This window comes from Papilio machaon, chromosome 22 (genome assembly GCF_912999745.1).
Source record: "Papilio machaon chromosome 22, ilPapMach1.1, whole genome shotgun sequence".
Classification (NCBI taxonomy): domain Eukaryota; kingdom Metazoa; phylum Arthropoda; class Insecta; order Lepidoptera; family Papilionidae; genus Papilio; species Papilio machaon.
Window position 1 is genome coordinate 2250165 of NC_060007.1, and position 144179 is coordinate 2394343.

At 32.5% G+C, this 144179-nt stretch overlaps 7 protein-coding genes and 1 non-coding gene across 15 annotated transcripts; 5 read left to right on the forward strand and 3 right to left on the reverse strand.

The window, feature by feature from the left end:
* The first annotated feature begins 16429 nt into the window (after window positions 1–16429).
* Window positions 16430–20515, forward strand: LOC106715868 (uncharacterized protein K02A2.6-like). Its single transcript, XM_014509227.2, has one exon. It carries the CDS (start codon window positions 16430–16432, stop codon window positions 20513–20515), a length of 4086 nt encoding a protein of 1361 aa, XP_014364713.2.
* Window positions 20516–23944: 3429 nt separating this feature from the next.
* Window positions 23945–25036, reverse strand: LOC106712537. Its single transcript, XM_014505136.2, has 2 exons — window positions 24451–25036; window positions 23945–24142 (listed from the first exon to the last, which is right to left on the reverse strand). Exons 1-2 carry the CDS (start codon window positions 25034–25036, stop codon window positions 24000–24002), a joined length of 729 nt encoding a protein of 242 aa, XP_014360622.2. The 3' UTR covers window positions 23945–23999.
* Window positions 25037–38171: 13135 nt separating this feature from the next.
* LOC106712536 (T-complex protein 11-like protein 1) lies at window positions 38172–44424 on the forward strand. 2 transcript variants are annotated; one of them, XM_045683529.1, is made up of 9 exons: window positions 38172–38706; window positions 39013–39201; window positions 39740–39860; window positions 40694–40900; window positions 41360–41510; window positions 41839–42002; window positions 42548–42726; window positions 43654–43820; window positions 44105–44424. In XM_045683529.1, the coding sequence occupies exons 1-9, from the start codon at window positions 38603–38605 to the stop codon at window positions 44299–44301; spliced, it is 1479 nt and encodes a 492-aa protein (XP_045539485.1). In that variant the 5' UTR covers window positions 38172–38602; the 3' UTR covers window positions 44302–44424. The 2 variants fall into 2 exon arrangements, with proteins under 2 accessions (XP_045539485.1, XP_045539484.1); XM_045683528.1 differs by having other exon boundaries at window positions 38175–38706; window positions 39001–39201.
* Window positions 44425–48095: 3671 nt separating this feature from the next.
* Window positions 48096–53779, reverse strand: LOC106712535 (RNA polymerase II-associated factor 1 homolog). Of its 2 annotated transcripts, none has more exons than XM_045683516.1 (10): window positions 53590–53779; window positions 53129–53504; window positions 52643–52932; window positions 52085–52283; window positions 51406–51588; window positions 49934–50013; window positions 49676–49861; window positions 49105–49249; window positions 48575–48769; window positions 48096–48257 (listed from the first exon to the last, which is right to left on the reverse strand). In XM_045683516.1, exons 1-10 carry the CDS (start codon window positions 53655–53657, stop codon window positions 48201–48203), a joined length of 1779 nt encoding a protein of 592 aa, XP_045539472.1. In that variant the 5' UTR covers window positions 53658–53779; the 3' UTR covers window positions 48096–48200. The 2 variants fall into 2 exon arrangements, with proteins under 2 accessions (XP_045539472.1, XP_045539471.1); XM_045683515.1 differs by having other exon boundaries at window positions 49105–49246; window positions 49658–49861.
* Window positions 53780–54530: 751 nt separating this feature from the next.
* Window positions 54531–64463, forward strand: LOC106712580 (nucleosome assembly protein 1-like 1). 3 transcript variants are annotated; one of them, XM_045683499.1, is made up of 10 exons: window positions 54531–54626; window positions 54999–55106; window positions 57816–58023; window positions 58922–59082; window positions 59438–59568; window positions 60083–60243; window positions 60841–61017; window positions 61703–61822; window positions 64241–64369; window positions 64403–64463. In XM_045683499.1, exons 2-9 carry the CDS (start codon window positions 55006–55008, stop codon window positions 64358–64360), a joined length of 1179 nt encoding a protein of 392 aa, XP_045539455.1. In that variant the 5' UTR covers window positions 54531–54626; window positions 54999–55005; the 3' UTR covers window positions 64361–64369; window positions 64403–64463. The 3 variants fall into 3 exon arrangements, with proteins under 3 accessions (XP_045539455.1, XP_045539454.1, XP_045539456.1); XM_045683498.1 differs by having other exon boundaries at window positions 64241–64463; XM_045683500.1 differs by lacking the exons at window positions 64241–64369; window positions 64403–64463 and adding an exon at window positions 62780–64069.
* Window positions 64464–65757: 1294 nt separating this feature from the next.
* Window positions 65758–65841, forward strand: LOC123722279. The gene has a single exon (XR_006756460.1). It is a non-coding gene; the product is annotated as a small nucleolar RNA Me18S-Um1356 (small nucleolar RNA).
* Window positions 65842–69898: 4057 nt separating this feature from the next.
* LOC106707312 (stromal interaction molecule homolog) lies at window positions 69899–107407 on the reverse strand. Of its 4 annotated transcripts, none has more exons than XM_045683490.1 (14): window positions 107071–107407; window positions 94909–95039; window positions 90989–91108; window positions 90408–90520; window positions 88058–88173; window positions 82125–82318; window positions 76875–76994; window positions 76144–76311; window positions 75369–75503; window positions 74747–74870; window positions 74007–74069; window positions 71151–71244; window positions 70473–70643; window positions 69899–70358 (listed from the first exon to the last, which is right to left on the reverse strand). In XM_045683490.1, the coding sequence occupies exons 1-14, from the start codon at window positions 107240–107242 to the stop codon at window positions 69986–69988; spliced, it is 2094 nt and encodes a 697-aa protein (XP_045539446.1). In that variant the 5' UTR covers window positions 107243–107407; the 3' UTR covers window positions 69899–69985. The 4 variants fall into 4 exon arrangements, with proteins under 4 accessions (XP_045539446.1, XP_045539447.1, XP_045539445.1 ...); XM_045683491.1 differs by having other exon boundaries at window positions 71151–71241; window positions 82125–82321; XM_045683489.1 differs by having other exon boundaries at window positions 82125–82321.
* A 310-nt stretch (window positions 107408–107717) lies between these two features.
* LOC106712579 (REPTOR-binding partner) lies at window positions 107718–118179 on the forward strand. Its single transcript, XM_014505185.2, has 4 exons — window positions 107718–107920; window positions 114522–114660; window positions 117658–117779; window positions 117980–118179. The coding sequence occupies exons 1-4, from the start codon at window positions 107870–107872 to the stop codon at window positions 118085–118087; spliced, it is 420 nt and encodes a 139-aa protein (XP_014360671.1). The 5' UTR covers window positions 107718–107869; the 3' UTR covers window positions 118088–118179.
* The last annotated feature ends 26000 nt before the right edge of the window (window positions 118180–144179 follow it).

The following is a 144179-nucleotide window of genomic DNA, read 5'->3' on the forward strand; positions in this document are numbered from 1 at the left end:
CAGGTAGCTTAGAACCAGGAAACGGACATAGGATAATTTTTACCCCGTTTTCTATTTTTTTTTTATTCCGCGCGGACGGAGTCGCGGGTAAAAGCTATTTTTATCTATATGCCATATTGATGTTTCAATAGAGATGTTTATTTTATGTTAAATAAAAAAGTCTCTCGTATAAAATGTTTGTTTTCGGTAACTATGCGTTTCTACTGTTGTGACACTTGTATTGACATATTGTCGTTTGTTTTTCCAAAGAAACAGTAAGGAATGAAAATATCTTAATAACATTATACATGCGAAAGTTTAAATGGATGGCTGGATGTTTATTTACATTTGGGACAGATTTAGAACATAGTACGGAGAACGCATATGCTACTTACTAAGATTTTTTTAATTGCTCACACACTAAATCGCAGGCAAAAGCTGCTCTGTCAATAAAAGTTAGTACGCAGTGGAGACCAACAATAAGAGATTAAACAGATGTAATTGACAGATTACGTTAAATTCGTGTTCCTTTGATTTTTTCATTATGCTGTCTTTCTTTGGAATTATATAATACATTTCACTTAATAGGAAAAGGGGAAGACACAGAGATGAGATCTTTCGAATGTAATTTTCCTTTCATAATTAAAATGCTTAAACTCGTAAGCAACATACAAACATGTTGAAATTAAAATTTAATGTTCGCGTCTAAGTTACCAACTTAATTATTCTGCAGTGAAACAAACTTCGCCGCTTCATTAAAATTTGTACAAATTGCTGATAACGCATGGAAATATTAAACTGTAGCTCTGTTACTTCGTCAAGTAACTTCTTTGTTAAAGTATAACTAACTTTTTTGGACATTAAGGCATATAAAATATAGAGAAGTAGGATATGATTTGATGATACTTTACCAGCATTGGTTATACATACGGTATTTCAATGAAATTCATTATATTTCGGTTAATCAGGTAACTATGCAGTATTAAGTTAAAGAGTTAACAGTTAAGAACGTCGGTAGTTCAGAGGTTAAGCACTTGACTTGCAATCTGTAGGTCCTGTACCTATGTACCAATGTGTTTTTCGATTTTCGATTTACAAATGTACACATGAAGGAAAACATCGTGATGCAACCTGCACATATCTGAGAAGAAATTCAATGACATGTGTGAAGTCAACCAACGCGCACTGGGCCAGCGTAGTTGACTATGGCCTAGTCACCCCTAACTTGGGGTGGGATCCGAGCCCCTCGGTGGGGACGTATAGTGAGCTAATGATGATGATGATGCATTATTAAACATCACAACTCAAATATTGTAATGTTAACGTCATTTTTTTACCAAATAAATATTAAAATAATTTTTCTCTATCAATTACAATATCATTGTACTGCATTCAAAGCATTATTTCTGAAATAAAGGTCTCATAAGACAAATAACTTTTCGTCAGTCAGTGACGTGATTTTGCGGAATGATTGTGAGCATACGTGCCTACTTTGTTAACACTTGGCCCGCGTCCAACTTGAAGTGCAAGCGCCCTCTAACAAGCTCTAAGTGCTCGCCGCGCACCGAATGTAATTAAATCAATCTACGAAAGTCATGTTTCACCAAATTTGAGGATTTCGAACACGATGCAAATACTTTAAACGCTATATTTAACATGTTTTTTTTATTTGCATTTTCTCCAATCCTTTCTGGTTATACTTCCGTTCTCATCCAGGTTAGCCTAGTCACTTAGGACTAGGGCAGCGTTCCATCTTTCGTACACCAACATTCGATAATGGTGTACGGTGTCAGCTCACAACCCTATTGACTGGTCAGTAGTAGTCACTCAAGTTTACTAATTCTACAAACTATTATAAACTAGCTTTTACCCGTGACTCCGTCCGCGCGGAATAAAAAAATAGAAAACGGGGTAAAAATTATCCTATGTCCGTTTCCTGGTTCTAAGCTACCAGCCCACCAATTTTCAGTCAAATCGATTCAGCCATTCTTGAGTTATAAATAGTGTAACTAACACGACTTTCTTTTATTAGCCGACTTCAAAAAGAAGGAGGTTATCAATTCGACTGTTTTTTTTTAATATATACATATAAGATAAGAGTGAACAACAATTTACACAGTACTCAGTTATTGTTTCGATAAACTTCATAAGATAAATGAAAATCAAAAATGTTTTATAACACAAATAAACGAAGTTTAACATAATCTTGTCATTCGCACGTTTCTAATTGCTATGGGGATATGCTAAATTTAATTACAATTAGCATATTCTCATATTCCAGGATATTGTAATTATAAAAGTGACATATTACTGCAGGATTTCCGTTATTATGTAGATATTAAATTCTCCGTTTATACACAAGTATTGTAACCGTTAACCAATACTTAAAGAATTCAACTATGAAATAATGTGATGCTTTCAACTCGGAACATCCAAGGGCTCACACATAAATCTGTTCCGTAAGGCATAGCTAAATTGTTTGCAATATTGTGTAGGAACTATGCGAGTAAATTATAACATAAATGCATGAGAATATAACTTTCAAATAACACGCATTCCCGTGTTGCAATATTACATATTTTTCCGCAGCGTGGAATTTTACTGGTACGCCACATGATTGCTCGTGTACTATAAATATTTAACTATTTTTGTTCGCAATTTTTAATACGATTATTTTGCTACTGTTGTTAAACAAATACAAATATTAATAATTGAAATATCTAAAGGTATTGGTTGGGTATAAAAAATAATAAAATAATTCTCTAATAATTCTCTGCAAAATTATCTTAGAAGCTGCAATTCTATTGAAAATCAATCGATTCAAAGTAGGTAACGCATTTGCAGTTGCAACCAGATATCTATAAGCTGCGGTCGCTTCGCTGTTTCGGCGAATTCACTTGTTCGTTTGTCACGTTTAATATAAAAATAATATTTTACGTCGAAATAAATAAGGGTTATAATATTATAAACTATCTTATATTTTCGTTATATTCTGTTAAACGAATTTAACGTACGAAATAACACATAATATTAGACAAGTATTAATACTATATGCAATAAATATTATGTTATCTACTAGCTGAAACAACCATCAAATGAAATTAATTGATTGTATAATGTTCGTAAGAAACGGGATTCTTACCACGATTGCCCCTGTAGTCCTGCCCTGTTGCCCCCGTAGTTGCTAACATCTGGATGGAACATTTTGAAAACATTGCCATCACAGCCACACCATCACCAGTTAAACTGTGGAAAAGATACGTAGATGACGTTTTTTGTATTATGAGGGGTAACCAGGCAGACATCGAGTGTTACTTGTCATATCTCAACAGCATCCACGACAAAATAAAGTTCACCTGTGAGGTAGAAAAAGAGAGGAAACTACCTTTTTTGGACGTTTTAGTTAAGGTTCGACCGGATGGATCACTCGGCCACTCTGTGTACCGGAAGCCAACTCACACTGACAGGTACCTTCACGCGAGCTCACACCATCATCCACTACACCTGAACGCTGTAGTGACGTCACTAGTGAATCGAGCCCATGATCTTTGTGACAAAGATCACTTACCAGGTGAACTCGAACATTTGTCGAACGTACTGCGGCGGAATGGATATGATGGAAAGCTAAAAGCACGACGACACAAACGGAACAGGCCGATGGAGGTGGCGAGACAGCCTGCTTTTCTGCCGTACGTCAGAGGGGTAACTGACAAACTGTCGAAAATTTTGAGCAAATGCGCAATAAAAACTATTTTTACCCCTGACAGTAAGATAGCACAAAAACTGCGATCGCCCAAAGACCGTATTCCGTTTGAAACACCCGGTGTCTACAAAATCAACTGCAGCTGCGGCAGCTCGTATATAGGACAAACCAAGCGCACCATCACCAGTCGCATAAAGGAACATATACGAGCTGTTAAAAACAACGATCCTCAGAAGTCGGCAATAGCTGAACACCTTTTGGACCCCTCCACCAATCACTGGATTGAACTTCATAGTCCCCAGGTACTATCGACAGAACGCCACTACATACCAAGATTGGTAAGAGAAGCGATTGAAATTGCTAAATGCAAAAATTTCAACCGCGAAGATGGGTTTAAATTGTCGAGTGCCTGGAATCCAGTGATCCAGTATTACAACAAGACTGGACAGCAACCGACTTCGAGTACGCGCACAAATGTGGACACAGTGAGTGTAGTTTGTCGACAAACAAAAATAACATCGAGTGCGGACTTAATGTGCAGTGAGAACGCGGACAGTGGTAGTGGTCGCCGAATCAGAAAGAAGGTAGACCGATACGGCTACCTTTAACATTTTTTACACTACCGCACAACATCAGTCAACCCGTGAACATGGCGCATGCAACTGTGCCGAAATATCGGGAGCTCAAACAGCTTAATCGTGGTAAGAATCCCGTTTCTTACGAACATTATATTTGTAAAAACCACGAAAGTTTGAAGTTATAATTGATTGTATGCTATATCACGAACACTAAATCAATCTTGAGGACATCTACAAACAAAACAAAACCGTTATATTAGACAATGACAACCAGACCAAGGTCTAAGCATAAAATTATTCGCATAGGCCAAATATTCAAGACCCTGAGTTACTTTTAATATGTTGCATATGGGACTTTTTGAAATTACTGAAAGGATAGAGGCCTCTGAATATTACATTCTTTACGTAAATTCAGTACACTAAATGTATTCGTACATTGTGAGAAATGTATTTTTTGGTATTATAAAACCAAATATGTAGTTTTAAATGCGCCAGATTAATGTTTGAATTACTAAACTTTCATAGGGTAACCGCAAGATAACATTTTCGTACAAATTTAATGGTTAACTTAACAGTCCCTTAGTTTAGATGTCACCTACTAATACTTTAAAGGACACATTTAATGATTACTCTTCTGAGTGCCACATATATAACATTTTTCATTGAAATAAAACATCTCCATTAACAATACTGAATTCATTCCCTTTACTTTGTGTATTTCTTTTAGGTCAATCTTTGGTATCTTATGTCACTTGCTTATCGATTTTTACAGATCGATTCTTTCCGATTTGAAACGTAAATCGGTTATCGATTTTAGATTGATATCGGCACTAATGGATGTGGTGGTATCACATTTCTGATGGATTGCCTGACATTAATAATAATGCAGCGATTGAGTACACATTACAAGATTCTTGATATTTTGGAACCACATTCTTGTGGCGAAAAATCTTTTAAATTCATTCACACGTACATACACTTATTAACAGTATTCGTAACCGTCTATTTGCAGTTGTCTATTAGAAGGGAACAAACACTTCGGTATTTTAACGATATGAGGTAGCCGTTTATTCTTTGGCAATTTTTACTATGAAAAAACTTAATGCTTCGTTATTACATTCGATCCTAACTATCAAAAGCAATAGGTCAAAGCGGCAATAACGCTTGAATCACCAATATGGCGACAAAAAGCTAACATATCATGTCGTATGAGCAAATGTATTCAAGGGTCCCATTTCAGATTCTGTCCCAAGCATATGTCACCGAAAGTGGCCCTCTAGGGATAAGATAGACAAGCAAAAAGTGAATATTACAGATATATTCGCATTATTCCGGCACGTTTACATTGTCCCATACGTCGCGATATTTGTTCATTTCTTCAACAAACAGTAGAATTAGATTAATAACTTAGGATCTACTGTACTAATTGTTTTAAATCTGATATTTTTAATCATACTGTATAGTGGAAGGCCTATGTTCATCAGTGGACTCATCCAGGATGCTGATGACGTTATACTCTTAGCCCAACACATTATTTTGGTAAACTAGTGAAAACATTGTAACAATTCTTTGTCTATGCTGTAATAAATTTGTAATGGATCACATGATGTTTCTGATAACGAAAAACCTATCATTGAAAATTTCTGTCTGTCTGTATGTCGACTGCGTTTGTTCTGGTTAATCTACGTAACGGCTGGACCGATTTTGACCGGACTTTGGCGAGAAGCTGATGCACTCGGGCACTTTACTTACGGTTACTTTTTTCTGCGCTAACGAAGTCGACGGCGAATGTTAGTTCTTAATAAAAGTATAAGAGATAAAATGGAAACTTCCTACGAGAAGCCTCATGCATAAGTTATATGGGCCGGTAAAAAAATGATTTCACATACTCCTTGCAAGTTTTTTGCTACCGTAACAATGTTTTTTATTATAATATCACATTTTCAATTCACTTTATCCATTTGGCAATGTATTTTATATTGTTACGTTAATAACATCGTATCTATATACACATAGATTACCTTTTTTACTGTACGTCTTTTGAAATATCACCGAAAAAATCTGTCATACTAATATCATAAATGCCAAAGTTTAGATGGATGTTTGTTAGAAGGTAACCCCAGAACGGCTCAACGGATCTCAATGCAATTTAGCACAGATGTAAAACATAGTCTACAGGCCGATCGCCATTACCACCTTGTTCTCGAAAGTCTGGAAGAACACATAGGCTACTAAATAAGTTTTTTTATTCCGCGCAGACGAAGTCTCGGGCGACAGCTAGAAATCCTTTATATCCTCAAACAAATATCAAATGAAGTTATCATTTGATATAACAAATAATTTAACATTATTTAGAAAAACACGTATGTACTATGTTATATGCAATGTGCTTCGTAATCTAATTTCGAAGCATTTGCACAATCATCAGCTTATCAATCAAAGCAAGCTATATGTAAACTACTGTAAGCTGTCAGAATAATTAATGCCTAGTGTTGATCGATTATCAACTCACTGCCACAACAATAGCTATAAGACTTTTCGTACATAAGTCGATGAAAATTTTCGAAACTTCGACTTATGTAATACAACTTCATAGGGTTTCGTACACAGGCACGCGTCGTCGACAATTCTCTCTGTCATCGCCAAAGCCAATCGCTACCTGTTTGTCAAGGTCGTGGTTAATTCTGTCTGAAAATATATAAAACCTTCATAGGCCCAGAAAATGACATGAAAGAAAAATAATGACAAGACCTCAACAGCACAAAAAGAACCTTGTGAAGTCGCAGGTGATCTATGTTAATTTAGTATGACTTACATCCACCAGGTCGTGATAAATTTGTTTGTCTAAAATTATCATGACCATTAGTTTGAACTGCCTAAACACATGTACATCAATTTATCCTTTTCATTTTTTCAGAAAGAATGAAAATAGTATGTTTTGTACAAGTTTTAGCAGTGAAAAACCACATAACCGTAATATTTAGTGAGAGCATCTCAATTGTTTGAGATAAAAGATAAATTTTCAATTAATTAAATATAAATATTTTAAAATTATATCGTATTAGTAACTTAGTTAAAATAAAAAATACACTTACAACTTTATCACATTTAATTTCTCGGTTTAATCGACGACAATTTATTTTAAATTAGAATTTATTCATGCTTGAATTGTGTTCGAATTTATTTATTATCATTTTGAAACTAAACTAAACATAACACTGGCTTTTCTTGTACTTTTTTAAAATAAAATGATTATTATTCATAACATTAAAGGCTTTTGTTAATAAATATGTACTCAGAAACTTTATATTAATCTTATTTCAAATATAGAACTTCTAAAATTACGTATTTTTTCCTTTACTTTACAGTAAACTCTACCTAAAATTAATGAGACAAAATACCAAATACGTTTCTTTTAGTTGTAATATATAGAGTTTACATTATGTATAAAAACCATATAGAGAAGAGTTCTTACGATTACTAATCATAACAAACATATACTTAACTACAATATGTTTTGTTTCAGAATAATTATTTTGGTAAGGACATATTAATTTTTTAAACTTAATATCGTCGTTTATTAATTTCCATAAAAACGTTAATGTAGATTTCCATCTATTTTCTATTTAATCTACTTAATTAAATGAATTAAGAACGGCTTAACTCACGTATGATCATCCGGTGACGGCACCGACTAGTTTCGGACCCGCCGTGGTTCCATCTTCAGGGCGAGAGTTTATTTTGAGAAGTTCGCGGTCGCGTTCGTCTCGCACTGAGCTAAGCCGTTCTTAATTAATTTTATTATTATGTCTCACGAAAGTTAATTACTTAATTAAACTATTAAAATAATTACAAACATTAAATCTTATACATATCATCTACTTATATAATTTTTTCTGTCCATTCTTAACGCAATATAGTATTTTTTTAAAACGACATAATTTAAATTTCAGATCTTTTGTTTAATGTTTTGTGCGAATATAGTCCTGGGATCAGAAAACAATGAAAAGTTAAAAGAACTTGATGTACCGAAATTATCCAGTGGTTTGAACATCAACTCTGAACAAGTAAACACAAATGGAAATGATGATGATGATGATGATGAAGCGTCGAGAAGATTCCTTAAACCGTTTAAACGTACGAAAAATTAATATAATTTTCTATTATCACGTCTCTATGGGTTTCGACTGCAGTGATTAGTTTCTGTGTAACTAAGCTTTCGCCGTCGAATCCGCGCTGGGATTAAAAAACTTAATAAGTAGCCTAGCAATTCTTCCAGACTATATCCTACATCTGTGCCAAATTTCATTGAGATATGTTAACTCGTTCCGAAGATACCATCTCACAAACATCCATCCATCCATCTAAACTTTCGCATTTATATTAGTAAGATTATTGCTTCTGTGTTACATAACTTACAATTTAATTTTCAGAATTCGTCGGAAGGTTGCAGAAAGTAAACGATGCTTTCAAACATCTTTTCAGTGTAAACAATAAAGAAAATTAAATAAAATTAATTTACGGAATGGCATTATTTTACTTGAACAATTTTAAATTTTAACCCATTTGGTACTAAATATGAATATATTAATAGTTCATATAATACTTGGTAATGGATGTTTCAAATTTTATGGTGGCGCAAGGTGACCTGCGCTCTGTGCAGTGGCGTCGTCCCGCCATACCCAATATTGTGGTCTGCGCAACGACTCGTACGATTTTAAAGCTAAGATATTTGAAAGCTTAATACCATAATTTTCACATGGTATAAAGTAGTAACGTAATGTAAATTATTTTAAACACTGTTGAACATGTTTATACAAAGGTCCTTTGAGAGTTTTGTTTTTACATCACGGGTAGTATTTTTTTCACTACAACTAATGATTCTAACAACTTTAACAAAATACGAGTATATACCTATATTTATCATACTTATCATACCATAAAATAAATATAAGATGAGGCAATGATTTAACCTCTTTAAAAACTAACTTTTTAACCTTGTAATAATTTATTCCATAAATCGCCAATTTCATACAATAAAGAAAAAAAATATTTTCCTGCAGCAGAAAGACTTAATAATTTACAAAAAATCTTTGCAATACAAAGAACCGACTATTCGAGTTTTTTGAAAAAATTTCTTACACATAGCATGCGAAAACTACGATTTTATCAACTGCTTCAACGGAATATCTCAGAAACATTGGCAATTTTCTACAATAAACAAACACAATTTTATGACCTATATAACTCATCTAAGGACTTTTTTTATAAAACTTATCATTTCTCGGAAAATCGAAAAAAAACATCTTTTAGGCCATTTGACCTTGAACTTTTTTTTCCAAACTCGGTATCGATGGAGAATTTTCAGAATTTACGAGGAACATTTTTCCTACCAATTTTCAACTCTATTCGAATTATTTTACTTCAATATTTAAATTGACCAGAGTACTCGTATAAGCTGTATTTTACCAAGGCATAAACATTCAGCTCAAGCATAATACAGCCAGCAACTGCATCAGCAATAGTAGTTGCTCAGTCCAATATAATAATCACTATAAATCCCATACTACAAATCTCTTGAAGTAAGTTAGAGACGAATAACATCCTGCAGCTCTCACCAAAAAAATCATACCAATGCTTTAAATGCGAAACTTTAGATAGATAGATGTTTGTTTGAAGGTATCTCCGGAACGGCTGAACGGATCTTAATGAAATTTGGCACAAATGTTGAATATAATCTGAAAGAACACGTAGAGTAATTATTAAATTTTTTTTAGTTCCACGCACACGGAGTCGCGAGCGACAGCTAGTATTACTATAAATGCACGTTTAGCTTACAGCTTTTATAATAGAAAAGAGACATATCAAATATCATTAGCTATATGTTATACTAATCCATAGTTTGATTTATCTCTAATCAGACCGTAACAAAACTTGTATAGTTACCGTAATAATTAATTATTGTAATGTAAAACTTTGTTAAATCAATTAGCGATGAAGGTTGTAATTATTAAAAATAATGACTGTGAATACAATATTTTATGTTATTTACGAACTAGACACAAGTGAGTACACAATCAAATATGATTGTTTTATATCTACTATTAGTGGTAAGTGTAAAAATATGTATTTATTTTAAGAATAAGTATTAACATGATAAAGTGAAATATTCAAAGACATTAACTAGCTTTATTTATTTTTATTCAATTAATTTATTTTTTTCATTTACAAATATTACGATCATAGATTAAAATCTGGCTTTTATATTGCTAATGTGTCGTTGGTTAAAAAAAAATTGTTGACTTTTAACTTATTTAATAACACTTCATATAACTTAATTTCAGGCATTTGCAGCAGCACAAGACACAGACATTGACTCAAATGATATAACCGTTAATAAACCAGATATATCTTTTGAACTGGAAGACTTAGGCGATTACAGTGATGGTCAAATTTATTCTTGGCTGGACTACATAATAAAACTATCACGGGCTCATGATGATAATTACAAAAAAGAAGAATCCTCCAGTTCTTCTGAAGAAATGTCTAGTAAACATGTAAAAAACAGTTCGGATCCAGAAACTTATCTTGAAGAAAATTTAAATATTGTAGATGACTATGATGATAATGTATTAGAAGAACCAACAAGAAGAATGTTTTCACCTTTGGAACTATTAGGACGTTTTCTTAGTACGTATATAAATTGCAAATTTCCATAAATTCCTTTACATTTCATTACTTAGCTATTTGTCGAATTACACACCGTATGTTGTGCTTTTTCATAAAAACATATTTTTTATTTGTAGGTGGAAAGAAAAAAGTCCTAAATGGAATAAATGAAGGAGTTCTTGGTGGTAAAACAATTTTAGATGGTATTCATGATATAACAAATGGACTGGGCGAATTTTTAGCAACAACATAAAACTACAATAAAAAAATATATTTTTCTTTCATTGATAAATAAATGAAGTTTAATTATGTACAAAATTTACGCGTAGATATATTATAGTTATAAAAATGATAACTTATTTCCGATATTTTAATAATCAAACTATGTTTTTTTTATAAAATACAATGATATATTTAGAAGCTATCAACCATTCAATTCAACATACCAATGTTAACCAATGGCCTATAACATCGTTTTATTTTCTTATCCCCGAGTTAATGCAAACGTTTTGACATGGAAATAGGATTGTCTACCCGATGCAAATTTCAGTATAATCCGCTTGTTGAAATGCAATGACAATGAGGCCGATAGTCGCTCCTGACTGCACGACAGTTGTGCTGTATCGATTTTTCCCACTAATAACAACATATTTTGGGTAGTAAGATAATACTTTCTTAAAATGCAGTATACTCTCATCTTTATTGTCCTTGACGGCAGAAGATTATATGATGCTGAATTCAGAGAAAACTACCAAAGGGTTGCCAAAGTTAGAAATTAAATAAGAAGAAGCAAAGAACTAAGAATAAAAGGTTGACGGGATATCACTGTCACTCGTCGATTTTTTGAGCACTAATACTCGTATCATTAGAAAACGGCACTGATATACCAATCTTAAATTATACTTTTTGCAATCTCCGTGTAATTTATCCAAAGAGCATTGATAAGTACTACTTATTTTATTAAGTAGGTTTAAAAGGTTATGCAAAACACATACAAAATAACTCAGTTATTGAGCACAAATATTTTTTCCTAATTCACTCAAATAAACCCAAAGGGTTTTCTCGCAACAATATTCCTTAAAAGCATGTCACTGCTGACACTATTTGTCATTCGCTAAGTGATTTCCAGCGCTGTGTCGCTACATGTTCCGTCGAACCGTTGAATACTTGTACCACCACTTACGAAACTTGAGTGCTAAATGTGTTGTATTTTAAGTTACAGCAAGTGGAAAGATATTGAAATTTCAGATTTTTACACAATGGGAAACAGTTAATTAACGTGATTCTCAGAATACATAATTGTCTTAAATATATAAATGAAAAAAAAAAACATGTGTTTACGAATATAAAAATAGACAGCGTTACGGAAACTTTAACTGTCTATTCATAAAAATGTTGACAAAAAAGGTGTTTCCAAAATACAAAAAAAAACTTATTGGGTTACCCTACCCATTCCAATCTTCTCTTCTTTGTAAATCCCCCATCAGTCCTATAAAAAAAATAATGACGAGTTATTTTCAACTCATCAAATTGTCGCCGATCTATTCTAAAGTTCGTGACATTCGTTTACCTTCTTTCTATAAAAAGTATCCATTATACTCGTAAACAAAGTATTAAAACGCGTTATTGAAATATTTTAAATCTGGCACACACATAGTCCTTTATACACTCGATGGTTTGGATGGAGCTGTCAATCGTTTTAAAACGAAACGAATCTCTTTGTTGGGTAGAGTCCCGGACGTGTACGAGCAAAGTATTACTCGTATATTTTTAGATTTAAGTTTGAAGTACGCGTTAAAGGTTTTAAACGAATAAAGCGTTAGTATTATTATTTTATTGGTGTTCTTTTACAAATAATAGTAACTTGATAGTTCAAAACATAATTAAACTAACCTACAACCACTAACAAAACTTTTATATACACATTTTAATTCACCAAGAAATTAATTTAAGTAGCAACGATTATTCACAGGCTTTCGAAAAATATTTTAATTCGATTTTTTGTACTAAATTATTAGAAGTTTTTTATTAGGTGCTAGACTAGAGGCACGTCTTCGCAATTTTTCCTCATAATAATAAATTCCTTGAGCAAGTTGAAGTGATCTCCCTGGGTATGGTTAACTTATTTTACGGCGAAAGTTCGCGCCGCTTGTGTTCAAATTACACTATTCTCAGAGTTATAGAGATACTTCTTTTATCGATAAAAATAATTTAACGCATCTATTCTTTTTGATTTAAAAATTTAAAAAAAAATCTCACAAAGTATACCGACAAATGTTGTACATATTAGATAAATGCTAATTAAATATCATGGTATATATTATTTTTTTCTTTTATACGTTTAATATCTTAATTAAACATCTTTTTAATATAACATACCGAAGGATTATCCTTCCCGCAAAAGGTTAAGCTGGATTAATGTCGATATTAACATGGAAAAGTTTTTAATCCAACCATTATGAGTCTGATTATAATTTCAAAACTTCACACACAAATATTTCTGAATACGGGTTAAAGAATTTGTTTTTCACTCCGTATCACAATTTTTAACACTACCATAGATATCGTAATTCTTTTGTCCTCAAAATTAATATATCGTATAAAGGATCTGAAATATTGCATGTAGAACTGATAGTCGGTAAAGTCTAAAGAATATGTATGAATCTAAAAGAATTGCAACTACACAATACCAAAAACTCAGACAAACTCAAAGCAGACAAATTGGGTATGGATTTGAAAAGTCTGTTTTGAAAGAGAGCAGCACCAAGGAATCTTACATATGTACGTCATTACACATAAAAACATTTATAACACAAAATAAATCCCATATAAAGTCGGCTTACAATGTACGAACATAAAATAGTGGAAATAAAACTAATTAACAAGTTGTAGGCGGCCGAGCTCGCAGCAGATTTAGTTTGCGATACAGCTATTTTTGGCCAAAACTCCACTTAATTTCATACAAATTAAAATCGTCGATGTTTATACTCGTAGTAAAAAAATAACACCCGTATGATAAACACCTCTTTGTAATCTAGAAATTAAACATCAATTTTTACATTATTAGATTTTATTTTAGTTAGCTTTAAATGATATCACGTATGTACATCGTAATTTCAGTAAAAAAACAACGCTAAGAAAATTTAATTACAGTAGAGATTTCAACCTTTGTAACATTCATGTTGTGGTTTCATAATTATTTCACTTAAAATTCTTTCTAATTCGGAATTTGTATGAAAACATCTCTCTCATCTCTGAACATCATCATCTCTATCCCACCCATATGTGGTGGGCGCTCCAAGTTTTGTGCACATCAATCTAAGTTACTTCTACATTTAAAGCTAAGTATGTATAATAAGTCAATTCAAGCCTTAGATTACTGAGTTAGTTTATCGAAAAGTTAGCTTGTTAAGGCAAAGGTTCCACGGCGTGTGGGATGCGGGAGAAACTAATAACTAAGTTGGACGTATTTATCTAATGCAGGTGAATGGACCATTTGGATTATCCGCTACGTTTCTCTAAATACGTTATTAATAGTATCAAAAGAAAACATTTCTTTCCATGTAAACAGAAAAGCAAAAAGATTGAGAAACAAGTGGTTTGTGAAACGTTAGGCCCTTCGTACACAAGGCAACGGAAATCTTCGAAACCGATTAAAGGTAGGCTACGCATCTGCAACTGCGGATGTCTATAAACGGCGGTCGCTGCGAATCAAGTAGCACATGATAACTTGTTATAACTTTAAGAATTAATAATTTATTAATACAAATTACTCGTCACTAACTATCCAAGGTACGAACAGCCTGCCTTTGATAACAAGATAATTGGAAAAAAGTATAATAAATAAATTAATTAATTTTAAACTCTCCCCGAAAGTATGAAAGTGAAAGTGCTTCCACATTACGTAACACATTAATTTATCGTCTCCATAAATAAGATTTTACCTTAATAATACTTTGAGTTGCTGTTCGATTTCCACACAAAAACGACTAGTCTATATATATAAAAGAAAGTCGTGTTAGTTACACTATTTATAACTTAAGATTGGTCGAACTGATTTAGCTGAAAATTGATGGGGAGGTAGCTTAGAACTAGGAGACGGACATAGGAACTTTTTTATATTGTGTGCATTTTTTTTATTCCGCGCGGACGGAGTCGCGGGTAAAAGCTAGTGTTCAATAAAAAAGAGTAAAGATGTATTAAAGTTACTATGACATGTAACACGATAACTAATTTAGGATGGAAATATGTGTTGAGTTTAATTGGGTCGCCATATTTATTTACATTTAATAACCCACGAGTCTCAGGTGCGAGACCTTCTAAGGATTACAAAAACTGGCATTTTAAAATGATACGGGTACAAGTGATATATTAAAATATATTAAAGAATTATGTACTTACGTATGCTTGTTTACAATAATATAACCTAAGTTTTCTTCTTTATTGAAGTTAAATCATAATTTGCACACTTTGTACGTTTTAATTACTTTAAAACTAAACTACACTGCTCTTATATAGTCGTAAAACACACAACGAAACAAAACACTTGTACTAAAAACAAATACATTCTTAACCCAATATACCGCGCGTATTTATTTACAACTGTCAAATTTAAACTATTTTTTTAACATAGGTAATTATTTTCCAGCCAGTAAACCGTTCTGCCAACATTATAGAAATATTGTAGGTATGTTATTTAAAAATGTTGGTGTTGTGAAAAGGTATTTTAGTGAATTTGAATAATTTATTTATACTTCAATAATTAGTATTCTTTACAATTCTACTAGAATGGCATGTTATACCTAAATGAAACTGACTGTGGGTTTTCGACCAGCGTGTCACTTGTTTTGACACCTATTTTTGTTTTATTTTTCAAAGAATATGTAAGTTATTACATTAACCGTGGGTTTCTAAGAACATATCTCCGTTTAAAACGTCTTATTATATCTGTTTTGTCAAAGATAATGATAGAGATGACATTGATAATATTTTATTCAGAGATTTTGGTCTCAGATACTCACGGTTAGTATTAATTGTATTAGTGCAGTGGAGCTCTGGGGTGGAAAGCAGAGCGGAAACTAGTATTAAAATGTGGGGAAGGCCAGCATCCCCTGATTCTTTTCCAAAGTCTAACCTAACCTAACCGACACAGAAGTTTATGTAAGTTAACATATTTATTTGTCAAAACATTTAAAAAAAAAACAGTATTTGCTTATATATTGTCCCTTGTTTTTTTGAAGAGTATTAGGGTGCGCACAATATGTTTTTAAACAAGTGTTTTAACAGTGGAAACCCACAATAAGTTGAATGTAGCAAATTACTGTGGTGTATCACCTCTTTCATAATTAAGTTACTGGCCGGTAAGCCAGTGAGATTATAATCAATAATGTGTCAACAATGAATTATGTCATTAATAAAAATAATGTAAATATAGACAGCAATGCATTTTATTTCTTTATGTATATTTAATATTGGCGACGAGTTTTAAACCCACGATCACATGGAAAAAGTAAAAAAACAGCGGAGTACCCAAAGAGGGTTACTCATTAGAATAGAAAAATATGTAACATCGAGGGCGTCGATGTCTGACGAGGACATCGATGCTCGCTCTGAAAGCCTTAATACAGCAATAAAGTCTCTGCGAGAGCTTCAGCGAACGATCGAAGACCACACCGTCGACCAGCATGACGAGACCGCTTACGAGCAAGAACAGGAGTACAGGTACGATTTCGAAGAGCTGTACACAACAATTATCACGAAACTATTAACGAAAAAGAAACTAAACCAACAACAGCGAGCGCAACATCATAATGAACAACAGTTGCATGACCAGCAGCAGATACGTGAGAGCATACCTAAAATACAATTTCAACCACTAGGAGCATCAGAAACTTTCAACAACTTTAAGAGAAGACTGGAAGCTTACTTTCGATTGAATAATATTACCAAAGATCAAACAAAAACGAACATTATACTATCTACATTATCACCAGAGCTCCATGAAAAGCTCTGTGACTTAGTATGCCCAGAAGAACCAATTAATATGTCATATGATCTCATCACCGAAACACTTAATGAATATGTAGATCCAAAACCTAGCAAATGGGCCCTACAACATAAATTCATATCAAGAATACAAAAATCTGATGAAACTATAGCTCAATTCACAGCGGAACTAAAAAAATTAACAACAAACTGCGAATTTAATTGCCAACATTGTGAGAAGAACACATCAGAAAGTTTCCTTTGCCTACAATTCATACGAGGCTTAAAAGATAATGACGCACGAACAAAAATTTTACAAGATCAAAATAAATGCACATTTAAAGAACTTGTTCAAATAGCAACATCAATCGAAATGGGAAAAACAGAAAACGATACTATTGCTACAAATGTATTGCCCAGCACGAGTAACGGCAGTATTGACAAAGTTTCTACAAACACATATCGACCTAAAACTTCAAACTCGAGACAAATCACACGCCGAGATTTATTAGGTAAATGTTTTCGCTGTGGATCTTCTCATGAAAGCAGAATATGTAACGCCAGCAATGTCACCTGCCAGAAATGCAATAAAATCGGCCATCTTGCCCGCGTTTGCCTACAACGCAAACCTAATCTGCACTACAAGGCACCAAGACCCAATTCGCACCAACTAGAACAGCCGAACAATAGCGATAACGATGACTTGAACGATATCAATATGATATCTGGCGAAAGAACTGAGAAATTCATGATATCAGTACAGATCGAGAACGCAAAGCTGAAAATGGAATTTGATACTGGAGCAACATTAACGTCAATGTCAATGGGAGACTATAGAAAACTGAATATTGGAAAAAGACTGTTCCACACAGATATTAAACTTCGTACTTACACAGGAGAAGTAATAAAACCAGTCGGCGTCACTTACGTTAAATGCAAATACCAAGAGAAGGAATTTCACGGTAAACTATATTTAATCAGTGGCAATGTAGATCCTATTTTTGGACGCAGTTGGATGAAGGAACTGGAAAACTTGAACTTAGCAGATATAAAAACTATACAACATACAAACAACTTAGAACTAGACCAACTCTTACAACTTTATAAAACCTCAGTCTTTAAGTCCGACCTGGGTAAAATACCTAATTACAAGGGACACCTAAACCTTAAAGAAAACACACAACCAATTTTTATCAAACCTCGAAGAATACCCTACGCTTTAAAAACTAAAGTGGATGAAGAAATAGAGCGACTTTGCAAGCTAGGGGTCATTACGAAAGTTGACCACTCTGAGTGGGGAACCCCAGTGGTACCAGTTGTCAAACCGAACGGGTCAATCCGACTTTGCGCAGACTACAAAGTTACACTAAATAAAGTTATATTGGATGAACAATACCCAATACCGATGATAGAGGATATCTTTGCAGAAATGAACGGCGGCAAGCTATTTTGTACACTTGACATAACTCAAGCATACCTTAATATGGTCATGGATGACGAAAGCGCAATGCTACAAACACTCAGTACACACAAAGGTACATACAAAGTAAACAGACTTATGTTCGGTGTGAAAGTCGCGCCGAGCTTGTGGCAAGGATTTATGGACAGACTCTTGCAGGGGCTAGAAGGAGTCAAATGCTTTTTCGATGATATAATTATTCAAGGAGATTCAAAGGAAAAATTGTTACAAAGACTTAAGCTTGTGCTTGATAAACTGAAAGAAAGCAACCTCAGAGTAAACAAGGATAAGTGCCAATTTTTTAAAACAAGTATAAATTACCTAGGGCACACTATAGATAAAGATGGCCTGCACAAAAACAAGGACAAGATAAATGCTATAATAAAAACAGAACGCCCAGTAAACACTGCAGGATTGAGAACGTTTCTCGGTATGGCAAATTTCTATAATAAATTCATACCCAATCTCGCATCCATCGCGAATCCCTTGAACAACTTATTAAAGAAAGAATCAAGCTTTCAATGGACTATACAGTGCGAAGAAGCCTTCACCAAAATAAAAAAAGAAATATTAAGCGAAAGAGTATTGACACACTTTGATCCAACAAAACCACTAGTATTGGCCACTGATGCTTCACCACTAGGGCTTGGTGCAGTCCTATCACATAGACTTACTGACGGATCAGAGAGGCCTATTGCGTTTGCCTCGAGAACATTATCAGACAGCGAGAAAAGATATAGTCAAATTGACAAAGAAGCTACGGCGATTCACTGGGGATTAAAGAAATTTTTCTACTATATCTACGGCCGAAAATTTACCCTCATAACAGACCACAAACCACTTACAAGCATATTTCATCCAAATAAAACCTTACCAGCAATGAGCACTATGAGGTTATTTCATTACGCCCACTTCTTGTCCGGATTTGACTACAATATTGAATATAGAACATCAGCGAATAACTCCAATGCCGACTACCTATCAAGATTTCCAATAGAGTCTACAAGGATTAATAAAATAGACCAGAACTACAATTTCCAATTAGAGCAAATTAATACTATAGACATCAACCCAAATACGATAGCAACTGAGACTAAAAATGATTCAGAACACAGACCTCTACTACAGGCACTTAATTCAGGCATCTCGCTAAGAACACTCGGTTTCAAGGACAATGAGTTCACATTACATGACGGCTGTATACTAAGAGGTGCGCGCGTTCTTATCCCTAGAACACTTCAAGAACGCGTGCTAAATGAACTACATCTCGGCCATCCAGGAATAGTTAAGATGAAACTATTAGCGCGCAGTTTTGTATATTGGAAGGGGATTGATAACGACATCGAAAAGAAGGTGAAATCGTGCAGAACTTGCAGACTACAACAGAATGAACCTGAAAAAGCACCACTTCACCATTGGGAACGACCTGATGGACCTTGGCAAAGATTGCACATTGATTTTGCGGGACCTTTCCAGGGTCACCAACTTTTTATAATAGTAGATGCATTTTCAAAATGGATTGAGATAATACCTACCAAAACTACAACAACTACTTGGTGCGTCCAAAAACTGAAAGAATTATTTTGCACCTTTGGAATACCGCGAATTTTAGTTTCTGACAACGGACGACAATTTATCTCAGAAGAGTTTGAAGCATTCCTCAAAGACAGCATGATCGTTCATAAGACATCGGCTCCATACCATCCAGCAACGAACGGTCAAGCCGAACGATACGTTCAAACCGTGAAAAGGATACTACGAAGCTTAGAGGGGGAAGGAGGCACAATACATCAAAAGCTCCTCACGACTAAAACACGACTTCGTCGAACGCCGGACGCTAACGGCCAGACCCCCTACGAGCTTATGTTTGGTAGGGAGGTACGCACGTCGTTACATGCCATGTTCATGAAAAGGGAACTCCGACGACCATCAGTTAAACACCAGCCACATCTTATCAAAGAGTTCAATCCAGGCGACCGCATCCAGGCCCGTGATTATACCGTCGGCTCCACGCAGCGCTGGCGTTTCGGGACCATCCAAGAACGTTTAGGGAGACTACATTATAAAATAATAACTGATGACGGTTCTGTCTGGCGTAGGCACATTGACCAGCTCCTAGCTGCTCCCTTGGTCCAAAGCTAGGGGGGAGAAACTGTGGTGTATCACCTCTTTCATAATTAAGTTACTGGCCGGTAAGCCAGTGAGATTATAATCAATAATGTGTCAACAATGAATTATGTCATTAATAAAAATAATGTAAATATAGACAGCAATGCATTTTATTTCTTTATGTATATTTAATAATTACTTTTCCCAAAGTTAAGTAAAATCGTTCGCTTGCTAACTCAGGTTTGACGTAACCGCTGAATAAACTGTGTAACTAAAAGTAAAGGAAGGATACATGAAAAAGGCGTAACGATAGAACCGCTGACACAATTCGATTCGAAGGTATTGCTTCTGCTGCCTTAATGATTAGGTGTAAACCTTATCTATAGGTTACTTAAACTAAACTAAGCTTTAAAAAAATTATTACCTAAGAACTTAAGGGCCTAATAATAAAAAGCCTAGTGTTTCAATTACATTTTAGCTTAGCTTACGAAAGTACTTATAGCGGAAGCAGTTTTGTTGATACATATTTAACGGTAAAACATAGAGTATGTTATAGTATGTTTATAACAACGTTGACATCCGTAGTATGATGTGGCTTATATGATCACGTGCTTTAACTTAACAAAGTCAATTAGTATTTTTTGCAGCAATAGTCACAGGACAGATACACACAATCGTTTTCTACCTTAACGTACTGCATACTGTGTTCTTTGTTTTATCAAACTTTTGTCTTACGTCAATGGAACCTCATGGTTATATAATATATTGGTTTTATATCAATTTTAAATGAATTGAATCGATCGAATACATGATCTTCCATAGCTTGTTCGATATTAATGGCAAATTAATAACGACATATCTGAAATCCGATAATAGCCGAGTTCACTAGTACAATAGCATAAATCAAGCTTACCGTATTCTAGTGGTCATTAGAAACGGAATTGTTGAGTAGCTCTAGTATGTATTATTACTAGCCGTTATCCATCCATCCATATAGTGATTAAAAATAAAACATTGCAAAATAACAAAAGAAACGAAGGATCAACAACATTAAAAAATATCCTTTAAAGTACTTCGTTCAAGGCGACGTAAATCATCGAAACTAATATTGTATATTTACGTTGAGTCTATGTTTTTCATATTAAAGAATTTATTCCCTAGTTTCTTCTATTAACGAAAAATAGTTTAATTTTTTTTCTTATAAAGACGCAGATGATTGCAATGTATAAAACAATTTATCTATTCATTCATATTTCTAAAAAAAAAAAACTTATATAATCTTCAATTTTATTCACAAAACAATTGCATAGATATGATTAATTCCCAGTTCAGAAATGAATTCGTTACCATCTCGTCTACAAAACGTTTTGTCATGTAAATACAAGCACCTGACCTGATGCAAATAACGACCTGCATAGACAAGTTATCAGATTCGATGAGGTTATTTTTTTTTTTAAGAAAAAAGATTGTTTTACACTATGTCAATGTCACTGCGGATCAGTTTAACATTTATACGAATGAAAATAGTTGGATTACATCCAGAATGTTTCATATCTGCACTTTATACTTACTGAACAAGGTATTTGTTATTATGAGAGTAAAACAAACTTGAATAATAATAATTAGTCGCTTAGGTTTCGGAAGGCGATAACATAACTTACATAAATATATGCCTCTGCATACATTGAAAGAATTAAATTGGGTACCTACTTAGAATTGAATATCATACAGCAATCTGTAAGAGCAATAATTTAGCACGTTTTTTATTTTGTTTGAGAATTCGCAACAATTGACACTTTATCGGTGGGTAGTAAATAAATGTCCTCGACTGTAGATACATATCGTTCGAAATTTCTTTGCTATAAAGGATATTACAAAATTAAATGAGAGAAAGTAGCCTCATGTTAATAGATATCATAATTCACAAGTTGTCATCGCTTAACATCGCGCGCGCGAAACCGTAAAATTAATAAACTTTTGCTAACGAATTCACTCAACAATTTTACATAACAGGCTCTCTATTATGTAAACCGACACGTATCCTCTGTTTTTAATCTTCAGTATCCTGTGTTTGTGTTTTGATCAGACAATATTAAAGATCAACCTCCATAAAAGCATAGTTAATTCGTAACATAAATATTTAAAGAGTTATGTAACATTCAGATTACATTGTCACTTTGTGAGCTCTAACTGTCCAAACATATTCGAGTAGAGTTGAAGGACTTTAATTTTTTTAACTTCAACAAAGATATGATATTTATATAGACTTAAAACAACTACATGTTTCCACTAATGTTATAATCGGGTACGGCTGTATTACTCCAAGGAACACGGTTAAATACTATTTAGTTAAACACACATGTTTTTACCGTTTGACCGCTTTATTGACTTGGTTTGTCCGATTTATGGAAGATTGACCATTTGGCCGATTCATGGAAGAGTATAAGAGTATTACCCTTAAATATGTATCACCAAAACTACTTCCGCTATAATAACTTTGTTATTTATTTATCGAAATTTCGTTTCCGCAGCCTACCTATTATCGTATTTCAATAATCATGATTTCTCGTACTTTATGTATAATATCAACGTCCAATTAAATGGATATTTTTAAGCGAAAATGTATTTGAAACACTAAGTTTTTATGGTTAGACCTTGAATGTTGAAACTTAACAAAGCCTTAGCAATAATGTATTCCTGAGCGTTAGTCCTCGAATAACTAACGAGACAATCTTACTAATATTATAAATGCGAAAGTTTGGATGTTTGTTACAACTAACGGATACTGTTGAAACTTAGTATAGATGTAGAACACAGTCTGGAAGAACACATAGGCTACTAATTATTTTTTTTTATTCCGCGCCGACGTAATCGCTGACACAACAAGCTAGTTTAGCTAAAAGAAAGTCGTATTAGTTACACTGTTTATAACTCAAAAACGGCTAAACCGATTTGTCTGAAAATTGGTGGGGAAATAGTTTAGAACCAGGAGATGGTCATAGGACTTTTTATTTAGTTTCCTTTTTTTATTCCGGGCGAAAGAAGACGCGGGCAAAGCTAGTACTTAGTAATTCTTGTATTATGCCGAGAGATGGACGAAACAGATTTCTAAATCTTCGTCAAGTGCTCGGTGTTTTGACATGTAAATAGAGCTCGTCCTCAGTTGATGCAAATTTCTGAATAATTTGCGTCTGGAAGTTGTTTTCGTGAACAAGGCCGGCGATTGTTGAGTTCTATTGGGCTTTGTTTTTATTCTCCCTTATTTTTATATCTTCATTTTTATTCTTCTTTTACTCGTCGTATTTTGGCGATATAATTTTAGGACACAATTACGATCACTTATAGTGAAAGAACAAAGAACACTAACAACCAAATAATCTGCCAGTGACATACGAACTACTAGGTGTGAAAAACGTTTTCTAGGCAAAAATGTGAAAATCTATAATGAAATAAGAACTTCAATTAATCAGAGTAAATATTTAATGGCCTAAATTATTACCGAATGACCAGTTAGATGTTAAACTATAAAGTCCAGGAGACCATGCGCGCCGCCCCCGATGAGCTCCGCAATACCGCCAGCCGCTTCATGTATGCCAGAGAATACGTTCTCCGCACCCGCTACACCGTGGTCGATCACGTTGTGAAATCTCTTCTTTGCTTCTGTAAGTAAAGTCAAGAAAATTTGCATTAATTTATCAGGTTATCTCCCTGCCATTTTCCTTACAGAGGACTGATCCATAGATCAGCCGTTATATCCGAATTCACTGCCTTCTTGCGCATCCTCTTACACATTCTTGCCTCGTTCTTCCTCTACCTTTGTACCCTTCCAAGATGTTTCATTAAACTGTTTAAAGAAATCAAGTTAAATCTCATCTTGCAGAATATCTAAAGCCGATATAAGATCTGAATAAGGTCTATTTGTAGAATAGTAGGATTGCTGATACTAGATCAAAATAGTAATAGCTTACTTAAAATAGAAGATAGAACTCTCGTAGTCATCGCGATCAATCTTGGCACCGATGGGTCAGTCGACGGGACATCGAATGCTTGATTGTTCTGGTACAATACTGACAACTGATCTGGTGTCACCAGATTCATTACAATCGACTCCGGTATTCTAACCATAGCTACTTGATTATTATTCACAACGTTCACCAACTCGTTAGTACCAGTTATTATTGGTAGTTCGCCGTATTGTTGTTGGAGAATCTGCATACGTCTACTGGGACTTATATTTGCAGAATCGTATTGGTACGGTACACCATAATTTGGTACACGATGTTCTTCAACATAATCATCAACTCTATAAGGATAGTATTCGTTCGGATGAATGTCGTCATTAAGTAAAGTGTCAGGTCCTTGATAAAGATGATGATGGTCAAAATCGTATGGTGACTCGGTTACTGGCGGTGGTGGAAAGAAGGGAGGACGATAATTTGATTCACCGTTACAATATTTAGATACTTCTTTTAGTACATTAGATATATTGTTACCAACATCCTCACCAGACTCACGTTCCGAATCTTTTGCGGCGAACTGAAAGAAAAATAACATAATATTATTTATTCAGAAAAGGAAACTTAGAAAAAGAAAAAAGAAAAGGAAGAAATAACAGAATTTCGTGACCTTTCATTTGTGATCACAACATTGAACTTTTTATTGTAAACACTTCGTATTAGTCTAACAGCAGTGTTTCATCTGAGTAATAAATTAAAATGCCTTGAAACCGAATACCCAATTACTCGGCAGTCGGTTGTAATTGGTCAACGATTACGTGTAATATTACAGCAACATCTAATAAGAGCAAGCGAAAGTTTTCATCATTTTAGTGGTTATCCTGTAGATACTCTGACTCTGACAAAAGCTGATTTATGGTTTTTCTTATCTCACTTACTGTTATTGAAATTTGTAAAAATCCCTAAACCGTAATTTTAAAAAATGGATCCAAACTTTTAAATATATGGATTGAAACAACTAAAGTATTTAAGCGAAAGTACAGAAATAATTTCTTACCCCAAGAAAAAGTAAAATCAAATAATCACAATACATGTTTAAATAAATATATTTACAAAATTCTATAATAAAATTTAGCTATGGATTTAAGAGTTAAAATGATTGAAGTACAGCCACTTTTATACTTGCTTATCACAATATCCTCATCAAAACGTGGAAATAAAACAGAATTCGACGTTTTATTAATTTGTAAATTTAATATTAACAACTCCATTACACAGACTATTACACGTTTCGTTACAATTGAATTCATAATTTCACACACTCTTGTTACAGCATATTAAAAACTATACAGTATTAAAAACTACATTCCTTTTTATTAATAGTACTAGTAATAAGCGGCTAATAGTGGGTTTCTAAGACCTTGATCCCCTTTCAAAACGTACTGTAATCTTTGTTTTGTCAAAGATAATGGCAGGGATAACGATATGTTTTATAAAGATATTTTGGTCCTCAGAAACCAACGATAAATTAAAAAAAATATTTGACTTTATAGGTAACAGACTATGATTAAATGTGATAAATATGATAGCAATACAGTATAGAGATTCCAAAGATAGTATTAAGATACTAGGGAACAAAAGGCGTGAGATAAAGAGCTCGTAAATATGGGCTACAGAATTATGGGCTTCAAAACGCCTAAGTGTTACTTTAACTACTATAACTTTTGTAATAGTTTAAAGCAACAAATTACAATATAATAGTACACTAATTATGATAAATTAATTAAAACTTGGCAAAGATTAAAACGAAATTATAATTCGGGTTGAATACAATCCTCAGTTTGATTTAATTATCGCTAATAGGACGAAGTCTTTAACAATTGAGAAATGGACTAGACGAAGAGTCCAGGTCAGGTAAAAATAACTGATAGTTAAACATGTGCATATCATACAAATAGATACATCTTTATGAACGATTACTGACTCAAAAATGTACACAAGTTACAGTAAACAAGTTTAGAACTTATTGTTCATTCTTATTCGACGGAGGCGTAAGCGCGTGCTTGACAAGTCCTGTCTCCGAAATGTCAAAGGATGAAGCCAATGGCGCGTAAAGCTGCTACCAAACTTAGTTGTTGAAATTTAAAAGCTTATCTTGCTTAGCTTTCAGAAACAATTTATTGGAAATGTTGATAAAGTTTTTTTAACGTCTAATCTAATTGTATTCAAAAGGCAAAAGTAAAATTACCGACCAAAGTTTCAGTCTGTTTACGACTTCATTTAAAATTCACTAACAGCTATTTATTTACTAAGTATTTGAATCATTTTCTGAGTTACACATTTCACATTTATTAGACTTAGCGTTGGTTTCTGAGACCAACACTTCTGTATAATACATATAATCAACCCTCCCTTATCTAACAAAACAGAAATAATAATATTTCACAGGGATTTTGGTATTGGAAACCAACAATTAGTTAATGTAGTACTTACTATTTATAGAATAGTAGTAGAGATATTCAGTTAAGGATTTGAATATTAATAGTTAACTATAATATGCTGTAATATTATTTAAATTAATAATTACAGAAAAATAAATGATATAGGTGATCAACATAAAACAATAAATACCAAGATCATGTAGATCGCATTTATTTTTAGGCTCTTTTTAGAAAAGAATTAGAAATAACCAATAAAAAAAACTATAAAAAATATATAATAAAAAACAATACTGTTAAATCTGCTTTTTATTTGGAAATTATAATTTAAAACTAAACAAAACGATGTAATTATACTTTTGTTATTTAAATGGTAAATAGTTTTTAACATTAAGAGCGCCATCTTTGACCATGCCGAACAATTCGCCACCGACGTCTTGCATTCCGCCGAATATTTTCGATGCACCGTCGAAACTATCTGTTACGCTGCCTTTAACTTCTGAAAAAAAAACGTTTTTACAGATCAATATTGAACATGAAAATTATACTTACTTAAAAATAAAAAGAGATGTTGTAAAAATTTTATATTGCTTGCGTCATCGTCTCCAGGTCCTTATCCCACTCTCTGCTTTATAATTATTTTTAGCCAACTTCAAAAAGAAGGAGGTTATTAATTCGACTGTATTTTTTTTGTAAAACGTAATGTTGGCAAACAAGGATCACCCTGGTAATATTTGACCGCTACATAGCTTGTAACAGAAACTTAAAATCGATATGTCCCTTCTCTATTCATCCTCTGCTTATTGACTCGATATCCCAAGCTCGTCCTGATGGAAAAGTATTTGTATGGAAGAACTAGAATTGACTTCCGGTATCGCACTTATCGAAGGCGGGAATACTTCACGTCTGTCTTCTGTGACCGTGATATTACACCGGTTGAGCGGATCATTGATGCAGCATTTGATGTTTACTCATGAAATAATTGTTCTTATCCACGTACTGAGTAACCGCATTAGTGTCTTGAATGGATAATCAAGACCGTTATTCGTTTCTTCATCATTCGTTGGATTGGATGAACTAAGAGATTCAAAATAAGGGTTCTTATCTGTTGGGTCATTGCTTTCATTGCCAACAGAATTTTTTGTGCTTCTATATGTTGTAGTGTTTCTGTCGTTCTCTTGCGTCACATTATCAGTTGGTTTTGTAGACAATTCTTGAGGTAAAGCAATTTGTAAACAATTCTGTAATACCTGTAATTTAATATCTATTAAATATTAATCATTTACTTCAACCTAATATTAATATTATTTTTTTAGGAAAAGTCATTTGTTTTATTTGGTTTGGTTTAATAATATTTGTAAGATTAAATACTAAGATATATTCTGAAATCAGAGGCGGAAATTGTAACAAATGAATGCTGATCTGCTTTATAAATTGATTAAAAAATATGTAAGGAAAATAAATATCATCACATGTGTTCAATTAAGAATAAAATGAACCTCACATGTGATGATAAATAAATGAAAATTTACATACCATAAAACACATCACTATCACTTTCATGATTGTTTTACTAAACGATATGTTTTTTTTCAAAGCAATAGGCCTTATAAAAATATAATACGCAACATTTTGATTTTACGCTTAATAATTCATTTGACACGCCTTCTTATCGATTCATCGCAATTAAATGTTATTATACAAACACAATGGTCAAATGTTCAATTTACTACTACAACATACTATTCGTATATGAATATAATATGCCTCATTCAATACCAAGCGACGGTCAAAGGGTTAAAACACGTGTTTCACTAAACAGTGTCTAACAGTATTTTAGGAGTAATATAGAGTATATTTTAAAAGTTACCACATAGTAAAACTACACATAGCTATGTTTGGAACTGAACGTCAATATTACATTTATGATTCTATATTGTTTTTAAAAACGAAGATTTAACTTGCAAATGATTTTTGAGGTTAGAATTTGGACCCTTGCAACAACTTTGTTCTAATCTCTATATTTATGCTTTATCGACTTCAATTCAAATGAGCGTCGGTGGCTCAGAGGTTAAGCACTTGACTTGCAATCTGCAGGTCCTGGGTTCGAATCCCGCCATGTACCAATGTGTTTTTCGATTTTCGATTTACATATGTACATTTATCCGACGTTCTTACGGTGAAGGAAAACATCGTGATGCAACCTGCACATATCTGAGAAGAAATTCAATGATATGTGTGAAGTCAACCAACCCGCACTTGGCCAGCGTGGTTGACTATGACCTAGTCACCCCTAACTTGGGGTAGGCTCCGAGCCCCTCGGTGGGGACGTATAGTGAGCTGATGATGATGATGACTTCAATAAACTTTATTTTTGATCGAAGTGTATTACTATTAATATTTCCATTGCTGTACATAAATAAACTTAATAATATAGTTGCATACTTGAATAAATATCGTATGAAAGTTTCGAGATAAACTCTGTAATCCGTCGACCAACTTGTTCGTATTCGCTTGGCTTCGAAGCATCAGCTATAATTAAATCGTATTGAGGATTGCACAAAGCTTTTATTTCACTTTGCGTTGATGTTAAAATTTTACAATATATTAATCGAAATCTGCTTTAAAGTAATACTTTCAATACCCTCTTTTGAATTGGTTATTTTTTTTTACAAACTTTAATTGACTACTCAAAGTTGTTAGAGATTACGATGGGAGTCGTACTGTAGATTTAATACGGGAAAACTCCACTAAACACCTGTTTAAGTAGTAAACTCTGAGTGTTGTACTATATCAATTAACAACTTAACTGCCATCACAAAATAAAACAAAAGATGCATAAATTAAAATAAACCCACATTTGTAACTTAATAAAGATTTTTGCATCATTACGTTATCTGTGCCTTCGACTATGTCGTCTAATGACAATTTGAATTTGGAAAAGAGCCAAAATGCAGCCGTTACAAGAAATAAGAAAGTTTCAGTGAATGGTGAATGCGGTGCTCGAGCAAATACTTGCAAATTGCTTTTATCGAGTAGCTTTTAACCTTTCTTCTCTATTAAATATATTATCTTAAATTCTACTACTACTACTTCATTACTGAAATAGAGACAATGATATAGTTTGCCTTAATTATTATAAATGTGTATGATTGTTTTTGGAAAAAAACTTCTCACCAAATAGTGACGTAAACACTATTCCAAAGACTCAATTTTTTTTTTCAAGACTACATAAGTATTTAATAAAAATTTAGGTTTTGGTAATCACTACGTTATCGTTTCCAACCCTTGAAATAAACACTTACCCTACTTAGGTGTTGAGTGAAGTTTGGAAACGCTTCACAACTTTGCCACTAAGCCTCTGAATAGACGAGGAGGTTGCAACTGCAAATCCTTCGAGAAACTTCTTATAAATTCTAGGCGATTTACTTTTTAAATTCACTCTAGTTAAAACTTAAAGCACCGCTTTGAATACACGCGTTTGAAAATTTAACGAAAAGTTTTCTAATATATGTAATACAAACGCTAAAGCAGTTATCAATTTTCTTTTCCGTCCAAAAATATTATATATATTTTCTTTAGTAAAACAACAAAAAATGTTATTGTGCATTGTATTACAGCAGTGGAAACGCACAGCGAGAGTTTAAGCACAGTTTTGAAATCCACATATAATGGAAATTTTTAATTGAATCGGAAGCTTAGATAAATTATCCATCCTTATGTTCTATCTTGCGTTTGAATAAAGATACAGATAAGTACAGTCAGGTAAGTATACTAGTTTCATTATTGGATGTTTTCTGTTCTATGTTCTTTTGTTTTTTTCATACTCTTAAAAGTCAAACAGAGCAGAGGCAGTAATTTAATATGCATAGCCACGGGCGAATCTGCGAATCGAAGCTGTCCACTGAATACTGAACAGTCGTATTATCTGCCTTGAAATTGTATTGAGCACGACTTCTAAACAAACAATAACTATGAAAATTTTATATAACTAGACAATCAAATTGATATAAAAAGTCTACAAGCTACGACTTCCAAAAGATTATCAAACGGATTTAGATACGGTTTTCACCAATAGACGAAATGGTTTAAAAAATAAAGTGTACTTTCATGTTTCGTCATTCGATATTTGCTCTTTGTGTAAGATGGATAAAGTACAATGTTATTTCGTCAAGAAGACGTAAAGAACACCAGCTTATTGGTTACATAATTTAAAAAAAAATATTCAAGATTATTTCCTACTGAGTTTACTGCTCCTTTGTACTAACTCTTATCACAGTGCAATCTCAATTGTTACCAAATTAGATGATTTGGTATTGTATAAATAAAAAGATTATCTGTTATTTTAACATCATTATGACGTCATTAAAGTAGAATAAACTCTCGCTGTTCTATTCTAGAATATAATATTGATTTAAAATAAGTCAATGCAAAGTCAAAACGGTTCTCTGTTCAACAAAGTTAACTGGCCAAAGCACACGGTCTTACTTAAATAAGGGTCAGAATGGAACTAATATAACAAGTAAAACTTGTAATTTGTCTAATCCCGAATAGAACTGACCATTGTACTTTATTATTGACTTGCTGTTTTTCGCACTGTATTACATTTGTTCCTAGATTGTTTATTACATTTAATGATAAATACAAAATTATTAATTTGATTCCAATTCGTAATAATGAAAAACGAAATTGAGTATTTTCATCGACATTATTATTTTACTAGAGATTAAACTAGCGCGGAAAATTTCCAATGCAATTTTAAATTCAAATGTTTTTTAAAGTACTATAATAACGCAAAATTATAGCTATGACATTTGATATATTATTTTATTGTAATAATGGTTAGAACGTGCTAGTAATTTATATATTAAAAATTATCCTCACAACGAACAGAAAATAGTGAAAACGAAACTAATTAACAAGCGGAACGCGACCGAGCTCGCCGCAAATTTCGTTACAAAAGTTGGTCAAACTTCATCTGTACACGACTACACGCAAATTACGTAAGCTCTTACGTGATCATGTAGTTTTAATATTGACGTATAGATTTTAGTAAACTTATGTAGGTAAAAAGCAATGCTTGTTTCGTAATTGTACTAAAAAACTCAGATTTTTCTATCAAGAACTGAGTTAATGTTAAGAATAAAAATAAATCAACAAGAAATTTAAAGGTTTGTTTAAAATTCAAAGGTTAAAAGTTAAAGGTTAAAGGATAGCGTTATAAACGGGTAAGAATAGAACATTACAATTATTTATTTATTTATTTATAAAAATTATACACAACAGCTAAAATTATCGCACTATATTGATTCATATACTTATGTACTAAATTATTTATAAAATAAAATACATTTCCCAACCCCGTCATGCCTTACAAACCGCAGACAGCTTATAAACTTTCCCACTAAACACCTCCGCAGTGAGATTTCAATTGAAAATCCGTGTAAAAAGTTGGTAAACTTTAAAGGGTTCAGATTCTAAAGCTAGTGAGGTTAAAACTTACTTGCTTGCAAGTTGCCCGCACAAGTACGCTATTTAGATTGCGAATGGGAAATTCAAATGATTACCCGCTAACTTCAAACGATTCAAACGAATTGAAGGAATTCTGACAGTAATTTCAATAGAAATTAAAAAAGTAGAGTCGTTTTTTTATATAAAAATTTCAATTTACCCTTTTACGTAGTTGAATTTCAATATTGCAATCACCTTTGTAACTGAAATATATATATTTGCAATATTATATTAATTATTTATTTATCTAAACTTGTTAAATTTTTTTAACATTTTAGGTAATATTATTCTCTAAGTATTTTCTCTGGATTTTTACATTTCTAACATTCAAAATTCCGGTTTTCCATACGCGAATAGATCTATCAGTGTGTTGTAACACTGATAACTTGCTTCGCCTTTTGCAGCTATTAATCAAGACAAAAGTACAACTCACTCTTAACATTGATAGGAAACCAATAAATCCCTCTATAACCTACGACCTATCCATCAGCCAACAGACACTGTTTCCATTGTTAAACACGGTATGAATACACATTAAAACTTTGATGTCATTCATTTACTTTTGGTTTTCTTTCAGTTCTAGTCATCCCACTTAGAGGAATCTGTTATTGTCCACTTAACACACTTTATTACCACTGTTAAAATTTTGTTTGTCTCAAAATAAAATACTTATGTATAAATAATTTTTATTTTTAGTTATTATATTAGCAATTAGTTTTTAAATTATTATAAATATCATTCTCATATTCCTACCTTCTGTTTGAAAACACACAGAAAATATCTACGAATTTTTGAGAACATGCTACGAGTATATGAAAATCGCCTTAAGAAACCATTTTAAACAATACACTAATAACGCAATTTAAAGAGGATTTATTGACTCGATCGTTACCTATTTAACAACAGACGATGATAGAAGTATAACGTGGGGTAACGGATACGTGCTATGGGCGTACCAAGATGAAGATTGATCGCACGCGGCACGTGGTCGCCCTGTCCGCGCGACTGGAGATCCTTACTGATAAATGTTCTCAGTTGTTGCAATGTCAGCTAGATTTTTATTTGTTTCACCAACTTTACTTCCGCAGTAGAAACTACGACTTTATTACTCGTATTTCGTATATTTTTTACATTTTGAAGACTTAAATGCATTTATTCTTCTAAGCGTAAGTTTCCAGTGCCAAGAAACGTCTGTGCAAAAAAAACATCGAATTATATTTGTATTTAAAAGAAAATGACAGGACAATTTATTTCAAAAACGTTATTTTGCTTCAATCTATAGAAAATAGGTACATTATTAAAATACCTTACTATGAATACCATCTATAGAAAGAGAACGCCTTACTAGTTGAAAATGTACGCAAAAAAAATCTGAAAAACTGTTTTCCACTCGACGTAGTGGAAACAAGTCAGATAATGTCAAAACAACAACAGGCAGGTGCGCAAAAGGAAAATAGGAAAATGCTTCGGAAAAAGATTTTCAAGCCATAAAGCGGCAGAGTTTGGACAACTAGGTAATATAAAAAAGACGTGTATTGATGCAACAAAGCATTTTTTTAAAGATTACGTTAAAAAATTGCGCTGTTGTTTTTTTTTACTGTTTTGAAATTTGGAAAAGATTATTTTGTGAACTTTTCTGAGTATTGTTGATACTGTTATCGGATATTGTTAAAACTATTATAAATTGGTCATTCGATTTTGTGTTTTTTTACTTCGTATTTTGTATGTCATGGCTAACTTATGTTTAAGATAATACGTTAATTAAGTATTTGTGTATTTTATAGTTTTTTTTACTCATTTAAATCTGAATTAGACTTCTCAATTCTTATTTAAACTTATATTTTCTCTTGCAATCTCAAAGATATTGAAGAAATACAAAAATAAATGAGGCAATCCAATTCCGCCACAGACAGGACTTGTTATTTACCTTCGCAAACTTTATGTCTCGGCCCGACTCGGAGTTATTTAAATTACAACCACGCCATCTCGCCTTGAAAAAAAAACTATTTCAAATTGTACAAACATCAAATTTATCCTGTTTTTTATATTAGTTAATAGCCTTATAAATCTTACTAATATTATAAATTCGAAACTTTAGATAGATGTATGCATAAATGGATGGGTGGATGATTAAAACGCGCGGACGGATTCGCGTGCAGAAGCCAGTATTTTAAAGCCTGTGCAAATCTGTTTTCGATAACGAGAACTATAAATACAAATTATCTAATAGTTAGAGGTGCTGAGGATCGTGTGGTCGTGAATTCGACTCTTATCGCTAATCAACTAGCACTAGCTTCCAGCTTAGTTTGGATGGACAAAAAATGTTAGTAAGTTAATATTGTCTGCGAATACATCTTACAAAAAATAGTATAACTGAGTCATTGACTATTTGTTAAATTTATTTTTTTCCAAGTCAAATACGCAACCTCCTTGCTAAATTCGATAAAAATAAAGCCTGTCAATATCTAGACGAAGTAGACCTAATGTTACCAAACTAATTAAGAGTTTGCGTTAATCTCATCGTCATTTCGAAATTAGATCATGCCGTCTTGAATACTAAAGTAAAACTGGCTCGATATGAAATGCGAAGCACGCCTCGGTATCTAATTAGCATGACGTGACGTCACCCCCTACTGAATTACCGAGAATTTCTTTCATTGTTCGAAAATTACCTATAATATTGTTAAACTTATTCATCGACTTCTATATTAGTAATGTATTACAAATGAATACAAAAGGTATGAATAAACTGAATGCAAATGAATGTCTGGAAATTTATCTGATAAATCAACTATTATCTCTATTTTTCAGACTAAATGACAAGCATAACAACACGTTTTATAGACTTTGTTTAACAGTGTAAATACAGTCTGTAACACTAAAATATGCATAGTATAAAATTAAATATTTATAAAACAAACACTTCAAAGGTGGAAATATTGTGGTTGCATGAATTATGAACTATTGTTGCAAATGAAATAAATTTAGTTATTAATATTGGAGAATTCGATAGCTCACGAGTTTCGTTAGGTACATAGGATCGAAAATCCAAAACAAACTAGCACAGAGCAAGGGGCCTTACGCCACAAACAAGGATTAAAAGTTTAAATTATTTCAGCAGGTAACTTGGTCCAACGGCTAACAGATTTCCCGCGCAAACTACCCACTCCGACCAAATGCTATGTAATCCGCTTGTTAATTTTGTCTATAACTTTTTAACCTTTTATATTCTTTAACCTCATTCATTAATAACATCACTCAAGTATAACTCGGCTATGCTGAGATTAAAGATAACTAGAATCTCCTTAATATTTCTTATAACGATGGGTTTCCACTGCCAGTCCACCAAGGTTTCAGGTTTCAAAACCAAATTGTCTAGGTCTGTTTTTTCCATAGAAAATGAGAGGGACTATAATATTAAGTTTTTTTCGTATCAGCGTTTCGGGACTGTAAATTCACGGTCCAAAAAAAAGGTCTGCTCACTACTCTGCGTGTGAACTAAAAAAAATCTTATCTAGTAACCTATGTTTTCTTCCAGACTGTGTTGTACATCTGTATACATTTCAGCGAGATCCGTTTAGCGGTTCTGGAGCTATGTAATAACAAACATCCATCCATTCATCCATCTAAACTTCCGCATTTATAATATTACTAAGATTTTTGGTTAGGATTTGGCCATTTCATACGGACGTCCATTATTGTAAACATTGCTTAACGACAGAACCAGATAAGAGAGAAGTTTGGGACATTTCCAAGACAACCGGTTTTTGCATTTTATCCTGTCAACAGCGACTATTAAGATCCAATCTCTGTTTTCTAATCCAAAGTCTTTTGTAGTATTGTGCCAAGACGGTACAGTGCTCCACATTTTCTAAATCTCAAAGACGACCTTATTCTTAAAAACATGAAGAAACGGGATCATATTTCAAGTCCTTAATTATCCACAAATTACAGTTAATATGCCATTACGTCCATAGCACTGAACGTGATAACTGTTACCACTGTTATAAAAATGAATTTTAAAAGTAGGTATCCTTGCCCCCATATCCCCATTCTGAACACAAATATGTAAATGAAAACGTATTATCAAAACCCATGTCCAAAACAGATGTAACATAAAAAAGGAAAACATATTCCACAGTCATTCATCAAAACGTTTTCAGATTAGTGGTCATAATCGAATCCTTTCAGAGTGACGTACAATTCGGGGAGTTCCCGCCAAACCCACGTCACAGACACAATACGAACGACGTTTACAAACCGATGTCGTAACTTTGAAAAAACCATAAGCGCGTTGACAAATTGAAATGCTTTTTTTTCTCACCCATAGAATTCTAAATGTTAGTGGTTTCATAAATTGTCTTCATAATAAATATAAAAATCTGTGCTAGATTTCTTATTAGGAAATCGTGTTTTTATAGTTCAGTCAATACTATACATAGAAACCAACACAGTGATATATTTTGATTAAAGGTTACCTAAGTTAGTTAACTTTTTTTAAATATAATAAGGTGACAAACGAGCGATCGGCCACCTAAATGCGCCGAAATAGCAAGGCGACCGCTGCTCGTAGACATCAGATGCTGTCGTTGGTAGTGTCTACCACTGTTAAAGATCATTCAATTAAAAATTATGCCAAAACAAAATAAAAAAGTAAAAACATTTTATCTTGGTATAGAAAAGATATAAAATGAAAAGGGAGTTATTCAAGTTTAAATAAATATTTAAGAAAAAAATGTAATCCGTTTGGTCGGAATGAATAGTGCGGATACAGCACGCTGCTGGTGCAAGCAAATTAGTTCCCAGTTAACTTCTGTCTCTGAGGAAGTTAAATTGGCAGCGCGACTTCTGCGTTTCTACAGTTTTTTTTTTGTATAAAATAAATAGAATGTGTCATCCTTAGAAACTCGGGCAGCCCTCAACGACAATTCAGAAAAAATATTACAACAAATCGCGTAGACATATATTATCTCGTAACATAATATTGTCATACACAACATACCAAGTTTTTAGACGATTAATTATACTAACGTGCCTAACTTTATACAAAATAGAGGCATTTTCAGTATAGCGTACAATTTTCATTTAACGTTTATATCACTATATTAGGTTTTAAAGAAATTTCAAAAATATTGCACAAAATTTCCATACCATTATTGTTTTGTTTCTTTTTGGATACCTGTTCAGAAAAACTTAAATATAAAAAGCAATGAATATTTGAAAAGTAATCTACTCTCCAAGATTCGCGGAGAGGCAATACGTTTGCACAGGCAAATTAGTTGCTAGTTCTGTCAGAACGGAAGTTAAATTGCCTCCTCGACTTTTGCGCTTCTTTAATTTCTGTTGCCAACAGAGTTATGGCAAGGAAATTACTTTATACCCAGGCGTACTCTATGATTTGTATATCGTACAAGTGCGTTATTGTCGCGAATAATACTAGGAAATACATTATTCGCGCTTTACCGTAAGTAAAATTCTCTATATACTTTTAAGCCTTCTCGGCACAAAGTTATAATATTAGTCGTTTTAGAAATAAAATAGTTCTCGTTCTCGTTATGAAACAAAACTTGCGTCCTAATTAATAGCCTTGAACTTTAATAATCGAAGTTTTATAGTGCCTAAAAGTGCCTAAAATATACATTATTTTTTTTGTTTATTATCTGAATAAAACGGGACTTACTATTTCCCGATTGTTATAGCTATTTTTTTGTTTCCGCGTAAAATTAAAAATATTAATAAATAAAAAAAAATATTTTAAAAAAATATTGGAAATAATTTAAAGTAAACATTTAATGATAATTTATTATGAAATCACAATTGAATCAAAACAATCAAACTAAAAATTAAATTTACTGTGACACTGGTATACGATTCCATTGAAGTTCCATAAACTCTTTGTGACTTGACGGGATAATTAAAAAAATGACAGCAACCAAATTCTAAATTGACAAGTGAAAGAAAATGGAAACGTAAACTTAAATCAAACTACAATGAAAACTTCAAGATTAAAAGACATTGTTTAAAATTCTTTACAATAACCAATGTTATTGTTAAACGTACGCTTTAAGACTAAAAGTTACACGAAACCTTGTTTCTTTGTTATGTGAAAAAGGTTATAATATTATGACTCAAGGTGGTTCCGTGTTCCGTCCGCCTTTTATGGGTTGAGAAAGGCTTAATGTCGTGCTAGGGTCAGTTCATATTCGTATTCCAAGATGAGTGACCGCGAAGGACCGAGTGGCTCAGGCCAAAAGGGAGACAAAGAAGAAAAATTTAGCAGGACCCCATCCCAACCAATGCCTACTGGGTCAAGATCGAGGTACGTTTATAATACAATCTTGTTATCTTTATTACTTAAAATAGCAGTTGTTTGTCAATAAAATATAAACAAAATAATGCACAATGGATGAATAATAGAAAGAGTAACTGGACAGATTTCCTAACTTATTTGATGATAAAGAATAGGCAGTATTTAAAAACTATATAGTAACATATTTACAACACTTTAAGTGTTAGGTACTGATTTCTTGAATCTATATAATTTTTGTATTCTCTCACTAATGATAAATATTAAACAAAGCAATTCAAAAACAAAATTAAATATTTTTAACAGTAATGATTACAGTTACTATGCTAATGAGCCTATTCAATTCCGAGTGAGAGGATCCACAATAACAGGTGCATCTCCCCCAAAATTTGTGACCCTTGAGGACATAATGAAAGCAGCACATGGCATGCAGAACATGGCCCTTGCTCATGAAATCGCTGTGGGTCAGGACTTCAAGCTGGAACCATTTGAACCACCAGATAACAGGTATTATATAAAATGCTTCATAACACAAATATGTACATTTTTTTTTGTATAAACATGAATTTGCGAAGTGTGGCTCGTTGATGGGACTCAACTTACTTAACTAAAGAATTATAAAGAGCTAATGTATCTAACTTTATAAGCTTGTTTTTGTGTTGGATTTATGATTTCATGTTGATAACATCTTAAAATGTTTTTTTTTTCTTTGTGATATACAAAAAGATGTTAATTCTGTTCTCTACAATGAACTAAACACATTTGAGTCACTTAGATCCTCACTAACAGCTCTTTTTAAATGTTCAAATAATAACAATCATGATTTTTTTTTTATTATCATATTAGCTTTTATCCGCGACTTCGTCCGCCCGGAATAAAACAAATGCACACAAGATAAAAAAGTTCCTATGTCCAACTCCTAGTTCTAAGCTCCCCATCAATTTTCAGCTAAATCAGTTCGACCGATCTTGAGTTATAAATAGTGTAACTAACACGACTTTCTTTTATATATATAAGAAGATTAACACAGTATATCTTATTTCAGTTATCAAAAGCTTGTCAAAGAAACAATGCACAAAGCATACTTTGATATACTGAGGGAGCAATTGAACTCGGATCCACCAGAATACAAACAAGCGCTTGTCCTGCTTCAAGATGTGAAACAGGTATATAAATAACAATGAGTCAGAAAAGTTGAAATGACTGTTCTAAATGATATCATTTTGTGTAGGTTTTATTGATGTGTGTAATTTTGGTGTTATTATTACAGCCATGTTGTACAGTAGTTATAATTATTTACCTTTACAGTTGAACCTGGATAAACGAGAGTCTAAAGAACCGCAGTGTTTTATTCACTTATATAGGTTTCACTCTAACCTGAGTTTCTCGCTTGTGGCGGACCAGACAATCTCTTATAGAGGTTCTCGCTTATCCGGGTTTGACTGTACATAGTCCGGGTTTATATTAACAGGTTGGCCATATATATCTCTGCATAAATTCCCTTGGTTGAGGCTACAATACTCATTTGGAATTGTATTTACAATTCTCTAAATAAGTTTTTATCAGGAGTAGCTTATCAAAATGTTAACAAATTGTTGACCGGCAATTTTACTGAAAATCAATCAGATAAAGAATCCGCGTATAATTCATTGAAAGATTCTTCGTTACGTTCCGTCATCGTTTTTTTTTTTTTTTATTATCAAATATTTTTTACAACAAAAGATTTGGAGGGTGTTATAAGCGAGAGAAACAGCTTGTGTTATAATGACTAACAATTGCACTGTTTGCTCGCCAACAGGGAAAAAAACAGCGATGCGAAAAAAAGCGCATCACGAGTTTATTTGTGGCCGGTGAACAACGTTCGGCCATAACACCAGTTAACTCGTGACTGGTCATCAATGTGTTAATTGATCCCAATAACTGTCTTGTAATGTTTGTCTTACTCCCATACTTAGAATTGTAAATTAAACATTAAGGGAGGCTTATAAATATTTTACAGGGATTATTTTCAATACTTCTTCCTCGTCACAAAAGAATACGAGAAATGATTGAGGAAGTGTTGGACCATGACTTTATCAAACAGCAAGCGGAGAACAATAGTCTTGACTTCAACAAGTATGCCACTTTTGTTGTGGATCTAATGGGGAAACTTGCCGCACCAGCGCGAGATGAGATGATACAGAATATAACAAAGCTGACAGATACTGTAAGTGAATTTTTTGTATACAAGTACCCAGTTTTTCAGACAAATGTATAGCCTAACCAGAAATATAAAAACCCTCATCAAATTGTGGAAAATATGGCATTATTTTTATGTGCACACTAGAAAGTTATGTAATAAAGAAGATGTAGAAGCCTCTGGCCAATATTTTTATATTATTGGTTAGGCTATATGTGATATGTATATCAATTTTATTGTGACTATGTTACCTAAATAAATGTACAGATTTATATGTCATGTGTATGTATATATATATAATTCATATTCTTCCACATAATGTCAATCTTTTTTTTTTCTTAATTACCAGTACAGTTTTAATTAGGATATAATTTTATTAATTTTAGTAAGACAAGCATGTGTTCTAACAAATATTATTTTTGATGATGACTTTCTATGTACTATTATAACTTCAGGTTCATGTAACTTACCATATTATCATTTAAGGTGGATATATTCCGAGCTATTCTTGAAACATTAGAAATATTAAAGCTGGACTTGGCCAATACATTGATTGCAATGATCAGACCTCATGTGCAGCAAGAGAGTGTGCAATATGAGAGGACTAAGTTTGACGAACTGCTAAAAGTCTCTGAAGGTAAATAAATGTACCTTTTGAGGATTTTTTTTTTTCTTATTTTAATAGACAAAAAATTATTGTTTTTCAGTTTTTTTTATAGTAAAGAAGAATGGTGTTTTATATTATACTAGCTTTCATTAGCGACTCCGTCTGCACACAATTAAAAAAACTTCCATGCAGCCGTTCTGGAGATACCTTCTTACAAAAACCTATCCATCCATCCATACATCTAAACATTCCTATTTATGACATCAGTAAGATTTGCTAAGTGACACTGGCCAATTTGATTTTTAGAATTATTTAAAGCATCTAATATAATATTAATAACTATTTTCTTTGTTCACAGACGGTCTACAATACACGAGAGAGTGGTTACAAAGACACATAGACAAGACGGGCCTGACTATACCGGTGACTGACGCAATAGCCATAAGAAATGTCACCGCACAAACATTGGCTAAAGCTTATTTAGAACTTTTAGAGTGGGACAGTTCTAAGAACTATCCAGAGGTATGTGTTACTTATGTATTGAAGTTTTTTTATTTAGTTTTAAAATAGTTGTAATAAATAGAGAAAATTATGTTATTAGACAATTTTACTAAATTAGTTAACTTATTTAATAAATTAATCTATTATTTTTATCTTCTTGGTTAGTCGAAAGATGCTATCAATTGCTTAAGAGTGAGAGTAATCAAAATGTAACTTTTCTATCTATTACACTGTCATCTATATATATAAAAGAAAGTCATGTTAGTTACACTATTTATAACTCAAGAACGGCTGAATTGATTTGACTGAAAATTGGTGGGCAGGTAGCTTAGAACCAGGAAACGGACATAGGATAATTTTTACCCCGTTTTCTATTAGTTTATTCCTAAGTAAAAGCTAGTTTAACATAATTGGATATGTTTATGTACTTTATTAGATTTTTTTTAAAACTGGAAAAACCCTTTGTTCCTCAAATTTTAAAAGCTGTAAATATAAAAATAATATCAAAGTTTCATTACAATCTTTCCATTGGTTTTTTTATTTACATTTAATATTTTTTTTTTCAGACAGTGTCACTAGATGCTTCCCGTTTCGCTGAACTAGGTACACAAGTGTATCGACTGATCTGTACAGCATCTATACTGTTAGTGAGCCCCTCATGTGGTAATGATCCCTCCATAGCCACACAGAAGCAGCAATTAAAGGAGAAAATCATAATTATACTGGATAATACATCAAATGACATGTAAGTATGTAGGGGAGGTGAAGCGGGAACTTTTGGATTAACTCGAGTGTGGCTGTAAAACTTAAATGGAGCACCCCGCACAAAATCAAGTACTCCTTCATAAATAAAACGCTACATATAAATCCTCACATTTATGGCATCCGAACAAGATACGAAATAAAAAAAACTATTGTTATAAATGGTCCAAAGCATCAGTCCGAGTCCGGATTGAGTTAAATACATGAAGAAAAGTCTAAATATAAATTATCTGTGAATTTGCGTATTATATATGAAAATAACAGTGTCACAAATTGCAAGGGTAAATGTAATCTTTTTAATTTTTTGTCTCAATCTGATGTGATGCAGTATTTTTAACAACCGATTTTTTTACTTAGTATTTTGTAACTGCAGTTCTTTATGGGTTCTATTTGTGGTAAGATTATTTGGACGGCTACAAGTTGGAGAACCTTATGTTTTACTGCCACGTTGGAGTAAATCCAAAAATCCCCTCTATTATCTATCTCTCGTAAAAATGTTACTCCTAAAAAATTGCTGGTTATGATTTTTGCTAAAGTACTTTGTTGTTTTGCTTCAAAATTGTCATCTTATTCAAACCTTAGTTTTTTAACCCATCCTTGATAACAAAAAACTTGAGAGGTGTGTTGGGACACCCGGATGGAACGAAGTTCCTTTCTATTAATTAGTGAAGGAACCAATGTTTATTCTATGAATAAAAAACTTAAGTCTTCACAAGAAGTACATTTTATTTCTATGAATTTTCGTTATATATTGTCACGTCGTTGCCGTGGTGATATAGCAAAAAGTGTCGTGACAACTTTTCGTAAGAATTTTTTCCGTCTAGCCCCCTTTTACAACGCGCGATAAGGAACTTCGTTCCAATAAAGGTGTTTATTTTGTCGCGTTCCTAAAATATTATTTTATTTACAGTGAACTGAAATCGATATTGCCTTCAGTAGCGGCAGAAATTATAGTCTTTACGGAGAATCTTCTAGAAGGACTGAACCAGGCCGCCCTCAGCGGTGATACTAAAGAACTCATACAGTCACAGATTTTATCACTCTCTGATCCCGAACATAGAGTCAGACAGATTGTCCGTAAGTATTTTATAAATATAATATCTTTGAATAAAAGCATTTACTCTATTTGCGGTTAAGAAATAATTTTTGATATTACTATTGACATGTGGAAAATAACCAAACTTTTTTTCCTAACTCCATTGCTAATATAAATTAAAAAGCGTTACAATATAATTTGAATTTTTTTTTAATCTTTGATTTATAGTCGCTTTCGATTAATCTGATTGCCGATTGATTTTTTCACAACACTAAATGTCAAAATGACAGCTGTCAAAATTTTACCTTTTTGTGTCATTTGTCAGGTCAAAGAATATTCGAGTTTCTCAAAGAGATACTGGTATGTGGCGGAGGTTCTCGTCAGATACCTGTGGGATTGTCAGCTTTTACACAGGAACTGACTTCAGTATCGGGTACTCTTCTACGCTATGTAATGCACAACAAAGCTGTATTCACTAAATACTACTTAGACATCGTCGCTGAGGAATTAAGTAAGAATTAAGTTTTTTTTTTATTAATTTAACACTTATATTTAAGTTGTACTCGCATTTATATGGATAATGACTGCAATTAAAAACATTAATATTATAACCTATAACCCAAAATAATAAATATATTTTCTTTTTGTACGAAACATTATATGAAAAATGTGTTGGAGTGCAAATATCTTCCTTTCACATTAAACTCTATTATTGATAAAAATATTCTAAAACTGAAATTTATTTTTATCTAAATGTGTGTTACATTACTTTATGAAATCTGTTAAAATATTGAAATACTAGAAAAGTTATATATATAACCAAAGGTGGGCATTAACTCGTTAATCCGTTAATCGTTAATTAACGAAGTTAACATTTTCCTTAACGGATTAACTTTTAAGTTAAATTCAAAAAGTGTTAACGCTCTTGTTAACTTCCGTTAAATTCTACTTCCGTTAATTTAGTCCGTTAATTGTTACAATAGACACTTATTGACGTGTTGTCATTTTATTTAAATTATGCATCAGGCTACATTCGTAAGTTCGGCTATGTTCGGCGACCGTCGGCGAGTCGAATGGTGAACGAGAACGAGAGAGAACGAGAACGAGCGAGTGTGATGCATGTTATACAATACACCGAGCGGCCGGGATAGACGTGATCAAAAGAGTACCACAGAATCCTTGTTAGAAAATAGTGACGATTTAAACAAACTTACCTCTATCAAATATTGCGAAGTTTAGGCGCTAGACACCTTCAAAGTTTAATAATTATTTCACATTTACACAAATATCTCGAAAAGTCTTTATTACATTTTATTCACATTAAAACTGGTTTTCATTTATTTAACATCACTTTTTTTTTAGAAAAAGACTTTGTTATAAAATCAACATAAGGTTCGAAAACACTTTACTGTTAATACAATAATTGTTATACGTGAGACGCAAAATCTATTAAAAGAGATACACTCTGCGTTGAATTGCAATCAAAATAATCGAGATTACTCTTCAACGTCGTACCTAAAATACAACTAAACTTTGTTGCAGACAAAAATGTTTATTTTAATGTTGGAGTTTAAAGACAACAAAAAATATAAAAAAAATAGTTTATGGTTCATTTGAAAAAGCGTATAAATAGGATTTTTTTTTTGTCATTGCGTAGATAAGAAACAAACAATGAAAAATAAATTTAAAAATTCGAAAGACGAAATGTGCACGCAATAAACGTTCCTCAAAAACAAAAGGGATTTAGGTGTTTATTACCGTCGTTTGTTTTTTTGGGGCTTCTTCATAGTAAACGAAAACTAATTTTACATTTTAAAAATATGAACAAAGGATCAAATGGACAGCCGCACAGAGAATGCGATAACGAACTCGATGGATTTATGGCCCCAACCCTTCTAATGGTCGGGGATGCACGTGCGCTGCGCAAAGACAATAGCGAAGATAATTTGTTTGTTTACAAAAAAAAGTATACGACAAAACGAGAAAGAATGAGGAAAAAGATAAAATAATTATGTTAGTGAAATAATGTTAAACTGTGTTATACTAAATTTAATATATGAAATGTTACCACAAGTGAACTTTACAAAAAGACATCGATTTTTTTTTACGTATATCGAAAGTTTATTTTAAAATTAATCGAATGTCGTTGAAAATAATTCAAAACCATATTCTTACTAATTAACTATAACGATTTTAAAGGTGATAAGAAAGAGAGAAGACATCACCCTCGATCGGTTGTTTTCGTTATGTCGTGTAACGTATGCTCTATACACTGAGAGTAATTTAACATATAACAATAGATCGGACGTTAGATCATTAGATGATAGAAGTTATCGAAGGCATCTCCGTTGTATAGTTTGATGTGTTGAGATGTATCACTGGATTGGTTATATAGTTTATTTATCAATGTTATAATAAGTTTCCTCTGATGTTAGAAGTTTTATTAATAAATAAAAAGTACGTAAAAAATGATAAGTCTGTTCGTGGGTCCTTAGCTAAAATAAAATAAAAAAATATTACCAAATTATACATAAAATTAAATGTTCAGTTGTTGTAGTATGAGCAAATGAATATCCGGGTGCAAATAGTAAGAGGTAAATGTAAATACTGCACAAAAGTTTTGATTGTTTTCTTTTGAATATTATCACATGTCTTAATGTTTAATAGAAAATTTGTATTGTCTAAATTTAGTTAGCTCTCTAATTCCGTGACGTCGGATAGTCGATAAAAAAATTGACTGAAAAAGTCAATTGTCCATCATTGTCAGTGTAGTATATAAGTGTGTGTAACTAGTGTATGCTATGTCATTATTATGGTACAGGCATTAGTACATCGCTCCTATTGTCTAAATTATATTTTAGTATATTATATAACTAAACTATAGATAGGATTAGCGATCGCCCGAGATTTCGTAAGCTCAGTAAAAAAATAGCCTAAGTTCTATTGAAAGTCTCGACAAAATCGGTCCATACGATTCGGAGATTATTCATATGGCCATTTCCCGCTTGCGCCTTATACTCGTGATATAAACAGAAATTAACTTTAACTGTTAACTTTAACTTGCGTTAAATTTTCGTAAATTAAACGCTTTAACGATTAACGAAGTTAAATTTTTATTTAACGAATTAACGATTAACGAAGTTAACTTTTTGATTAACTGTGCCCACCTATGTATATAACGAAATCAGTTACATTCCTTTTATTAAAAAAGTTTAAAATATACTTTCTTATAATTGTAGCTCTCAAAACAATAAATGTCTGTGATTTGTCTATGGAAAAAAAAACTGTAATTTATATTTTAAATACCTGCTATATTATTAAATTTATTGCGGTTGTGTGCTATATTGATATTTACAAATTAAGTTTTTTTTTCACTTATCACACCTACAAAATAACATTAAAAAAAACCAATCGAATTGATAACCTCCTTCTTTTTGAAGTCGGCTAAAAACAACTAAGAAATACAGTTGAACGCGATAAGTGAGAGTCCTGGGTACCGCAACATTTTTTTCCTTTATGAGGGGTTTCTTTCTTAACAGAGTTTCTCTCTTATAGAGGTCGTCAGATGGGACTGGACTGATGATGGACTCTCGCTTATTGATTGTTTTATAAAATATAATGGTTTTCAATGTATTTGGATGTATAAAATTCGGAATTAAGAATGGATGATTTTTTTATTGAATGTAAAATATGTTGATTTTCTTCATATTTAATGTTGCCATGTGCAGTTTTTTTTTATTATGAGACAAGTGCGAATATTTTTATCTAAATTATACAATATTGGAAAAAATTTATGACATGTATACTTTATAATAAAACTTATCACATAAATGAACATAAATTATGTTCAAATAGTAAAACATAATATTATTAATATTTTGATATCAAATAAACTGACCTTTTTTTAATGAAATTTTAATAATTTTAAACAAATATACAATTATTATTAGCAACGAAAATTATTAATGTAAAAAATAATTTTCAAATGTATGAAATGTAATTGAAATAAGTTTTTTAAAACTAGAAATAGTTTACATATATAAAAATAAGAAGCTATTTTAAAACTTTTACATTTATAACCTTAATCTAAATGAAATGTCAACAGCTGGTAAACCATGTTTTTTACTTTTGTTAAAACAAATACATTTTTTTAACTACACTAATAAAATTATTGCAACACGACCTGTATTTTTTTTTTAATTAACTTTATCTGATGATTCATTTTACCCATAATAGCGAAAAAATTCAAATTAACGCACAGATGATACAAATTAAACATTCGTACTAGGCTTATTATAGGAATAAAAACACAAACAAAAAATGTCAATCATTTTATTTATATTCAGATTTTATATAATTCATGAAGTTACACAATGATTTATAAGATAGTAGATATGTCAAATGAAGCGATGTGATTTCATTTAGTCAGAGCCGCTGCGCTTCGAAGAGGCACTCGATGCTGAACCGCTACGGGAACCCTAAAATTATACAAATGTGTTTAAATCATCAAACCGTTCTATAAATAGAATGTTTTCCATTTTTCAACTAAAAGACATTATCATTTGCAATTTTTTTTACCAACCGAATTACAGAAGACATCTGATGAAATAAAATAGAAAGCATTGAAGAATCTATTGGTTTCTATTACTTTATACTAAGATTTTTTTGTATGAATGTTTCTGAACAGAAAACTCAATATCAGCAAACCTAGGATATATTGTTTGTCTATTTACCTGAGAAAATAAACGTAATATTTCCAGTAGTGAGACGCTAGTATACATTTTTTACCACATACCTGTCTAGAACCACTTGCCGACCGACTTCTGGACCTGTCTGAACCGCTACCGGATCCGGAGTTCTTTCTCGAGCTAGCTCTAGAAGATGCTTTAGATTCTGACGCTTTGGAAGAAGCGCGTGATGATGCTCGAGAAGATCTGCGGCTGGCGCGCGAGGTGGCGCGGGAACTTGCCTTAGAACTAGCTTTTGAACCCTTTTAAAAAATTAAAAATTTAATTAAATATGCATATTTTAAATTATAACTTGTCACAATTTATGTCATTATTAAAGTACCCAAGTGTAGATGATTTAATATGAGAAATCTTTACCCAAAAACTGGTTTTAACAATTCTGGGTCTAACAGTAAGGCTGTCTTAATTTGCATCATTCAATAAAACACATTCATATATGTACGAAGACTACAAGAGGTCATTATGCAGTGGACATTATCCACTGCATACTGAATTATACGCTTAGCAGTTTAAAAAAAGTAAGTTAATTTGTTTAATTTTTTTGAAGAATATCAAGTAGAGTCATTGAGTTTGTTACCTTGCCGCTAGCTTTAGAACTGGCTCTAGAGCCACGTCCGCTCGCTGAACTGGCCCGAGATCCTTTGCCGCTTTTAGAACTAGCGCGCGACGACGCCCGAGATGATGCCCTAGATCCAGAACGAGATCTGCCCGATCCTGACCTGATTACAAGAGAACATACAGCAGTTAAAGTATCAAATAATTGACAATTGTTATTAGTACCACTATAGTTTTTTCGTAATAAAGTGAACTCGCCAAACAAGTTGGTGTCTTAGACAATTCTGAAATTACATTTTGTCAAATATCAACCTATGAAAACAAATACCAATTTAAAGGTCAGTTCAAAAACTGTCATAATCCCTTACAGCAATTTTTTTTTTTTTTTATAATAGAAGGGGGCAAACGAGCAGCGAGAACACCAAGGTGTTCATCGACGCCCATGGACATCTGCAATACCAGAGGAATCGCAGATGCGTTGCCGGTCTTTGAGATGGTGATACGCTCGCTTCTTGAAGGACCCTAAGAAATAAATAAATAAATATCTCTATAAATAAATACCTATAAGTACTCACCTAGCAGAACCAGACTGTGCAGATCCAGACCTGGATCTAGACTTCCGTGATCCAGAAGCAGATCGCGAGCGGCTTCTAGATTTAGACTTCGATTTGGATCTTGACCTAGACTTTTCACGGGAAGCTGACCTGGATCTGTTGGATTCCTTCGAATGTTCTGAACCTTGTGGTGATTTAGATCCGGATTTAGAACGGGAACGTGACCTGTAAGATTCCATAAAAATAATAGTTGATAGGAGTTGAGAATTTCAATGTTTCACTTGACTTTCACTTTACCTTTCTTTTTCTTCATTTTGTTCCTGTTTTTCTTCTTCCTCATCTTCCTCTTCATCCTCCTCCTCCTCTTCATCTTCTTCCTGTCAAAATATATTTTTACCATTTTTAATTAAGTTTCAAACAGGCCTTTTTACTATCATTTTAATCAGGATAAATGAGATTCAACATATGAGCCGCTTATTTTGAAAGTGGCCTAACTCCATTTATCTTCAAATCGAGATATTGAAAGTTTTGCGTTTCAATGAATTTAAAAATATACGTATAAGATACTAAGGAGTCATACTGCTTAAGCGTATCTAAGGATGTTAAATTTTAAGTTCCTGTTAAAATAGTGGCAATTATTAAGTAAATAACGTGCGTTTTCTTATCAAGAATGGAGTTGGGCCACTTTCAAAATTAACAGCCAGATTCATTATAAAATTTGAAGGTGCCCAAGTCCATTCAACATAATTTAAGATGTTTCAAATTGAAAAAAAAAAACCCGGAATTTGTTTTGCATATGTTGAAAACACTTCGGAAACATAATTTCTGCGATTCAAAACATTTTTTAATTACAGAACATAGAAAATTACAAACATAAATTTATTACAAAACAATTTACTAGACTACCCCGACGTGGTAATAAATACAGAACTTTAAAATTTTCATTTTCATTCATGGATGTCTTATAAAAAAATTTATAGGGTTCATTTCTGACAAAACGCATCCAACACATTCTTAACCAGTTTACTGATTCTCCATCAGAATTTTTTACTCTTTTAAAAATTGCCTCTTCTAATAATTTTGTCGCTACAAAATCTTCCTGTCTTATTTCATTTAGAATAAAATTATTATCCTTCCGACACTTTTTATTAATCTTGTAATAATCTTGGGGAACGTACAGTTAATTATTTTTTTAATGCCATTTCTACCACGGCAAAATCTCTATCAATTGGTAAAAACGAATGTCCTGATATTAAAAAATTATGATCTATAATTTCTACATTATTATCCAAAGCTTGGACAATTTTCAACCACATTAAAGCTACTTTAATGTTTCTATTTTGCCCGGTGCACATGTCACTGTAAGCTATGATGTGTTTTTCACTTCTTAATTTTTTAATATGTTTTAAGATGCATGAAACAATAACTTGATGTAACTATAAATGGAGTTGGGCCACTTTGAAACTACACGGCTCAGTTATTCAATTCATTCGGAAAACTTATGTGTAAAAAATGTATCGTATTTTCTCTGAATATAAGCAATCTGAAGTGTTTCACTGATAAATAACATGAAGTTGTACATGTAACAATGGTAACCGGCAAAAAACTGAAAAACGGAGTTAGGTCACTTTCAAAATAAACGGCTCATATACTGTTTTATTGTCCTAGATAAAAAAAAAACAACAGCTCCCGCTCAAGACTGTCGCATGAAGCATTTCTTATGTGTATCTAATAAAGTCATTATAACTAGCACTATAAAGTATATATACCTGAGCGGGTTCCAACTGTTTCTCCCTCAGTCTTAGCATGCGATGCTCAGCCGCGCTAAGAGGTCTATGCGTCACCACGAGACGAGTAAGAGCCTGCGCTGCCACACCAGCCCTTGCGCGACGCTTCGATAAACGTACACGAGTCTCTAACTCATTGTAGTACACACAATGGTTGCGGACAACCTAAAAAAAATAAACAAAATATAAACTAATATGCGAGGAAAAAGAGATTTAATTATATAACAGGTAATGGAGTGGACATTAGGTGCAATAAATAGATATCACTATCTGTCACAAGTGTCAAACTAGACACAAAACACTGTACCGGTACAACTTTTTTGAAAGTATGGTGTGGTTCATAATGTTCTATCTCAATGGTTCTTATGTAAACAAAGTAACAAATTGATGATTTTTACTTTTCTATGTAAAAAGCTATGTCTTAGTCTATTTAACAACATGCACTAAACACATCTAGCGGCGTAAACATGTTTTTTTGCTAAAGTAAAAAGGCCTATGTGGCATCTTTTCCTATATGGTTGAAACTTTGAGTGCCTCTCCTGTAAAGTTGTCAATTTGTGTATTGGCCCTTATTCGTAGGAGCCATGGATCTATTGATATACTGCCTTATCACTGCCATATTCAGAGTTGTAAAATGGTGACTTAGATAGTGCCTGCTTACCAAGAAATAATTTTCTTCATAACCTTTAGAGGCTTTACTCTTGACATTCCAATTGTATTCTCTCGCCATTTTATATTCGTATGTATCACCATCCATGTACGGTATGCCTTCCGTGACATCACGGCGACGTTTCTGTATAGTTTCTTCAGTCGGAAGACAGTAAGCTACAAATTGTTCACCGCTTTCATCCATCACACCTCTGAAATAAAATAAAAATATTGTTTATTTGAAATGAATCATACCTTTCTTGTATAATTCTGACTAAAATGAAAATATTTACTTATTTATTAAAATGAGGTTTTATTTCATTTCAACAAATAACCAAAACAAGTAAAAGAGGAAAGTGTTTGTTGCTTTTTTTTTCTTTCTTTATTTTTATAGGGACTTTGATCTGAAAAAAGTTGTTTTATTCCATTGACCTATTTTATCCATCAATGCAATTAAAGCCCCAATTTTATATTTCAGATTGAATTGATTCAATCATTAAGACATTACAGTTTTACATGTAAAAAAGAGAAAATCCAGATAAATTAACAAAAAAGCGTACTGAACACTTACCGAATCATAGCTTGTGACATGGCTTCAATCTGTCCTGCAATATTCTTATCAGATGGTGCAGGATCTGTGTCAAAGATGACCTGAGCACATGGATATTTCCACATATCAAAGTCAGGGAATACAGACATAACCTCGACTGGTGTCACACCAGGTTTACTGTAATGCTTCTCTATGGGCTTTTTGTTGTCTTCAAATGTTTTTTCAATGGCCTTAATCTGACTGTCCCTGTCCATATACAATGTCTCTTCACTGAATATCTTTTTAACATTGTAACCGACTTTGGCTTCAACCTGTAAGACAGATTTTTTATAAATCATTTTTTTTTTAGAAAACCAGTTTTTTTAAACTAAATACTTGGTTAAATAAAGAATAAAATATTACATGGTATTTATTGCTTTACATCTCATCACTAATTAATTTAGTCACATTAGAAAGGTTTAAGAGTAGTTGAGCTTTAGTTGAAATAGTAAATGAGAAAATTGTTACCTTTTCCATAGATTGTGGTTGAAATCTTGTCTGTTCAGTTGAAATGTACTCAGAGCGTCGCAACCAAGATACGTTTTTAGCATGATGACGAGATCTTTTGGAGTCTTGAGGTGTAAGAACATCATCTTCCAAAAGCTTTTCATCGGCTACATCCAAAGTGGCATTACCATCTCCCTGATATATGTCTCGGTCTATTAAATCTATGTGCACTCCCAAATCGTGCTCAGTTAACACTTCATAGCGATAGTTTTTCTCTAAAGATGTCGGGTTGTACTGAATGAATCGCGTCGAAGGAAATGGATATGTAATAAATTTCAAATCAAATGGTATATCTGGCAGTGTATTGCAATATTTGACCCGTGTCACTAATTCAGATCTGAAAACATTATATACAGATATTACCCAAGAAATATTTACTTATTTATAATTTAAATACATTTTAAAAACGCATATACACTAACCTTCTTTCACCTGTCCTCTGCGGACGTTTTTCGCGCTCGGGCTCATTAGTTTGAACAGTTGGCGGCATCTCTATATATTTTTGTAGCAACTAATACATATTAACTCAACATGAAAATTGTATGAATAGAATATGATGCGAACACACAAATTGAAAACGAAAAATTAGACAGTTTTTGACTTTGACACCAAGTTGACACTTGACACTTTGCCAACAAGGAGGACAGATAACGAAAATATACGAAGCTGTATATATTCTTGGTCCATGTGATGTGAAGATCATTTTTTAGGCTTCGAATAAAGGTATTATTTAAATTTTAGGTCACTGTATTCCTCTATGCTTGTAAAAGTAGAACTATAAGTACTATATAACACTATATTACTATACAATAGTTGTATAAAATCAATATTTGTTATCATTCCATACATCCTACCAACAAAACGTACAACACAGAGTCTTAATTTATGTAGTTTTTATAGTTTGAAACGGTGGTTTTTCTGAATTTTTCGCTTGCGGAATCTGGGAATCTTCTCGGAAACAAACAAACTTGATAATCTTGGCGTTCGCTTTTAAAAGTAAATTTTTGACATGTTTACAAACGTCCAAGACACTCTTTAGGATTTTTCGTCAATTTGTGGATGTCAAATAACATTGAATTCCGCCTGGTACTGACATCCTAACGTAAGTAAAATATTATTTTTTGTTAGTAAAGAATCTGGATCCCTCTCTTTTATCACATTCTTACGGCACTTTAATATAATGTCTCTGATGTAGTACAGTAAAAGGACTTTTTGTTTGACAATAATTAATATATTATGTTAATTAAAGTGACCCAAATTGTGTAGTTTACTTAAACATATAAAACTCGTCAATTTAAAGTAAATCCGTTTCAAATGATCCACTTTTTTAATATGGCAATTTATTTTGTCCGGAAACGATTTTAGTGCAACTTCGCTTGGTGGCATTTTAGTGGTTCTATTTCATTCGCTGCTGATATTGCGCCGCCATCTTTCTTTTCTTACAATTGTCGGCTAAGAGGTACGTTGCTATTGCCACAAATTTGATAAAATAAGGTATCTTAAAAATAAAAAATCAGTTAAATCTTAATGTCAAATCGATGGGAATACGAAATTAAAAGTCAATTTATTGAAACCGTCTTTTTTCCATAGAAAATTATAAGACCATGTGGTTACTGCCGAAATGATTTTTGCGAACTACTGCGCATAATGTTTTTATAAAAAAATACGTTTAGTTTTACGAATGTCGGAATCCTTGGATGATTTAGTGAATTAAATCATGTTATATTACGTTTTATAAGAGAAAAAGAAATTGTCAAGTTCCTTATTCAAACCCGGTGTGTGCAACTTCCACCAACGTGGCGCGAAGAAGTAAAAACCATACTTTTTTTAGATACAATATGGGTACTGTGGAACGTGCCGGTGATGCTACTTCCGAGATGGAGTCAGGAGAAGAGGAGATCGTTGGCGGCGGCGAACTTGCCCAACACCTGATGCAAAGGTAAGAGACTAATTTTGTTTCCATGGTAACTCTTTTTTGTTTTGTTACGTAAAATAATTGATTTAATTTCTCTAATCATCAAATTTTTATGGTTTATGTTTATTTTTCTATATAAAAAGTATGTGTGACAAGAAACACGTGTATACTCAAATGCCGGTGCCAATTGAGGGCAAGTGCTACACTCACAAGGTCGTTAAAAATTATAAATTTGAGAATTGTTTGTATAAGAATGAATATTTCCACAATTTCTTCTAGATGTATTTTACTTTAGTTTTTTTTTAAGATAATCAATTTATTGCTTTCTTTCACAACGATTATAACTAATATCGAGATTCTTAATCTAGAATATATTGTACAATCGTCTATGTGTTATTCTCTTCACAAAACATTGCATTTTACTGCAAAATCCATATCTAGAGTAGACAAACGATCCATTGCGTAAACCGCTTTGTTAAAAAAATCCATAAAACAAATAAAAGCTAACTTCATCTAAAAATATGTAGCCAGGTGATTTTAAAATTATAAATCTGATCATCTATCTAATAAATATGATCTGTGGTTAAAGATTTAAAGATGAAATCTTGAATCGCTAGGACAGTTCATATTTAATACTTGATAGTGCTTCTATGTAAGCGTTTTCGTCAGCATCCAGCCAATTCTGACCGTTTACAAGGTCATCGCTCTAACCGGGGGAAGGCGCCGTAAGTTACTAAGCGCTCCTCACGATTTTGTCTGGACATCTTTAGCAATAATATATTGCGAGTTTGTAGACACGTAATGGTTATAAATAAAGTACTTTTAATTATCAACTTTCACGTCAAAATATGTCTTATCATGTAAAAAATTTCGGAATCGAGTAATTTATGTTCTATCTCATTCTGAAGAAAGACTCAATTACGCACAGTAAAATGTTAACAATTATAATTAAAAAAATGCTATTAGTCTAAGATTTGAATTGGTAATAGGCCAACAGATGTGTCATGTAAGAAGTTAACGTCTAAAGATTCTTGACGGTTGTGCATCACCGAATACCTTATAGTTACTCATTCAACTTGCCCTAGTTTCTTCCGTTTCGAAGTAAGATACGAAGAAACAATTTTTATATCTGGATAAATTTAGTTGGATGTTGTTACGTTTTACGCAGTGGATCTATTTAAGGCGGCTTTGTGTGTAATGATGGGTCATAATTACATCGTTATTAATTTATAACACGTAACGATACGTGGAAAAAATATTTTACATGTAAAACTAACGGAAGTTTATTGGTTTATTCTCAATCGTGATACTTATATTTATACTCTAAGCAAATTATAGTCAACTATTCCATGAAGTAAGGACCAGTACGAAATGGCAGAAGCCTATCTGACTTAAAATGATCAGCTCATAAAACATGCATAACGGGTTTCCGGTTTTTTTAGTAAGGTTACGTTCCTTGAAGGACCAAAGTAGCGTCGGCTCATGTTTTATTTATAAACTAAAATTCTATATTTCGTATAGAATACAGTAGTGAACTAAGAAATCCTCCTTATGTTTTCATTTTTTTTATAACATTCTTCTTTATACTTTTAATAAGATTTTATAGAAATTCAGAAAAAAAATCTAATATTCCATTAATTATTCTAGTCTAGGCCATTCCCGGTTTACTAAGTTTATCATATCTTTGACTAAAATATAATTAATTTCATAAAAACGCACGTGGTCACCCTAATTCGTTTTCGCTATAAGAACCTGATTCAGTCTCGAGCACTCAAGATTACAGGTCATTGGACCAATGAGTCACACTCTACTTGGTGTGCAATAGCCCTGACATCTCATACGATACTCCAATGCCTCGAATTCTATTCCGCACTTGAGCGTAACGAAGTTACGCAAAAAACTAATCATTACTCGCAATGACTAACATGACTAGAATGTTCGTATCCTAGACGTAGACCATAATTAGATAGCTACCTCTACTTTAATACAGAACACGTGAACACTATTTATTAAGAAAAAAAAAATGACTACTCTTATTATCGCACTCAGAGATGGAATAGTCAATTTCAGTTCCAGCCAGTCACAAAGAACATACCACATAAATAAAAAATTTCATACGCTCGAAATAAAATCCATCTTGTCTGTCAGTCGGGTACTAATAAAAAGGGTTTTTAATAAAAGTCCACTATTTCAATGTTGCAACATATATGTAAAAGTTTGTTCTACTACAACTACGTTTACATACGTCAAAGGCGTATCTGTATACATTAACGCGTTGTGATCTGGCTTTTACGATCTTACGATTAGACAAAAATATATTTAGAGAACCTTGATATCACAAGATAATATACATTACAGAAGCTAATGTATATTACATTAGCTTCTGTTGTATGACCTACATACCATATGAACAAACTCTTCCCAAAACTTTGAATATTTCTCTTATAGTGTTTGTAAATAATAGTCATATTATTTGAGTCTATCCCACAAAATATATCGTTGACTGAAGAATGTCTGTATCGTGAGGTTCTGACGAAGCATGCCTAGATGCAAGGAATGAGGAAAGAGTTGTACAAGCATTATGGCAAATAAATAATTATATATCTATGCCCTACGCCTCTAATAATGGGCGTGAGGATTTATACCCATCCGATGAAGTTCATATATCATGAGATTTGATACCATGTAACTCTTCATTGAATTGATCTATTTATTGAGAAGTCTTTTTCACAGTGGCCTGACCCGCGGCGAGATGTTAGCGGCGATAACGAACCGCATCCATGCGGAGACGCTTGCGTCGCTACCGCCGAACGTGCGCCGGCGCATCCGCGCACTTCGCTCCCTGCAGAAGGACTTTGTTGACATCGAGGCCAAGTTCTACAGCGAGGTGCACGCCCTCGAGTGCAAATACGAAAAACTATACAAACCACTCTTTGAAAAGGTATGTGGTTATCTTAACGTTTACTAATGTTACTATTAGCTTTCTATGTTGAAACACTTGTAAAATAAATTTGGGTGATAGGGGGACCCTATAATTCTCTTTAAAAAAGAGATAATAGAATGGGTCAATACAAGTATCACAATAGTGGAATTTCAAAGACAAGTTCAGATTTTTAAAAGAAAAAATATCTCAGTCTGTTGTGTATTATATTTACTATTGTATTACATTGGTAACTGTTTTTAAACTTGATTTATTACAACTGTTGGTAGATGATTAAAAAAGATAAAAAATTGCTAACTAATAATTTTTTACATAAGCAACTTTTGTTAGTAGATTAACATTGAACCAAGATCCCAATAGTGACTAAATGACACAGTCACAAAGTCTATTAATTTTTGGATTATAACTACAAAGCTTGATTGAATCAAATTGACCGCTTCCTTCTTAAGAAATATCTGGTTTAATTGGTCTATACGTGCCATCTAGTTTAGGAATGACGAATTACTTTCAAGAATTCAAATTTTTACTAACCAATACAAACCAACTGGTGGCCGCTTGTTACTTAATTTTCTTAGTCATATGCTTTTGCTTTTATAAATCAATGACTCAACTTATTGAGTTATCAATGCTTATCTCTTAAGATAAGCATTGAAATATACAAAAATTAATCTTGTTTAGCTTGATTTGGAGAATGAAAATCGATCAGTACAAGATGTTGGTGACATTGTGCAAGAACTCTACTGCCTAGTTATTAATAGGGGCTACGATTTTTTATGTGAGGGCAGGTCACAGATCACTGCAGCCAACCCAATTCCTCAGGCTTACACTTATTTTCGCTTGTCGTATTGTACAGTTCTGTTACACTTAATGTTTTTAATAATAAAATTTATGTTTTTAGCGAGCACAAATAGTGAATGGTCACTACGAGCCTACAGATGAAGAGTGCCAGAACCCCTGGCGTGATGATTCTGAGGAGGAGGAGCTGGCACGCGCCGTGCAGAACGCATCACTGACGGAGGGCGAAGACAAAAAGGAGGGCAACGATAATAAACCTGCAGAGTAAGTGTTCTTAACAAAACCAAGTCATAAATAGTGAGATAGCTCTAAAACCCTAGATTTTTATAGTCAGTTTGTTTTCTTTCTTTTTAATCTTGTAAAGAATAGCCGCGTTAATAGTCTGTCATAGAAAAATTTGAGGAAATTCCATAACAGCATTTTTGAAAATAGATATTTATTAAAAATACCAAAAATAAATAGTTAGATTTAGTTTTTAAATGATGACATAATACACCATTTCACTGAGAATCATGATTGATTTCTTTTAACATGCATCACCAACTGAGGCATTCACTATGTTACATCACATGACATCGGCATCATATAAATATTGTTAACATCTAACATGTTTTTACAGACCACCAATGGACCCCAATGTCAAGGGTATACCAGACTTTTGGTACACCATCTTTAAAAATGTGGCCATGCTCAATGAAATGATGCAGGAGCATGACGAACCTATCATCAAATGCCTGCAGGATATCAGAGGTAGGCAATAAATAAATATTATGATTTACGAGACCTATTCCACCATAGACTTAAAGTAGACCATAGACCAGGGATTACCAAAGGGGTCGATATTGAACTTAAAGCATTGCTAATTCTCACTCTGTCTTCTATTGACCTAAGTCAGAATTAATAATAATAAAAATTGGTGTTAAAAGTAGATAATTTAGCCATGAGGCTCTGTGGAAATGGTTCATTTTGGAAAAGGGGGTCACTTGTCCAAAATAATTTGGGGATCCTTGCCATAGACCATAGACTTTACCTAAAAAAAATCGGCATATTACAAATCTATTGCACAATAAATTAGCAATATTTCTTTTCACATTGTCTTGCAACATTAGTTAATACAGTTTCCATTCTTAATCTAACATTTTCCACCAAAATGCTATATAAACCTATACATTTTTGATACATCTTTAGGCACTAATTTCTTTAAACATGTTCATTTGAAATAATGAATATTATGTATTTTTTCATATATGTTGTTTATTTGCAGTGCAAATGCACGAGGATCCGTTCGGCTTCACTCTGGAGTTCCACTTCGCTCCCAACGACTACTTCACCAACACAATCCTTACCAAGGAGTACTCCATGAAGTGCAAACCTGATGATGACAATCCATTGGAGTTTGAGGGACCAGAGATTTACTCTTGCAAGGTAATGTTTGCATCTAAACAGTTTACTCACTAGCAAAATAGTTTTTTTTATAGATGTAGCAAGTTTTCTCGTGTAAAAGATGGTCTATTTTCTAAGTAACTGTGTACAAGACTCGATAACAAATTTTTGGGTTTTTTAAATTTGCCTTAAATCTAATTAACTTACTTATTATTCTTATCTATACATATTTATAAAATTGGAGTTTATGTTATATCGAAAAAAAAAATATAATTCATACTCACAATGTCTGTCTGTATGTTGTAAGGACTTTGACGGGATGGTAGCTGATATTCGCGGACATGTTATAAGTTACTTTTTTTCTTTAAACCGTGCGCTAACAAAGTCGCGTGTGACCGCTAGTTAAATAAATATAAACATTTGAAATGATTATATTTGAATTTAATTAAATAACAATATTGTGTGAATGGAGTCTATCAACACAAAGACTGTACTCACACTTTATTTACACTTCACACTGGAATTATAAATTTACAAAGAGTGAGAAAAAATACAAATGTAAAATACAACTGAAAAATTTTTGCTTTTCTTTGACATTATATTAGATTTTTGATAAATAAACGATAATAAATGTTGCAGGGTTGTGAGATAAACTGGAAGAAGGGCAAGAATGTGACAGTGAAGACAATAAAGAAGAAGCAGAAGCACAAGTCTCGCGGCTCTGTACGCATCGTCACCAAGTCGGTGCAGGCTGACTCCTTCTTCAACTTCTTCTCCCCGCCTGCAGTGCCCGAGGACCCAGACTCTGATATACAGGTATGTAGATTACTTTACATAATACTTGGATCATTATCACATTAACTGAATCAAATACAGACGAACCTGGATAAGTGAGAGTCCTTGGAACCGTATTTTTTTTTCTTATAGATGTTACTCTCATCAGAGTTTTTACATAAAGTTTGTCCGATAGGACCGGACAACAACTCGACTTGTTCAGATTTGACTGTTTGTTTATTTTGGTTCATCTTAAAAAGGTGAAATTATAAGGAGAAACTCTCTATTATCTTTGGCCTTGCTGAGGTTTTTTTGAGTTTCTAAGGTAATATGAAATTTGGGCAAAATATATTTACAATTTTGTGCACACTTTTGTCAAGTTGCTGTAAACTTTTAACTGCTGTGATGGTGTTACATTTGCTGGCTACAGTATACCATACCAATATATTAAGACACTAGCTGTCGCCCGCGACTCCCTCCGCGCGTGTTAAAAAAACAAACAAATTAAGTAGCCTTCGTGTTTTTCCAGACTATGACCTACATTTACGCCAAATTTCATCAAGATACGTTGAGTCGTTCTTGAGATATATTTATACCCACATCCATCCATAACTATAAACATATAACAAAGGTTTTAAGAGTAAAGTGTTTTTCGTATTCTTTGGAAGGTTTTGCAAAGTTTACTAGTTCTTTAAATGTTTTATATTCTTTAACATAACACTTACAGAATCTGTTAACCGCTGACTTCGAGATCGGGCACTACATCCGTGAACGTGTAGTGTCTCGCGCTGTGCTCATCTACACCGGAGAGGGGCTGGACGATGATGATGACGACTACGAAGAGGAGGTAGGAATACACCCTGCACTGAGCTTGTTCTGTACACTCTATGACAATAGGAGGAGGTAGAGATTCTCTGAGATTAGGAGGTTAACAATACTCACAAAACTTATACTGAATTTGTATTATACAGTGGTTCATTTCATTTAGTATCATTAACTTTTTGTAGAAAGTTCCTCTTTACTTATCAATTAATTTCTAAGTATTTTCCAAAAAAAAGAAAAAAAAATTATACTATTTTCAAATAGTATTTAACACATGCTATTTAAAATGTATATTCCATGGTTTAAAAAATTATTAGGATTTGTGTAAAATTTAATAATTATTTTGGTGTTACAATACAAGCTCAGTCATTATTATACAGCAGCGGTGTCCAAACTACGACCCGCAAGTTAATCCCTAAAAAATACGCTTTTATATACTTTTTTTTTTAATTTTAAAGTTTGGACATCTCTGTACTATAAGTTATTTACTGTATTTAACATTAAAAAGTAATTCGTGACGTTATAACTAGTGTTTAATACCGCGCATGTATTGCTTAATGTTAGTGAATTCTACAGCCATCTCGTACTTGAGTCCGTCAGCTTTACTGCATGGTAGATATCTGCAGCTTTATTATGTCCCCCGAACATCCAATCAGACGATGGTAAATGTCTTAGTTTTATATAATTATGAGTAAATTTAAAAAGAAGAACAGTATTCGTATTTTTAAGTTTAAGTTTCGATTATTTTACTTCTGACGTCAAACATTGTGTTCGTTAAAATCGTATGATAGGAGACTTCAAGATTTTAGAGGTGTATTTGATACAATTATAAGAAAAAATGTATGTTTTTTTTATGTATTGTTCTTCTTTGTTTGTATGATATTGTATTGCGTTATGAAATAGCGAGTAGTACAATGTGAATATCCAGGTCTGGTTGGATCCCCATTGGCTGCACCAACAAAAGCGGTATATTTGGTTTCAGGAGGATTCTTATTCCGACGAAGATTCCGGCACTGAGGAGGTTTCCGACGCCGAGGATTGATGCGACCGTCCCTTGTGATACAACACGCCTATTGCCCCTCCACCTCGATTACTTAGGTCAAAAGTCGAACTACATAGGTCAAAACTTAGCGACACATTTGATCTAAGTTTTATATGAGAACTATTTTATTGCACACAAAATTATTGTGCCTTTTTTTCATACCGCTAAAGTCATATCAATGTTCATATCTTGAATATTTTTGCGATGTACCAAAAATAAATCCTATTTTTTTTTTCGGACGTTAAGTGATAATTAATACTCTCTGAGAATCGGGAACTAAGAGTTCCGAGAACGCGAGTTCTGTCTTTCCTAGTTCGTGTTAATGCGTCGTGAAATTTAATAAATTGATAGTATTTTTGCGCTAGATAGGTTAGGAATTTCTCGCATTTATATATAAATATATAATTCTATGCATGATTTATCAATCTAATAGATAAATATGTTTTAGATGGAAAGCCTTCGTGGCTAGATCATAGCGAGAACAAATGGTGCCTTATGTAATGCATGTTAATTGTTAGACATTCAACACATATACTGCATTTCTAGATTAGTTATATACAATTCTCGTTTCTATTTATTATATACATAAATAATTGTAATAGCGTATATTTTGTTTACGAGTTTTACATACGTTGTTTGTGTACTAGAAATTTCATGTGATATTAATGTTCTCTAAGGCTATTTAATTATTTCCTACTCTGAGAAGCTGGCATTCCAACATTGTGAAATGTTCACGTCACACGAATATGGTCGAATCTCTCTCTTGTTAGTGCCAAAATGCATTTTTTTTATATCTTATCGATTGATAACTGAAAAACTGTGATCTTGTCTTATTCTAAAATACATTTATACACTCGGCCGACTGGACTAGGAATATGTATAGTTTTTCTAAATATGACATATATGAGACCGTTTTCATTTTGTTAAAACTCAATATATGTAAAATGAAGGCATTTGCTCTAGTTTCACATGTTGTGGTCAAAAACTTGACTAGATTCTAAAGACGAAAGACTAATGTAGGCGATGACTTTAATAATGTTTTGTGAAACTAGTTCCAAGTGTTTTTCTTTTAAATGTATTGTATATTTTTGTTTAATGTTTTCTTCTATTGAAGTCTGCATAATGTGTAGCTGTTGCGGCTGCTAAGGTAGTGTTACGTACATGGTTATGGCTTATATGTTTTGGCATGATGTCCCAGTGACGACATTAAAAAAAATTGTATGCTTTTTATCCAAGTGTGTTTTATTTTTATATTCGTTCACCTTGTTTGCATGCTGAATTAGTTACCGTGTTGTAACGAGGAACGCAGATGGTTGCAGAATTCACGTATAATAGTGTATCGGGAAGACAAGTGTACGGAGAGATGGCGTTTTGTGTGAATTTAATTGTGAATTTGAACAGGAGGAGGAAGAGTGCTCGTCTGAAGAGAGCGACGACGAGGAGCCCGCGCCTCGCCGCCGGGGCAAGAAGGGGGGCAAGGGGGCGCCGCAGGACGCGCCCGCAGAGTGCAAGCAGCAGTAGGCCCCGCGCGCCCACACGCGCCCACACGCGCCCACAACACGCCCACACGCCTACATGCGTCTCAAGGTCCAAACTGTACGCGAGGTCGCCGCGCCCAGCGCACTCCACATACAAAAAAACTATGCTTTGTTCGTTTGCTGGCTACATTCGACCGCCGGCCGTCCACTTATTTAAACATATATATTTTTCTATCCTTGTCAAATTGATGAAACCTAATTCAGACATTCCTCGTTCAGGTCAACCTGTGAAAACTTCCGCCTTCAATCGTTTTTTTGTTCGGTAAATGTAATTTTTGCTATATGAAGGTGCTATTCTATATCCATTTGAAACGGTCGGGCGATTTTTTTTTATACCAGTTTTTGTTTAACGCCACGTTGGGTGATTTTAACTGTCTATAAGACTGTATGGTTAATTACGATGTAATCCATTCACAATTTTTAAATTTAGCGTCGCTACTTATAAATATTTAGTGATAAAGTGATTCCTTGTTACATCGAGAGTACGAGCTCTCAGGTTGTTGATGTAATCTTCGCATCGCAATCGCAACGTGTATTTGTACACATTTTTAAAAAATAAAACTTACACATTAAATTATTTTTGTTGTTTCTCTATCATTTTATACCTAATTCTTATTATTTTTATATTCAAGTTATTTTAATAAAAGAAAGGCGATGTCATCAAGCAAATAGTTTTGTGAAGGTTAATAAAAATTCGTAATTCTGTACTTCCTCTAGGAGTAAATTTAAGCATATAAATAGGTACGTAAAATTAAATATTTGTAATATTTTATACCTTTGTTAAGTAAAATAACCATTTCTTTTTCTTTTTTCAGCTTTGAAATTAGCCAAAGGCATTGTTCTAGGAATAGAAAGAAAAATTGACACATTTTCATGGAAATACGTCCCTGGTTAGTTGGTTTAAATGTTATATACCATTGGTTTCTGACACCAAAATCTCTATAAAAACAATACCTATATAAACATACCTTTGACAAAACAGAGAACATGTTTTAAGGGGTTTGGTCTCAGAAACCAACGATTAATCTTCAAAATTCAAGTTAGAAATATTTGAAGATTACACATTTTAATTGGTTTATTTTTACACATGATGATATAATACACCATATCACTGAGAATCATGATTGATTTCTTTTAACATGCATCACCAACTGAGGCATTCTAATTTCGTTTAATTTGTATAATATGAAAAATACCAATGAATAACTTTTTTTTTTTTTCTTTTACAGACCTGAATTATACACCTGATTCGCTTGACTTTCAACTTCTTAAAAAGGTGAGTCATTTGATGGTTTATTTGTATAATTAAAATAATAATTATTATATCTCTGAAATATAGTTGTTTTATTAGCATTATTTAGGTACTTAGAGATATGATAGTGTTTTTAAATGATGACATAATACACCATTTCACTGAGAATCATGATTGAATTCATTTAACATGCATCACCAACTGAGGCACATAAATTGTTTATAATAAATTATTTGAAAATGTGTAGATTTTTATTTAGTTTTTTTTTTTATAGATTCAATATCTACGAGGGGAGGTCCAAAAGTTCGCGGAATGGAGGGGATGGAGTGGGGATAGGGTAGCTCGCTTAGTGTCATACTAATTGGGCACTCATAATTAGTATATATATAACATTTCAACCCTATAGTGCCATTCGTTTACGAGTACTCGCCTGCTGAACAAGTCAATCCGGAAGCAAACTGCAACTATGGAGAAAATTGAACATCGCGCTGTGATAAAATTCCTTACCAAGCAAGGAAAAAACGTTCAAACCATTTTAAATGAAATGGAAGCCGTTTATGGAGATCAGTGCCCTGGTAAAACAATGGTTTATAAGTGGCATGGTCTTTTTAAACATGGTCGAGATTCAATTGAAGACGACTCTCGCTCTGGGCGGCCAGCTGACGCCACCACATCAGACATCGTCGAAAAAGTCGAAAAACTTGTACTCGAAGACACACGTTTGAAGAAGAAACAATTATCTGCATTTGTTGGAGTATCAGATACAACTATTTTGCGTATCCTGCACGACCACCTGGGCATGACAAAAGTCAGTGCAAGATGGGTGCCGAGAATGCTCACGCCGCTTCAAAAACAGCAGCGCGTCGACGCGTCTAAGCACTTTTTGGAGTTGTGTGGAGACGAGCCCGTGCAGATTTTGGAGCGGATTGTTACTGGAGATGAAACATGGGTTCATCACTTTGAACCTGAGTCCAAACAGGAGTCCATGCAATGGCACAAAAAGGGTACACCACCTCCCAAAAAATTCAAGGTGTCAGAATCGGCGGGAAAGTTGATGGCCACTGTTTTTTGGGATTGTAAGGGAATATTACTCATTGATTATAAAGAAAAAGGTACCACTATAACCGGAGAATACTACGCACTCATATTAGAAAAGTTAAAGGAGTCAATTAAAGAAAAACGTCGAGGAAAATTGGCCAAGGGTGTGTTGCTTTTGCAAGACAACGCGCCGGTTCACAAGAGCCGAGTTGCCATGGCTGCTCTGCACACACATGGGTTCGAACCACTTGTTCACCCACCCTACAGTCCAGACCTGGCTCCTAGCGATTTTTATTTATTTCCAAATTTAAAAAAAGAGCTAAGGGGAAGGAAATTTTCCGACGATAATGAAGTGAAGGAGGCAATTTCGGCCCATTTTGAGGCCAAAGACAAAAAATATTTTTTCGATGGTTTAGAAAAATTAATTCATAGATCGAATAAATGTATTAGACTTAAGGGTGATTATATTGAAAAGGAAAAATAAATTTATTGTTATATTTCATTGACAACCCTTTCATTCCGCGAACTTTTGGACCTCCCCTCGTACGAGCCTCAAGTTTGCATCAGATGTTGCAGTGAGAAGATCGAATTATAATTTATTAATTAAAAACTTATTCAGAACATTGTGTTTTATCTAACAAATTGATAAAGGAATAGAGAGAAACAGGAGCACTAAATAAATAATACACAACACATTTTAGGACCAATTTATTTACATTTCAAAGTAACAATATCACGACTTGTCTTTTTATAAACACAGCGATCAGATCTAAGCTCTAAAAAAATATACACATCGTGAAAAAATGTCCTAATAAAATCGGTCTCTTCTGTTTTTATAAATTCTAACAAAATGGACATCCCATTGTACTGATTGTTTTAAGTACGCCAACTTAAGTAGTATATTGCAAAGAACACGCTTATTCGAACCAACCGTCTGCTGCCAAGTGACAATGCTTTGTTCACATTATGCCAGTACAGTTGAACAGTGGCGCTGGACTGTTGGCACTAGTTACTGTTTACATTATGCCAGCGGCGGATTTTTAGCGATATTGTACTGACAATTCAAAACAGGCATTATGTTACACAATGACTTCTATAATCCACTGGACAGGTTATAAGCCGTGGTATTTTGTGCCTATTAGATTTTGGTGTTGATTTTAGTGATTTGTAGGGATGTTGGAAACTCGAACTAATTATAGAGATAGAATTAGCTCACAGTGACTTCAACTACCGCAGAACGAATTCAAAGCTATCATTTCATATATCGTAATCGTAGATTTTAGTTGACGGTTGGTAGTAAATTTAGTAAAAACGAAACCTTATGGGTTGCTCGAATATGCACAGTTTCGTTTGAGAATGAGAGTTGACAATGTTTTTTAAGTGCTTCTGCAGTGAAAATTCAAGGTTAAGCTTAAATTCAAAACTAGAAACTTGGAAGTATCAAAGCCACAACATTCGTAATAAAGTTTATTGTCAATTTTAAACTAGATACCATGAAAATATGAAACTGCAAGGAACTTAAGTTTAGTGGTTCCACTACGTGTTTTCAGTCTGTTGACGATCATTTAGCACCAAATTGTCTTAAAATTATTCTAACACACAACTAAAGGACAATCTTCTATATCGCTATCATAAATACACGAGAATAGGGAATGATGCGATACGTTGTTTTGTAATGGACATTATTTCGTCGATCAATAAATTATCCTAGCATTCGAATGATAAACACAACCATTTCTACAAGTTTAGTAGAAAATTTAACACGTTCACTGCGTCTCGCCTGGCGAGTACAATGCATGCGGCATTTTAAAAATCTCAGTGGCAAGGAACGTGTTAAATAATAGAAATACATATAAAATTAGTTAATAATATAAATGTAACCTCTATTATTCAAATTTTATAAATTATCATTTATCTAATATCATCGTACATGTACACTTTCACGGCAAATTAATCATCGTATAATATACCCATTTCTTAAAAAAAAAAGAAAACAAAATGTGTGATAATTAGTTTTTTACATATATAAAACATACATATTAAAATTTCACTAAAACACTTCCTTGGGATAACTTCGCAGCTAAAATTGTGACTTATAAAAATATGTATTTGACATATTTAAATAAATACATAAATAAATTATTAACAAATAAAAAAACTGAATACTGTTACAATAAATATAAAGTATATAATAACTAAATCGTCATATTTGTCTTTTACATGTTCATTATTAAGATTTTTTTTATTCAGTTATTATTGAGATAAAATAAATATTTATTTTAATTGTTTCTATTTAAAATATAAAATAATGTATATATGTATGTACACAAAATATTTTACTTATATTCTTATTGCAAAAAATTTCAAATGTAAACTGGCAAGTCATGGACTAACCGCGAGTCTTGAACGAGGGTTCCGGCAGTAAAATCGCACGACTAACCGTGTCGCTAACCGTTTAGTTAGCTTAGGTTTAGTTTGGCTAACTGTTCGATTAGTCGAGACATCGCGTTTACTAAACAAGATTTGGAAGATCCGAGGAAGATTTTATTTAATTACTAATGATTGCATTTTAAATCCTTGGGAAAATCATACATTTCATACAACTGTCACAAAGTAGAAACATTTACTAAAACCACCATTTTATAATTTTGCACCACAAAATATTTTTTTTATTAATATATCATCGGCCAAGGTAAATAAAAATTTGGAATCCAAAAAGCCATAAACTCTCCAAATGTATTTAAAAAACATATCTAAAATACCTAAATACTAAACGTACATCCATTGAGATTGCTTCAAAAATATTGTTTCCAATAATTCAATGAATAAAAAATTTAAGTACTACTAAAATAAAATAAAAAACTTTATTAAATTATGCGTAATCAAATACAGGGTGTGCAAAAACAAACGTGCGAAAAAATAATATCAGACAACAATGGTTGAAGAAAACTTTGAGCTACTTACACATTTAATACAGTTAATAAATAAAAATGACAAAACCAAAAAATTCCTGTTCCGAATTTAGGGATGCCCGATATTGTAAAAATATCGATAAGAACATCGATGTCGTCAAAATTAAAAAAAAATACAATAATCTCGTAGAATTTTTTAAATTATGCTTTCTGTTCAAAAATATTTAAAGATTTAATTCGTTTAATTGATTTTTTTTACAAATTCATTTTAAATATATCGATCATAAACATCGATGTAACTTTAGAATCGATATTCATCGATCATCCCTACCCGATATCCGACGTAATAAGTTTGCGTGTAAAACTGCACATGGCGGGGGCGGACATCGCGAACATTCTGTTCCTGTCACGCCGGAGTCTTGCTCTTTTTCCCGAACGGAAGATGGATGCGTCTCTTTCTCGGCTTAGGAAGTCCTTCATCGTCCATCAAAGACGAATCCGTGGACTCCTCTTCGGGGGGAGTATTACTAGACTGAGTCGCAGAGTCCTGATTATTTTCGGGGAGTGGTTTTTGTTTGGTAAAAGGGTTCCTGGGCGGAGGTCTGGGATCGTCTGGATTGGGTACTATGTCTGTGCTGCGAGAGCGGACCATCTGTCCGGAGGAGAGGGGGCGGCGCGGCGGCGGGAGGGGGGCGCCTATACTGCGCATTGACGCGCGCAGCTGCGGCTGCGACTGGGAATGAATCGCCCGCGTTAAGTCGTCACCGGACCAATTAACACTGTGGAAGAAATAAATATGCTTCTTCATCGATACATACAAATAAAAGAAAACAACAATGACTGTGCATCAAATAATATTTGTCATATAGACGGTATGACATATGACTACTCACTTTTCACCGCCCAGTATGAACTGCACGGGCTCCTTGCGCTTGTCCTCCGGAGGACTCTTCCTGACGTCGCCGTGAGAGCCGCGCGACCTCTCGTACCTCCTGTCCTCTTCCCGCTTGTCCTCCGGCCGTTGCTCTCGAGCCTCTTGAGCTAAACGCTCTTCTAATTGCAATCTGAAATTTAATATCAGTCTCTATGCACGTAAGTGGAACGACGACGTAAGTCTCGTATTAAATTTTAATTGCATGATAATTTGTTTCTTTTCATGATCTGTCCTAAAGATGTCAAATTTACATGTAAACTGTGTTACAACTGTTGATACAATAAGAATTTTCATAATCCTAAATTCACATTCGATTAGCACTTAGTGCCTGTTTGTATCCGATTCGAAGGACCGTTAATTCCTAAAATATAACATAACAATTTTGTGTAACAATTTACATTTTCAAATTGTTATTAAATATCTTTATTATCGTGAAGATAGATCTTACTTATATTATAAATACAAAAATTCAGATGGATGGATGTTTGTTAGTAGGTATCTCCGGAACGGCTCAACAGATCTTGATGCAATTTGGCACAAATGTAGAACATAGCTTGGAAGAACACATAGACTACTTATGAAGTCTTTTCTTAAATTTCGTAAGGAGTCCCGGACGACAGAATTTTGTAAAACGTACCTCGCCTCAGCAAGTCTCAGATCTAAAGGATAGTGAGGTGAGTCGTGTTCTTCGCTTCCTGATGAATCTTCGCGCCAACCAAAATTGTCGGCTACTGGAAATTGTACATCATTCATACAAACAATTGAAAAGATCTATAACATACACATCTATTTTGTAATTAACATTAACAAACCCATTTAGTTTACTTTTAATTTTTTTTCAGTATTAGTATTACTCAATATTACCTAATAAATATTACATTTATTTAAATATTTATACCCTTGTTACATTTTTGAAATAAAATATCTTAGTTTTGTTACATTAACCAAAAGCATGTATGAAATAGTACGTATATTTTAGTGTAGGCATTATTAAGTTATTAATCATCTATACCAAGCAATATATTTAAAAATACTATTTAATATCTTACCTGTATAATAATGTTGCCATATAAAGCAGCTCTAGTCTATTAAAAGTTTGCAACACTGAGGGGAAGCTATAGGCAGGAGAAATAAAACAATATCACAATCGTCAAAAGCTTTCAAACGTGCAAAAGAGAACCTACAGAATACTACAGATTAAAAAAAATGTTGCAATATTTAAAAAGTAAGACTAAAATAGGACATGACACAATGATTATGATACATAGAAATGGTTAAATACATATAAAAGGCATTTATATTAAAACGCATAAAGTTCAATGTCAGTTGATAGTCACAATTTGTATTTATGACATAGAACAAAATACATAAATAGGATAAAGTTAGGCACCTACAAATACGTGAAGGATAAAAAAGGTACCTAAAGAAAAAAAGAAACAATTATTTAGATCTAAATTATCAATACAATTCGGTAAATTTGTCAAGGCTAGACTTACCTAGAATCATGGCAGACACAACTTTCTCTTATTTTTCTGTCAACTACAAATAAATTGACTTGAGAACCCAATTTTATAAATGCCATATGTATGTTATATTAACAGTATACGTCTTTTCAAATATCTTAGCGGCTCAAGGTCATATCCCCGATGCGCCACCGCGTCCCTTTACCACCCAAAATTGTGTTCTGCGCAGCGATTCCTACGATGTTTCGAGCCGCCGAGATATATGAATACAACTATACATGCAATGATACACAACCCAAACCCACATAAGCGAACAAACATTTGACGATTCATACATGCTTTTGGTAACTAATAGAATTTTAAAGAAACAAGAATATATTTGTGCATTTTATAAATTTATACGTGAAAAGACGAAACGCACATAAAGCCTGAAAGCTTTCTATCGATTGTGATAGTTAACATCTTAAAAATATATTTATTTGATAAAAAAACTGATACATAATAATTCTTATAAATTAAATCAATTAAAATTACAAACACCTCACAAATTCTCGAAATAAAAATGTTGCCAATACTTTTTAAACTTGACACATGTTAATGTTGCCAGAACTAAAAACAAAAATTTCTACCAAATTTAACATTTATCCAAAAATACTTTTATATTTTTTTTACACATTAATGTCATAGATATTTGTATCACATTTGATTAAAAAATATACAGATCTCTTTGAGGAACATTTATTTTATAAACATATCAAATATTTATTACTATAGTTTTGAAGACGTTTTATATCCCTTTAAGATTTATGACTTATATATTTTAAGCAAATAAAAACATTAATTTAAGTAGTAATAACACGTCACTAAAGATTATTTTAGTAAACATTTCGTTAAATGTCGTTTTGTCTATGATAGTGTTGCCATAAAATGTTGTATTATGTACCAATTAAAATAAAACATGAAATAATTATATGTTTTAAAGTGCATTTTAATTGAAAAGAATGTTTTTTTAAATCTATCGTTGTTGTTTTAAGAGCTGCTGTATTTTGTACTAAAACATATTAAGTACAATAAACGATAATTCTAAATTGTATATTTGAGCGCTAAATACCCACTAAAAAGCATTAAATAATATTTTATAAAATTATCCTAGAAATTAGTAACTTATGGTAACTAAATTAATGTGGGTAGATTTTAAAAACCTTAAGTAGGAAAAGTAGATTTTTTTATTTTACATGTTATGAGATTTTAAATGGGATGAATAAATTATTTAGTAAGATTATAACTTAGCATGGATTGTGAGTTAAGTTAGTAATAAGTTATAAGAATTATAGAATTTTAGGGGTGTTAACGCGCTAATAATATTAAGACGCCTTTCTATATTTTCTGTTTTTATTTTAATTATTATTTATTGTGATTTATGTATTTTGTGACTTAAGCCATTTATTTTTATGAATTCTATACACAAAAAGATAAGATAAGATTTGTTGAATGTTTTCATTTTGTTTATATTATTATAATTTTTCAGATTTAGATTTACCAGTACTATTTTACGAGTTTCATTTGTAAATAGGCAGTTAAGTTTTGTTTCGTATAGACATAGTTATTATTGTTAAATAAATTTGTGTAACAATTAAAACATATATTAAGGCAACATTTTATAATATAAGGGTAAAGATGTATTAAAAAAAGGAACAATAACAATACGTAGTGTCTTTTTATAAAATCATTGAAACTTTCCGTTTTTTATTCTTTTCGATTGTCTTTTCTGACATTTTTATTATATTTTTATTTAAAACTAAAGATTTTTTTTAATTTTTTTTTCAAATTAAATTACTATTAATTTAATACATTTCAAATTTTCATAGATGCCATTCGAATTTGCGACAAAAACTTTAAAAAAAAAATTGGTCAAACATTTGTCAAACTAAAATTTAGTGATATATCGTATGGCAAATGTTGGTCCCAACACGTATTTGGTTCAGTTCACTCGACGTGTTCATGAAAGATGGACGCGTCGTCTAACTTACCGGAGCCGCATATCGACACGTCATCACCCACGCTCAAATCGTCTTGAGAACTGCTCATTCGAACTAGAAATAAAAAATAAAAAAGATAAATATTTTTTTATCATTCATATACAAAATTGAATTACATTTAAATTAACTGCATTTTTTACTAAGACATGCATTGATCAGACTCGAAGGATCATAATATATTTATTAATCTAAGGTCACGAAATAAAACATTATCATAGGAGTTAAAGTAACCATCCTATTTTATTTATATTATAAACTAGCTTTTACCCGCGACTTCGTCCGCACGGAATAAAAAGAAATGCACACAAGTTAAAAAAGTTCCTATGTCCGTCTCCTAGTTCTAAGCTACCTCCCCATCAATTTTCAGCTAAATCAGTTCGACCAATCTTGAGTTATAAATAGTGTAACTAACACGACTTTCTTTTATATATATAAGATGCGAAAGTTTAGATGTATGGATAGATGTTTGAAGGTATCTCCGGCACGGTACTACGGATCTTGATGAAATTTGGCACAGATATAGATCTGGAAAAACACATCTTTAATAAGTAAATAATAAATAACTATTTATGCGACTTTATCCAAGCCTATGTTACTTGGTGATAATGTAATTTTATAATGGCGAAAAAAAAATTTATATCAGTCCAGTAATTTTTGAGTTCATTTGTTACATACAAAAATACAAATCTGACTTTTGCTATTTGAAGGTTTTATTTCTTTTCAATCCTCACCCCTTCCTGTCTGTCGTCCATTGGCTGTCCTGTAGAGGGTACTCTCAAGGAACTGCAATCCGTTGTTATTTATTATATTGAAGCCGCACAAACGCTCGATTTGCTTCCATCGATGCATTCTCTCCTAAAAACAAAAAAAAGATTATAAGTAAGAATATAGTTGTTATTGTGCTAAGGGTGGCATTTAATATCTATATTGAGTTTAAATGTCCATTTCCACTTAGTAGCAGAGCACATTACTTTTATAACAATGGCTAGTGAAAATAGACACTAAGATAAACAGAAGGACTTTTGCTTTGGGATTATTTTTTTCTATTAGTTCTAGATCTACTTTGTGGTTTCCATTTTTTTTTTATTTAAATGACTTCTTCGACTGTTTTTTTTTTTTGACTTTCGTCTCTATATATAATGAAATTGGTTTATCTGGATGTAATTATCTTGACCTATAAGTAAAAATAAATTAAAAAATTATGTCTTTCCGGAAGTCACATTTGTTCCGGGTAATCTCCGGAACGGGTGAAACGATTTTTATAGAACTTTCACTGGGAGGTAGCTAGTATATGTAGGCATGTTATAGACTACTTTTTTTTTTCAATAAACTGATTAGAATTTGTTAAATAACCTGTAATTCCTGAGTGACCTCGTTGAGAGCGGTGCGAGCCTCCACAATGGAGCGGTCCACGTCGTCTATTGACTTGCCGTGAGTTGAAACAAACGCGCCAACAAGACTCGACCTCTTCTTACGTAACTTCTCACACTGAATACATAAAACAACATTAAGGCATACTAAATCAAATATACCTATTTATCTTGTTAATGGATGGATGGATGTTTGTTAAAAGGTCTGAAAGAAAACATAGACTAGTTAAGATTATTTTTTTTAGTTCCGCGCGGACGAATCGCAGGAAAAAGTAAGTCGGTTATAAAACAAAAAGTATTAGAATTGATTCCATTTTAAAGTCGTCAACTTTATTCGTATTTGTCATGTAAAATTTAAATTCAACTGTAGTCACTTTTGTTATATATAATATAATCATTCTCTCTTCTATCTATATATATAAAAGAAAGTCTTGTTAGTTACACTATTTATAACTCAAGATTGGTCGAACTGATTTAGCTGAAAATTGATGGGGAGATAGCTTAGAACTAGGAGACGGACATAGGAACTTTTTTTATCTTGTGTGCATTTTTTATATTCCGCGCGGACGAAGCCGCGGGTAAAAGCTAGTATGAAATAAAAATGATACAATAACAGAACAGAGAGACCAAGACATGACTCTCGCTTATAGAGTTCTCTCACTAAAACGACTTTCTCGCTTATAGAGGTCGTCCGTCGTGACCAGACAATGACTCGTTTAATCACTTAGGTTATACTGTTATATACAAGGTATACTCACGGCTTCTCTCGCCTGTTGTAATTGTAGATCAGCTTGTTGTTTCTTCCGCAAGTAGGAGCGGTTCTCTACTTCGTGTGTGAGCTGCAACCACTGCTGCAGGCCGGGAGGTGGCGCCCAGCATCTGTCTTCTAGCTCACCCTCCGCACGACGGAGTTCCGCCCTTAACATCTACGTGGGAGAGTTGAAAATTGTAAGTCAACAATAATACCATCAACTCTACAAACGTCGAAATACAAGGTTCTATATCTAGTAAGCGAATGTGTGTCTTAAATTTTACTAATATTATAAATGAGAAAGTTTGGATGGATGGATGGATAGATGTTTATTTGAAGGTATCTCCAGAACAGCTTAACGCATCTTGATAAAATTTGGTACAGATGTAGAACATAGTTTGGAAAAACACATAGGCTAATTTAAAAAAAAAACTATTTTTTATTTCCGCGCAGAGTCGAGGGCAAAAGCTAGTATTACATAATTTACAATTTATGAAATTTGATTTTTCACTATGTAATAAAGGAATCGATTAAAGGTAGGCAACGCATCTGCAATTGCGGATGTCTATGAGCCGCGGTCGCTACGCTATTTCGGCGAATTCAGGTGACTGCTTACTCGTTTGCCACCTTAAAATAAAAAAACAAATAAAATGAAGTTTTCAACTTATTTTCTTACATATTAATGTAAGAAAATAATCGTCGTAACGATGTATGAGAAATATATTTTTATTTACTCACTTCAATTTCAGCTTTGAGCGTGGACACCTCCAGGTCTGAAGAGGCGGAGTTTAGTAGGGGCGTGTCTCCCGCCTCCCGCAACTTCTTTTCTAAGTTACGTTTCTCTGTTGTGACGCTCTCCTAAAATATAAAATATTACAACATGTAATGAAACAATAGTAATAATAATAATAATAATAATAATAATCAATTTATTTGCCAGAATATGGTACAAATGGTGTTACATGATTAGATGAACAAACATATTCTGCCACGTATGGCATGCAAATATTATATTGAATGCAAATTTAACCTTATTATATAAAATCATATTAGTAGGATTATTTTAGTCATTAATTATTTATTTATTATTAGGTCAACATTTTGTAAATTGTCAGCTAGGAAGTGTTCAACACTATAATAGCATTTATCCAACAGCAGATTAAATAATTGATTTTTAAACCGTGTAAAAGGCAATTGTACAATATTTGAAGGTAAATTATTAAATATCATGATACACATACAATAAACATTTTCCTTAAATAATTTTAGCTTTATCTGAGGTAAACGCAGTCTATTTTTATGTCTACATCGGCTATATGTACTATCGCTAAATGTTTCAAAAAATTGAGGGTGTTTTTTCACAAAGATACATATTTCTAAGATGTATAGGCAGGGCAACGGTAAGATTTTATGTCTTTTAAAAAGTGGTTTGCAACTATCTAAGAAGTGAGTACCACATATTGCTCTGATACATTTTTTCTGAGCTTTGAAAACTTTATCTGCCTCTACTGAATTACCCCATATTATTATTCCGTATCTCAGAATTGATGATATGTAAGCGTGGTAGGCTATCAGTGCAGTGTTTATGTTAACTATTTGCTTTATCCTCTTTAGTAGATAGACAAATCGATCTGTTTTATTGACAATTTTCTCTATATGTGGTTTCCAACTGCAATGTTTGTCCACGGTTATACCCAAAAATACACAATCGCTAACACTTGAAAGTTGATTATTTTTGTAATGAATGTTTAATTCGGTTGTGTGTGATTGCAGTGTTTGAAATTGTATAATATTAGTTTTATTCATATTTATTTTAAGATTATTTTGTTCTAACCAGTTAATAGCCTTATCTAAAGTACTAGTAATTTCTTTTTCTAAGTGTGCTTGGTTTTCACATTTTATTATTAATGTAGTGTCATCAGCAAAAAGTATACAATCTTTGTTAACTGCATCAGGGAGGTCATTCATGTATGTATATGAGGAAAAGAAGCGGAGCTAATATACTTCCCTGAGGTGTGCCACAATTGTTTTGTCTAAAATTGGATCTGAAAATTTTTTGTTCGCATTGGTTAGTTTTTGTTATTTCTACACATTGTTGTCTATTCTCTAAATAGCTTTTTATCCATTCATTAGCTTTCCCGCGTATACCGTAAGAGGAAAGCTTTAGTAGAAGAGTTTTATGGCATACAAAATCGAAAGCTTTCGTCATGTCTAGGAATATACTACAGACTTTAGTTCTGTGATTAAGACTCTCAGTTATCTGTTTAATCAGTGAAAAACATGCTAAAGTAGTGGAGCTATTTTTCCTAAATCCAAATTGTTCCTGTTTAAGTAAGCTACATGATGTCATGAAGTGTTCCACCTTATAATACATAACCTTTTCAAAGATCTTCGACAATATAGGTATTAATGTTATCGGGCGATAGTTGCCCATTTCAGTTCTTTTTCCTTTTTTATACAGAGGCTTGACAATTGACTTTTTTAATCGTTCTGGGAAAGTACCTTCCGTTAAAGATAAATTTATTATATGGGCTAGGGGGTTAGCGAGACTAGTTGCGCATTTTTTAAGTACTTTAGTGCTTATGTCATCATAGCCTGTAGAGTTGGTATTTTTTAGGGTTAGGATAATTTTATAAATATCTATGTTATTTACCGGGGTTAGGAATATAGTTTTTGGATTTTCCGGGATAATTGAGTTTACTACTTTATTACTATGTACATTTTGATTATTATTGGTTAAGGAGATATAGTAGTTATTAAATAGTTCGCATATTTTATTAGGATCATTATGTAGTTTATTGTCAATTTCAATAGAGTCTATTTCGGAATTGGATGTTATGTTATTTGTGTTCTCTTTGATTAAATGCCATGCTGCTCTACACACGTTTTTAGATTTTCTTATATATTTTAGGCTGGCTATTTGTTGCGCTTTGTATATACATTTTTTTAGAATTTTAGTATAATTATGATATATAATTTTATTGCGTTTTTTATTATGCCTACATAAATGATATTTAAGATATAATGTCCTTTTCTTAATACAGCTGCGTTTGATGCCTTTTGTTAATCCTCTGTTTTTTACATTTTTTCCAGTGACTTTAACTTTAATGATAGGGAAACATAGATTGTAGAAGAGAGTTATGGTTTCATGTAGTGAGTCAAAAGCTTCATTTACTGTTTGGTAGTTGTATACCTCAGAAAAGGATAGGTTTGAAATGTAATAATTAAATTTTGCTATATTTTCTTCACTTAAATCTCTAACATTTTTAAACCAAAAACTTGAACTTTCTCGAATATTTCCGCCGATTTCTAAGTTTACTCTTACTGATTGTGCGGATTCGTGGTCTGAGAGAGCTAAGTAATGAAGTGCACTTTTTGTGTGTTGTATGTTACTTACTATGAGGTCTAGGCATGCGTTTTTCCGTGTTGGTATTTCTATGTGGTTCTTAAAGTTATTATTAGTTAATATGGAATTTAAAGTATCAGTATTTTTGTCTTTTTTTAATATATTTATGTTCCAGTCACCGCACATTATAATTTTCTTGTTTTTATATTTACACAGAGTAGTAGCGAGTAGTTCAAGAGAATTAAGGAATACTGTTGCATCTACTAATGGCGTTCTGTATATACATACGACAATAAGGTTTAGTTTTAATAATTCAATAGCACAAAATTCAAATTGGAGTGGGATTGGAGGAATTACATTACCTATTTCTTTGTATTGTAGATTATTTCTGATTAGGATGCATGAACCACCGCGCCTTTGGTTATTCCGAGAGAAAGATGATACTAACTTATAATTATGTATTTTAAGGTTTGATTCTGTACCCCGCTTAAGAAATGTTTCCGTGAAACATATTATATCGATTATACCTAACTCCTTTTGTAAGTCTGTTAGAGCTATTTCAATAAGTTCTTGTTTATTTAATACTCCGGCAATATTCTGATGAATTAAAGTTATACTTTCTTGTTTAGTTGGTTTTACGAAATAATCGAGTATTCTTAGATTCGGATACTTTTGTTACCTTTTTAAAATAATTTGTAATTTTAGTTTGTGTAAGGTTAGTTAATGTATTTGCTGTTGTATTTTGTGTTTGCGTGTTATGATGTTTGCGATTGATATATTTATGTTTGTACTTACTGAGGAATTCATTGTAATATTGTTGATAATCAATTTCAATACTCAGTTTTTGAGCTAGATATAAAACGTACTTCTCCCTGTGGGTCAATGTAGGATAGCGATTGATGTAGTATTTATATGAATTGTATATTTTTAGGTATTTACAATTATGATACTTTTGAGTTAATAGTTCTAGGTTATTATTTAACATATTTTTGTTTAGATAAGGATTATATTGAATATTTGTTACAAATACAGTATGAGAACGTAGTTTATATAATGCATTACATATTTCAGTCATAAATGTATAAGGTTGTTTATCATTTGATCCTAGTATTAACACTATAATATCGTTAGGAGTCAGCTGTTCAAGGAAGTCATCATTGCAGCTGCTTAGAATTTGTGTGCTGGTTGCGTTGGGTTTAATAATAGACGTGATGTTATACTTATCGTTCCATTTGTTTTGTCTTCTCTGTATCATATTTTTACATAGGCCACGGGCTTGTTGATCTCCTAAGATTATAATTTTCTGCTTATCATGTGCACATCTGCTTGGGTCTTTATAGTCTGATTGTTGGGCTCCTAGTGTATATGTCTGTGTTTCTTTTTCCGTGGTGCAGATGATGGTTTCGCCAGGTAATGTGTTATTACAATTATTATTATCCTTTTCAACTATAATGTTATCCAGAGGGACGTTTTCGGCTTGTGGGGATTTTGTGGATTTCTTCTTGTGTTTTTTCTTCTGTGTACAGTTCTTAGGGTTAGGTGAACCGTAAACATCTTTAAATTGGGTTATTATCAATTGTTGTTCCATAGTCTGCTGTTTAAGTTCATTATTTTCTTTACTCAAAATTTGTATCTCATTATGTGCACTTTGTAGATCGTTGCTTAATTTTTCTATTTGTTCTCTGAGTAATTCTGTATCATTTCGATCGGTACCTTCCAGATCCTGTGAGCCTATGGAGTGTTGGCTTGATGTTGTTGAGCCGTATGACAAGTTGAGTGAGTCCGTCGATGGTAAAGATTTTATGATGCGGTTTCTTCGAAAGGTTATATTATCTAAGCTCGTATTTTGATTTTCCATTTTATATTACTTACGTTACGTTACGTAAGACATTAATCTAGAGTTTCGACGATAAAAAATCAGTCAGACTGTTTAAGTTATAGGAATTCACAATAGACTGAATCTATTTTTCTTCTTAATTTCGGTTGAATTCAATGGAAATGAGAAATAATATTTTCACATTTCACTGGCTGAAAAGATAAATATCTATAGATTTATTTTGAAACATTTCAGTGTTGAAATTGATGATAAAAATATGTCTATTTTCAATAAGTCTGTGATTACAGTCTTATAAAGGTAAAATTGTTTAGACAGGTATAATTTCTCATTTCCACTTAATTCGACTATAGTTACAATGATACTGTGGAAAGACGTTCATAATATAAATAACCAACGAAGGATAAGTTCTATAAAAGACGATTAATAGAAAGTAGAGAAAACTGAGATAAAGCAAAATTTTCATTTGATGCGTGTCATTTATATTTCTTTATAGTGATGATGCAAGCTATGGTAAGTGATTTCATACAATTTGAACTCTTCTTCCAGGAAATATAAACCGTAATTGGCTCTCAAATTAACACGTTCACACTACGTATGTAAAACACATGTCTAGTGTTTCTTAGAAATATATGAAAGACATGAAGTTTATCTACAAGTAATTGATAAGTGATAAAAATCTGGTATTTAACGAATTTGTTTGAATTGTTTCTCAGTGCTTGCCTAGTATATATAATTACTTAAACATTTGTAAGTTTGTGCTGTGTGCACTTTTTTATTTTCTGTGTGGCAATAAATGTTTTCTTACCTGTTCCAAGCGCGCTTTTTCGAGCTCCTTCTGCATATCATCGAGAGCCATCTCAGCCTTTCTTAGCTGTTCCATGTCACGAAGCATCCTTTGCACCTGTGTACGGCTGGCGCGGCCCGCCCGCAGCGCCGCCCACCCGCCAACCACCGCGCCCAACAGCAACGACGCGAGTAGCCAGTCCTTCCATCTACTGCCTTCTGACAAATAATATAGTGCCCGTTTAGTTTAGAACATTTATTTTATTTTATGTACGAAAAGGGTAAAATCCTTACTAATATTATAAATGTGAAAGTAACTCTGTCTGTCTGTCTGTCTCGCTTTCACGCCAAAACTACTGAACCGATTTAAATGAAATTTGGTACACAGATAGTCTAGAGCCTGAGAAAGGACATAGGCTATATTTTAACGCGAAAAAGGGGTTGTAAGGGGTTGAAAGTGGGGGTGAAAGTTTGTATGGAATTATTGTCATTTTTGCAGTTAGAAGCTTGAAACTTATTTTTAAGGCAGCTAATTTGATATAAATGAATATTAAATTCAACGTCTGAAAAAATGTTACCCTCAAGGGTGCTAAATAAAAATAGGGAATGAAATTTTGTTTGGGAATATTTTAGACATTTAGTGCGGTCCTGAAACACCTCTCTCTATGTTCTTCTACATCCATACATCAAATCATAGCACGTCGGTTAAGTAAAACAATGAGCCTTAAAAAATTCTAACCGAAGACAGAATTTCACGCTGACGAAGTCGCGGGCACTGCTAGTTTTAAATAAATCGCTAATTTATTAGAAAATTTTTCAATTGAAACCAAATGAGCAAAGGATTCCTTTTATTTTAAGGGCAAATTGGACAACAAATGGTTGATACACAGATTAATACAATGCAACTGATGTTATCAACATTTTAAAAATTTACTCTATAAAGACATTCGAAATTTTTAATAGAGATGCTACAAAGGGAGTTCTGTGGCGCTATGTAGTTTTATAATAGAAACCAATACACATAAATCGGGAGGTCTAAATAATGCCTGTCATAAATAATCTTAGTTATTAATTATTTAATTGATCTAATCCAAACGCTGCACGTGAGTGTACATTCTTAACGCGGGCTGTTTCCACTGTTAATTAAGTACACGTGACTAATTAACAATACGAAATAACGATATCTAATAGATTTTAATACAGTTTATTGTATTTGTTAGCTTATACGACCGCAAAAGACGATTTCAACTACAAATTTTCGACCGATTGAAATGTTCACAAAACAAAAGCTATTGTATTTTCAACATAAGGAAAATTGTACGTACAGTAAATAATTTATTCTTTTTCCTGTCGAATAGTTTAAAAACTTTGTGAACCCTGTGGCCATGTATATTTCATAAGTCACATTGAATAAACTAAAGGTAATAGTCCTTTTATTGTGCCATCCTCTTAACCTCCTGATACGACAATAAATGCTAGTGTCTGTATGTATTATAGAAGAATAAAAAAAAAAAACATATTTCACGAACATGGTATATTTGATTTGCTTATTACGAAAATCCACTTAATAATATTTTTATCTGTCTGTATGTCTTGCTACACATACCTAACACAATTTTTACGGTAGACGTTTAAGCTAAACTTTTTTTTACCATCATCGTCCAAATCCAAAAACCGTCCACTGATCAGCAAATAAATTAAATACGAAACAGCCAGTGCGACCCAAGTCTCAAACACCATAATATTTTCATCACGTAAAAATAAAACACTATTTTATTATTTCATATTCACCAACCGTTTCACTATTTGGTCATTATTTTCAACGATTGTTTTTTTTTTTTGAGGCAAAGGTCATGTGTCATGGAGCCATAAAATAATACACGATCGAAACTTGAATATGAGGCAAAGGTAAATTGTCATTGAGCCATCAAAAAAATAACACGATTAAAAAAACTACGGACGTGAGGTTAAGGTAAATTATCGTGGAGCCATTAAAAAAACTAATATTACACGATCACAAGCGCGGATGTACGAACAATACTTGTTACTGAATGAGGCTAAATCACACTTTGCACTGTGATGTAACATTATTGTAACCACAAATTGCGGTCTATAGCGCAATTTTAAAACTTTTAAATTACCTCAAATCTGGTTATTTTCGAATTATACATATAGTTGCAAATGTTTTGAATGACTATCCTGTGAACGAAATAAACCGTTTTGAGTTACTTCGATTTTCATATAGGTACCTATAGTCAAATTCAAAGTAAAAGAGAAATTATAACAAACAATTTTATAAGGTTGTAATTACGGACTTATTGAAAACAGACATGTTTATACCATCAATATCAACACTGAAACTTTACAAAATAAATCCATAGACATTAAATGACACTATCAGCCAGTGAAATGAGTAAGTATAAATCTCATTTTAATTGAACTCAACCATAAAGTTAGCTAATTTACCGTTTTGTTACCACATTGTAAATTTGAGGATAATTAAAATTTTGCTATAGAGGCAAGTAGAGTAGCAAATAATTTTCGCACATTCAGTCGTATGTAGGTGCCATAGTAATTTCCTGTCGTAGTTGTTGAATTTTTTCTATTTCCGGTTTCAGTCCGGACTCGTGGTGGCCCTATTATGTATGATTTAATAACGCGTTACGAGCAACTAGATATGTTGCGACGAGACATTGTTCGCCCACGTCACTTGCCGCAAACTGCCTCGCGAAAACCATTAATTAGGCACATAAATACGACAGGTACAGGTGTCGACGACTCTAATGGGTACACACCTTTATTTATACTTGTATTCAACAGTTTCTTAGTCAACAGGAGTCAAAAATCTTACTAATATTATAAATGCCAATGTTTAGAAGGATGGTTAGATGGATGTTTGTTAGAAGGTATCTCCCGACAGAATCAATGGATTTTGATGAAGTTTTTGACAGATGTAGAATATAGTTTGGAAGAACACATAGGCTACTTATTACGTTTTTTTTTTTTAATTCAGCGCGGACGGAGTTGCGGACGACAGCTCGAGTTAATCTGCCTTCCTAAACAACTGAATAGATTTTCATGATATTTTGGTAAGATATTCTAAGAACGCCAAAAAAAATGTACTTCATTTTGAATTGAAACTTTTTGCGTGCTCTGTAACATTGACATGTTGACTTGACCAACGCATTCCGTAGTCAACTTGTATTTTACCTAAAAAGATTATGTCTTCTGTTAGTGTTGAACAAAATTTATTCACGTATGAACGGTTACTTCGCATAACAATGTGTTGAACAAGATTAATTCGTGTAATTAAGTACAATTAGAGCAATTACCGTGAAATTATATACGCCTGAGAAAAGAATAGCACCAAAATAATTCAACTGAACAAAGACAAAAAGTTTTAATTTGGTATACTTTTGAAATGATTGACGTAAACTATAGAATACAGTCGAAGCTGAATAAGCGAGAGTTCTGGAGACCGCGATATTGATCTCGCTTATAGAGTTTCGCTCTAACCCGAGTTTCTCTCGCTTATGGGACTAGACCATGACTTTCGCTTATATAGATTTCTCGCTTATCCAGAATGTATTTTTTCTTTGATAGGCTTCTAAGGTGGAGATTAAAATAAGAAGGTGTAAATAAATTTTGAAATTTCCTTATTATAAGATGGGTTTCTATTGTGTCTGTTTACTCTATTTCGCGGTTGCCTGTAGGGTTGCCAGGTCACCAAACCTAATAGCCGGACAGACCAGCCAGTTTGACCGGACATTTGGGTAGAAAGGCCGGATACGACTGTCAGTCGACTCTCATCGCCGGCGCTCGGCCACTCGTTTGCGCAATGTAAAAAGCCTAACAAAAGCCGGACAACCCGGACACTGTTTATTTTGGCTGGACAAGCAATCAAAAAGCCTACCTATGTCCGGCTTTATCCGGACGCCTGGCAACGCTAGTTGCCTGCAAGATATTTTTGCACATGTGTCTTGACAGTGTAACTCGTGTAAGGTCTCGTATTCTCAGTTAAATGTGAAATTAATTTATTGCTTAATCGTGTATGTAATAATCGTTAATAAAGTATAACTAAATGTGTTACCGACATTGTGTTCTAATCGTTTTGATCGTTTTCGCATTTGATAGTCACTTTATTTAGACCAAATATAAGGTAATCAAAGTATGTATTCAAAATTAATACAACTGAATAATCATTATCTACACCATTGGAACAAAGCAAGGTGACAATTTTTTTTTACAGAATTGTGTCAGTATAGACACACATATAATAATTTCTCTCTTGACAATATTTTTTTTCAATATTTTTCGTAAATAGTAACTTAAATTCAAAGTATAATTTAAGATTTATACATTACCTAAATGTAATTTTTTACATTCGAACATTGGTTAATGTCAAGTCATGTCGTGAGCACTTAACTACGAGTTATAAAAAGTGGGTTTATTACTCGAACGCCTCGACACGATGTTTGTTTGGATAATAACATCATTTTTAAAGCGTCTTAAAATATTTGCAATTTATCTAAGGGCGCCTTGTATTATTTAGTAGATTTACTTCCGCACTCAGAGTCTTTAAATGACCGATAAGGAAATCTCTTAATATAGATTTAATAGGGGAAATCTACAAAAACGATTGTGTAAATTACCTTTAAATTCAGTTATAAGTTAGTCAAAGAAGTTAAAAGGTGCACAGAAAAGGTAATAAGAGACAGAGATAAAGATAAATAGGAGGTAGGAAAAGGGAATATTCTTACGTATGGTTTGCCTGCACATAATGTACATTAAAGAATTAAAGTCTATTAAAATTGTTTATATATTTTTAATTAATAATAACAGAAATAACGTAACTTTATTCGGTATCGTTCAAAAAAATAACCGAAGAGATCATTGCAATATTCGCCACTGCAGAAAATTATCAAGATTTAAATGCCAAGTATTATATTATTTTGGAATGAATATTGGTACTCAATAGGGAAATATTAATTAATTAATTATTACATAATAAATCTATTTCAATTAACAAAGATCGAACTTTGATGATTACATTTGAATCATGTTTTGATTGAATAGTATTTCAAGGCCTAAATTAAACATACTGTAAGAACACTAACACCTGCAATGCAGCGGTTTGGAGATCATAGATTTCCTTTTGGCACTCTCTAGTTTCTACATACATCTATAATTGATGATCAGGTATTATCAGATTCAAGCTTCATCGCAGCTAGTAGTTATATACATGTCTACTCGGGACAGATCTCACTTTCTTTTACCTCATTGATATCTAAAAATGTGTTCTACTCAAACTCTCGTGCAATATTCCGAGCCACAATAAGGTTTGGATGGCATTGTACTAATTATAAATTGTTTTTGTTAGTGTTCACAATACTATTCTATAAATTGATGTCACAGACTTAATGTAATAAAATATAATTTTATAATTAGTAACAAAAATATATATTGTAATCTATATTAAATGCAGCCGATAGTTAAAAGCCGTAGACAAAATTAATACATATTTCGTGTTTATAAGAAAGCTTTTACCTTGAACTAAAATTAGTAGATATAATGAAACTAGGAGTTATCTAAATCTTACTAATACAAATGTTTGAATGGATGGATGTATGTATGGATGAATGTTAGTTTGAAGGTATCTCCAGAAGGGCTCAACAGATCTCAATAAAATTTGGCACAGATGTAGAACATAGTCTGGAAGAACACATAGGCTTATTACGTTTTTTTTATCCTGCGTGGACAGTCATGGGCGACAGCTAGTCTAGTTATAAATGTAGCCTATGTAACGCGGGGATAGTGTAGCTTTTCAACAGTGAAAGAATTTTTTCAAACCGGTACAGTATTTACGTAGCCTATTCAAACAAACAAACAATCAAATCTTTATAATATGAGTAATAAGATAAAAATGAAGGTGTACAATAGGAAACGGGGACTTACCTTTCGGAGGTCCGAATAATACAACATCCATAGCCTTGAGTGCGAGCTTCTGTTTGTGTATAGGGTCCTTAATACCAAGGACATTGCTCAGGTATTGCATGTTGTTTACCGCCAACCTAAATAATATATAAGGTTTATTTTTTCATATTACAAGGTAAAAAACCAGTGATCGACCATCAGATGTTGCTAGTAGAAAAACATAGCAAAGAGATTCAAATATATCATCTCACTAATATTATAAATGCGAATGTTTGGATGGATGGATAGATGTTTGTTAGATAGGTATCTTGAGAACGGCTCAACGGATCTCGATGAAATTTGGCATAGATGTAGATCATAGTCTGATAAAACACACAGGCTACTAGTTAAGTTTTTTTTCATCAGACATAAGAAGGGTAGTATAGTTATAGAGAGGACATTAGAAAAACTTATTAGATAGACTTTTCTTCTGAAATTTTAATCATATCAGCAGTAGCGCTTTCGGTTAAGGAATTGTAAATGCAATCAAAGTAATTAACTCAATTAATTAAGAGCTACGGTGGTATAGGGGTAGAGCACTTGACTTGTAATCTGCAGATCCAGGGTTCGAATCCCGCCATGTACAAATGTGTTTTTCGATTCTCGATTTACATATGTGCATTTATCCGACGTTCTTACGGTGAAGAAAAACATTGTGATGCAACCTGCACATATCTGAGAAGAAATTCAAAGATATGTCAATCAACCCGCGCTAGACCAGTGTTGTTGACTATGGTCTAGTCACCCCAAATTAGGGTAGGCTCCGAGCCCTTGAGTGGGGACGTATAGTGGACTGATGATCATGATTCGTCGTCAAAAGAAATCAGAAATAATAGTAGCTTTCGCTACAATATTGAACGCATTGAAAATAATTGAACAATGATAACGACACAAAATAGTGAGCTGATGATGATGATGATGAAAGTAACTTACGAATTGGGCGATAGATACCCTGATAGAATATCAGGTCAGTTAAAAATATTATGGGTTCTGAAATATATTATTTAGATAGAATATAACATGTTACACAGATATCTGTAACATCGATAATCTTACTAATATTATAAATGCATATGTTTGGATGAATGGATGTTGTTTGAACGTATCTCCAGAACGGCTCCACGGATCTCGACTAAATTTGGCACAGATGTAATTCATAGTGTGGAAGAAGACAGGCTACTTATTATGATTTTTTTAAATTCCGCGCGGACGGAGTCGCAAGCGACAGCTAGTTATTCATATATGTGGCTTGTATATACGCTATTATTTTACATAACAATACTATTTATCAACAGAGGGAGCTTTATACAACTTTGTGAAATGTTTTATGACAAGTCAATACAGTACAGTCCGCGTGTCCATCTTGACATTTGAGATAGATCCAGTGGTTTTGAGCTGAGCTGAGCCGAGATTGAGCTCAAAAGTTGAGTTCGTAAATTCAGTTCTATTTATTCTTAAATATCTTTGTTTAATAGGTTGCGTATGCCCGAGAGTAAGAGCATGGGTATTATTGGCTAGAGATGGGCAAGTATTAAAAAAGGAAAATTTCCTTTTCCTATACGCTCCAGACAAAAGGTGTTAGGGGAAAGAGAACTATAGTTGAATCTCTAGCGCCACTCCATCACATGAAACGGTTGATCAAACTAATGCTGTTATGGACTTCACCTTTAGTATTACCAATAGATCGGTAGGCCGATCGGTCCAACGGGAAAAACCTAATTCATATGAATAGAACAGAAGTAATTTTTATAGTGATAGAGTCTGCGACAATACACATTGGATGTGGTATTCAGTTTTCCCCTGAAATTCTTTATCAGCTCAGCTCACTATACGTCACCACTGAGGGGCTCGTCGAAGACTAACCTTAGGGGTGACTAGGCCATAGTCAACCACACTGACCCAGTGCGGGTTTTCTTCACACATATCATTGAATTTCTTCTCAGATATGTGCAGCATCACAATGTTTTCCTTCACCGTAAGAACGTCGGATTAACGTACATATGTAAATCAAGAATGGAAAAACACATTGGTACATGTCTGGATTCGAACCCAGGACCTGCAGATTGCAAGTCAAGTGCTTAATCCCTGAGCCACCTCCGCACTCATTCTTCAGATCTATTACACAATATAACCACGCTTTTCATTCTCTTAAAAAAAATAACACTAATGTTCTTATACATATTAACCTCCATAAGCAAGAAACTCGGGTTAAATTGAAACATGCATAAACGAGAATTATTGCAGTGCCTTGAACTATCTTTATTCAGGTTCGACTGTACATGTGTTAAGACAGTTAAAATTGATGGTAAGCATGATAAAACTGATTTTTTACCTGGGTAATGTGGCTCCAGTGATCTTGTGCTGCAAGAATAAAGATCTGTACTGCGGGAGATCTACTGACTGGGACAACCATTCCACCGTTTGTTCTGTAGTCCAATTGTGAACCTGAAAGTAAACATAAAAGTTACAGTTAATATTTGTGTTAAAAACAAGAACCTAAATTAGATTTGTTTATAAACAGAAGACAAATTCTACCAACTATCAACTATCCACATTTCCTGACGTATTTATTAGAACAAAAAGATCGTTATTTATCGTTATAATTTTAATCAAAAACCATAGTTATTTTATTGAAGAGTCATCGACAACTTTTCTACTAGGGTCTCTCTTTAATTTTACGCTGAAAAAAAAAAAACAATGTGAATGTAGGCTTCAAATTCACTAGCTACTTCTAACAAACGTACAGTTATAATTTCTATATATGTATTTGATTTTTTGTTGTTTTATATCCAGTATTTTTGTGTCATTAGTTTTTAATTGTATTTTAAGTGTTGAAGTATCTTTGAACAGATTAAATGACTTACTATTATTTTAAATCTTTAAAAATTAATATTTTAATAGTATTTAACTGACCTCTGATCTAAGCCAGGCCTCCCACAACTCTTTAACAGAGATGTGCATATCATCATTGTGATGGAAGGCGCGCTGCCGCTTTTCATAGCCGCTGTCGTACTGCAACTCCTCACGGAGGAACTGGAACGCAAGGGAAAAACATCATCAGTTCAAGATGTTATTTTAGGGTCATAGTTAATACCCATTTTTACAAAACAAAACGTAATTAAAAACATTTCCGGATAAATGTATCCGTTAGTTAATGAGCTATCAGTATTATTTAATATTACTTCAATACATTCATACATACACTCAGACATTTCAGATGAAAATACATATGTATGAAATAGAGCAATGGCCGTTAGTATAAAATCTGAGGTTTTGCAATGCAACCAATACTCAGGCTGAAATTTATAGTCGGTACTTGGACTTTGCTTAGACTTATCTTACGAGTTTGAAATTTATAATCACATGCTAAGCTTACCTTAGACGTTTGCTTAGCAAATGCTAAGTCACCAAAATCGTTGACTTAGCGAAATCTGACACGTTTCTCGACTACTTTTAAATTCGTATAATTTAAGCATCCGTAATTGCAGATACGTTGCCTACATATAATCGACGGAGGGACAGAAAGGGTATATTTCCCCTTCCTAGGCGTCCACTCTTCCGTCAAATCCGCTTCACCTTCCCATCATTTCCTTGTAAGAAAAGGGGGGAATAATGAAGAGGACTAAATTTAGGCCTCAGACACGCCCATTCATCAGACGAAACTAGGAGTTACTTCCATTTCCACCTGTCTTCTGTGTGATCGTGGTATTTCATCAGGCGAGCCGACCCATTCGTGTAAATGATGTTGTTGTTGCTGGTGTTTACCACTGTTCTACGATTTCGAAGGAGTTTACTAATATGCATTTGGCATTATATCAATATGAACTTGTCATTGTTATGGCTGTTTCGGAGTATGTGCGTACTTTGAACCTTTTTCATATATTTTGGATTCACCTGATGACCACTCCGTTTCCAAGGATTTTGTACCTGCCTACTCTTACAAATACTTCTTTCTCGTTTCAAAGGATTTCAATGTTGCTTACGACATGGATTGCTACAATAAAATAAACAAACAAAAACCATATTCTGAACATTTAAGAAGAAATATATTTATTAATAGTCCATGCAGGTTGTTAGTGCTACCCGATTATTCCAATTTGCGTATGTAGGTAGATAGGGAAACGTATAAATTGCAGTAGAAGTTGACTCAATTTTCTTGAAACTTTATTTATGATGATGTACGGTTTAGGTTGGCTTAAGCCTGGTAAATCTCCACAAACAGTCTACAACAGAAAGAAGAAAATTAGTACAAAAAATAATACCAAAGAAAAAGGTTTCTTCTAAAGTATACATGATTATTTTTATTAACAGAAAAATAAATATAGTATTACTTATTGCCGGTACTGATCATATTTACCTGTTGATGCGATGTTCCAAGCTTGTTAATTTTATCTATTCGAGACAATATCCTCAAAAATCCATTCGAAAATCTTTGTTTGTTTGTTAGCCAAATCCAAATGAAAGATAAAGTATGGAAAGTCCGTAAGAATACGGGTCCAGGGTAAACATCAAAGGATGGAATCTTTATATGTCCAGGTAGATAAGGCAACTTCCAGAAGAAATGCATAATATGATAGAAAAGATATTAACCTCAACAATAACAAAATCTATTTTATTTTGTTGTTATGGGTTTGACGTTGTCATTTACTTTGTCAAGTCAAATTATCTCGTTCCGTTCTACCGTATACCTAACCATAATTTTACAAAAGTGTTAATTAAAAAATGTTTATTTCGTCGTTTTGCTTATAATTTCGATAGCAAATTATAAATAAATGCAACTATTCGATTAAATTAATAAGTTAAATGATATATGGATCATGTATTTTAAATATATTTTTTCTAAATACTGAGAAGTACCAAGAAGATATTGTGCGAATAGAAACTTTGTAAAACTCTCTTGCTTAGCAAAATCACTGTTGCCACCTCGGCTACTTCAAAATGTGCTTAAAGACCTGTTATAATATGCCTAAATATACTATCTTTTTAACAAGTCCTCCAAGTATTAAATGTGGCCTATTAAAGTGGATCTGCTATACTCGTTGTTATGAATGCCGAACTAAATTATTATAAAAAATATATATTACCTTGTGATTTTTTGAATACGTCTAAAATGCATCATGTTCATTTTTAAATTTCATTTATATCTATATAAGTTAATATGGTAATAAAAATAATGATATATGCTAAATGAAGAAAAATGTGCTAAACGTAATAAAAATCTGCCTAATTTTGCATAAAATATGCTAAATTGGCAACACTGACAAAATCTCAGCCCAGAACGACTATAAATTCGAATCTGAGATAACTTTAAGCAAATGCTTAGATGAGTTTGCCATAAGATAAACCTAAGTCAAGTCGGAGCTAAGTCCGAGTACCGACTATAAATTTCAGCCTTAATCTTTCGTAAATAATAAGTTAAAATTTGATTTAAATGCTCTCAGTTCAATCAATTTTTTTACAAAAAACATAATACATTTCACATCGTACATACGCAGTCATTGAGAATTTGTTACAATTTAGACCGTAGCGTCAGGTGTGCTAGTTATTGAGCCAAGGGGACGTCAAATCAATTGCAAAGATGAAACGGCAGAAATAGATACCATCATTTACTACAACAAAATTATGTTATTTATTAAACATTATAATACATAATACATAATATTATACACATTATGTATTATGTATTTTGACTGTTGATATTTTATTATGAAAAATCTAGAATTTTTATGCGGTATCGAGACTATTAGTGCCTGAAGTACTATCGTAAACTGTTCCACTTTTTTAAAGATGGCAAACGAGTAAGCGGCCACCTCAATTCGCCGAAATGGCGAAGCGACCGCTGCCCATAGATATCCGCAATTGCAGATGCGTTGCCTACCTTTAATCGACGGAGAAGGAGACGCACAAAAGAGAATATTTCCCCTTTTTATGAGTCCTCTCCTCCATCATATCCACTTCTGCGTATCATCCTTTTATTATAAGAAAAGTGTGGAAAGGAAAAGAAGACTGAAATCAGACCTCAGGCCTTCAAAATAGGTGTGGTAATAATATAAAGAAAACAATTTTTTAGTTTTACATTATAATTTTGAGGAGTTCTTTAGCGCTTTGCTAAGAAAAACAAGACCGTGATTACTCAACAGTTAATTGTTTAAAAAAAATTGCTGTCTCAAATCAGATTTTTTAAACTTCAAATATATGCGGCAATCATGTGCTAGGTAAATTTAATTTTTGTTCGAGAAATTTGTCTAAGACTAGCCTTGAGTCGTTGGTCATTGACTCTTAATAGCATATTATTTAGTCTGTAGTTTAAATCTTTAACTGACGAATTTAAATTATTCTTATTCTGTTTATGAAACTTATACACTACCCATACCAAGGTCAGATGTGCCGTGTCAACAATTGTAAATGATTTTGCCTATATATAATATTGTTACGCCTGAAGGAAATAGTTGAAATAAGGCCAAGCGTTATCGCCGACATAATTATGCAATGAGATGTTGCATATTAATAATAATTATTCCAATAGAATGAATCGAAACGCAGCTGCAGATGTGAACTTGTATGAAACACTACGCCAAATATGTGCGTCGTTGCGTCATAATGTATGTTTACAAAAAAAACCACACGAACCGTTCAATGCTCATGACTTGCAAAATTCACTTTACTATTATTAAAAAATGAAATCCCAATATATCATGTCAGCCCGGTATCAAACGGTATATTTCCTAGCTATGACTGTCAAATCCTTTCACCTTGTCATCCCTTCCTAAGAAAAGGATGGGAAATATCTAGTACAACTCATAGCACTACTAGAACATCCAATATATACTCACATCATCGCTCTCGCTGAGGTCAACGTTCCCATTGGCGTCGTCGTCAAGCTGTCGATGCAGCTGAGTGATGGCCTCAAGACCGGCGCGGTCTTGTAGACATGCCGGCTCATTGTTGCAAGCCTCCATTAGTACTGGAAAACAACATTATGACGCCATTAGAATTCGTTCAAAAAAAGGTAAACCCAGTAAGGGTTTACCTTTTTCGACTGCCGTGATACATATTGTCATCCCTGACATTGTCTTTGAGCAAAACATTGACAGCATCAAGGCGATCGAAACTCACAGTTTAGGACGTCTGACAGATGTGAAACTAAAACAAATGGTGTATGAAAAACAACGAATATCTCAGTTCGATGGAAAGTTAATAAACAAAAGACGGTCCAATACTGCACATGCGGCCATTACGATAATTCACTTGTTCAGTTATTTTGTACTTTTACGGCGTGTTTCACAAAATCCAATTAAGTCTTTTAACTACTTGGAAATTTTTTGTCAAATAAAGTAGTCGTTGGTGTTTACAATCACCAAATAAGCTGTAAAACGCAAACTATTTTAACAGAAAGTAATATGTATCAGTTAATTTATTTATTGGAACGAAGTTCCTTATCGCGCGTTGTGAAAGGGGGGCTAGACGGAAAAATTTCTTACGAAAAGTTGTCACGACACTTTTTGCTATAGTAACCATGGCAACGACGTGACAATATATAACGAAAATTCATAGGAACTTCGTTCCATGCGGGTGTCCCTTGACACCTCTCAAGTTTTTTATTTATTAGTTATTTTGGAAATTTCAAGTTTTAGTTAAAAATGTGTATATATATATAGTTGATGATGAAAATTTTACTACCATATCGCGCTAATAGTTGCTTTACATTAAAAAACAATTAATTTCTATGTATTTAAGGGGTAAAGAGGGCATTGTACATACGCAGACATAAGTGTATTGTTATCAGGGTCCATCAAATAAAGAGCTCAATATTGCCATTTCATCTTAATCAATTAGAATAAAAACACAATAGATAAGTGGGTCAATACATAAATCAATTAATTATCATTTAGCAAAATGACTGATTAGTTTGACAAATTCTAGAAGTTACGCTAACATTGTTTTGTTAGACAAGTGGACTATAGTTAGACAAGTAGTTCAAAATAAGCAATATTGCTGTTTTTAATGGCCTAGTGATCAGGTCGTAAATCGATAATAAACTATTATTAGAAATGATTAGGCAATTAATATTTTGATTTGAGAAATTTACGGAAACTCAGAATATATCGGTATTGTCTCATATTTAAAACTTACTAATTGTAACCCGCGACTCCGTAAGCGTGGAATTAAAAAAATAAAATAAATTAAAGCCTATGTGTTCTTCCAGGCTATGTTCTACATCTGTGTCAAATTTCATCAAGATCCATTGAGCCGTTCCGGAGATACCATCAAATAAACATCCATCCATTCATCGACCTAAATAAAAAAAAAATTGTTTCCAATTAAAATAATTGGGTTCAGTAGGTAAGATGAGATATGTTATCGGTTACCTCGCGTTTTAATCGTTAAAATTATTATTAGTTTGATTTTATAAAAAAATATATTACTAGTACTAACTGCTATAGAAGAAACTCATGATCACATTAACTACCTTAAAAATAATGTTTTTTGAATACGAATGGTATAATTTAAACTCAAATACCATACGTGGACTGTGATAAAAATATATGCGCATAAATGATTCTAAACGGAGGTCGTGCTTGCTTATCCGCTGTACGTTTAGAGGTCATAGATAAATCATAAACAGACGGGACATGTGATTTAAATTCTACGAGTTAGTCTACATTTCCCATAACATGTTAAACCATTTACTCTCATAGAAACGTGAAACGTATTTTGTGTGTCCTAAGTAAAAAAAACCATCAAATGAATTAAGAAGAATCCTGTCTGTCACTAATCTTTGATTGAGAGGAAAATGTTTTGCATAGCGTAAAGGAAGTTAGCGAAACAAGCGTTCGTTTCTGGTACCTTCGATTTGCAATATAAAAGAACGCTGAACGAATTTATAAATCAAGTCGTAGGCCGTACAGATAAAGGTCTAATGTCATATTGTAGGTCACTACACCGGTTGTATGATACATTAAAATGTGACACATCGATGTGACGACCGTCATTAATACAAGTTTTACACTAGGGCACTGTAAGGCAGACCAGTAGAACACAACAGTGCTACTATTGTTTCTTAATAAACCTTAATAAGTAGCCTATGTGTTCCTTTAAACTTTGGCATTTATAATACTAGTAAGATTTTGTCATGCCTTTCAATATTCTCGTCAAAACAGATATCACGGCAGTGAAATTTCAGGGTAATACTATTGCACTCACGGCGAGATAGAACAGTAAGTACCATTGAGAGTAAGTCTACGTTCAATCAATAGGAGTACTGCGCTGTATACTACTCTACACAACTCTTCTGCCCTCGTGTGAATATAGTATAATGGGTGTTGTATGTTAGCATGTATAGTACCTACTTAATCTAACAATACTAGCGTTGATAATGAAATCGCCGGTCGACTTATCGAGAGGTTGGATGTATGCAAATGGGAGCTATCATACTTAAAAAGGATAGAAGCACATCGGTCAGCAGTTAATGTTTCATTCTACCTTCGTTTTATGTGGTCGGCTAACCTAAGCTAATTTGTGATAATAATCTCAAAAAAAGAACGTCGTTGAGGTTAAGGGTAATGCCATTACCCTATAGTAATATGTTAATTTTAGGGTATCAGTCACCGAGGGGTTAAGCATTTGACATCTGCATGTCCTGGGTTCGAATCTTACCCTGTACCAATGTATTACTTTATTTTACATATAATTCTTACCCTGTACCAATGTATTACTTTATTTTACATATAATTCTTACCCTGTACCAATGTGTTTTTTTATTTTCCATTTACATATATAAAAATACATTCATCCGACATTTTTACGGTTAATGAAACCTGCACATATCTAAGAAGAAATTCAAAGATATGTGTGAAGTCAACCGACGCGCATTGAGCCAGCTTGGTTGACTATGGCCTAGTCACCACTAAATTAGGGTACCTTCAGTGGGTACGTAGAGTTAGCTGCTGATGAAGACGAATATGTTAATTATGAATCAATTGAATTACACACACAAGCACACACACACACACACACACGCTCTTACAAGCATTAATTGTACATTTTAATTCTCGAATACATAGTAAAAAAATAAATAAAGGCCTTAGATGTGAATTTAAATTAAAAATACTACAGGTACTATTTTATAATAGTTGAAGACTAGACTAGAATTCAAACTACAAAAATATACTTCTGTCTTTGTTCTGTATTTTGTACACTGGTATTTAATACACTCAAATTTATCACTGTCTCGCTTTACAATGATTGCAAAGAAATATTACTTCCTAAATATAGAACTTTTGTTAACAATAAAAGCGAAGACTGATATATTATTTTCGTTATACCTATTATCTAGAAAACAAAAGAAAGTTAGGCAATTTAAAACAATAAGATTAGATACCATCCGGAACTACTTGATAACATCTACTTATTTGTTATGTTAAATACATGAAATTACAACGAAGTATTTATGACCCTATATCTATTTTCTTTTAATACATAAAAATCACGTATTGGAAAATATTACATTGCAGTTTCAATTGTTTTGAAGTTTTATCATCAACTAGCTTTTACCCGCGACTCCGTCCGCGCGGAATAAAAATTGAAAACGGGGTAAAAATTATCCTATGTCCGTTTCCTGGTTCTAAGCTCAGCCCACCAATTTTCAGTCAAATGGGTTCGACCGATCTTGAGTTATAAATAGTGTAACTAACACGACTTTCTTTTAAATATAGATTTTAAAACAATTGAACATGGACTCAAAATATCCTTGAGAAATATTTTATGAATTAGACCTTATAATGTACGAGTAATATATAAAATTCTCGTGTCACAGTTTTCGTTCCCGTACTCCTCCGAAACGGCTTGACCGATTCTCATGAAATTTTGTGAGCATATTCAGTAGGTCTGAGAATTGGCCAACATCTATTTTTCATTTATTTATTTATTTATTTTTTTTAACTGAGCGCGGACGGAGTCGCGGGCGACACCTAGTAATCAATAAAAATTTCGTTTAAAAAAAATAATGTAGATTATTTAACAATTTTAAATTTTATTCATATGGTGAGTGGTGAAATTAGAAATTAGCCCTCGATCATCTATTTCAAATTAAAAATAACTACATTTGTTAGTTGGTAATTAAAACGTGATCCCGAATGAGAATTCCGATCGACACGTGACTAGACTCAGAAACTAAATTAAAAAAAATAAACTTAAAAATAAACATACAATCCAACGTTGCCGTATATAAAAGCATTTCTAAAGATACACAATTCATCCTGTTACCATGTGCCAAAGTAGTGATTATATACAAATTAGACTCTAATCCAATCACAATAATGATTAAATTTCATCAGCATTAGTTGTAGTTGTATATTAATGAGCTATCGTCGGTTCCCCAGTGTACTTGGTAATGAAACAATGTCAAGTGAATCGGAATCACGTGCTTGCATTACGCCATCCTATAGAAATTATTATGAACTTACAAACTACGCTGAAATGAAAAGTAAACGTTATGCATTTTCCTTAAGAAACATTCGTATTTTTAATAAAACGTTTCATGTCACAAGGTCTACAATGGTTATGACCAAATTGAATGAAGGTTGTTTTTCGTGATTATGAATTGGAAGATATCTATGCCCTTACCACAGTGACATTGACCAATTTTTAAGAGTGAGGTTTCTTTCTTGGTGTCATATGATTCCTAATAAAATGGTAGTGTCATAGAGATACAGCAATTTGTTAATGTTTTTTTAATAAATACTGCTTTATCTTTCAGGATCATAACATTCAAAATATTAACGAAATCTGTAGTATGAATGTGACCTTTAAAGCGATATAAGCTAAAGCCTAAATTAACAGTGGTAGATCCCGCAACAACAATATTTGTTGGGTGCACGAATTGGCCGGGTCGACCGCTGCAATACCACGACCACACAGAAGACTGGCGTGAAGTGGAAGCAATTCCGCGTTTCGTCTGATGAGTGTGGTACCGGAGGCCTAATTTTAGTTCTCTTTCCCTTCCCACCCTTTTCTTATTAGGAAAGGATGTGAAGTGGATTGGGATTTGGCGGAAGAGGAGACGCATAGGAAGGAGAAATATCCTCTTTCTGTGCGTCCCCTTCTCCGTTGATTAAAGGTAGGCAACGCATCTGTCTATGGGCAACGGTCGCCTCGCTATTGCGGCGAATCCAGGTGGCCGTTTGCACGTTTGCCACCTTATGATATAAAAAAAATCTTCTTAATTGTGCAAAATATTAACAATCATCCAAACTTTTCTAAACCAACCATTCTGTTTGTATGAGTACAATTAAGGAATGAGATCACAGGAAAAAATCCAAGTATAATAAATCAACACAACATCAACAATGAACGTACAAAGAACTCGGGAACGGCATTTAACTTCCCCTCATTGGGATCAATTACTGTGGTGTGATGCAAGACGTTTGTTGACGTTAGGGCTGTCACATCTTTGAATTTGACACGAATTGTCCTTTGTTTGCACGGTGCATGAAATCGATATCTTCGAGTCGGAATGGTTTGAGTCACTAGATTTGTGTTTTTAGTTTTACAGGGTAGATACTTGTTTTTTCGTCGTCAAGGATTCAAGAGTTAAGAAGTGGTCACTGATCGTCGGATTTTTGGCGCGACTTCGGGCTTCTACTGTTATTGTAATTTGGCAGCCCTATTTAGCGTGCGTCTCCAACGATATAATGGACTTGCGTGGACTTTGTTATACAGTGAATATATTTGATAACAAACTTTAAGAAACAAGTTCATAGTAAAGCAGTAAATATGGCTGTACCGATTCATTTGATATTAAATTCGATTGCGAAATAAAATTAAAATTTAAAAATTTTGCTCTATCCCCATAAGAAAAACTAGTTCTCTTGTGTGTGTGTGTGTGTGTTTTTTCTGATAAACTATTATCATTGAATTAATAAACTAAATACATAAACTACCTAACTCACCTAACCACATCAGAGATACGAATAAACGTAAAGTTCAATATTGCGACTAACAATGCCTCGCGGTTTTACCCGCGATTTGTGAGCCACTTGCGCGATGTAGCTACTTGTCCGTTACTTTAAACTCTAAAACAATATAATTGAGCTCACAAAAACAAAAATAATTATTCAAATTTATTCTTTTTTGTATTACCATTTACAGATTTTTCTTTAAAAAAACCTTCACTGAAATTTCAGTAAAACTATAACATTTAGTAAAATAGACTTTTCTTAAATTTTATATCTATACTAATTACTAAATTTCATTGTTGCCAGTAATATTTATAAGTATAGTGTGAAGATGAATATAAAAATGAAGCATTAAACGTAAATCTTCAAAGTTTTCAACCGTAAAAACCCTTTTTGTAGTAAAAACCATTTCACAAACACAATGAGAAATATAAGATAGAACGAATCATCTAGAACATTTCGGTTTAGGATTTTTCAAACAAACGTTTTCTCTGTAATTATGTTATCGTGGTCAAACGAACAAGATAATATCATCGTAGATAGCTATAGCAAGCATTGATAAATAGTATCAAGTATCCATTTTACAATAAATACTTAAAACTCAGTTCAAATCCAAAATTACTCGTTTGACGAAGTTAATGAAGCAGCACATATTGTACATGTTATTGTAGCACCTGAGATTTTTTTTTCTTGTATCATAAATTTTGTTTAACAAAATATATTATATTCAACTTGTAAGGAATTGACTTGTTAAAAATGTTTAAAAAGTTATAGAATACATAAAAGGATAGAAACATGTTTCTATACACAATTGTAGCACTCGCAAAATAACAATGATCTCAACAATAGACCGTTAGCAAGCATTGTTCAAGATTTACCTACAGTTAGTGTTAGGAACATATTTACGGTAAGGAAAACAAAGTTCAAAATCTAAATTGAAGTGTACACTAGACTTTAGCCGTCTGTTCGCATTCACATAAAACATATTACATCTCTCTAAAAACTAACATCACATGTTTAAGTATAATATAAGAGAAATATATCTGACAAGTAGCCTTAACAATTTTTTACAAATAAGATCTTGAAATGTCTTCATTGAATTTTTTAATGTAAACATCCGTGATCTTACAACATATGCCAGCTCGTACACATTTACAAACAGACTTACTGACATACACATATATAATGTCCTTGACTCTACTTAATCCTCATACGTACGCACGCTTTTTTATCGCGCATTTTAAAACGCAGCGTTACTTTAAATGGTTCGTCGCGTCGTTCGAAAGCCCCCAAAACTTATTTTATAACGCGACGTTAAAAAAAGCGCCAGTGTCAATAAGGATTTAACGTATTATACTATCACATTAGAAATTATAATTGCTGTTACCAACAGAACAATTCAGTTCAGCACATCGGAAACTGTAACCTAGTAACCTAAATGATAACTGATAGGTTACATTTTACACAAAAAATACTCGTTTCTATATAGTTGCGAGGTTAAGTAAATTTACTTTAACACACCAAATAGAGCCTACAAATTCCTCGTTCTTCTCTTTAATTGAATGTTTTGTTATATTTTTGCAGTGGAAACCCACGGATAGACTGCGCTTAAGACCTATTTTGACAATATGAGTTTCGACCACCTGTTCGCATAAAATATAATAATAGTACAATTAATAACGACACCGAAACATATATAGAATTGTGAACAATCGACCCTCATCGAGCACACTTGCCAAGGCGAGTTTACATGCAGTCTACTGTGTGACCGCCTTCCTTATTTGGCAGAAAGTGTACTTGTCGATTTTTCCGTTAAAATGTGACAAGGGCTCGGTAACAGGTGTAAAACTTTTTATTTAATCTATAGATTATTGTGGTCTTAGAAGGAACTTTTTATCACAAAGTAACTTTGAACAGCGAGGCTTTAATAAAATTTACCAACGAATCTAATAAATTTACCATACAATCACAGAATGCGCAGTATAACTCCCAGACTAAATTTGTACCCGTTAAAAAAATGATGTTTCTTCGTAATAAGCCTTCTTGCAAAAAATAGAATGATAAGTAATAAAACTCCATGGACTTTTAATCTTCGGATCAAGCGGCCACTTAATTCGACAAATTAGCGAAGTGACCGTTGCTCGCCTTAATCGACAGAAGAGGGAATAAGATATTTCCCCTTCCGATGGGTCTCCTCGTCTGCGAAATTCTCCTCCCCATCTCATCCCTTCCTTACAAGCCAAGTATGGGAAGGGTAAGGGACTTACATTGAGCCTCTGGCATGCACACTAATCAGATGAAAGTGTTAAAAAAATAATAATAATATTGTGATCGGAATTAACAGACATTTAATGTAGCATTCTTATCTTATCGCATGCATTTGACATTATTAAATCCTGTAAGTATAAAAAAAACGTTGAACCGACACTGAACAAAGCGTGTGCTGTGGCCTACTCAGAAAGCAATGACCTAGGTACTTAGCGCCCGACAATACTGGTTGCTTGAAAATCGTTCGAGAACCTTCGACTGCAACATCTGTGAGGCGATATCCTTGAGAACATAAGCCAGATGATTCATCTTAAAAGGTTTAGACCAGGATCTAATAACATATTGGCTTCCAGCAATCGTATCTAAACAATTTTTGGTACAGCTCAAACTATGGCGTAAATATAAAGATATCCAAAATAGGGGTTGGCCGCGACTTTGACAGCGTGGAATAAAAAAATCAAGTAATAATTATACTCATGTCACACGGGAATAGTGTAGTTTCCCAACACTGAATGAATTTTAAAATCAAATCGGTTCAGTAGTTTCGGAGTTAAATTTTAGATGCCATGGAATATTATATGGTTTTCGTTGTGAAGTGGAGGCCTAATTTTAATCATCTTTCCTTTCCCACCATTTTTTGTAAGAAGAGGTTGGGAAGGGGAAGTGAATTTGACGGAGGGAAAGCATAAGGAGTAATATTATCATTCTGTGAATCCGAGGTACGTAACGCAACTAAAATTGCGGATCTCTATGGGCAGCGGTCGCTTAGCTAGTTCGGCGAATTCAGGTGGTCACTCGCTCGTTAACTACCTTATGATATAAAAAAATAAAAAACCGAGGTTATTTTTCTGGAAATTTTATAATTTACTAGAGTCTACTGTACTGAGAATACGCACGTTTCGATTAATACGAAATGTTAGATTGTATGTGAATTTTATATCCTACACAATTCGTCGATTCTGATGAATTACTGTCTAAAATAGACTGGAACACATTCAATGAACATAAACAAATTCATATAAAATGTGTTTTTCGCATAGAACATTTGAAACAGCTTTAACATTACAAGCGCCAGCCGTCATCAACGATAATATGCGAAAAAAAAATAAACACACATAACGATGGGGCCAAGATTTATACACAAACGATATTCTAGTCGGTCATTAGAAACGCAACAACTCTTTGGCGGAGAAAAATTGGACGAGAGTAAAGGCTCACATATTTTCAAAAAACGTCACACTTCATTGGTTACAACTTAAAACATAATTGAAATTCAATAGATATATGAGTCCAACTGTTCCTGATATAAAAACGCATTTATTTATCTTTCGAATTTGTACATCACTGTTAGTTGTGCAAGTTGTATTTACAAAGAAGTTAGTGCATGTAACATTAAACATTTAAAATACATAACAGTCACAGGCAAAGATATGTCAGAGAGATCACCGATTAAATAAGTTAACCGATACAAGCTATATTAGTTCGTGACACGCCAAACCATGGTAAAGTAAGTCCAAAATATACGCGAATCCTGATCAAATTTTTGCTACTGGAACAGAGATAAATCAGCTACTAAGTTTTACGCGTTAAAATCGCGGGTAACAGCTAGATATCAATAAAGTAATTGCACAACAATCAAGAGTTCCCGGCACATGTGATCGCCTCACACCTTGCGTACTAAAATAGTCGATAAGGGAAGCGATCCCGGTTCGCCTGTCATTGACAGCGAGTAGTGTCGCCGCTGACTCATAAAACGTCTGCCACACTTGTCTAATTGTGACGTAACTTCTCATCTTCATACTAAACTATTCGATGTATACTTATTTCGGATGAAATACTATGTATTTCGTCAACCAAGGTCTCAATACACAATGTATATGTCGTACATCATATAATACCATTTGTAAAATTATCAGAATTATGGTGAACTTAGATGTTAAACTACTTATATTTTCTATGATTATTATTATTCAATAGTAACCAGGGCATTAGGGCAAAATTTATTTAAAACCAAAATTGAAACCTTCGTTTCGTTCCAACATATTTTATAGTAATAAGACATTAAATAGACCAGGGATGGCGAGTTAATGGCATGCAAAACAATATTTAGGGCATGTTCTTGATTACAAAATTCATTATGTAATAAAAAAAGGTATGTGAGGAGCGTACGAGAGTTCTCTCTGTGGTATGAAATGTTCCCAATAATCACAAAGTCTAAATAACATATTAAATTTAAATAAACAATTTAATTAAATATTTCCTAAGAGAAAGGGCATATTGATACATAAAGGTTCATCATCCCTGAAATAGACAATCTGAACAAATCAATTTTACATGAGTCCAATCTGTATGTTATTTAATCACCTGTGGTTTTTAAGACCCAATTCCAATAGAGTGACTAGCTGTGTGACTTTTAGCATTTGCAACTGCTATTTGTATCAAATCATAGCTGCGCCAGGATAAATATTATAAAGGTGCATTGTTCATAGAAATCGCAGTTGGGGTAGTGAAAAAGGGTAAAAACAAAAAATAGTGTGGCAAGTGAAATCACAAAGCATAAATAGATATCTATCATATCTATTTGAAAGATTTTCTTGTGTGATGTGATTAAATCTATATATATAAAAAAAAGTCGTGTTAGTTACACTATTTATGACTCAAGATAGGTCAAACTGATTTAGCTGAAAATTGATGGGGAGGTAGCATAGAACTAGGATACGGACATAGGAACTTTTCTATTTTGTGTGCACTTTTTTTATTCCGCGCGGACGGAGTCGCGAGTAAAAGCTAGTAAAGAATAAATTAATACAACTTATGACTATTTGTTAATTGTGTGTTTTATGAGTATATATCCACATATATAGAGAATAGTTCACAATTTTGTAGAATATACTATTATTTTGAAGAATTGTTCTTAATGTATAAGCTTTGTGCCATCAATGTAATACTTTTAAAATTTATATGGAACACACAAAAATCAAATCTATAATTTTTTCTATTAGTAATTGATACAGCTTGAAATGTGGAACTTGTGTTTTTTTGTGGCAACGGCCACAGCAATTGATAAGTAATGCTGATAGCTAAATATAACCATTGGTGTCCATTGCTACCAGTACAAAATCGTAATGGTATCTGTTTTATTTATTTTTTTAATGAAAGAAATTGCAAAATATTTTTACCATTATTATGACTCTAGTAACTCACAGAAATAAACTTGTGAGATTACTATTACAATAAGCATAGTTTTAATATGTATGTCCATTTCAAACTTTACGAAAAAACTTTAGACAATATTTATCCTTAACAACTGTTCCACTTAAGATTAATTTGAAAAAAAAAATAACTTTAGTGTAAAGGGCCATAAAACAAAAAAAAATATTTGTATGCATCATTGAACTACGTATTTTTTTTATTTCTAACTAAAACCGCCACACTGTAGAGAAATTATTACTGAAAGAAAGGGTGAATCAAAACTTACTTTAAAGTAATACAATAATCATCTTTGGTTTTAATAACTGTTATGAATTGTTTTTAAAAATACAACTATATATTATGCCTATGCACCGATACGGACTCCTTGCATCCAATTAAGGAGAACAGATGTTTTAAAGGTCACACACATAACCTTAGCCCACATAGAGAAAAAATAATAAATGTCATATAATTATAAAATAAGCAATTGTTCTAGTCTAGAAAAACATGTAACAACAGATGATTGAAGGACATAAACAGGTGTCGGTTCTGGAATAGCACAGTTGTTATTGAACTTACTCAGTTCGTTGGATGTCGAAACCGCTGGATCGCTTACAAAAGAGTTGCTGCGGCTACCGGGACCCCATTGTGTTCTTCGACCATTTTCTCTAGATTCTGTCTTCTCCGTATCATCACCTTTACACAGATGAAATGCAAGTACGCACCAATATAACACAAAACCGATACGCATCTTGATCTGTTTCACTAATAAAACAATTACACAAAATAATTTTGAAGCACTCGTCCTACACTGCACTCTATGGACATTCTATTCTACTTTTCTGCACTTTGTATAGGATTTTTCAGTTTCTAGGGCCACATAATACACGAAAAAAAACGTAAGACTGCAGACATTAGACGTTTGTAAAAGAAAAAAAACTGAAATAATTTGACGTGGGACCTTTTCATTTAGCATTGCAACATTGAAAAGCATAGATTATATTGCAATTGTGTTTTCCGTTTTTCAGTTATAGAAGAGAGAAATCAAAAATAAAATTGTGATGTCTAAAATAATTTATTTAACCAAAAAAGACTGAGATAAATATAAAATTAAAACAAAACTTCGATTCATAACTGGAAAAGTGTTGCAATGTTTTAGCATTGGTTGGTTGAAAATTAATCGATAGTTTTGTGACGTCTCATGACGAAAAGCTATTACTATGGTATGTTACCAAAATATGTCAAATGACCTTGCTAGTTTGTAAACAATACTTTGGTAAAGAGTTCACTTTAATATAAGTTTACTGTTTTGTTACTAAATTCTTATTGAAGTGAGTCAGTTTATTAAGGCTTTGAAGTGGCGGGTAATAAGCACAAAATGAACATCGATTTCGAGACTATGGCAGTTGTGGAAGAAGAATCTCAAAACGTACGTATCATCTTCTTTGTCGTTTGATTATAAATTGGTGATTACAATTGTGTTTAATATCCACGATGGGCTTTAAACTAAATAACATGTCCTTTAACAAGTCCTTTACAGTTTAATCTTATCAAGCGAAGAAAAAAGATATCGAAAACACTTCCTTGTCTATTAATAAAAATCGTAACACAATTTCCTCATTGATCGGAATATTCGCACTTCGTTTGTATTGCACAACAAGATGAAGACTTTCATCATGGCAGTTTGGTGTCTTTTACATTCAATGGAATTTTAAAAATTCTTAAATGCCAAAGCACAATATGAACAATAATTTAAAAAGAACAACAACTTTGAGTAAACATGGTGATATACTTTACTACTATGTATGAGTATGTACTTTGATTGAATTGAATGAATTGATGATAAAGAGGTTTGTCAAATGTGAATTCAGGTTACATTTGTAAACACAAATAATGATCAGCTACTAAATATGTTGTTTATGTTTGCAAAAATTTGTCAAGGAACCAATCATTCATGAATTAATGTTATAAGTTTTTTTTAATGTTTATTACTGGAGCTAGCGTCAGAAAATAAATGGTATAGAATAAAGTACATTAATAACAATGTTTTATACACAAATAATCTGGTGGACTCATGAGGCCGTTCATATTAAGGGGACAGCGGTTGCTTTGTTGTCAATTACTTATTAAATATCTCACACAGTATTTATTTTATTGCGAAAAAATAGTAAAAAATGTTCAATGGAATATCAGTTACAATGTTAGCTCTTCCGCATGCTTATCTAGTAATATTTCGTGCTTTAATCACTACCATTGTGATGTGTAAATATGAATTTAAATTACAAAACATTTCTTTTTTGTTGCTTCAATTATGTCAGAATTATTTAAGGGGACAGGATTATTATGGTAACATCAATTAAAATTGGCTGACAGAGCCATCTGCTGTGTTTTTGATTATGTATTTTTGTTCTTGGAATGGGTTGATTTTTGTTATCATTGATAGGATATAGATGGCGCTATACAATTATTATGGCAATTGCGCATATTAACAAAGTTCACTTAATTTTATTTCGTCCATAACTTTATAAATAACTAGCTTTTACCCGCGACTCCGTCCGCGCGGAACAAAAAATAGAAAAAGGGGTAAAAATTATCCTATGTCCGTTTCCTGGTTCTAAGCTACCTGCCCACCAATTTTCAGTCAAATAGATTTAGCCGTTCTTGAGTTATAAATAGTGTAACTAACACGACTTTCTTTTATATATATATATATATAGATGTTTAGTGTAGGATAAGGCCACTAATATACCTACAGTTCTAATGTTACGAATATTCTTGCGGGTTGGTATAACTTATAATTGAGGGTCCAACTGCTCATTTGATCCATTTTATAACACGAATGAAAGAAATTTGGCATAGATATAGTGCGTAGTCTTGAAGAACACATAGTCTACTTACTGTGTGTTTTTTTTTAATTCCGCGCCGATAGAGTCACGGACGATAGCTAGAAATGATATGAAATGAAAAAATGTTACTCATTACCGTTGGGTATACATTTTTTTTTTTTGTAAACTTGTGGAGATGAAAATCGATAAAAAGATATATATCGCTAACTTTAGAGGTAATGAACCGTTGGTCACATCTTAAATATCTAACAAAATCTTCGGATTTTTTTATTTTATTATTTTTAATAATTACTGCTCTTTACGAAGACTTGCGTTGGTTCTTTTGTTATCTCACGCTCCTTATTACGCAGTATTGGATTACTCACAGGCACACCTTTGCCTTATCTAGGCAATTTAAAGAAAAAAGATTACCAATGTATTTGAAAATCGATTTTCGCTCTCTTAGTTATGGTTTGTTTTACTTTACGTGTAAACTTGTGATTTAGACTAAACACGAAGCTCTTTGCTTTTCTTATCGGTACATTGTTTTACATTAGAAAAGAAGTTCAATGAACTCTTTCACGCGTTTACTAGTTAATTAGGCCTTATGGTATTAAAAAAAAGCATTTAAATCTAACTAATATTATAAATGCGAAAGTTTAGACGGATCTTGATGTTACTTGGCACATTTGTAGAACATAGTCTGTAAGAACACATAGGCTACTTATTAAGTTTTTTTTTTAATTCGTCGCGAGCGACAGTTAGTTGATGAGAAATCTAAAACAGTAACGATTATTGCATTAATAGGCGGGTTGTTTTTAAGCTAGTCGTGATCCGCGGTTGCCGCTATTAACATGCTTGAAATAAGTTTTGTTAAATACAATTTTTTTAATTTCTCACGTTTAACAGAAAATCCTTGAATTAATTTAATTTCAAGTTATTGCGGCGTAGTTTGAAAAAAATACAAAAAAAATAAGTTATTACGTACAATGCAATTACATTATTCTGAATCCTTTTCCTAACATATAATACAGCTTTTGAGGATTTGTAAGTTCTATTATTATTTATTTGATTAGATTTAAGGCAGTATGTATGTAATATGTACAGTAGCATACATTTGCGATGTTCCACCTTATAGCGAAAATCGTTTCAACATAAAATTCCTTAAATATTGTAACGATACGGTATTCAATATTATACAATAGACAGGACTTTAATTATTATTTATTTATACGATAGGACGGAGTTTGTCTTTTGCGAGGTGTAAGGCAATTGTTCTGTAACTGCAATAATGCGAACGAAGGCGACTGTACTTTCCATTAAGAGAGGAGGTGACTCCTGTTAGTGTAAACGACTGACCCGGTTTTGAACAACGAGATGTAATCCATATTTTTCCCGCATTCTAACTACAAGCGTATCTACCACTCTGTCGGTTTTTATTATCATCTTATATTATGAAAGAATTGTGTGAGATTTATAACCTTGGGTGTTCTTTTACGTCGTAAAGTTCCGACCTAGGACAGTTCCTGCGCAGTTAGATACAATAATTATCTACGCGACGATGTCCAACCACGTATTTTATTTATAAATCTTTCCAGCATTGTCCATGGTTTCGAACGTGCTCTACTCGCTATTTACTGTTGCCGGTCTTCTTAGTTTCATGTCCATAACTACTGCTTGCGACCTCATTAAAAACCACCGCAAAAAACTAATTTTAGCCAAAGTTTTTTAAACTCATCTATTTTTATTGAAGGGAATGGCGATTGAATTAACGTTAGATTAATTAGCACGCGGAAGGAGTCGCGGGCGACAGCTAGTATGTCATAAAATAAAAGGTAGGTTTACATTACATACATTTACCAAAACACTAAGATTAGCTTTTCATCTGCGACGTACCTAAGTAATTCAATAAAACTATCCGCAGTTATAAACTGTATTCAGTTACTGAGTGCAGCCAAACGATAAGGTCACTTATGCAAGGTGGGGAGGAGTACAATAAGTTCTTGCGACACGCACCGCGTACTGTGGTTTTGTAGTGTAAGATACGTGTGGTCGTGCGAAGAATAATACTTTTGTATCCCTACGACATTGACTCTCGAAAAAGTTTTATTTATTTACTAAAAAAAAAAACCAAGTCGCCCGGTCGTTTGCAGCGCGACAGAGCGGGAGCGCGCGCTCGCCGTCTGTCAGTTTGTGTTGAGGCAGTCGCTAAAGCGGACATACCGTGATAATCCTGTCAAATCGTAAGTAAAATTAACTTTATTATTGAAAATGATGTGTTAAATGTGTCCAGTAATAGTGAATTGATAACACCGGTATGAGTAAAAAGTGTGTTTTTAGAGCTAAATAAGTTTGTTGTCGACTTTTATTTTAAGGTTATAATATGACAGTTACTACGCAGCATAAAATGAGCATCATTGACGCGCAGTTCGGTGAGTTCGTATCACCGGTCATTTGTTGCTAACTGAGAAACAATTGCGTATTTTGTTTTGTCTTGTAATAGCGCAGTTACATTGTTGCAGTGTTTTCTGTTGTTACTAATACATAAATATCTTTTACATACGAGGAATGTTGTTAACAATTGTTTTGATTACAAGTATGCGATTTGTATTGATATTTTCTTATCGGTGTATTTATTTATCATCTAAGTTTTTATATAATTATGGTATCACTGAATACATTTAGTCTAGCAATGCATTTTGACAGGTTTGTAATGGATTATTGATAGAAATAATTAACTGTGAGTTCCCAATCTTATTGGGAATTTATGTTGATATTCCTACAAAGGTGCTATAAGAAATCCCACATCGTTACCTGTAACCGTCAGAAATAATACCCAAGAAGCTTGTGTTTACATATTTCACATATGCAATATTGCAGCGGCAGTACAGCAGCTCTATGGTAATTTCAAAATATTGTACATATTCATAGTTTGTAGAAACATTTTATATAACATTTTAGCCATCTTAATAATCTGTTAATCCTAGGACGACGTAGTAAGCTCGTAAGTGCGTAATACATACGTAGGTACTTTCTAAAGTCAATGATATGTTGATACTTTTTACATACGTAAGATGCTTCAAGCGAAACAACTATAGCAAATGTTTTTTATTTCTTTTAAAACTAATTTGAATAAAATATATGCAGTTTCTGCTGAGTGTATAAAAATAGCATTAATGCTATAGGTTTATGTTTGTGTTTAATTTATTTAAAAACAGAGGGCAATGTGACCTTAAAATCTGTTGCAACTCATGCAGAACGACGTACAGCTATCGCCTACGCAGTTGTTTATACGCATTCGGCATTTATGCACACAGTGGTGGGTCGACTTTCACACTGATCTTAGATGTGATACCTACGTTTCTAGAGAAATAGTTTTTATGGAAGGTAGAAGATGAACAAGAAATTCAAATGACGTAATGCAAACGTCTTCGACGACAAAGAACCCGTAAAAGAAAATGTTGGCAAGGCAAAATAAATTAAGATGAAGTAAGATGGGAATTCTTTAGGTCAAAAGGCAAAGTAAACCTACATTACAACGACTTTCTCTTCTATTTAGGTAGATATAGATCTCCTAATTGAGAGACCACTAGATATAGAAGTCTTCGTCATCCAGTGCGTGACCGCCATTCCCAAATTAGGTATACAGCCCCATCAGATAGTCGTTGCTATGGTGATAATGAAGCGATGTTTGACTACAGAATATTATGTCTACCTACATCATTAGCCCACAGTACCAATATAACTGAATTATCGACCATATAGTGCGCCGATGTCAATGAACCTTGGCTTGTTGTTGCCGATATGTCCGCTGTGCAGTTTATAGGGGCATAAATAGTGATTGATTGTGCGCAAGACGCGATGATTGACTCAATAGTTAAAGAAACAATGTCACATGACACAAATAAACAGAATAACTTGCAAAATCAAGTTTTGTAAACAGCTTTTGTTTGTATTCATTATTTTTAAGTGAACATTCTTCTACTTTCATCGTTTACGCAGTGACCCAAAGTGAGTCATTTGCTTAGAGCTAGATTAAAGATTCTACTTTACACCGGTATTGCGTAAGACCTGGCTAATGTCTTATAAGTCATTACTTTCATTCATCACGATCTGACGCCATTTTGTGACGTTTATTATAGTTCAATTCTTTTTAGTACACTGAGGCTATTGTAGCGAAAACTACTATTATTTTCATCATCATCTATACGTCTCCACTAAGAGGCTCGGAGCCTACCTTAAGTCAGGTGTCACCACAGTCAACCAGGCTGGCACAGTGCGGGTTGGTTGACTTCACACATATCTTTGAATTTCTTCGCAGATATGTGGAGGTTGCATCACGATGTTTTCCTTCACCGTAGGAACATCGTAAATGTAAATCGAACATCGAAAACACATTAGTACATACCGGGATTCGAACCCTGGACCTGTAGATTACAAGTTAACTGCTTAACCCCTAAGCCAACGATGCTCCTTGATGGCGAATGCATATTGATAAAACAGAAAAAGTTTTGTTGTTATACTTATCAATATTAGAGGATTGAATATTAGTTTCAGCCTTAAAATGTCTAGTAACCGTGCAAAGCTCACATTGGATATATGTAATTGCGTAGTATTTGATGTAATGTATATAACCACATGTAGCGACACGATGACGAAAGCAATTAGCCAATTGATCTAAATATAGCGAGCAGGTAAGAAAGGTTTATAACAACTGCCAAATTGTTGGAGCGTATGAATCATTCAGCGGCTAAATGATTTGTCGGTCGAGATATCGATAACTCTCGGACAGATAACTAATATGGTTCTATTAATTTAATAACGAGAGGTGGAGAAGGTTAAAAGACATGGTCCTTCGAGTATTCAGATGTTGTAATATAAAAAAAATACAAGATTTTATGAAATTAAAACCTAGGCCTAAATACGTGGTACTCTTACTGGCCATCTACAATTCCTTCGACGTAAAAAAAACAAAAAAGCAAACTCAGATCGCTTGTCCAGGTATAATCCTTGTGTTGCAAGTTATTTTCCATACTTACATATTCCTGGAACGGGGACCTAGATTACATTCAAATCAATGCAGCCCGGCTGGGGCGACCTAAAGCAAGCGCATTAGTTTGCAGGCCGACATGCATTATTGATACACGACCTATTTTATATTTCGCCTTTAAACCTAGAGAAATAAGGTTCCTTTTTGTTTGGCAGGAATCCCTCGGCGGCGGGGTGTACGGTTCGACAGGGGCGTCAGGGGCGGAAGGCGGGGAGCGACGCGAGGGGGGCAAACGCGGCCGAAGACCTGGCAGAAAAGCACAACTCGACAAACAGGACATGAAGGCTAAACTGGGTGAGTGCATAATTAGAGGGTTATTACCCCCTTCTTTTGAGTGTCCTATGGAAAATTGCCGCTTTCATGATTTTTATTCCAATAAATTATGAAGTATTGAATAAGACTTTGTGTTTGATTTTCTAGATGTAGTACATAGAAGATTATTATTTATGGGTATTTGACATTTGTGTTTTTCTATGTATTTTATATTCTACGGCATAAATAAAATTAAAAGGTTGCGTTTCTTAGAGCTTCTTAAAATATGTATAATTTTTTTTATTATTAAATCGTAATCGAAACCAAATTCAGCATATATTGGCGTTTGGTACTCTAGTAGTTAAACTTTTTATGTCACCATTTAATATAAACAAAAACATATAATCATTGTTTGCCACAAAATGATAAAAATATATTTTATACCGTGTTTATGAAGATGATATCTATTTTGCCCTATATCTTATTTTGTTAAATAATTATGGATGTTTAAAATAATTGCAAATAAGTCTTCTAAGTCTATCAAAGATGTTTAAGATAATATGTACTATGTTGTATCAAATATACGAGCCAACATTACTCATAACGTAGGCCACGACTCGTGACCTATAGGTGGAAAGTTTAGTTTACACAGCATTTCAAATAGCGTTTGCTTTAAAAACCTTTGAAGGAATATAATTTTAAATGTCTACTCTATAACTGAATTATTTGAAAATCTTTGTTCTGTACCTCTGTATCTTCATATACAGTGTATATGTATATTGGGGCGTATTGCGTATGCAGGTGAGATTAATGCGCATGCTTTATGAGGTGTCCTTGTATCGAATCTCAACGGTTCGATGATGGAACATTCTAGAATGCATTACCTCGAGGGTATTGAGCATGCGCGAGGATACAGGGCCGTGCGATGGCTTGTAATCGATAGGATGCGTCTTGTTAAACTATATTCACTATGTATTAGTAATTTTTTGTATGATAAACGAGCGAGGCTTACCTTATGTTGAGTAGCACCACTCCTTTTTTTAAATAGATAACTACTGGTAGAGTTAGCTTTGTACCAGCTTTGTATAAGGCTTTTGGAAGTACAGTTCAATTTTTATGTAACTGGATCACCTCAAATGAAGCTGACTGTACCTTTGTAGTACCTAATTGGCTGTTACTTTTGCAACTCCCTTGTTATAGTTATAATAGAAGACTCTTGAATTGAAAGAAAGGATAGGTGGTTATTTGGCATATTTTCTAAATTCAACATAATAATGGCCAATTATGATACAGCTAGTCGATTTGTATTACGTCGTTTTCTAGAATTAAACTGTGACATATCGACAGGATAGTGCGCACATCCCTGAAGTTACTACGCATGCGCGACTTTACCTTGAACTGACGGAATCCATAATGCCCCATCAGTTTTAGTTGGTTCGTCGTACAAGATGGTTGTTTCTTTGATTCCAATTCAACCAACTCCAAATTTAACAATGCAAGCCCCGGATTAAAATCAACATTTAATAGATTTAGTTTCCTCCTTTAGTTTATTATTTTCAGCTGATTTTGTGTTTTTTTTGTATTTCCTTAAATTTTTGTGACCAAAATGCATGCAAGGTGGGACGGAACAAAGGACAGGTAAGTTTTTAAAATACTTTTTAGATGCGTATAAAAAACATATATTGTTTAAAATATCAGTACCAATTTTATTCTTTTAACCACTAATATTAGTTGTAGTTTTTTTATTTTGTTAAATAAATATTATTTGTATTTTTACACAATTTTATAATTTATGTATTTTTATATATTATAATGATATTTTAATACATGTCAAATAATTATTTTCATCAGAATAATATAAAGGTGTGTCTAACTACGTCTTTGTTCCCACCTGCGCAGTTAACGGCGTAGGTAGCTAGCACGCAGGCGCAATAGTTCCGATCGATACTGGGACAGAGGATTGAGGATAGGTCAAGTTATTTATAGATCTCTGGGCTTTTGCGCGATATAATCCTGTATTGCGATTGGCTATATCTTAGACATAATTGTAAATTTAATATCAGCATATATTAATTTATATACGAGGGTTCTTTAATTTCCTCTTGGATGTTGAGTTCAATCAATCCCATTATCATCCTTTCTTTTGTTTTCTTTAACTTTTTTTCCTTTTCTCAAAAACAAGTTAGGCAAATCATGAAAAATTTCTTTTTTGAGATAAAACTTTTTTTTACTTTCTCACTAATTGTCTACAGCGGTCATATAATATAAAGGAGAATTCATTTTTCTCTTTTTTGTAAAAAAAATAATTTCTGATACGTCTCAGCTAAGACTTTGCTATAAGGACACCGATGGAACATCAAGGGAAGAGAAGTGGGTGGGGTTAAGAGAGAAGGGAAATTTGGTGGGAGGAAATAGGCGGAGAGGGGGGGGGCGTTGTTGTATTGTGAGTTGCCAGGTGTGGGATGGTAGCAGTTGTGCTATTTTTATGCGATCTTTCACAAAGATAGTTATCAATATGTTTATTCTTTTTACTTGCTTTGAAGTTAAGTTAAGGCAAGGCGATTTGATTATTGACATTTTGTGGAGAGCTGGGTTTCGTGATTAGATTCCAAAAAGACATTTTATTTGAGAATAAAGAAGTCTTTAAGACTCTAAATAGGAATATTAAAAAAAAGTTTTTTTTGAGATGTTAAAGGCAATGTCTTGCAAAGGCTGATTAAGATTATCTATAGGTCAACCTTTTTTGCCGCTCAAGGTCACTGCGCAGTACGCTTTCCCCGTATCCCTATATTCCGCACTCCTAAAATGGTGTTCTGCGCAGGGATTCGCGTGAGCCGTCAAGATATTTGAAATTATAACATACTTGCTGTTGCCCGCAACTCCGTCCGGGCGGATTAAAAAAACTTAATTAGTAGCCTATGTTTTCTTCCAGATTATATTCTACATCTATGCCAAATGTCACCGAGATCCATTACGCTGTTGCTGAAGATACTTTGTTACAAACATCCATCCATTTAAACTTTCGCATTTAATCTTCAGAGCGCAGCCGACAATCAGCGCGCGAGTGCCGCGCCCGCAAGAAGCTGCGGTACCAATACCTGGAGGAGCTGGTGGCGGACAGGGAGCGGGCTGTCATAGCGCTCAGGAAGGAACTCGATAAGGTATTTGTTTTACTTCGCACAGCCCCTTTGGAAGCCCCTATAAGCGGGATAACGATACGTCGCCGCGTCGACGAGTGAACGCCGCGGCGGTAACGAGGTGTAGTTGCGTCGGGTGGACGAGATGTTTATGATTGCACTAAAGCCTTCATCTGCTTAATAGTAGTTATTGTAAATAATAATAAAATATTGTACAATTTCAGTACTACAAATGGAACCTCGAGCTAGATCAGGGGCGTATGCCGGAGGGGCTCGAGGCAGTTATCCAAGAGCTGGGCGTGGATAAGCAGGAGGAGGCCAAACAGTTCTAGACGCAGCGGCAGGTAAAGGGTTGAGCGGTAATAAACATCTGAAATGTTAGCAGGGTTAAAAAATAATTTCTTGGATCGACACGAGGAAGATTAAAGTTGGATTTCATTTTTTACTTTATTTTGAACTTTTAAGTTTGTTTTTAATCTGTTTTGATATTTAAGTTAAACTTCTTAAGTTCGAAGTTTTACTTTCAAAAATTTACTGTAAATTCAAATCTTTTACCATTTTTATTGTTGATTTTTTTTTTCAATTGCAATTTGGTTTTTCTTTTTATTATAATTACTAAGTAGTTTGATATGGTAGACATAGTCAAGTATATTTTTTATCTGTCGTAATTTTGATTTTGCCGCCAATGAATTCAAATTTTAAATTGTTAATTCAAGTTTAATAATTTCATTTAAAACTTATAATTCCTAATTTATCCCAAAGTTTTTTTTTTGTTTTTAACCTGAGAGGTGACTTTTCGATTTTTTTTGTTATCGTAGAACTAAGATAAGTGTTTTATGTATCTACATGTTAAAAATAAGAACTTTAGGATACGTATTTTTGTTTTTTTAAATATTAGATCGCATCAACCGATTTAAATATAATTTCTTTTATTCGTATTTTAATTATAGTCATCTAAGATGACTTACTCGTCAAGGGAGTGATAAAAACATAGTTTCTTAGACACAGCTTGTTTACGACCGTGTGTTTCCACTACCGGAAAACATATTGTTCATCTTGTTTCTGTTATTAAAAGAAAATAAGAGGTATAACATGTTTTTTTTTTCAAGTATTTCGGTAGTAGAAATTGTCGGTTATATTTTACATTTTGCTTGATTTAAAAATAAAAAAAGTAGATTGTTTATATATTAAGTTAATATATTTGCATTTAATTGCTTTTCGTCGGTTTATGTATAAAATATATATCTGACATTGTTTCTTATAATAATTTAATCACGGGTAGTTTGAAAGTTGCGACAAATTTCATTACTTTGTTTTTTTTTTTAATTAACCATATATAATATTAATATGTATATATTAATAATGAAAAATAGGTTCAATATACTTTATCTATGGTTTAAATAATTTGATTCGAATTTTAATTTATAAATATATATATATCTACTATGTACATTTTTATTATGTATATTATATAATTATATAATATTATATATATGCAATATTGTTGGCTATAATGTAAGTTGTTAGGTTTATGTAATTTAAGGTTTAGGATTATTTGGTATAAATAAATATTTCATAGTTTTAAGACGACGGACATTATATGCAGAACAGTAGTTTATTAGTTAAGTGAGTTTCTCAAATGAACTCAAAATAGCTTTTAGATAAAGATTAAATAAAATTAAAAAAAAAATAGGAGTAAGTTAATCTCTTGCAATAAGGTTTTTTTTCGCAATTGCCTCGCTATAATAGTTTTTTTGACAATTCAAGTTATTATTCTTATTTTTTTTTGGTAATTTACTTGTTTAAAAATTTTACAGTAAAGAAAAGCAACACGTTCAATATGATGCGCTCTAGTTCCAATTTTTACCACTTCACAGATAACATTAAAATGGCGCTAGTGTGCTCCCAACAAAATACAGATTAAATTAACGAATTATTATTTAAAGTTCATTTAATAAAAGTATCAAGTTACAGTAATTTTAATACGTATATATATTTTTTTTATTATAAACATTTTAAAGTATTTTGGTTTAATTTGAATGTTTTTTTTTTGTATGAACAAAGATACAAATGTAGAAATATTTAAATTCAGTAACATCTCTAACGTTAACGTGTTAAAACAGTGTTATTTTATATTTTGCTTTTTAATATAACTTATTAAAAAACGAAATACAACATCTAATATTAAATAGTATTGCGTTGCTTCGTGTATCAATGCGGTAGGAATTAAATTTAATTTCATTATTAACAATAAAAAAATATAAACAACTCCAAGTTGTTACGCTTAGTATCGCGATATCGTCTCTAAGAAAATAACACTGCTATAAATTTGTTAATGTTATTAAGCTATAAAAAATAACCGTTTTTTTAAGTTATAACGGTTATTTGTTGGGAAAACACACTAGCAGTTGTTTAATATGCGGGTTAATAATGACATTGTTTGAAATTGATTTTCAGTAATGGGAAAGGCATTAATAGAAATTTTTGCCCAATAAACTGGTCTTATGAGATTTAATAACTTGTTTCGTGATTAAGGTAAATACAGTCACCGGTCTTTCATAGAACGTTGTATTGGATTGTTACAGAAACAACCGTTTTTTAAACTGTTATAATAACTAACCATAGATATAACCAGTTAATTTTTCTGATACTTTATTTTTAACTAAATCGTGCCACAATCAAAGAAATATCTACTTTTTAGCTTTTAGAAATAAGGTTATGTTTTCTATTTAATTTGCGTCGTACTTCCTACGTTCAATTATTAGTTATAATTATTTTCCGAGTGTTTTTACGTGGATAATAGTCGATTGTTTAGTTTTTTTTTTTAAGGTTAAGTTGAGTTTAACAACAGTTTATTTTTAACTATCTTTGTCGGCAATCCGCCTTTGACTTTACAGATTTTTTTTTTTCAGTAGGTTAAAATTAATTATAAGAATATTGTACAAAAAACACGAAAAAGATATAAAAAAACTAATAGTAATAGGACGTAATTTAATAATTTTTTATAGTAATAAGTGAAGATATACAGGATGGGATTGATATGGAGTCGTAAAAATAAAATTATTAATTTATTTATTTAAAAGTAAAAAAGTAAAAAAAAATGTGTTAAATAATATTTATCAATAAATGAAACTGGTGTTACGAAAGGTCGACCATTTTATATTTACTGAAAATTATTATTATTATTTTTATTACATTTCCATCGTAAAAAAATCCAGATTAATCTTTCAACCCATTTTCAATTACTAACTATCATCCAAATAAAGTAAGTTAAATAAAGATTTATAAAAAAATATGTAATTATTTACGTTATCGTGTCAGCAAAAAGTAAAACAAAAGGTAAAAAAAAGAAAAAGAATTGTAATACAATTTGAAACATCCTGTGAATGAGGTAATAAGGTGGAAGAAATCATGTTCCTATATCATTCTCATCCTGTATCATAGTATAAACTAGTTTTAGACATACCAGGTTTGTAATTATTCATTATTTTTTGTTTATATTAAGTTATCGAGAACCAAGAATTGTCATTTATTTATCATTATTGAATAATTTCTTTATTATAACATCATCTGTAATCAAGAAATTTTGTCCAATTTCACCGGACGTTTGTTATTGAAAAGTTTACACAGAAAATAAGGGTAATTACACATGATATACAAATATTTTAAGATTATTTAAAAAAAAATCTAGACTAGAGCAGTGATTGTCAAACTTTTTTTCTTTCACCGTCCCCTTTGAAAATGAATTATATTTCAAAGCCCCTTAATTTTATTCAGCCCTAAAACTTAAAAACCACAATTTCATTATTTTAATTAATTTCAATGCCCCCCATTTTTTGGGCCCCTTATCGCCCCCTCCTAGGTTTCAAACGCCCCCAAGGGGGCGTTATCGCTCACTTTGGGAAACACTGGGCTAGAGGAATCATCTCTTGGTAGAGCAAACCACCCGTAACTTTCAGAAAGATGCATCAGAACAACAAGTGTGCCCTCTACCCGGACTTTCTCCCGAACACAGATTCCCCCGAACCCAATACCTTCAGGTCCATATAGATTCAAATTCTCGTCTTTTGAACTCCAATAGTCTCCATCTGGTCTTAGGTCCCGTCGCTGTCCATAAACCTTCACCATGGAAGATAGAACTACGGCTATTATACGACACCAACGACAAAGCAGAATTTTTTATGGGACCGTTCTCATTATTTTAGAATTTTATCTTTTATTCGTGTTTGACTTTATAAAGGTTCTAACGCAGGTCACATTGCACCCACCATTACATAGCCTAGACGAACACCAAGTAATGTTAAATTTTTCGAACTAAGTATGCTTTAACATCGAAATCGTTTGTATTTTAATTTAACCTATTTTAATCATGTATAATTACCCTTATTATAAACCTCATTATTGTATTTCACGTTTCTATGACAGGAAATACAATGAGGTAAAACTAAATACTTCATACAACCAAACGGGAATCCACCTCAATTTAGAATATGTTTTTTTTTTCGTTTCATTTTATCTGTATTTAATGTTAGTAATAAGCTGTATATACTCTGGAGTGCGTTTGGGACTAAGTTGTTATAATCTAGATATTAATTCAATTATATTTTTATATCCAAAAGTAGGTATAAGTTAGGTTATCTGTCGAACTAAATAAAAACTAGCCTCAAGTGCACTTAATCTGATGAGAGATCTGCAGAGTGGGAGACCGAAATCGAATCCTGACTACAATCCCAACTTAATTAACCTGAATAAGAACTAAACTAGGAGATGCCGACACTGGATTAAGACCTGATTGTAGTTTTTATTTATTTATAATAATGTCTCACTATATAGTAAGTTAGTATTAGACCTTTTAGGTTTTTTATTCCAATAATTCAAAATGGCTGATGACAGCTACGATTTACGCGCCATTTTGACTTAGAAATTTTAAGGCCCGCGCACAATATACCAATATATTTTTAATTTAATTTACGTTTAACAGCTTTAATTTCATTTTAACAATCTTATTTTTCATAGTCATGTTAATTTTAACTTTGTATTTAAGTAAAACTTTTAAAACCCCCATACAAATTGAAAATTGTTTTATTTTGAGATTTAATTTAAAATATAATAATGATTTCTTTGTTCAAAACCTATTATGTCCGTGAAATATAATGCTATAGATTGATAAATTTTTTCCGAAAAAAAAAACTACATCAAAAAAACTTATATGAAAGCATAACAGCTATTATAAAGTCATATATCAGGATTTTATACACAGACCCATCTATCGGCAAAACATATACGGACTTTTTGTTTTTTTTTTTCATTGTGACAATAGTATGTATGGAAACAAATTCTAAATAGATGTAAGAAATAGTATTGATAGCAATAGACTTGAATCTCAATTATTTATAATCAAGTCTAGACAAACTAGAGTAACTAGACTATACTCATTCTTTTACATTTAAATGGCTGCAGTGTTATTATTAAAAGATCATCAATTACTAGGCCTATTTACTAACTACGTTTTAGTGATTAACGCGATGGATGGAACTAAAATCCGAGATAGGGTATTTACCTGGAAAAGAGATCGGTATTATATGCTATTAATATGCTTTTATATCCCCTTTCTTGTCCATCAAAGGAAGGTCATCTGCGACTCACTTAATGCAGATGTCTATGGGTCATTTAACATAGTGACTCCTTGCTCGTTCACCACCATAAAATATAGAGTTTTCTATTGATTTCTAGACGTTTAACTTACTACCAGGCACTCTCGCGTCTTGTCATTTAATTTAAAATCTTGCTGCCATTTGAATGTATTTGAATGTAAGGAACGTAAATAAAATTTATTGCTATTAATATTGTTGTTATTGTACCAAATTAGATTTAAATAATTACTGTGGATGAAGGGAATGTTTCTAAACTACGTGACCCATTTATTGGAAGCAGGGGGTCAAGGACTGATGGGTCTTAGTTGTTCACTTTGTCAAAAACTCTAATTAAATTTGCAAGTTTAGTGAACGTTAACATTTTATTTCGTTAGCAAATAAGTTGTAACACTAATTTATTATTAATTCCTTGAAATTATGAGAGGTACTACTGGAATATTCTACGTACGGTCACCGACGGGAAGGGCGCAAGCGTTCTAAGAAATCGGTCACGAAGTTTAGGTACGTTCCCTAATAATTAATATTATTACTTAAGTATAACTGCTACCCTAATCCGTCATAAGTAAATGATTAGAGATAATCTTGTCATTTAGTTAAGGCGGGTCTATAGATTTATGAAAAAAAAGATAATAACGTGTCTTAATAATTTTAAGAAATATTGGGTTGTCGGGAAAGTTCGTGGCAAAATTTTAAGGAAAATTAAAACTCAACTTCTTTTAATTCGGCTCTGGAAAGTTTATTTTTAATTATTTACCGTGATTTTAATTTTTGTATTTGACGTATTGTTGATCGAGTTTTATTCTAGATTTATGTTTTATCAAATTTTCGTTTGTATTTTACTTAACCGGGCGCAACATCTTTGCTATAAACAGTACGCATTTTACTTGCCTTTAGTGTGGCATTTTTGCCCTCTCTGTATAAGAACAATATTAAATGCCTAAAATGCACTTTATTTTCTGCCTTTTCTAAGGCCAAATATAGTTGAAATTATCCTCTTTTAGAATATGTTTATTTCATTTGTTTTAAGTTATATATTTACGTCTCTCTCTCACTCTACCTATCGAAAATCGGCACGAACTTTCCGGACAACCTATTATTTAGAGTAATTTACATAATATTATACTAGATGTAAGAAAATAATTGACTATGTGAGAAGAATGGGGCTGATGAGTTTGGGAATTCAAGAGTTTGATGAACAGCAACTAACCAATAATCGTTAGACAAACTATACTTAGCACTTTTTTCTTTTCATATAGCCAGTTATTCTTAGAATAAGAATGTATAGTTTATTTCAAATCATGATCTAAATTTTGTACATAAAGTGTCATTGTAGAAGGCGGAAAGTATGTTATCATCAGAAATATGGAAATTTGGCACAATTTTATTTCAAATTATCCGACTTAAATAAAATTACTGGGTCTGTATTTAATATAAAAAAAAATGTAATACTCCTTGAATTTGATCTATTTACGTTGTTAATAACGAGAAACACTTTTTTTTCTACCTATATATCTCCGAAACGGCTGGACCGATTTTTAGGTAAAGTTTTTTTAAATTCAGCGCTGTAGAAGTCGCAGGCAACTGCTAGTTTGAAATAAAAAAAGTGTCAATAGGATGTTTAATGTTAGGCAATAAGAGAGAAAGTTAATATCTGGAAGTGTGGGCGCGTCGAAGACCTAATTTAGTTCTCTAATTGTTATCTCCGTTTTGTCAAAGATGAATGACAGGGATAATGATAAGGTTTATTACAGAGATTTCTGTCTCAGAAACCCACGGTAAGTGTACATTTTTTTTTACAAAGATTAGGTCATGATTTGTAATAGAAAGTTAACGAAGCACTAACACTATGAATGTACTGGTTAGATTAAGTCAAAATGAAAACCGAAAATGGTTTATTATAAGTTGTAAATTTGAGGTCAACTGCTAATGAAACCGAGTAAATGAGTAGCTGTAAATAGTTAGTTTTAAGTTAGTTTTAATTAATTAAAAAGCTATAAAATCCCAGTGAAGTAATGTACTTATAATATATTTTTATATTTTAATCTTAATAATTAGTTTTAATCATTAGTAATTAATAATAATTAATAGTAATTTGAATTTTGTTTCGGCTTTGTATTGTTATTTTTATAAAATTGTTGTGTATATATGTATACAACATATATATACAACTATCGACTAATATATTTTATGTACATATCTATTTTAAATGTAATTTTAATACGTCAGGTACATAGGATAATTTATCGAATAATTCAAGAAATTACTTTAATGAACGTCAATTAATCTATCTATTGTGCACTGTAATAAATTATAAATTCACATTTCTATAATAGTATTTTCATATTTATCATTCAAAAAAACATATATATATATATACAAAATAAACTATATATATAGTATTTATGTATTTTAAAATATATTTATTGCACATTTCTTTGCAATATTAGATCGTAGAATAGTTGTAGATTACTTTTTTTTCCTAGGTTAAGTCGCTCGTAATATTTTATATTTTTATGTTTCACAGTCAAAATGTGTTATAATTTAACAGGATTTTAAATTTTACTTAAAATATTCACAGTTTTTTAATTAGAAATTGAATTAAATCTGTTTCTGAGACAGAAATCTTCGTTTAAAGCATATTGTTATCTGTGTTTTGTCAAAGATAATGACAGAGATGACGATATGTTTTATATAAGGATTTTGGTCTCAGAAACCAACGATTATTATATCAACTAATGTAAAATATACAAGATAAATAAGTATAAAACAGTTTTTCAAATCATCTTCAGTACGATATCATGTCTAATAAAAAACAACAGTGATTATCAAATCAAACTGGACAAAGCACAGCATGACACCATGTATTTTGTCCAATTGCGAATCGAAACTACTCTATAACCCAGGAACAGAATTAAAATGAAAGAAAGAAACTCGTTTATTACCACACAAATACAAGAGAATAAAAAAAATTCACACCACATATTTATGAAAAAAAATTAGAGAAATGTGGTAACAACTCAGCGTATGCAGAGACGGCCTAGAACAGTCTCTGCGCTGGTTTTCAGTTGGCTCCTTTACAGCCACCTGAATAATTACATAACATGAAGGGATAACTCAGTCTAATATATTATATAACATCCAATTCAATGACCGTACAATCACATAATTTCATCAGAATTACATAGTTCCAACAGTATCTATTGAAAGTTGGTACTTGGCTTAGCTTTTTTTTTACACGAATTGTCTGTGACATAAAGAATATATAAAATATTACGCAGCGTCAATGTTTAAGTATTGTAAATATAACAATTTAAACAAATAACTAATGTGAGAATGGGCCACACATGTCTGTAAATATCAAATATAAATATAACTCTTGACATATATTAGTATTAAATATATTTTTAAAATAAAAAAGATTAGTTATTGTTAAATTTTAATGTAAAGGTTTTTTATTCATTTCTTTACACAAAATTTAATTCCTTTGTTTTTTTTGGATTTTTATAATTTAGATTAACTTAAGTTTTCAATTAATCTTGCAATTTAATTATATAATAATTATATAATTTAATTATGTATAAAATTCATTTGTTTTTTAACTGATGTGTTTAATTATACATTAGGGCCTATATGGAATAAGAACGATGACGAATAATGGATATAATAGAATATAAGATATTACGGATATGGATACGGAGTTGTAATGTTTCTTAGGATTAAGTGGGCTATATTTGTCGTGGTTAAGTCATACTTTATACATTTAACAAGCTACAACGTTCAATCTTTCCAACATGTCACAACTCAATTGGTGCGATCGTAATAAATGAAAGTAAATCTTGAAAGTAGGGTTGCCAGGTCGCCAAACCTACTAGCCGGACAGACCAGCCAGTTTGGCCGGACATTTATGTAAAAAGGTCGGACACATTATATTATTTAGGATTTTGTCTCAGTATTAATAGGTGCACTCTCGTTTGGGTAATGTAAAATTCCTAACAAAATCCGGACAACTCGGACACCGTTTTTTTGGCCGGACACGCAATCAAAAAGCCTACCTATGTCCGGCTTTATCCGGACGCCTGGCAACGCTAGTTGTACAGTATAGTTTGGAAGAACACACAGGCTACTAATTTTTTTTTAACTCCACACTGACAGAGTCGCGGGCGACACCTTGTATGTCTAAAGAAAATATCTGTACAAGTAAATTTAAAATATGAATATTTCAAAACTATAGAAGCAATTAAAAAATTTTGTTTACAGCTTTCAGTAATAAGGCTCTTTCTTTTGAATGTTTTAATATACATAATATGAAGAAATAGGTATATGTTTGATAATATATATCATTTGTTTACATATATTTATATATTATTTAGCTACGACAAATATAGTTCGATAGCAATTAGAAAATCGTAAATATATGTCGAATACACGGATCTTACCCTAACCTTGGAAAAAAGTAGATATTGTATATAGTAGTATTTATATTATATTAATATGTAATTAGAATTAACGTTTACGTATTATATAGAAAACTATATAAGTAATTGTTTATATATAACATCTTGCCACGGTATATATTTATTTATATTAATATAAAAATATATAGGAGTGTGTATGTTGTTTAATGTTTGGAATTGAACGAATGAGACATCTTCATAAAACGTACTAAAAATTACGGACACAGAACAATAAGAGTAGAATGAAAATTACTAATATTGGATGATAATATTTGTCTATGTTGGCCAATAATGACCGATATATTTGTCCAATGATTTTGGAATTGCGTAAGAGAGTCAAATTTTTAACAACCTATAAGCAGTGAGTGCAATTTTGTATGGATTTGAAAGAGAAATGTCAACGTCATGTGATAGAGCTGCTTACCTTTTCGTGTGTGCGACTTCTATATTGAATATTCTATATTTATATATTACATATATTTTGTATTTATATATGTATAAATATGTAATGCTTCAATTCAAGAAAAAATATAAACTATTTTTTACAAAAAAATATATTTATTGTTATACATTTATTCCTAGAGTTCAAAATATCCACACACTTTTTAGTTACAGGCCTCTATATATTTATATCAAGGTTTAAGTAAAGAAAACTGTATGTTCAGTAAAATAACATGACTGAATGTTGTATGAATAATGTGTGAATGTGTAATTTCAATAGTCATGACTCCTAATTTAATTTCAATGTCCATCAAAGATACATCTTTCTGAATTGGTATATATATATATATATATATATATATATATATATATATATTATATATATATATATATATATATATTATATATATATATATATATATATATATATATATATATATAATATGATTTCTACTAACTAGTTTCCTTTCTATTCTCCTAATATATTAGTTTATATAAGTAGGTATATGTATATACATATATGTATTTATGTATGTATATATGCAGGTAATATACATCTATTTTCGCATTCTACGCACAAAAATAGTAGTTTAAAAATATCCCAATGTATAAACTAATCGTAACTTAATTTGTATTGATTTATTTATACATTGAAATATAAAATATATAATTGATAAATATATTGTTATATAATATAATATGGCGTTGATATAAAAACCTTAGATGCATAGTTACCAACCAAATGGACTTATTTTGAAAGCTTACGAATTAAAAAATAATCACATTTTAGTTAGTTGTTCAAGCGAATAGCATTATGTACAATCACCTTCGTTCGCGGTATTCCAATTACAAAAAAAATATTATTTACTTGTCCTTAAATGTTTTTAACTTTTTATGTTCTTTTAAAAACAACTTAAAGTGTAGCAACTAAGATTTAATTTGCTTTAACTTACGCTGCGAAAATATATAGTTATTTTGATTTGTATGGAACTATGTGTTAAAACACTCACGTACATATGTCCGGTGTCGGCACCGACTAATTTCGAGCCCATCGGGGGCCCTTCATCAGGGTGAGTGGGACTGGTATTATTTCGCGGACGCGGCCAATTCCAGTCTCACTCACCCTGATGAAGGGCCCCCGATGAGCTCGAAACTAGTCGGTGCCGACACCAGACATATCTACGTGAGTGTTTTAGCCGTTCCTATATTAGTTAATGATAATGTCTCACGAAAGTTTGAATAATTTAATATGTGTTAAAGGTTTTTATAACAATGATATAAATGATATAAATAAATATGTATATTTAAAGCAACGTGGACGATATTAGAGATTAGTATTAAGTAATTGTAAATCCCAGTACTTACACCAGTCGGGACACTAAAAGGCATCATATAAATTTATTAATTATAGTGTTCATATATCTTAATAAATATAAATTAATAATTAAGAAGTCATAGAGTAGTTAAATGTGTAATTTTAATTATGGGGCATTTATTGCACTGATGTCTTAATTAATGATAGTAATAACACGTACCTTAGCAGTTTATTTTCCTATTCTTCATTAGGTCGATTTATTTTGCCTTATTGAGCTTTATATTTTATGCTGAGATTCTGTTAAAAAAAAATTTTTTTTACTAAATTTTTAACAATACTTTGAAGTTTTTTAATTTTGTTTAAAGTACAGTCAACTTATTTGTCGATGAAAGATTATACAAAAACCAGTTATTATTTGTATTATTTAAAATATAAGACCTTTTCATGGATGGACTAAGGTGGCTTTTAAAGTTATATTTATCGTTATACTGTTTGGGAAATACGCCGGCTCATACGAATAGAATTAGTTTTAAGTAGAGATTAACGTTTCATTATTTTATTACTATTATTACATTTAGCATCTTTCTTTGTAACTCTGAAATTAGTTTCGGGAAGAATTTTACACACATTAGCGAGACGACATAATACATACACGATAAGAGTAAAAAAGCAAAAACTGTTGTACATACGATGTTACTAACTTCAGAGATACAAAGAATTTGGCGCTTAATTATTTTTTTAGTCGGTTTTTTGTACATTTGACAATAAAAAAGGTCAGTTTGCGTGAATAGCGATAATGGACAGCACTCGAGAACGGGGCTGTCATAGGTTTAGGTTATATTAAACTATTCTCTCGCATAAACGTATATTTTAACTTTAAATTTAATCTGGTAAAACATTATAATATAATTAAATAGTTAAGATAGATATTAACTGCTACATTCATTCTGATATTGGGAGCTTAAATTCTTTAATGCATGTAAAAAATGTAATACACATTTAGTCGCAATTTAAGTAGGATTATTCGGTTTATAAAATTAATATTATATTTGTTCTTGTAATTTTTAGATTTACATTTTAATTCTTAATATAAGTTTTTTTTTTACTTTAAAGTAATGTCGCACTTTCAAACCCCCGTGTATAAATAACAGTTTTTTTTATAATTGCTACTTGTAACTGTCAAGCTATATGTAACTTTTTGGTAGTTTTTAATGTCAAAATAAATATACTTTATGTTCTTTAACACTTTTTAAAATACTATGTCAGTGTCTATATTATCTTAGGTTAAGTGAAATCAGGAATTTGTATCCCGTATTACGAGGGCCTATGCTAGGTTCTACTCTTAACTACTTTATATCGAAATATCGTAACTATTTTTGTCATATTTTCTAAATGTAACTTAAATCTCTTCTGTAGCGCTCTATTTAGTATAGAAATTTAATTACAGCATCTTGAATAAACCAACAAGGAAAATCTAATATATATAATATTTAAACTCAACAGCTACAAACTATATCAGAGTAGTAAACAACTGAAGATTGATAAATTTTCTTAGAGGATTACAACTACCCAAATTTCGAACAATAATAAAATTAGTGTGAATTTTTTTTTTTTATGTGTGTTACCGCGAAACTCCGCACCTGGTGGTCCGATTTTGATAAAAATTGTTTTAATCGAAAGGAAGTGCTTGCAGATGGGTCCCATTTTTTTTTTTAATTAACTAGAAGACTAGTAGATTTTTAAAAACAAAGATAATAAAGTAATGACAAACTTCAAGATTTGTAATAAATTCAATTACAAATCTTGAAGTTTGTAAACCAATCAAAGTTGGTCTCCTACACATAATTTGAAATTATTTCAACGTTTAATATTGAACAAAGTCTGGATGCTGTAATAACATTAGTATTTAAGAATTTTTACCTCTGTATTTTTCCATTCTGTACATTTTTATTGACGGAACAATACTAGAATTCAATGTAAAACAAAGTTTCATAGTATGTATATTTTTTTAAAATAACCCTAATTCATTATTATGTATTTGAAAGATAAATTCGGAAGCTACTTTATAATATAGTATGTTAGACATGTCATTATTAATGGTTTCTATATCTACTTATATCTAAATGTATTAATCTATATTTTTAGTTATAAATAAATGTATAAACTTAATCTTTGTTTTATTTAAAACTAGCTTTCACCGGAATAAAAAAATGCACACAAGATAAAAAGTTCCTATGTCCGTCTCCTAGTTCTAAGCTTCCTCCCCCATCAATTTTCAGCTAAATCAGTTCGACCGATCTTGGGTTATAAGTAGTGTAACTAACACGACTTTCTTTTATACATATATAGATTACCACACCTAAGTAGAGAACCTGATTGTATATTTATGATAGAATTGACAAAGATATAACTAAATCATGCCAAACGGAAATCGATATCTGTTTGTCTGATGTATAAAGTCTCGCTTTTTTGACTTGTATTAGAAATTATTTAGTAACTTACGACAACGAACTTTGGTCACCTTAGGTTTCTGACACTAAAATCTTTGTATAGAACATATTGCCATCCCTGTCATTGTCTTTGATAAAACACAGATAGCAATAAGTTTTAAACACAGATTTCAGTCTCAGAAATCCACGGTCAGTTTTTTAATTATATTTTAAACTAGCTTTTACCCGCGACTCTGTCCGCGCGGAATAAAAAATAGAAAACGTGGTAAAAATTATCCTATGTCCGTTTCCTGGTTCTAAGCTACCTGCCCACCAATTTTCACTCAAATCAGTTCGACCGATCTTGAGTTATAAATAGTGTAACTAACACGACTTTCTTTTATATATATAGATAAAAGGATTGATGAAAATGGAAAATTTATTATTACAGTGAATGTGAATGAAAGTTTTGAATTACGAGAATCTTGGAATCTCTCTCATGTTCTTATAAAAAAAAACAGATAATTACTACAGTTACTACAGTTTTATATTTTTATATATATACGAAGCTGATTGTACATATTAAGCGCCATCTGTTGCAGAATTTGGAATGTTAATAACTTTTAGATAAAATTATATCCTACTGGTACTTCAACATTTCGTTAGATGACTCATAATGTGAAAACTGAATTTATTTCCAAGACATGGCACAGATTCCTTTCAGTATTTTTTTTAATAAAAAGTTACCCACCTCATGAAAATTCGAATGCACGATGGGTCCGATACCAAAATGTAGACGCTATAAAATAGCTTCCCTTTCGTATTAATTTTATTAAAATCTTATTGCTTGTATCTAAGATATCTTTGCACCGTTTTGCTTAGTAAAAAAAGGGTTTAAGATTAGCGCATACAAACACTTCAGCGTGATAGAATTAGTATAGATAAGACCATGCGGTTTCTCAAAATTTGATTAAGTTTAGACGCGCAGAAAGCTGAATAAATAAAAAGACTCGGATCGACTTATTTATTTATAAAGGTTGTGCCAAGTCGATGACATGCCAATACCAATTATATGTCGACACTATAAATGTAAATAAGGTTGTGATCGATGAATCCTTTATTTATTGTCAATGTTTTTATTAAATTCATTTATTATTTTGAAACTAATTTCATACATTTTATCAATATTAAAATTAACGTCTTTATAAATGATGACTCAAAAACTTTATTCATTTATAAGCTTTTGCACCCGAAAAAAAACTTAATAAGTAGCCTATGTGTTCTTCTCGATTACGTTCTACAACTGTGCCAAATTTCATCAAGATCCGTTAAGCCGTATCGGAGATATATTTTAACAAACATCTTACTTAAAGAGCGTTGGTGGCTCAGGGGTTAAGCACTTGACTTGCAATCTGCAGGTCCTGGGTTCGAATCCCGCCATGTACCAATGTGTTTTTCGAGGCTCGATTTACATATGTACATTTATCCGACGTGTTCTTACGGTGAAGGAAAACATCGTGATGCAACCTGCACATATCTGAGAAGAAATTCAAAGATATGTGTGAAGTCAACCAACCCGCACTGGGCCAGCGTGGTTGACTATGGCCTAGTCACCCCAAAACTTGTGGTAGGTTCCGAGCCCCTCAGTGGGGACGTATAGTGAGCTGATGATGATGATGATGATGATGATCTTACTAAAAAAAATTGGCATTTATATTAGTAAGAATTAAGATAATTGTCCTTTACGTAAGCAACAATTACTTCATTCCAGTAATGATAAGGACAATTTATTTGTATAAAGCAATTCGTATTGATTTTCCAAGATTTCGGTAGAATTTGTTGAAGGGTGAAAACGAAGGGACGCGTTAAGTGATCGAGAAGGGTATTTAATTGTGTCTAAGATTTTGGAATGGGATGGTCCATTAAATTATACTAAAATCACGACCATAATTTCTGACAAATTTTTTTGGTGACAGCTTTATTATATGACCTTGGACGGTATTGTAAGGCGTAGTAGGGTTCTGTCTACAAAAAATTGAATAAATGAACGGGTCTTTACCTTTGTTAGAGATAAAGAATATTACATTGAAACAATCCACTTATCATTTCTAAGGCTTAAAGCATTCGGTTTTTAGTGACAGGTCGTTACTTGTACAGATTTCTCGTGTTTAGATTGAAAGTAAGCTACACTTTAGGCTTTCGCAATTCCTTACTTGATAATTATGTAGTATTTAACAAGATATAAATTAAATACATTTAAGTGTTAAAATAATCGTCTGTTTAAAATAAGAGCTAATGAGATTGGAAGTTCGAGGAAGAAATTAAAGCTCTAGTAGCTTAAAACTAAGAAACCTTTCGATAAATTAAGGTTCGCCTATCAATTGCGTGGTTTTTTTAGTACAAAGTAATAACGAAATTTTCAAAATACTACTAATTTGTTGTTTAAATTTACGTCATCGGTCAGAATAAAAATACACGTGATATTTTAACTTCCTCTCCTCGTGATGTTTTGTGATTTTTTATCACAATTTATCCCCACTTTAATCTCTTATAAAGAATATAATTAATAATCACAAATTAATGTCAAAAAATTAATGAACCAGTAAAGTTCCTTTGATAAAGTATAAAAGTCGATAAAATGAGGCTGTCGAAACAAAAAAATCTTTTCTTATCGACAAAGTAAGCACGTCAACCAGTAAGTAAAGAAAATCATATTTTCTTCTAATACATTTCTAACATTAGATAAAAATTGCTTATTAACTTTCATACAAAGTTTTAGCAGCTTTAATGTAAGTCGATTGAACATGAAATACATTCGGTATGTAGCAATTATAAATGTCCGTTACATCACAAGTTTATCCAATTCAGCTCACACACATGATGTATTGGCACCGCACATCGCAATATTTCAACTTCGATTCTACGGAAAATACGTTACTTATTACGAGATTTATTACTATTTGATATTGATCGTACATAAATCTAGTTACAACAATGTAGTAGTGCGGAAAAAGAAATGGGCAAGAAACTAACATCTATTGAAAAACTAGCCGGCTCGACCGATAAAATACATTGCCCCTCGTGAAATAGTATTTTTGAATAATCTGTGATCTATCCTATGATTTAATGGAGGCCCAAATCTAGTTCTCTCACCCTTTGGTACTATAATACTGGTATATAATACTGGTCTCTATAATGAAAGTTTCATATTAAAACACATATGAAATTGGCATTGTTCCAAATTGTTTGTATAATTCTACGTTCAAACGCTATATTTTAATTAAGACATTCATCGTTTTGTCGCTTTGAAACAGGCAATGAGTGAACATGGAAGTAATATGTCATAGTATATGTGAAGCATATGCTATTAAAGTAGGTACTACTCTGATAGTATTCTTACTAAGGTATAATATTCACAATTGCCTGCGATTTTGTTCGCGCGGAATTGAACAAAGATGTTGAAAGTATTTAATCCTAAAGAATTAAATTAAAGAAATGTTATGCAGTTTTCCAAAAAGATCTTTATATCTTTCAATAGGCATATTATAACAGTAGTAGACGCCAGCATACATAATGCCATCCACAGCGCCGAAAACCGCACAGAATGGAGAACCACCCTTCGCGAGATGGTCAAGAGGAGAGGTCGCGACCCTCAGGAGTCAGGAAACGATGCGCAGAGAGAGAGAGAGTAGACGGCAACAGCAACAACATCAGCTTCATGAATGGGCCGGCTCGCCCGCTGAAATATCACGATCAGCCAGAAGATAGGCCTAAAGTAAACCAATTACTCGATTCGTCTAACGAGTGTGCGTTCCGGAGGCCTAATTTTAGTCCACTTTCCCTTCTCACCCTTTTCTTGTAAGGTGGAAGTGGAATTGACAAAGAAGGGGACGCCTAGATAGGGGAAATATCCCCTTTTTGTGCGTCCCCTCCTCTGTCGATTAAAGGTAGGCATCGCAATCTGCAATTGCGGATGTTTATGGGCTGCGGTCGCTTCGCTATTTGCTACGCCGCTTGCTCGTTTGCCACTTTATTACATATATAAAAAAATATTTACATGTTTAAGAATATGTTCGTTGGTATAACTCTATGTTATTTAAGAAAAAACATGCAATGGAAATAAAACTCATTCGTCGCCTCTGTGTCCGGCGAAATGTGTTATTTCAGGGCGATTAGTCTACTTATTACAGTGGCAAATGTTTACTCTAAGCCTAATTACCGTTGTTCACTTCAATCGACTCTAAATACGTAACCTAGTTTTATTCTATAAACATGATAGAAAGAAATAACTTATAAAATTATGTTTGTACAAGTACATGAATAACTAAACGGTTAGAAAAATTAATTCAAACTAAGTATCTGTATTTTGAAAAAGAAAATTGCCTTATGTACCTTATTTATTATTCTAATCTTATCGTTATATCGTATTAGAATATAAAGGAGATAGAATATATAAAACTTCTGCACTTATATTGAGACTGGATAGGAAATAAAAAAAACATAAGCAATTTGTTTCTATTCAGTCTTTCATCTCGAATCCTATTTCAATGACTAAAAAGGCAGTTAAGAGCTTATCCTACAGGAAATGGAAGCCTGATACCGAGTCACATTCAGTGCAAATATATCTTAGCTCCAATGATACTTAGAGTGGGTTTCTACTGTCGACATACTTGTATAAAAGCATTTAGTCTTCTTTTTCATAGAATCTAAGGGCATTCTATGAAAATTGTAATTGTAATCTAAAAAAATGACAATAAAAGTAAAAGTAAAGTATCTTTAAAGCAAACTGCATAACAGATTTTTCTATATTATTATTATCTGTCTGTGTCACCATTAAGGTTAAAAAGGATTTTTTTTTGATATATTTTAAAACATATCTAAATATATTTTCACCGTAGATTAAGCTTTAAATTTTAAATTAAAAATCTTTGATAAAACGTCAATATAATTTTAAAATATTGGATGAGTGTAAAAATTTTCAATTTTTCTTTTTAGTTTTACGCATACCCTATAAGATATAAAACCTTTTTAGACATATCAGCCATAATGTTGAGTCATAGACTAAAAACATTAGTGCATAATAATTCCGATAGGAGTATACGCGTCTTGGTGTTAGTGTTACACAAGAAGACAATAAGTGTGTGTTATTAAAATTATGCCAGTTTTTTATGATAATAATCTTCAGAAGATCAGTGACAAATTCGAAACGGTAAGTGACATAATTTTCTCTTGTCAATTAACTTTCTTTAAGTAACTGTTTTGACTCAATATGATTAGAGAATATGAATTAATCAATTGTAATTTACCCATTCAAAAAACCGCCTTTGAAATTTAGTATTTTAAAACATTCTAGAATTTATTGTCTCATTTTTCTAGTTGACGTTTTCCTTTTTACCAAAATAGTAAACTTAGAGATCGATTTTTACTTGAATTTCTTTTTGCTGATATTCACATACGGAAACATACTTAACTTTCTGAATTTTGTAATTTGCTACTCTACATATTTTTCTATATCTATTTATATATATCCAATAAAGCTTTAAAAAAGTACTAATTCATCGTTAAGTGAATGATAATGTTCAACCACTGTTGTTCACCATGTTGAATGGTGTATTGTGGAGGACTTAACTTGACTAATATTCCCACATACGGGTTTAAATTCCATTTTCAAACGGTCAAACGTCAAACACATTACAAAACGTCAAAAAAAATTGACATGAAAAATTGTGATTGGTCTGAGTTACGATTATCTTAATGGCCTGTGACAAAAAATGATTTATCACTTTTCCCCAAAATGTTTTAGACCATTTTATTAATGTGCAAAAGTGGAAAGCAATTTATATTTGTTTTCAGATAGTACGCTACTCGTAACGATCTCAGTATATCTTAAATTGATATATGTTGTTCGTACTGTTGTGAAAAAAATTTTTAATGCTATGCCAGAATTGTATACAAATAACGCTTTAAATAGCAGTGCGGGGCATTCGTTTAGTTTTTACTTTTCTTAATGTCCCTATCAAATGTGGATTTTTGCCTAAATTTAGTCATATTTTTATTTAAAAAAAAAACACCTTTACAGTACTTAAAAATGATTTCTAGTGATTTTAACGTATATTTAGTATTGGTAAGTGGTTTTCCTAAGGAAACATACAATAAACTTTTACCGAAACGTCATTAATATAATGTTCTCTGGCCTGTATGTTGCTCTGATATGGGTCAGGAAGGTCGAATCTAATATAATATTATATGAGGTTGTAAAGAGCACCTAATGGAACTTAAGGATGGGAAGGGGAAGTGGATTTGACGGAGAAGGGGACGCATAGGAAGAGGATATATCCTCTTTCTGTGTGTCCCCTCCTCTGTCGATCTGCAATTGTGAATGTCTATGGGCAGCGGTCGCTTCGCTGTTTAGGCGGACTAAGGTGACCGCTTTCTCTTTTGCCACCTTATGATATTTATAAAAAAAAATGTGTTCTTAGAGACAATGTTCTACATCTATGCCAAATTTCAAGTCTGGACATGTCTTCTAACAACCATCCATCAATTCATAAATATATCTAAACTTTCGCAATCAAATTATTAGCAAGATGGTAGGTGGTAGGTGGTGGATTGAATCCCCGCACGACACTTGCTTTACATCGACCAAACATTTTCATTAGTCGTTAACCCATATGCTGGGACTCCCTACATGATGTATAATAATCGAATCGACTTATGAAATTGGTTTTATGTTAATGAAAAAAAAAAAAAACCAGTTGGTATTTTCAGTCATTGAGTTGGCTGCGTAGCGTTATACGTTTGAATTGTTTTATTTGGTGGAATGATTCTACTTTACGATAAAGCAAAAACAAGCATTTTATAACCTGCATAAAAATACAAAGTAATATTTTATAATAGTGATAAAATTTCAGTCAATAGTTCTTAATAAATCTTAGAAGAAGTGAAGTGTAAAAAACACTTCACTTCTTCAGACGTTAGAACAACTAAACAATAACAAACATCTAAAAGTTAAGAGAGTCTTTGGATAAGTCTAGTCGCTTTTATGAATTTGAAAGATATTAAAAGTCATAGATGTTTAAATTATTTTGATGTAAAATCAATCCTAAATCTGTTGTAAATCGCACACTATACACAGTTAAAAGTGTTTTATAAATTTTCTAATATTTACTTTTCACTGCAAAAACGCTTGTGTATAAACACTTATTTATCTCTGTTTTTACTATGGACTAGCTGTCACCCGCGACTCCGTCTGCCTGGATTAAAAAAAGAAAATAAGCGTATGTGTTCTTCCAGACTATGTTCTACATATGTATCAAATTTAGTCATGATCTGTTCAGCCGTTCCGGAGATACCTTCAAAACATCTATCCATCTAAACATTCGTATTTATAATATTAGTACGATAATGTGAAAGATGAAAAAAATGATTTTTTCGATACAAATATGTTTGGAAACTCACGAAAACACCGACCCGTATACGTGTATTTCTCTATGGGGACTCTCTCAATTGATAAATGAATTCACTAGATAAAAAGTAAAACAATCTCTATGGTTTCGTTCGATTTATGTTACATATAAAAACATATATTGGTAGTCTTCAGTAAAACTAAATGACATTAGCTCATTAGCGTCCTCCAATGTCAAAAAAGTGTCAAGTTCCTAATCGAACTTTAGCGGTCTTGTTTTGTGATTTTTTAAACTTAAGTAGTCAGACATAAAATCAGAACCAAAAGCGATTACAGCGCCTCTCATTGAGCTAAGTTATAAGTGCTAAAGTCATGACTTTGATCCAATGAAAAGCACCAAATTTGAATTTATCTATGAACTCTTAATTGCCTCGCTCGGCATGCCCTTAGACTTCAATGAAACTCTAACTTGTTGAAGTCTCAAAGTATCAAAGATGTTCATGAAGAGATAGACAATTGAGCTACTTCTAAGGCAACATTGTTGGAAGTAAAACGTTGATGAACGTAAGTTTTGTTTTATAAAATATTTCTCATATTTTAACAGTATTTTAGAATTTAAAATAATCATGTAAAAAGTTTTATAAATTTTAAATTATAATCTAGTTGTTTGAATAATTCCACTGCAATTTAAGATGCTTTGAGACATCAAGGAGATTAGGTAAGTAACGAAAGATTAAATATCATTTATTTGTTGATTCAGTATAGTTCACAACAAGGTAATAAAAATTGTTTTCCAAAAATACATTTTTTGCTGACCACGTTGACAAAACTGTTATAGGTAATATTGTGAATAACGATAATATATAAGTCTACGTCTAATTTTACTTTGGGACATAGCATGAAATATGCGAGAAAATATTCATTACGTCATCGGCAAAATGTGTCAAAATTTGCATGACATTTACTGCTATACTTTACGGCCGATAGGGTACAAATCTAATACAAATTGTGTCGATGTAGTTACGTACACTTTCTCACAAATTTTCGTACTAGGCACCCTGGTCTAAGTGTACTTTATATGATACTTAATCCAAGTTTACTTTATTGAGATTTATAATAGACTAGCTTTTACCAGCGACTCCGTCCGCGCGGAATAAAAAAATAGAAAACGGGGTAAAAATTATCCTATGTCCGTTTCCTGGTTCTAAGCTACCTGCCCACCAATTTTCAGTCAAATCGACTCAGCCGTTCTTGAGTTATAAATAGTGTAACTAACACAACTTTCTTTTATATATATAGATTTGGTAAAACCAAGGCCAAGGAGAGCCTCTCCTTATTTTTAGAGCACTATATTTTAGATCATAAATTCGATGTCTAGCCTCTAGATTCCAATCTAACGAAGATATAAAAGTTTTATCAACAACATATTTTATTAACGAAAATTAAAAAGTAGTAAACTTTTTGTCTCAATTTACATACTTTAAATGGCAATGTAGACCTATCTTGCTTTGTCTGCAGAAACATTCGCAAAAAAAAACCAAACAAAATTTAAATAAATTTTTACATCGTAAAATAGTTAATGTGTCGATGAAATATTAGAGAAAAACGATCACAAGAAAGTTATTTGTTCTTTTTTTCAAACTCCTTATTGTTATAGTCAACAAAAGGGAGGTCACAAAGGACAGCTTAAAACAACCTTGTATTTTTATTGTAAATGTCAGGGTATGGAAAACATACATTTGTATGAGTATATAGGAATATAAATAGTCAAATATCAACTATGTAATATGGGGCACTTACATCGAAATCCATACATCTATAATATGTAGATGTTTGAACCACTTCAGATCTTTTGCTTGAAATTGAAATTATTTTCGTAATCTATCTTCTTATCTATATATATAAAAGAAAGTCGTGTTAGTTACACTATTTATAACTCAAGAACGGCTGAATCGATTTGACTGAAAATTGGTGGGCAGGTAGCTTAGAACCAGGAAACGGACAGGATAATTTTTACCCCGTTTTCTATTTTTTATTCCGCGCGGACGGAGTCGCGGGTAAAAGCTAGTATGTAATATAAGTCTCTGTCTGCTTAGCTAGACAACTATCATGCGAAGAGGTTATATGTTACTTCGAAGCCTAAATGTTTTCACTTTCAAAATAGTTTCCGGCAAAACACATATTGCTTCACAGTATTTTACAATTTTTACAATATGATTTTTACAAATTTTACAATAATTGACATAAATGAATTTGCAACTTTACTGAATACACTTTAATATTTTTTTTTGTAATTAGCCTTCGAGGTTTATGACAAAAATTTACATTTATTGTTAATTTTATAAATTTTAATCAACCTAAATTTATCAAAGACATAGGACATAGATAAATTGGCGTAGTTGGTAGAACAATTTAGCAAATGGGTTGAACTGAAATTTCTGGAGCTTTTGCGAAAGTAGAATTCGTTCTAACTAACTAAGTATATGAATATGTAATGAATAAATGTTGTATTATTTACAAGAACCCACATTTTTTATAGCAACATTCGTGAACGTTAACTTTTTTTATTAAAGTTTTTTCTTACCACAATTCCCAAAGATATACATAAGTAAAGCATATTATTACACTACATTCGTTACACAATATTATGCTTTACTTATGTATACATATGTAAAGTATATTGTTTTATTTATTGTTGACTTATTTGGAAATTTATTAAATAAAACAATGAATTCATTTATCTGTATACATTATGTTATGATTAATTAACTTTCTTACATAATAAATCTCAATAATTTCCTCGATTTTTTTTTTAGTTAAAATATTAGCAGATTATTGAAAATAACCTTACTAATAGCTCGACGGATCTTGATGAAATTTAGTACAGATGTAGAACATAGTCTGGAAGAACACATAGGTAACTTGTTAATTATTTTTTTAATCCGCGCGGTCGGAATCGCGGGCGACAGCTAGTCAATTATTATTTCTTGTAACTATTCAAACTAAGCTCGAAGTTTCTGAATCATAACCTCACTATTGGATTGTAGCCAGTACCAAGAGAAAGAAGTTCAAATGGCTTAGTTAATAATGCGCAATAAAGAGATCTTTCTGTTTATTCATGTTTAAATAATAAACCACGTATAGTTAAAATAAACAATTTACGGCTAAAATAATACAAAAAAGGTGAAATTCGGCTAACGCTAGCACGGAGTTGTAGGCTCATTAGTATAGTACATTTTAGATCCATTTGATTGTTGTTTTGTTAAGATATCTTTAGCCTTTAGCGTTGATTAGTCATTTGATTTTGTTGTATAGTCAAAGTTGTCTGACTACACTGAGCTCACTAGCGCCCTCCTGCCAATGTCTAAAGTGTCACAAGGTCCCTTTCGAAAATCTTAACACATTTCGCTGGCTGATAATATAATTTATTGTCTAAGGATAGTTTAAAATGATGATCCAAACATGCCCACTTAGTGTTATAATTTCTCGTATAAATTTAATTTGAGTGTATGTATCTGTACTTTAAAATGAGAAATAAACTGTTTATCTATCTGGTTAACAGGAACAGTCTTATCTATATACTCGTAATAGATTTAAATTTATTTTATTACAACGTTTTTTTTAAATTATTATTATTGTTCTTTATAGCATTTTGCATAATGCGAACACTGTATATTCTAATATAATCATTGTAATGAAATACTGGTGTTCATTTTATTTGCAAATTTATCTTAGCAGCATAGCGTGGAAAATTTTAATCACATGCACAATATTAATATTTACGTGCAAGATACTGGAGAAGGGAAATAAATTCTAACTTTCGCATACATTCTCATATTAAGGACGAAGTTACGATATGAATATAGTTAGTTTTATAAAGTGTTGCTTTGGAATTCAAAGTGAAATAAGGTGTGCAACTTTTGAATTTTAAGAGACGGGACAATAATAAAGTCTAAGCTTCCTTGATTGTGTATTCCTTTTATTTGTGTAAATTTTTGTGTCAGTATGCATTCATTAATATTTAAATATTACGTGACACAATGACACATTGTGCCATTGTGTGATTGTCATTTTTGACCCCTGTAAAAAGTGCCAAAATTAACTTAGAAGGAAACAACGTAACAACGGCGGCGGCGGCTCTTTTGCCTAATCCGTTTCTCTTTTGTCATAGACTTCAATGATTGCAATTTTGATTGATTATTTTATTATAAACAGGACAGTTACAAAAAGTTACCAAAACATTTAATACTGTCGTACTATGTTTGACAAATACAATATTTGTAATGTTCAGTGAGGATACTTTTGATTTCTTTGAATATGGCGGTATTAGGTACTTCCACTTTTTTTGCCCGCTTGCAGTAACAAAATTACGGCGCAGGCTACATCGTGAAATTGGAATCAATTATTTATAACATACAAATCTGCACTCTACGTAATGCAAGGGGCACCGCTACTGCATCTCGCTGCGGGTAAAATCGGAACATGAATGATCAAGTAAGGTCTTATTTGATGTCGTATAAATTATATAGGTACTTAGTTACAAAAATATTTAGTGTTTTTTTTTCTATATTACATAACCATTACGAGTTGGAAAATCCAAATTAAACAATTATTTCCAGAATTTTACGATCTCTATTTTCTTGGAAATTATATTTTACTTTATTTCATCTTTTAGCCGTACATAGCAGTACAGAGGAGTGAGTGGAGTAAAAAAATTAGGAATAAG

Coding starts and splice junctions, on each gene's coding strand:
- LOC106707312 (XM_045683489.1), bottom strand. CDS start 107,242: ATGCGTATCGGTTTTGTGTTATATTGGTGCGTACTTGCATTTCATCTG. Junction 82,322..88,057: donor ATTATTCGGACCTCCGAAAG/GTAAGTCCCCGT, acceptor ATTATTTGTCAG/AAGGCAGTAGATGGAAGGAC. Junction 70,359..70,472: donor TTCATACTGGGCGGTGAAAA/GTGAGTAGTCAT, acceptor TTTCTTCCACAG/TGTTAATTGGTCCGGTGACG.
- LOC106712579 (XM_014505185.2), top strand. CDS start 107,870: ATGAACATCGATTTCGAGACTATGGCAGTTGTGGAAGAAGAATCTCAA. Junction 107,921..114,521: donor TGGAAGAAGAATCTCAAAAC/GTACGTATCATC, acceptor TTTGTTTGGCAG/GAATCCCTCGGCGGCGGGGT. Junction 114,661..117,657: donor GGACATGAAGGCTAAACTGG/GTGAGTGCATAA, acceptor TTTAATCTTCAG/AGCGCAGCCGACAATCAGCG.
- LOC106715868 (XM_014509227.2), top strand. CDS start 16,430: ATGGAAAAAGTAAAAAAACAGCGGAGTACCCAAAGAGGGTTACTCATT.
- LOC106712537 (XM_014505136.2), bottom strand. CDS start 25,036: ATGTTATTTTTCTTTCAGTTCGCCGCAAAAGATTCGGAACGTGAGTCT. Junction 24,143..24,450: donor AGTTCTATCTTCTATTTTAA/GTAAGCTATTAC, acceptor CTTTACTTACAG/AAGCAAAGAAGAGATTTCAC.
- LOC106712580 (XM_045683498.1), top strand. CDS start 55,006: ATGGGTACTGTGGAACGTGCCGGTGATGCTACTTCCGAGATGGAGTCA. Junction 55,107..57,815: donor GCCCAACACCTGATGCAAAG/GTAAGAGACTAA, acceptor TCTTTTTCACAG/TGGCCTGACCCGCGGCGAGA. Junction 61,823..64,240: donor ATGACGACTACGAAGAGGAG/GTAGGAATACAC, acceptor GAATTTGAACAG/GAGGAGGAAGAGTGCTCGTC.
- LOC106712535 (XM_045683515.1), bottom strand. CDS start 53,657: ATGCCGCCAACTGTTCAAACTAATGAGCCCGAGCGCGAAAAACGTCCG. Junction 53,505..53,589: donor CAGAGGACAGGTGAAAGAAG/GTTAGTGTATAT, acceptor TAATGTTTTCAG/ATCTGAATTAGTGACACGGG. Junction 48,258..48,574: donor CGGCAAGTGGTTCTAGACAG/GTATGTGGTAAA, acceptor GTATAATTTTAG/GGTTCCCGTAGCGGTTCAGC.
- LOC106712536 (XM_045683528.1), top strand. CDS start 38,603: ATGAGTGACCGCGAAGGACCGAGTGGCTCAGGCCAAAAGGGAGACAAA. Junction 39,202..39,739: donor TTTGAACCACCAGATAACAG/GTATTATATAAA, acceptor ATCTTATTTCAG/TTATCAAAAGCTTGTCAAAG. Junction 42,727..43,653: donor GATAATACATCAAATGACAT/GTAAGTATGTAG, acceptor TTTTATTTACAG/TGAACTGAAATCGATATTGC.